Source organism: Eretmochelys imbricata, chromosome 24, assembly GCF_965152235.1.
Source record: "Eretmochelys imbricata isolate rEreImb1 chromosome 24, rEreImb1.hap1, whole genome shotgun sequence".
NCBI lineage: Eukaryota > Metazoa > Chordata > Testudines > Cheloniidae > Eretmochelys > Eretmochelys imbricata.
The window spans coordinates 10546196-10686949 of record NC_135595.1 but is presented as its reverse complement, the minus strand read 5'-3'; the positions used below and the strand labels follow the sequence as shown (position 1 = coordinate 10686949).

Here is a 140754-nt window from a genome sequence, read left to right as displayed (position 1 = left end):
GCTGGCTCCAGAATGCTGTATAGACCCACCCTCACTGCAGCATGAGCATCTTAAATGCTTTCTCCTTGTCACAGTGTGCATGGCTTTCCCTGGGTTGGCTGCCTCGGCTTCCTAGTGGGCTTGGTGTAACCCCTCCTGTCTCCCTCTCTTCTGGGGCCTGCATGGTTATAGCCACTCAAGTGAACTCTCCCTGCTTCTGTCTTTAAGGTGCACTCGGTGATTTTGAGAAGACCAAACCGGTCCCACCGCCTGCCCCTGCTGCTGGAGCGGGGGATGCCTGCAGCTCTGAGAAGTCGCCAGGCGATGCAGCCCAAGTATGAGCTCGGAAAGTCCATCTGAGTGCAGGGTGGAGAGGGCTTGGGGAGAAGTTCCCCTTGCTTTACAGATCTGGTAGAGTCCCTTGCTCTTGTGGGCTGGGCTCTTGTCTGGGGATTCTTGGCGTCCCCTTCTGTCCCCACTCCCCATTCCACCAAGCCTTCCTCCCAAATATGCTGGCCAATCAGGGCTGTAGCTTTGACTGCTGGTCTCTCTCTGGGGGATGAGTAGAGTGGCTTGGTCAGAACTCTGCTATCTCAGGAACTGCCTGTCCTTGATTCCTGTCACTGTGGTTGTGATTGGCCAGAATGTTCTTGTTGCCCATCCACAGAATCAGGCCTTGGGAGCCATGTGGCAGGGCTGTTCGGGGTCCAGCCCTTTGTGTCTGGAATTCACGCTTCCTATGGATTGGTCAGGACACAGTGGAAGCTGCTTCTGTTCAGTCCAGTTCAGTAGCTGGAAGGGCACTCCTAGTGGGTGGAGGTGGTGGGGATTGGGCTAGTCTGGGACCATTCATTGCAAAGGTCACTGTTTCTGATTATTGTGATTTACCCAGATACAGCTGTAGTTGGGACCATGTTTTTGGAGGGATTTTAATGACTAGAGCGGGATCTTGGAGTCAGAGCTCCTGGCTTCAATTCCTAGGTCTGTCACTGACTTGCTGTGTGACTGTAACACTGACAGACCCCGGTCATTGGTGGGCAGAATCCAACCTGGGATCTCTGGAGCTAAATGCATTAGCCTCTGCTGAATGAGCTAAAAGCCATATGGCTGTTAGCTAAGGCTGTAGAGAACACTCATAATCTCTCTCTCGCTGAGTGTTCTCGGTGCCACTGAATGGGACAGAACACCACACCCAGGAGGTGTGTGGGTTACATGAGCACAGGCAAGTCGCTTCCCCTCTGGGCCTGAACTTCCCTGCCTGTAAAAAGGTCCAAATCTCTACCTCAATTTCGAACCCAGCCTGAACACTTTGAATGCTTTGATTTATTCTGTTTTTACAAGTCTTTGTTCTTGCTGTGTCTTTGTGTTTCCCATTCCTGGGAGCAGAACAGCAATTGTGCAGGAACCTGTTACCAGGAGACTCAGCTCCGTTTCACAGACTTGGCAAACTTGGATCAGCACTGGAATTGTCCTGTGGTCCTTCCTGGGCTTTGGTCCTGCCCAGGTGCCCAGGGAACACCCATTTGCATCTCATGGTCCCTGTGGGAAGATTTTGTTCTGAGTGGGGCACAGAGCTCTGTGACGCCATGGTTTGCTTGCTTCCTTCCAGCACTCCCTCTTTGCCTCCCAGGAGAAGTTCTTCCAGGACCTGTTTGACAGCGAGCTGGCGGCGCAGGCCACAGCAGAGTTTGAGAAGGCCATGAAGGAGCTAGCTGAGGAAGAACCCCACCTGGTGGAGCAGTTCCAGAAGCTGTCAGAGGCCGCTGGCAGAGTTGGTGAGGAGCGGGTGTCGCACTGTTACCCTTTGCGTGGCGTTGAGTCTGCTGGAGGGGGAGCTATCTGGATTTAACATTAGGAGAGTTAGCTGTCCAGTGGGTTAGCACAGGGGCCTGGGAGTCAGGACACTGGTTTCTGTCACTGGCTCGTTGGGTGGCCACAGGGTAGTTGCTTCTCCAGGTGATACCTTGCTACCTCTCCGTGGCACGGAGGGGCTTAACTGACGGTTGGTGGGCTGTGAGACAATCAGATGGCTTCAGGGGAGCATTGTAAAACTCGCTGTAGTATGAATTGTCCAGCACAGGCAGTGGCTGCTCAAGCATCTCATGTGCTGCCTCATTAAGGTCCATCCACCCTGACCAGAATGGGAAGAGGAGAGTTCTGGCTCTATGACCCATCAGCCCTTGACTCCTCCGGCTGCCATTGAGGGGGAAAACTTCCACTAGTTTTTTTGCAGAGTGAAATATATGAAACCAAGGGACAGTCTAGGGCCTTGGGTTAGGAACATGGGAGTGGCCCAACCTGGGGCCATTAGGTGCAGTGTGTGTTTCCAACAGCGGTTGGTACCAGCTGCTTCAGAGGACGGTGCAAGAAATCCAGCAATTATGGGATAGCCTGTCCCATGCACAGCTAGCTCCTGAGCCCAACAGTCAGTGACTGGCTTGTGCAGAGGGTGAATAGCCCTTGCAAAATGTTATTTTTAAATATTTACTAGTCTAACGCTGGCTATGCTCATTATCCATGTAAAGTCTTATCGTCTCTGATTCTCCCTAAACTCTTGGCCTCAGTGATAGTCTGTGGAACTCACTGCTACCCAGTATCCATGGCTCATGTGAAAAAAAGTGTCCTTTTATCAGTTTTGGATTTGCCAGCTGTCAGTTTCACTGTGTAATCCATCCACATGATTTCTGTGAATGAGATTTCCTCTGTAAGGAACAATATTCAGATATCTTCTTTTATGGTGCAAACTCAGATTACTTACCCATGCTACAAAGAATCTGTTTGAATCTGACCCTAAGGTATGCTTCGAAGCCCAACTCCTTCTGACCACAAATAACACCAGGAGAGGAATGTATTAAAATGGAGCATTAAAAAAAAATCAAACCACTACCACTTCACTTAGTGATGCTTGCTGTCATGCCAGAGAGGGCCAGGAATAATTGTAGTAGAAAACATGCAGTCCTGGCACATAATACTGAGATGGAGTTTGTTCACTTCGAAGCCTTGCAGAGCTGCTAAAAGCTTAGGGCGTAGCTGCTCTAGAAAACCTTTACTACTTTAATTTGGCTAGGTCTACGCTAGCATAGCTGCACTGGCAAAGCAATTCCAGCATAACTGTACTAGCCTAATGCTCCTAGTGTGGATGCTGCTTGTCCTGGCAAACCTGTGCTTTTGATGGTGTAGCTTATTCCACCATCAGCATGCTTTTACCAGCCCGACTGTATCTACCTAGATGCTTTTGCCAGCACTGTTATGAGGACCACAGTGATGTTAGCAGAAGTTTGTAGCATAGACTTTACCTCATACCCATACAGCTAGAGCAGCAAAAAACAAAACAAAAAACCCTCTAGGGTCGATGCAGTTATACTGGTTTAAACGCTTATCTAAGTATGCTTATTCCAGTTCGGGAAGCAAAATCAGTTGTCCTTGTATAAGATACCTTTGTGTAAGTATAACTGAGTCCATGCTATGGGTTTTGTTGATATAACTTGATGGGTACAAAATCACCCCCAACCAGCATTGTTATATTGGTGTAACTTTTCTAGTGTAGACCAGCCCTTACAAGCATCTAAAGAGAGCAAAAAAAAAAAAAAAACCATGCAAAGCAAATCTGTCGTCTTTAAACAATGCTTCCTTTCATGTCTGGGCCGTGGGTTCAGGTGCAGAGGAGCACAGGCTGATGGGGAGTTTGGGTTTCCTCTGTCTGTAAACCTTATCCCTGACCCATGCCCTCTTCACGTTCCTAATCAAAGGGCAGAAGAGAGTTTACACAGAGCTGAGCATGTTGTTGTCCACAGCCCCAAGCAGCCTCTTCCCAGTGACTGTCAGGGTCTTGAGACTCAACTCGCTCCACATGTGCAGGGAGACCAGAGTCCGCCTTGCAGATCTAAGGGTATAGAGATTTGCCCTCATTTCCAAGGAGCAGCAAACATCTGATCAGCAAGGCACCATGGTCTGTTGGTCACTGCACCACCCTGAGAGTCTGGAGGGCTGAGTTCTCCCATTTCTGCCTTGCTCTGTGACCTGGGTAAGTCACGTCCTCTCTCTGTGCCTGCAGAATTGGGTGTGATAATCCCGAGGCACCTTTAAAGAAGCTCTCTGAGGTCTGTGGGTTAAAAGAGCAGCAGAGAAAGTGAAGTATTGTTATTACAAAGGTCGCCTGGGTCCGCAGTCCCATCTCTGCTATTGGAAATTCTCTCTGTTGCATACATAGAAGCGCTAATAACTTGGAGCCGTAATTTAACCTGGTAATAACATGAGTATTTGTCTGATCTAGCATTTCTCCCCCGATCTCCACAGGAAGTGACACAACATCCCAACAAGAATTCACCTCCTGTCTGAAAGAGACGCTCAGCGGCTTGGCTAAGAATGCCAACGACTTACAGGTAAAGCATCTGCTGAGGTTCCCGGAGCTTGGTCATGTTCTGACCCAGTTCAGATGAGGTGACTTCCAGTCCAGACCCTGACTCCTCTGGGGCCGAGATCCTGAAGGGAAATAGCTTGAAAGATGCCAGAGGAGGAAGCAGCAGGTTGCAGAGGTGTTTGGGGCACAACAATCTGGCTTCTGCATCACAAGAGAGCATTCACTTGTCTTGATGGTGGCATAGTAGGGGGTGCTCCTCCCTCTACCAGGGACGTTCTCTGTGCACTAGTCCTTGCGCTGGTTGCCTGCACTCTTTCTGACCCCTGTGATGTGCTGGATGTAAATCTCCTTATTTGTGGGGTTTGGTTTCCCTCTCCAGAACTCCAGCATGTCGGAGGAAGAGCTGGCGAAAGCCATGGAAGGCCTGGGCCTGGAAGAAGGCGACGGCGAGGGGAATATCTTACCCATCATGCAAAGCATCATGCAGAATCTCCTGTCCAAGGATGTGCTCTACCCCTCCCTCAAAGAGATCACGGAAAAAGTAAGGGGCTGGGAGCTGGCAGAATGGCACGACCCCACCCCCGCCTCGAGGGTCACCATATCTCCATGTCCTTTGCTCCTAGTACCCTGAGTGGCTGCACAGCCACCGTGACACCCTGCCTGAAGAGCAGTTTGAAAAGTACCAGGAGCAGCACAGCATCATGGGTAAAATCTGCCAGCAGTTCGAGGCTGAGCAGGCTACAGACAGTGACGCCGAGCAGAAAGCTCGCTTTGAAATGGTGTTGGATCTCATGCAGCAGGTGAGCATGTCCTCTTTTAGAGCCCACCTTTGGGGGCCTGCACCCCCTTTCTAGCCGTGAGCTCTGCTGAGGGGTCTCAGTCCTGGCGTGTCAATTGGGATGGGGCTTTTGAGAGCATTTGTCCACTAGGAACCAGACTGAGAGCCCAGACTCGCGTCGCTCAGGCCACAGAAGCACTGTTGGTGACACCCCAGCTCACTCCTGACCTCTGCTGGGCCAGGATCCAGCCACTGAGGGGCGAGGCTTTGCCTTTCCTGAGCCATCCCCTCACGCTGGGCTGTACAGCTGGACACATGCTGCTTGGAGCTACTCTCCCTTAATGCTCTTGTCTCTCTTCCAGCTCCAGGACCTGGGGCACCCTCCCAAGGAGCTGGCTGGAGAGTCGGTGAGTGTGGAATGTACATTCCTCCTGTAGACACGGCCTGATTCCCAGCCCTGGTCTCTGCACCCTTAGCCCCCATTGCAGTCAAATGGGAATTTAGAGCCCTCTGCTCCTGAAGGGATTGGGCCTCTAGTCTTCAGGCTCATCTAGGAGTCTGCTGGGAGATGGTAGAGCTGTCAGGTAGCCCTGGACCCTTCTCTAGCTGCTCCACTATTCTTTCCTTTGGTTGGTATCTAGCAACAGAAGGCAGCACTTCCTTGCTACTCACTAGATCAGTGCTGAGTGCCTTTTGGGCTGGCAGGGACGTGAAAGGATTGACTTTCCCGATGGGATCAAGCAGTGTCTTGATGGGATACAGGAAACCTTGGGGCCACTGCATATTCCTGGCAAGGAGAGCTCTCTAGCGGCTAGAATCTGAACTCAGTTCTGTGTGCTGGTTTGACTCCTGGCTCTGACACCATAGAATCATAGAATATCAGGGTTGGAAGGGACCTCAGGAGGTCATCTAGTCCAACCCCCTGCTCAAAAGCAGGACCAATCCCCAACTAAATCATCCCAGCCAGGGCTTTGTCAAGCCTGACCTTAAAAACTTCTAAGGAAGGAGATTCCACCAACTCCCTAGGCAACGCATTCCAGTGTTTCACCACCCTCCTAGTGAAAAAGTTTTTCCTAATATCCAACCTAAACCTCCCCCACTGCAACTTGAGACCATTACTCCTTGTCCTGTCCTCTTCTACCACTGAGAATAGTCTAGAACCATCCTCTCTGGAACCACCTCTCAGGTAGTTGAAAGTAGCTATCAAATCCCCCCTCATTCTTCTCTTCCACAGACTAAACAATCCCAGTTCCCTCAGCCTCTCCTCATAAGTCATGTGTTCCAGACCCCTAATCATTTTTTTTGCCCTTCGCTGGACTCTCTCCAGTTTATCCACATCCACACCCATGTGCTGATACCAGGGGCAGTCCTTTCTGTGGCTCCATTCTCCAGTGTAAAATGGGGGTAATACTGGTTCTGGGGAGAATGGGACATGTGCAGCTTCGTTAATGTCTGGAGGGCTTTGATGAGGTGCTGCCGGGAACTAATTCACACTTCTGTAGTCATCTGCTATACTGACAGGTAGAGGCCTAATTAGTCAGGTGTAACCCTTTGTCACCTAGTGGTGCTTATTCCCCTGCTGGCTGGTTCCAGCCAAAGGAAAGAATCAGGTGGGTCTGCCCAGGAGAACAGTGATGCTGGATTTTAAAAGGAAAAATCTTCCTGAGCAAATCCACCAGCTGCTGTTTCTGTGCACCCTACTCAGACTTGTGCCTCTGGTAGGGAGAGTGAGTGGCTGGGGATAGCTCAGTGGTTAGAGCACGAGCCTGGGATGTGGGAATTCCCCCATCCACCACAGACCCCCTTCTGGAACTTGGGCCAGACATTCAGCCTCTCTGTACCTCTGTGAAAGCAGGGGTAATAAGGTAGTGAGGTGCTTTGAGATCCACTCATGAAGAGCCCGATACATGAGCAAAGCTGGTTGTTGGGATGCCATGCTGGGCCAGCACTGACCTGGGCCCTGCTTCACTGAGCTGGGAAACGGTTCCAGGGACCTCGATTGCACGGAGCGTTCGATTTCTGCTTCTCTGTGCAGCCAGCAGTATTGTTCCTGACCAGACTGCTCTGCTGCCTTACCGCCATTGTGCTCGTGCATTGGCATGCCTCTCCCAGAGGGCCAGGCTCTGCAGCTGGGAGCAGGCCTCTGGGGCAAGTCCATCTCCAAGGCTCTGCACTGGGGGCTGGGGTTAGAGGTGGCTGATCCAGAGCCAGTGCAGCGTTTGTGGCTTTCTCCCCACACTGGACAGCATCTGTTGTAGCCAAGCCTGGCCCAGGTAGATCTGAGCTATAGACCCTGTCCCTGGTCTCACAGCTGGTGCCTGGGACATGCCTGGGGTGTATGGATGTGCGGGGCTATATGCATGGGACAAGCTCTCCCTTGCCAGAGCTGGCTCCTTACAAGGCTCCTAGGTGTCTCTGCACTGGGCATGTTGGGCCATTTGCCTACTGTTGGTCTAGCACCTGCAATGTCCCTCAGTGCCAGGAGCACTAGTTCAGAGGGATCGCTCTGCCCTTTCATGGCGTTGTCAGAGCGAGCTGGTAGAAGTGTTGGCAGCTGGTCTGCACTCGTGCTCTCACCATTCGCACCAGCGCTGGCAGTGGGAGAGCTCTGGAACATCCTTGGAGCAGATGAGCAAGTTTCCAGCCCCACTGCAGCGTTGTTAGAGCTCATGCCCCTGGGAGGCTGCTACAGGGCTTGTCTGCACACAAGCTGTAGTGCTTAACTGTCCAGGTCTAGTTAGTAGTGCGGATGCAGTTAGATCGGTATAAAGGTGCTTATCCCAGTGTAGCCTATGCCCAGAAGGGAAGGGGAAGAAACTATTCCAGAAGAAGGTACCTCTAGACCAGACTTCTCCACTAGGGGCTGTGCTGGTATCACTATATTTGTAAAAATCTCACATGTTTAACTGGCATCGTTATACTGGTATGAAAGGTGTGTGTAGACCAGGCCATGGCCATTCTGGAGTAGTTTGGGACTGCTGGCTCTCCCCTGGGCTCTAGCTGTGCAGTGAATTGCTCTCGAAGGCTCTCTGCGCTCCAGTTTGCTGGGCTTCCCCAGGTGCTGAGACAACCGCTTTCCCTGCAGCCTTCCCGCCGGGGGAGTTTCTGCCTGGGGCCCTTTCTCACAGAAGAGGGCCTAACTAGGGGGGTGGGGATGGGGAGAAAGCCAGCTGTGCGCTAAACCCCATGTCCTCCTGGATTCTGATCCCATGCTCAGCTCTCATCTTCCTCGGAGTCTTTTCCTGTTGCCAGTGATACCTGGAGGGGGTAGGAAAAGGTGCCCCCTGTGGAATGCTATGTGTGGGGCTTAGCGCTGGTCGCTGGCAGGCCCTAGCACTAACAGAGCCCAGGAGCCCAACAATCTGTTTGCGAGCGCGACAGGTGCAGTGACATTTTGAAATGTCTGCGACTTCCAAAACAGCCGTGAATCAGCCCCTGGCTCTTCCCCTTAACTGGGCATTACAGAGCAGCTGACGCTGGGTGGAAAAACAATCTCTAGGAGCTGTTCGCTGGCACAATACGTTGCCTGAGAATAGGCTGTTCTTAACCCTTCACTGACCACGGAGCTGCAGCCTCATTGAGGGTGGAGGGGAATTATGTTCCCCAAGCCATGTAATCTTTAACCCCTTAACTGCTTGTCCTCTGCCTGCCTGTGCTGCGATTGGTCTAATGCTATAGCTCTTGTCTAGGCAGCATAAAACTCTGAGGTCTAGCACCTTGTCCCTCTCCTAGGAGAGCTGGAATTCCTTTGGGGAAGGAGGTATGACAGGAATAGGACCCAGGAGGCCTATTCCAGGTTCTTGCTGATTGGGAGACACTCTTAACCTGTCCATGGCTCAGTTTAGCCCTCCAAAACAGGGACAATGCTATGCATCGCACCACTGCCCTCTGCTGGCTTGAATGAGAACTGCTCAGTGTGTCATAGGTGCTACACTACTGGAAGATGGAGAGTCTCATTTAGCACAGGTGAAGGGGGTGGTACTTTGCCTTGAAAGACATGCTTAGAAGGACTTTGGTTCTGAGAGAACATGGATCTTCCCCTACATCCCTTGTCAGTTTCTTGACCATAATCTACCTGGAGCAATAGATTTTACTTTGTCCATTGCCTGTTTTGCTCCCAAATCCACATGGTGTGATGGGGGTTCTTGGGAGAGGATTTGGGGGCAAGGCTGGCCCAGGCTGTTTGGAAGGTACCCTCATGCCAGGGCTTGCTGCGGAGCCCATGCACAGTGGGCTGGGTGCCAAGTGTCAGGATCTCTGGCAGCCAGAGCGAGGAAGCTGTGAGCTTGTGGCTTTACTGCAGTAGGAATTCAAGGCCGCCTTAGGAGTGCATTCCTGGGGATCAGAACAGAGTACATTTCAAAGCCTGCCTATTTGTAAGCGTAGCACTTAGCAGCTGGGCTGAGACGTGACATCACCCCTCCTGTCTGAAAAGCAAAACCTTAGGGTCCATTTGGATCAGGATCTGAGCTTTGCTCGTTGAGCCCCTCTCTGCTTAGCTGTTAATTCCCTAGAGTTCTCCAGGAGCAAACAGAGCATGTGGAGAACTGGCTAGGGAAACACCTGCTTGGCTAGTACCTTTCTCTGTTTGCATAAAATCCATGAGATCTTGGCATGTTACGCTGTGATTGGATGGGACTTTGTTCCCTCCCCTTGGATCATATGGCTGTGGGGTGGGAGAAGGGGTGCAGGAGAGGATCCCTGAAGATCTCCCTATCAGTGCACCAGAAATTGCCCAGCACACCTGGATTGCAGAGGCTTGGGGTTGTGTCAGGACAGCTTTAACCCAGCCACCTGGGTGTGGGAAGGTCCTGAAGGAAGCCAGCAGAATTCCTGGAAGGTCAATGTCACCATGTAAGTGCCCAGTCCAGCTGCTTCTCGCACCGCACTGCCCAGACTGTGATGTAGGGCCACTCCTAGGGGCCAGGGATACAGCCACTGTTCCGACTCCCCCTCTCACACACCCTGAGGAGATGGGTGTGTCCTGCGGCTTGGTGCTCAGAGGGCGGACAGCTGGCTGGTGTTTCCACACTCCTCCCCAAACCAACTTGGCCCAGGAGCTGAAGCAGGAGGAGCTGCTGAACTCTGTCTGATAGCACAGTGACAATTAACGGCATGTAATGCTTTATTGATATTCACACTGGTAGCAGCCTAGAGCACTTTGCAGGCACAGCCTTGCGACGTCGCTGTGTGGTAAGGTGGCGACGTCCCGATCTGCAGGCAGAGCTGCTATGTCATTGGCACCCCAGATGGCTTTTGGGAAGTGCAACTTCTCTCGTGATGGCACGTTAGCAGCTCTGCTGGGGGCAGAGGCGTGTGTGTGTGTCTATGTGTGTGTGTGTCACTGCTGGGTTTCTGCCAACTAAAGGAGAGGGCCATGGAAGCTCCTTGCAGGGGCAGCTCCCAGCGTTGGATGTCAGCAGTGGACCCTGGCTAGCAGGCTGCAGAGCAACAAGTCTGGGAGGGGAGCCAGGCCAGGCGCTGAGCAAAAGGTCATCCCGCCTGGGGGCAGGAGGGAGGGACGGCTGTCAGCTTGCTCACCTCTGCTGGAGGAATAAGTGAAGCATAAAGGGAGGCTGCAGGAACAGAAGGGGTGGGGGGGAAGCTGTTCTGCGAAGAAGGGTCGCTTACACTCCCTTCTGATGTACTCTAACCCTTTATTAAGGCAATAAAAACACATAGGTCCACTCTGCGCAGTGGCCAGAGATCCTCTGCAGTCACTAAAGCTGTACTCCGGACAGTTCTTTCTAAGAGGCAGTGTGGCCTAGCAGATAGGGAGTCAGGGGAGCTGGGTTCTGTTCCTGGCTCTGCCACCTGCTGTATAATCTTGGACAGATTGCTTCCTGGCTCTGTGCCTCAGTTTCCCCTCCCACCCTGTGACTATTTAGATTGTAAAACAATTGTGAAGGATGGTGTTAGTGTTTGCACAGCACCCAGCCCACTTGAATATGAGTAATGAGTAACTTCCTGTAGGCAGGCAGGTCCATAAAGGCCTGGTACCAGTGTGGGGTGGAATGCTACCCTGGTGCTGGGACGGAAGGGAGGCAACGGTGGGTGGTTTGAGGCAGCTGGACAGTGTGTGCCATGGGCAGCTAGGCGACCAGCGTGACACAAGGAGGCCGCTGAACCTGCATGCTCCTGGTTGGAGAAGGGGGGCATCAGGATTTCCATTACAGCGGGAATGTAACTGATGTCCGTACTGGACCATCTCCCTGCTGGAGTGCAACCTGGGCACAGTGCTGACCCCCACCCCCAGCTGGTCCATCTGCCCAGCTCTCTGATGTCATGTCTGTCTAGCTCATGGTTGGCTGGAGGCCAATACAGGCTACGAATGGGGGTTAGATTCTTGCAGTGGGTACCTAGGTGGGATGAGGACTTCAGCTGATGCGGGTGCAGGTGTGCATGGGGAGCTTGTACTGCCACTGCCCAGGTCACACCTGCTGTATGGATAGAGCCTCTTCCGTCCAAGTGCCCAACAGGTTAGGCCTGGTAGCTCCCAGGTGCGTCAGTATTACTCTTGCCCCTACCCCCCACCTACTGGGGCGAAAGGAAGTGGAGCCACAGACGCGACGTGAGTGTGAGTAGTCTTGCACTGAGCCAGCAGCAGAGCCAGACTCCGGGCTCCTGGGTTCTAACATCTTGCCCACATGCCGTCTGTCCAGCACCTCTTGTAGCACTAGGCTCACAGCCAGAGGCTCCGGCCTAGTCGCACCGAAGCCGGACAGCGGGTGGCCATGCCATGCCTTCCCACGTGCTAACCCTTCCCCTCCTTTTTCCCCAGCCACCTGGGCTGAACTTTGACCTCGATGGACTCAACCTGTCAGACACAGCCAGCGCCGGAGGGGACCAGTGTCGAATCATGTGATTGCCACCCACGCCAGCCGACCAATAGGAAGGGGTGATGGGTGTAGGTTGGGGGGACAGCCCCCTGGAAATGCTGCAGTGCCTAGAGCATGCCGGGTTCTTTAACATATAATTAAAAATCCAGATAGGATGGCCTCAGTCTGTGACTTTCAGAAAGTCTTAGGAGATGCCAGTTGACGAGAGAGTGCACCCTGCAGAGACGCCTGGAGTGCTCTGACCACGTGGTTCCTCCCTGGTGCCTCCGGGCTAGGAGTCCCCCAAACTGGTGCTCTCATTCTTTATAATTAGCCTTTGGGGTGCTGGAGTCCTGGTGGAGCGGCCCCAGCTGTTCAGGGGCCCCTCACGGTGGGGGTGGGGGGAGCAATTGTCTTTTGACTGTGTGGTTTGAAATCTAATCCTCATTCAAAGGGATAACCAGTCCCCTCGGCCCAAGAGATTCTTATCCAAGTCTCTTCCTGCTGCATCCGGTCCCCTATGACAGGCAGGGCTGGGGGGGTCTCACTGCTGGTTCTAGGGAGTACTGCAGAAGCTGAGCAAACTCCTGGGCTGGTCTCAGCCTCCCCTGCGCACAGGCTTTGTTAGTGACTGAGCCAGCCCAGGTGGGCAGCGCTGGCTTGAGGGCAGAAAGGGGAGGTGGAGCTGGAGAGGTCTCGCTGCAGAGTTCCTGCAGGGTAGATGAGCAGCTTAGTGTAAGTGTATTAGGGTTGTGGGGCCCTAAAAGGGCCTTTGTCACTCTTGTGCCATTAGCAGCACTTACACGCGCTCACTGGTGCTGCTGAAAGGGGGAGCCAGGCCTGTACTGAACTCTCTGTTCCTTTTCTCACGCTCACTCCCCTCGGCTCTGGTTTCAGCGGGCAAGGGCTTTCTCCTAAAGGCCGGTGCCCTGCCAGTGGCCGTCTCTGCTGGAGCAGCCGCTGTCTAACTCCGTCCAGCGGTGGCGCATACGTTGCACGTCCCCTTCCTCAGACCCAAACTCTAGACCCCAGCGTGCCAACACAGTCACTGCCCTGGTCCCCAGTGACAGCTTGCTGCATCCAGTTATCTCTCTACTGCAAGTCAGATTCCTCTGACCACTGATCCCCTCTGAATAATGAGACCAGGCCTCCCAGGGACTGAAATCTGTCAAGAATTTACGCTGCCCAGCTGGATTTGCTATCAGCTACCATCCAGCCTGCAGGCCCCACGCAGTATGTGCCTGTGAGCTCCCCCACTGAACTTCTCCAAACACCTGCTTAAAGGCATCTGCACTGAGCCCCCTGCGAGGGAAGCTAACACAGAATAAATTGCCACCTGCACACAGCTGTCTCTCCTCTCCCTCATCCAACTCTCTAATAAACACCCGGTGTTAATTAACTCAGATCTGTACCTTTCTCTCTGCCAGCTGCCAGGGTGACAGGTGGGGACTGCATTCTAGGGGAGCAGCTCAACTTGGCCCTGGCTAAGCTTAAGAATGCAGACTCCCTCAGAGCGGCTTGTGAAAACCCTGCTGGCTGCTTCCAAATCCTGAAAGGGTGCTGCCCAGCGGGGCCCTCCGGGTACCTGGGCTTACGAGGGGGAGCTGGAGCAGAAGTGATTGCCAAGGCAACACTGGCAGCTATCAACTCCGTGGTGTGATTTTCCCCCCTGCCCCCCCCCATTGGCAGAACCTGATTGTACACAATGGGCTGTCTAAATTCCCTGAATAAAGGTGGTGACAATTTCCCTGGCTCTGTCCTCCATGTCTGTCTCGATGGGGTGGGGGATCTGCTGAATGGGGAAATGAAGGGGCAAGGAATAGAGCACAGACACCTGTGGGGAGGAGTTGCAAGCGCATACGCCCTTCTCCCCACTCCTTGAATCCCGCTCTCCCTAGCCAACTGTACAGAGCAATACAACCAGGCTCATCCATGGTAATCCCTGCCCAGGACAGGGACACCTTGGGCTCCTGCTCAAAGGCTCCACTTTTCCCTATGGGGCCCTGTAAGGACATGTTGGGGAGGGGAACGTTTCTTTCTGAAAGAACTGGCACCTGAGACTGCTAATCTGGCAGCAAGGATATTTAATCTGTGCGGGGGTGGTACTGTGTGACAGGAGAGTAGCTAGCGCTGTGCCTGTGTTTAAGAAGGGGTGCGGGGAGGGAGGGAGTGAACAGGGCAAATACAGACGTATTCGTCTGACCTCAGTAATAGGCAAGGCTGTAGAACAAATGGTGAAGGAAAAAATAACTTTGTGGCGGTAAAGGGGTAGGGTGACCAGATAGCAAGTGTGAAAAATCAGGGCAGGAAGTGGGGGGTAAATTGGCGCCTATATAAGACTAAAGCCCCGAATATCGGGACTGTCCCTATAAAATCAGGACATCTGGTCACCCTCTAGAGGGGATGTAATGCAACAAGGGTTAACCCTATGGAGATCATGCCAGACTAACCGATTGCCACCTTTGAGAAAATAACTGGTGGGTTTTTTTTTTTTTTCAGATAAGGGAATTGCAGAAGATCCAACATACTTGGATTTCAGCAAAGTATTTGACTGGGTGCCAGCTGGGACACTGTTAGTGAAGTCAGGGGACATGGGTTGTGCTAAAAGGGAGATTATTGGACTGAAGGGAGGTGACTACTGGAGTTTCTCAAGGAGTGCTCTTGGGGCCAGTCTTTGTAGTAATGACCCTGGCAAGAAAAGTAGGAGTGTGCTACTGAAACTTGCTGCTGATACGAAGTTGGGTGTCGTCATTAATGCAGAGGAGGGCTGGACTGATAGGCAGGAAGATCTGGATGACCTTGAGGCCAGGAGTGACAGAAATGGGAGGAAGTTCAATAGTGCAGAGTCATGCACTTAGGGTCTAATCAGAAGAATATCTACTACCAGCCAGGGCCTCATCAGTTGGAAGCAGGAGGAGGAGAGAGCCCTGGCTGTGTGTTGATCACAAGATGACTATGAGCCACCAATGATACGCAGCAGCGAAAAAGGCAAATGCAATCCTAGGGCATATCAGTAGGGAGAGAGAAGTATTAATACCATTGTACAAGGCCCTGGGGAGACCTCAGCTGGAATACTGTGTCCAGTTCCTGTCACCCATGCTGGAACAGGTGCAGAGAAGAGCTACTAAAATGATCAGGGGACAGGAGGGCCTGTCTTAGGAGACTGGAAAAGCTTGGCTTGTTTAGCCTAGCAAAAAGAAAGCTGAGTGGGGCTATGATTGCTCTCTATAAATACAGCGAGGGTTGGAGGAGATCCCAGGAATGGGGAAGAGCTATTGAAGCTAAAGGACAATGTTGGCACAAGAACAAATGGGGATAAACTGGCCGTGAACAAGTTGGAAATTAGAAGAAGGTTTCTAACCCTCGGAGGGGGAAGGTTCTGGAACAGCCTCTGCTTAGGAATTGGGGGCTGGGAGCAAACAATTTTAAGAGAGAGCTGGACAAATGTAGGAGTGTGATTGTGTGATGAGGTTGCGTGTGATGATAGGGGCAGGGCGCAGCAGCCCTGGGGCTCACTTCTTATGTCTCTAAAAGCTCATGTTTCAGTATTTCTGCAGGCTGCCTGTAGGGGTCAGGAAAGGATTCTCCTGCTACCCCTGCAATGTATTCTCTGATTTTTTGTTTTGTTTTATATCACCTTCCTCTGAAGCGTCAGGGATGGCCACGGCTGGGGGTGGGACATTGGACAGGGAGGGCCTGACCTCTGAGGTGGTATCCAGCATTCTCTCAGGTGCTTGGCTGGCTGGTTCTCGCTCACCTGCTCAGAGTCTCCCTGATTGCCATATGTGGGTGTGATGGGTTACCGCACCCACACACACTCTGGGGTGCCACCTAATGTACTGGGGTACCACTGAGCCTCCCTGTTTCAGCAGCCTGGGCTCCCTCACCCTGTCCTGCTGTGCCTCCTCTAGCACACACACAGGTAGGGACACGCCCAGCTGCAGAAAGACACAGACACTGAAATAAGAACTGCGTGGAAAGGCTTTCAGCTAGGGAATTGTCCAGCACTCAAGTGCACTCCCCTCTGGAGAGTAAACCCAAAATTGTATTGTTTTGCGCTGCACCGAGAACTGTACAGTGTAAGATAATTGAAATTTGTCCCCTCCCTCAATGTGGAAAGAGATAAGCACACTTTTGGCCCCCCAGTTATGAATTCCACAAACTGGTTTAGAGATAAACAAAAACAAGTTTATTAACTACAAAAGATAAGTTTGAAGTGATTATAAGGGATAGGAAACAGCAAAGCAGATTACTGAACAAATAAAACACAAATTAAGCTTGATACATTAAAGAAACTGCTTACAAGTAGTAATTTCTAACCTTAAAGGCCAGACACCTTTTCCAGCCTGGGCTCAGCTATTCTGCCCCCCCATCCCCCTTCTCTTTGTTTCTTCGATGTTTCCAGCAGTCATCCTGGGCGGGGATTCAGTGAAGAAAGAACCTAGATTAACTCACTTCCCTGCCTTAAATAGGATTTACATATGGCGGGAATCCTTTTTTCCCCAGTTTGATCCCCACCCCCTATTAGTGGAAGGTAGTCCAAGATGGAATCCAGTACCAGATGACATGGTCACATAACCCTGCAGTGTCAAAGCAGCCATGAGTGAAGGTTATTTGCAGCATCCCTGGAAACTTCTCAGGAAAGTGGGAGATTAGCATCTTCAAAGTCCTAGTGTTCCCCCTAATGGCCCATCCAGGCTGATTGCATTTTGTCTGGTGGGCGTTCCCCACGTATAAACACAGTTAGGTACATAGCCAATATTCCCAACTTCGGATACAAAAATGATACATGCCTACAAATAGGATAATCATAGTCAGTACATCATTACCTTTCCAATGATACCTTACATGTCCCAAATTGCACAAAAAAATCTTAGTTATGCCATATTCATATCATGACCATATCTCTATGGTATAGTGTCACAGTGGGGTCAGGCGGGAATTTCCCCCCAACTCAGATTGGCAATGACCTGGGGGAGGAGGGGTTGCCTTTCTCTTCAGTATGTGAGCCACTTGGCAGGATTATCTAGGTATTTCTCATGGAATCATTTCCCTGCCATTGCAGGGGCCTCGGACACTGGTGCACCTTGGTCTCTCCTATTCTCTGCCTGTGGCACATCATCTCGTCTCGTGCGGGCTGGAATACTTCAGTCTACTTTGGTTGTTGGGTTTAGTGTGTGGGTGCTGGGTGGGGTTGGTGGACCGTGAGATACAAGAGGTCAGATTAGATGATCTGGCCACCCCTTGTGGCTTTAAACTCTGACTCTACTTACCAGTGGATTGCAGTCGCCTCTCATGACCGCTGTTTTAATTGTGAGCAGTTCTTAAAAAACCCGTGTGACCGGGTCCTAGGGGGGAGCCAGCTATGGTCACTCAATTAGGGTGAACTGCAAAGAACGGGGCAGACAATCCCCGTAAACCTGGTGGCTATTCCAATACTTGGATTAACCAAGGCAGCATAAAACAGCTTCTTTATTACTTTACTGGTTACTCAGAAGTCCAAACAGCACAGTTCCCTTAAAGTGATCCAGCCTCCGGTCTCCATCCAGGTACCCACGTCAAATATGATCATTTCTGAAAATCTTGTTTCATCATATAAAAGAAAAGGTCCTACCAATCCCAAAGGATCAGACCAATCCCAAAGGATTAACCTCCTAGGTTAATGGATGTTTCAGATTTTGCCCAAAGACACGCTACAGCCAATTCTTATTAACGAAACTAAAATTTATTCAAAAAACAAAAGAGAGAGAGAGTATGGTTAAAAGATCAATATACATACAGACATGAGTTCAATTAACTGAGCTTCAGATTCACAGCAGAGATGGTGAGCTTTGTAGTTGCAAAGAGTTCCTTTAGAATTCAGTTCATAGGTCATAATCCAATGTCCAAATCTCATATTCAGGGCGTACCAGTATAACTGGGACCTCAGTCTTGTGACTCAAACTTCACCTGAAGAAGTCTAAGCAGATCTGAAATGACAGAATCAGGACCCAAGGATCTCTTTTGACAAGTTGGAATTCCTTAGGAAACAAAAGGTAATTAGGATTACTTTGAAGGAGATATCACCGGTACTTAGCTATACAAATTAACATAAGGCCATTTGCTTGTTCCTCCACCACTCACAGATTATTTACTATACATTTCAAAGAGAGATGAATACAGAGAAATCCCGTGTTTGCAATTCATTTAAATGCTCGGATGTTCTTTTGACCTCTGAATTATCAGAATACAGAAGAGACAGGGACTGTTGATTACATTGTGAACCCTACTCACACATATGTAAATACACAAAACACAAACATTATCTCCCCACAGGTCTTTTGAGGGTTATTTATTTTGCAGGATGTTTAACCCTTTCTAGCCATGCGTCACGCCCTGTTCAATGCCTTGATTATCATACACATTGTAAAGAGAGAAAAGGAGTGGTCACTTTGGATGGGCTATTACCAGCAGGAGAGTGAGTTTGTGGGGGGGGGGGGGGCAGAGAGTGAGAAAACCTGGATTTGTGCCGGAAATGGCCCAACTTGATTATCGTACACATTGTAAGGAGAGGTTTCAGAGTAACAGCCGTGTTAGTCTGTATTCGCAAAAAGAAAAGGAGTACTTGTGGCACCTTAGAGACTAACCAATTTATTTGAGCATGAGCTTTCGTGAGCTACAGCTCACTTCATCAGATGCATACCGTGGAAACTGCAGCAGACTTTATATATACACAGAGAATATGAAACAATTACCAGCAGGACAGTGGGGTGGGAGGAGGTATTGTTTCATATTCTCTGTGTATATATAAAGTCTGCTGCAGTTTCCACGGTATGCATCTGATGAAGTGAGCTGTAGCTCACGAAAGCTCATGCTCAAATAAATTGGTTAGTCTCTAAGGTGCCACAAGTACTCCTTTTCTTATTGTAAGGAGAGTGATCACTTTAGATAAGCTATTACCAGCAGGAGAGTAGGGTGGGAGGAGGTATTGTTTCATGGTCTCTGTGTATATAATGTCTTCTGCAGTTTCCACAGTGCATCTGATGGAGTGAGCTGTAGCTCATGAAAGCTTATGCTCAAATAAATTGGTTAGTCTCTAAGGTGCCACAAGTCCTCCTTTTCTTTTTGCGAATACAGACTAACACGGCTGTTACTCTGAAACCTGTTTAATGCTGATTACTGATACCCGGATGAAACTCCAGGGGCTATTTGAGGATGCGGAAAGGAATACCCACAGGACAGGGCTGGTCAATGCTCCCAGAGGTGTGTGGGGATCTTTAATGATAGCCTGGGAGTACAATGGAGTAAAATCTCATTCCGTGGGCAAGTTAGTGATAGAAATGGAAGGGGGGTGGGTGTCATTTCAGTGTGTTACCCTCTGTGGTGCAGTGGGGGCAACTCGCTCCCCACACCCTCGCTCCAGGTCCTTGAGTAGTAGAACTGTTGATAATAGGTCATTGGAAATGGGTCAAGTAGGGGGTTGTTCGAAAGCCAGTTCTCCCACTAATACAATGGTACCAACCATGACAAGCCTAGAACAATTGCACAGATGTATATTTGAGAATGTTTAAAAAGCAGGATTTATTGAATTCTACTTTATGCAGGGATGCATTGCTCACACATCAAGGAACACTGGGCTTTAGTAATCCTCAGGAAGTTAGCCTCAGTATGTCGGAGTGAAAACATATATTTCTCAGTGTTGTCCCTCTTTAGGCCACCAGCACGAGATGTTTTGTCGCCCTGATCCTCATCTGCATCATATTCACACATCTCCACACAAAGCAGGCTGCTGGCCAAACTTTTGCAGGGTGGTGAGCATCTGGTGTTGGCACGTGAGCATTTGATTAGCTGAAGGATTGATTTGGGAGTGCATGGTGTTTCATACATAACTGGTGTGATCAGTTCATCCTCCAAGACCCATTCCTGCCTGATAGGAGAGGGTAGTTTTGGATGTGCTTGATCATCCTGGAGCCATTTCATTGCTTGATAATTTGCCCAATTGATAGCAGGTATAAATGCACCCCTTGCAGGGGTGAAAGTAACTTAAAGGACTTACCGGTACTCTGGAGTCCTGAGCAGGGGGCATGACCTCAACTGGAAGAGGGAGAGCCTTTAGAGGCCTGGGCCCTTTAAATCGAGATTTAAAGGGCCCCGGGCTCCGGCTGCTGTAGCGGCGGCTGGGAGCCCCAGGCCCTTTAAATCACTGCCGGGAGCTACCAGCCACCTGAGCCCTGCTGGCAGAGCCCCGGGGTAGCAGCGGCGGCCGGGGCTCTGGCGGTGATTTAAAGGGCCAGGGGCTCCCAGCTGCCGCTACCGCAGCGCAGCCCTGGGCCCTTTAAATTGCCACCACTACCCCGGGGGTCTGGCAGTGGGGCTCAGAAGGCGATTTAAAGGGCCTGGGGCTCCGGCCGTCGCTGCCACCCCAGGCCCTTTAAATCTCTGCTGGCTCCGGCAGCAGGGCTCTGGTGGCAATTTAAAGGGCCCAGGGTGGCAGCGGCAACTGGAGCCCAGGGCCCTTTAAATTGCCACCAGAGCCCCGCTGCCGCTACCCCAGGCTCTGGCAGCGGGGTTTGGGTGGCGATTTAAAGGGCCCAGGGCTCCGGCCACCACTACGGCCCTGGGCCCTTTAAATCGCCACTGGAGCCCCCAGGGTCCCGGCCACCTCTGCTACCCAGGGCTGAGTGATAGGAACACAGCTCTGAGGGATACGTCGTGGGACCTAATATAAGGCAAGTCTTGCCCACAGCTGGCCTTGTCTCAAAGTCTTCAACTTTTTCTTGATGCTTGATGTACTTCCTCTCCAAGCTGGCCAAGTTCAGTTTATGGGTGCATGTAAAGTGACACAGAGCATTGTGTTTAGCCAAGTTCCTCACAGTGGTATTTGCCAAAGATTCAGCCACTAGTCAGTACTCTTTGTCTCCCCATTGATACCTAAAACTGATCAAGACCAAAGTAAAAGCAAGGATTTGGGAATAAATTCCTTTGGGATTGTAATTAATCATGTTACATAATGTACATTAGGTATGTGCATACCATTTGCAGACGGATTCCAGTAACTTCTGCTGGATGCTGACATCTTAACCAGTGCCTCCTGTTCAAGCTGTCCTATAGTGATTTGAGTGTGAGTGCCATCCTCATGGCAGGCTGTGAAGAAGCAGGACACAAACCCCACATTGGCTGTGAATGCTATACTTAGCATTCACCAACTATTTATTAAGTGTAAACTCCTCATGGCCTATAACAGCCTAACCATGGAGTCACAGACAGTACTCTGTGACTCTTGGGTACTCTGACCTATCTCACCATGCACGTAAGCTTACCTTTTGTGAAAGAGAGTCCCTTACCCCAAACATCCCAGCAATATTCAGGTTACATCCAGTCCCAAAGGACAGGTCATTTGCACTTTAGGTCTCACATCAAAGGCAAGGTTTGTAGCCAATCCTAAATAAACTATCCAAAGATGTATTAACCAAGAAGAGGAAAGCCAGAAGCTGGGAATGAACGACAGGGGATGGATCACTTGATGATTACCTGTTCTGTTCATTCCCTCTGAAGCACCTGGTGTTTCTCAATGTCGGAAGACAGGATACTGAGCTAAATGGACATTTTGTCTGATCCAGTATGGCTGTTCTTACGTTCTTATGAAATGAAAGTTATTTACAAGGTTAAAGCAGGTAAACATAGACACACAAATGAGTTCTAATCTTAAATTTCAAAAAGTAATAGAAGCTTCCAGGACAAAGCAAGCTCTATATGTCCTTTAGGGCTAACCCAGGCCCTGGAGATCTTTCGCTTATGCTTAGTAATCCTTGCCTTTCGGGGTACGTCTACACAGGGACCAAAAGCCCACAGGTCAGATGACTTAGGCTTGCAGGGCTCGGACTCTCGGGCTGAAAGATTGTTGTACAGCTGTTCAGGCTCGGACTGGAGACCAAGTTCTGGGACACTGCAAGGGTGGAGGCCCCGGAGCTTGGGCTCCAGCCTGAGCCTGAATGTCTCCACAGCAATTTTTAGCCCTGCAAACCCGAGTCAGCTGACCTAGGCCAGCTATGGCCATGCCACAGGTCTTTTGTCCCTGTGTCAACATACCCTCAGAGTCCAAGAAGCATAAAAGATACAGTTCCTCCTTGTTGGGGCTTTTTATTTCTTCCCCCTTTCTACTTTGAGTTGCAAATTCAGCTCTTGGGAGGAACTCACTTGCATGTCTCCTCTTTGCTGACTGCTTTCCCTCCTTGCACCCCATAAAGTCTTTTGTCATCTGATGTTCCACAACAGTTGGGTGTCACTGGGCCTTCTGTGTGGGGCAGCAGATAAAGCCTCTGGCTGGAGACTCAGATTTCACACTAGTTAGTTTGTCTCTTTCCTTTCTGGTGACTTGTAGATGCTTTCAATGCCAATCTTTCAATAGGGGATATGTATGTTATAAGTGAGATTAATGCAAGCAGCAGTTGACAAGCCTTCAATAAAGTCTAATCACTTAGCATATTTTTATAACTCTAATACCTATTTTAACAATATTAACCCACGGGGGAGCCAGACCAATTCCAGCTCTGTGTGTTTGTCAGCGTTCGGCTGAGAAATGGGGCCTTTGGATGAGTTGTCCCATGGCCTGCCAGCATCACGCTCATTACAACTCTTGTGACATCATATACAAAGCTGGTAATCAATACCACTGAACCGCGTTGTTGCTTTTTGGCGATGATGGCAAATCAACTTTCAGCACTCCTTCCACTTATAGTAATCTGTACCGTTACAAAAATTATGCTGATATCATGTTCAGAGCATTAACTGGTAACACGATGTTGTCAGGCAAGGGCCGCAATTTAGCTTTGGGAGGGCGGCAGGTTTGACACACATGTTAAGGTATAATTTAAAAAACTCTTGATTTCTAAACATTTTCTTGGATGTGTATTTGCATAGTTGTTCTAGGTTTCTCAAGTTTGGTACCACTGTGTTCATGGGAGAAAGGGCTTTCGAATGATTCCCAACTCGACCCATTTCCAGCGACAGTGCATTATCAAAATTTCCCCTTACCTGGGGTCCTGGAGCTAAGAATAGGGGCAGAGTGGGCAGTGAGTGCCCCGGCCATGCCACAGAGGGAGACACTGTGAAATTATGATTGTGTAGAGTTTTATGAATCAACTGACACCCCCCTTCCCTTCCGATCATTAACTTGCCCACGGAATTACACATGCTGCCATGACATGACCAGCAGCAGTCAGGACAAAAGATTCTACCTCTGGCAACACAGTGCCCCCTAGAGATGCTCTGGGGCATGCACTGGCCTGAAAAAGGGCTGTTCGATACTCTCCCCTCCAGGTTCGGACCATGCCAAGGTTGTGAAATCAGATAGAATCGCCAGCTCTGTCTGGCCTCTTCTGCTGCAAGAGAGGCCGCGTTTTCCACCATTGTTGGCCCAGTCACCTTTTTGAGTCAGCCTGTAAAGCACCTCAGCACTGACCTCTCTTGGTGAGCAGCACGAGCCAGGCAGCATGCTTACTGCAGGGAGCAGGGGATGAGAGAGCCAGGTTCCACTTGTTCCACCACCTGAGAGGCCAAGCCCCCACAGCTGCTGATGAAGTGGATGGGAGCAGCAGGTGCCTCACTCCACTTACTCTCTCTTCCCTCAGTAACAGTAGAGCTAATAAGCTTCACATCCTGCCTGGGAGGGAGGGAATTAATTCACAAATGACTGGAAATCATTTTGGGTAAAGAACTTCTCCCGAGTGGTGCCAAGTATCAGCAAAATGCTTAAAGAATCTCATAAATATCTTTAAGTGAGTGCCAACATCCTGGTTGGGTTTTTCAGAACAGCTGAAGGGTTATACGTGGTCAGTCTGATGATCACAATGATCCCTTTTGGCCTTGGAATCTATAAAGGTGAATTCCCTTTAAAGGCACCACTTCATTGTTCCCTGCCTTTATGAACATTACCCTGGCCCTGCCACAGCCTGGGAGTGGAGTTTTCACGCTGACTGGAGGCTTGGCCAAAATGTGCAGCATGCGAAGGCAAAGGGCTTTCAAAACCACTGTGAGCCAGAAGCACACCTCCCCAGCTTCCCTTCTTGCAACTTGGGAAAGTCTTCCCACTCTCTGTCTGGCCATGCTATTGACACTCAGTCCCTGGAAAAATCATGGAGCAGGTCCTCAAGGAATCAATTCTGAAGCACTTAGAGGAGAGGAAAGTGATCAGGAACAGTCAGCATGGATTCACCAAGGGCAAGTCATGCCTGACTAATCTAATTGCCTTCTATGACGAGATAACTGGCTCTGTGGATGAGGGGAAAGCAGTGGATGTGTTGTTCCTTGACTTTAGTAAAGCTTTTGACACGGTCTCCCACAGTATTCTTGCCAGCAAGTTAAAGAAATAAAGGCTGGATGAATGGATGATAAGGTGGATAGAGAGTTGGCTAGATTGTCAGGCTCAACGGGTAGTGATCAATGGCTCCATGTCTAGTTGGCAGCTGGTATCAAGTAGAGTGCCCCAAGGGTTGGTCCTGGGGCCGGTTTTGTTCAATATCTTCATAAATGATCTGGAGGATGGTGTGGATTGCACCCTCAGCAAGTTTGCAGATGACACTAAACTGGGAGGAGAGGTAGATACGCTGGAGGGTAGGGATAGGATACAGAGGGACCTAGACAAATTGGAGGATGGGGCCAAAAGAAATCTGATGAAGTTCAACAAGGACAAGTGCAGAGTCCTGCACTTAGGACGGAAGAATCCCATGCACTGCTACAGACTAGGGACCGAATGGCTTGGCAGCAGTTCTGCAGAACCTAGGGGTTACAGTGGACAGGAAGCTGGATATGAGTCAACAGTGTGCCCTTGTTGCCAAGAAGGCCAATGGTATTTTGGGATGTATAAGTAGGGGCATCGCCAGCAGAGGGACGTGATCGTTCCCCTCTGTTCGACATTGGTGAGGCCTTATCTGAAGTACTGTGTCCAGTTTTGGGCCCCACACTACAAGAAGGATGTGGAAAAATTGGAAAGAGTCCAGCAGAGGGCAACAAAAATGATTAGGGGACTGGAACACATGACATATGAGGAGAGGCTGAGGGAACTGGGATTGTTTAGTCTGCGGAAGAGAAGAATGAGGGGGGATTTGATAGCTGCTTTCAACTACCTGAAAGGGGGTTCCAAAGAGGATGGCTCTAGACTGTTCTCAGAGGTAGCAGATGACAGAACAAGGAGTAATGGTCTCAAGTTGCAGTGTGGGAGATTTAGGTTGGATATTAGGAAAAACTTTTTCACTAGGAGGGTGTTGAAATACTGGAATGCGTTACCTAGGGAGGTGGTGGAATCTCCTTCCTTAGAAGTTTTTAAGGTCAGGCTTGACAAAGCCCTGGCTGGGATGATTTAGTTGGAGGTTGGTCCTGCTTTAAGCAGGGGGTTGGACTAAATGACCTGCTGAGGACCCTTCCAACCCTGATATTCTATGATTCTATGATTCTATGATACTGGAACAGGACGCCAATGACTCTAACTAAATGAGCAATGCTTTATACTGTTGGGATTCCCTGTGAGTTCTTTTCATGCACGACACATCCTCCATATACAAGGTGATTTTACTCTTTGGGATGAGAGGCAGGAATTAGATGGTCACACCTTCACCACTGGAGTGTTCTTGAGAGCATAAAACTGGAATAACAAGAGGGTGACTGTTTCCTAGCACGCAGTGGAGAAGCATTGTCTAACCCCCTCCCCTGCACTGACAGTGAAGAGGTGAAAGAACAGGCAGTGAGGGATGCTGCTGCACTACAAGGGTAAGGCACAGCAGAGCCAGAAGTGAGCCATCTGTGCTGCTCTTGACCCATGCGCATGCTAGGCCAATCTGCCCTGAAATCTATACACTTCTCTTGTGCTGTTTGCAGTTGACCACTCGCCAGCAGTGGAAATGGCACTGGGAAGTGGTGTCACAGGCAAAGCAGGCAGGACTCTCGGCACTTCCCCACTGAATGGGTGAAATGGCCCATATCCACAAGGCACAGCTCGTCTCATGGCTCATCATTTGTTATTTTTTAAAAATCCTCCTTGGAAACAGCTTTATTTCCTAGTACATTTAACAATCACAACCGGAAGTGAAAAGCAAACTCTGCGTGCGTTCGACTAAAACCTGCCCTGCTGCTGGGTTGTGTCTGTGAAGTCTTTCAGTGATTGAAAGAGTCTATTTGCCCAGCCTCCCGACAAAGGGTCATATGCTTAGCAATTGTAACTCTATTGAACTGAACAGAGCAGGGCTAGTTTTTGACCAGCTGAGGATCTAGCCTAACGTCTTCACTGCTGTTTTATCGCTGTCCCTAAAATCAAAGTTGTTGCAGGACTTGCAGGGATTTAAAAGCCAAACCCTCTTGTGCCAGCCTCCGGGGTTACTGGTGTCCTGCCCTTTTCAAAAAGGAAAAGAGTGCCCATGCACCTCACAAGTGTTGCAGCACGTGGACCAGCAGCAAAGTGGAAGATCATAGAATCATAGAATATTAGGGTTGGACGAGACCTCAGGAGTCATCTTGTCCAATCCCCGGCTCAAAGCAGGACCAACACCAACTAAATCATCCCAGCCAAGGCTTTGTCAAGCCGGGACTTAAAAACCTCTAAGGATGGAGATTCCACCACCTCCCTAGGTAACCCATTCCAGCGCTTCACCACCCTCCTAGTGAAATAGTGTTTTTGAATATCCAACCTAGATCTCCCCCACTGCAATTTGAGACCATTGCTCCTTGTTCTGTCATCTGCCACCACTGAGAACAGCTGAGCTCCATCCTCTTTGGAACCCCCCTTCAGGTAGTTGAAGGTTGCTATCAAATCCCCCCTCACTCTTCTCTTCTGCAGACTAAATAACCCCAGTTCCCTCAGCCTCTCCTCATAAGTCATGTGCCCCAGCCCCCAAATAATGTTCATTGCCTTCCACTGGACTCTCTCCAATTTGTCCACATCCCTTCTGTAGTGGGGAGACCAAAACTGGACACAATACTCCAGGTGGGGCCTCACCAGTGCCGAACAGATCCAAAACTTAGATCTGGATTGCAAATGTATGTGGCCCAGTGCATGTTAATATTTGTCAAATCAGGTTAAGGGGTTGAAAGAGGGTACCACATAATGAGTGTGTGTTCTTGGAAAGATGTTATGACTTATTTACATGACTTTTCCCCTGCTTGACTTTTCCTTGAAGGACATCGAGCCTGTTCTTCCCTGTGTATTTGTAGGAGGAGGTTTCCTTCGAGCAGCAAAAGAGCTTTCTCTGCCCCTCAGTGAAAGGCGAGAGATGTTGGAATACCGATTTCGAAGTCCTAGCGTGTGGGGGAGAGGGAGCAGGCATTGTGTTGCAGAGGTCAAAGCCATGGGGAGATCTCTCTGATCACAAGACTCCTGAGACTACAGTTGGCGCTAGGCCCCATTGGGCACGGCCACTCGAAGATCACAGCCATGGAAGCAGCAGAGGCCACAGCCCAACAAGTGACTGAATCAAATTAAAATACGTTATTATTTGGTGATAACACCTAGCTCTTATCTAGCACTTTTCACCAGGAGATCTCAAAGTGCTTTAGAGAGGAGGTCAGTTTCACTATCCCCATTTTCCAGAGGAGGCAGCTGAATCACAGAGAGAAGTGATGTGCCCAGCATTACCCAGCAGCATCAGTGGCAGAGTGGGGAACAGAACTCAGGTTTCCTGAGTCCCAGCCCAGTGCTCTAGCCACTACATCACACTGCCTCCCCAAGAATCTCTTGTTCTTGGCTCCAGGATTGTGGCCCTGTGGCGGAGTGGGAATTTTTCATAATATTTTGGATGAGTATTGTGTGCCTCAGTTTCCCCGATGAGCTACATGGTTAACTAGATGGGGAGGAAAGATTGTTTACTCATTGCAGAGATACAGGTGTGACTGACACCCAGCTATCTGGGGCCCAGGACCATGGAGAGTCCCGGAAGACAATTGTCTGGACGTTTGGTACCCTACCAACTGAATGACCGTGGATGTCCCATCCTCTGCAGGAAGCCACTCGATTGTGACTAGCTGGAGAACAAAGGGCTTGGAAGAGGTTCAGGTGGAGTGGTTAAGTGTGGGCTGCTGAAAGCAGGAAGCTTCTGAACAGAGACTAAGAAAGGTTCAGAGGAGAGCTCTGGGTTGTGAACTAACCCAGATGGACTATGCTGTAACTTTCTGTTCTCTGTGCTAACCAAGGGCTTTCTACACTGTGTTCCAGACATCTAATAAACCCTTCTGCTTTTACAATGCTGGATAAGAGTCACTCCATATTAAGGAAACTGGGAGGGGCGGGGGATTGCTCCCTTTAAGTGTGTAAGTCTCCCTCTGGGGTCCAGTGCAGGTGGACTTGCTACAGGAAGCTCACAGCAGTGAAGCAGGGGTGCTGAAGTCTCTGATGTTCATTCCCAGGAAGCAGTGAAACCAAGAGGCTTACTCCAGTGAGCGAGTGTGACCCTAAGGGGGCTGATGCCCTGAAGGCGTTCTCCCAGGGACTGTTCCAGAGCCGTATGAGAGCACCGGACCTGTGGATCCATGACAGGCGCCTCCCCTCGAGCCCACCAGCCAAGACCGCCCCAAGCTCCTTCCAGATGGGGCTGTCATGCGGGGAAGTCCGACGCTAGAGGGTCAGGGATCCCATCCTGGGGAAAAGAGAGTAGAAAGGGAAAGGATCAGGTCGAAGGGGCTGATCCATCCCTTCTGGGATCCCAGTGCAGAGGGTGCAGCCCTATAGCGTGTATCTGGCCTCCTGGTGGGAGTCTGTTTGGGGGAGGCCTGGCCTGTGATTGACCCAATCAGCAGTTGTTTGGGGCCAAAGCACGGGAGGCGGCAGGGAGGGCAGCCACCCTGCTGCTTACCGCATTGGCCATGCCAGGGGTGGAGGGAGTCAGTGAAAACGCAGGCCCTGCTCGCAGCACCAACATACAAAAATAGAAACTCTGGTGGCGTGAGAAATGATTGCCCTGCCCCCGCGTGAGGCACTTCCCAGTCCCAAAGCAGCGCGGGCAGCCCCGGGCTTACGGGCAGCCCCATAACAAAGCAGCAGGCCTAGCCCAGCGCATCAGTCCAAGGCGGAAAGGGGGGTGGCCGCCCACCCGTGGGATGGATGGGGACAGGGTGCTGGGTGGCTTGAGCTCCCAAGGGAGCACAGCTGAGGGGGTCACCCGAGGGAAGAGGCTGAAGTCAGGGAGAGGAGCAATGACCCTACAATATCCCGGGTTATCCCGGGTTGCAGTGACCCTACAATAACAGAGCGGGGCTCCCCCAGGCAGGCTGCACTGGAAACCTGGGGCTGAGGAGGGGGCGGCCCTACAATGACACTGCTGGCGGAGGTGATGAGACGGGGCAGCTAACGGGGGGGGGGGGGTCTTTAATACCGGGGACCCGCCAATAGCACAGGGGTCTAATGGGGGAGGGGAATTTACAATCACGGCGGATCTGGCGCGGGCAGACCCGTCCCTCACACGGGCCCCCGCCGGGCCCCACCCCCTCGGCCGCGACCCTACAATAACAAACCCCAGGCACTGAGGGGAGCGGGTGTCGCGAAGCCGCCGCTGCCGTAAAGCGCGGGCGGGAGCCGCAAAGCGTCCCCGGCGGAGGGAGGCGGCGCAGTAAGATGGCGGCTGGGCCCGGAGCCGGTGGCGGGGGAGCGGCCCGGGGAAGCAGGATCCCGGCCTGAGCGGGCCCGGGGCCGCCGGGAGTAGGGTCCGTCCACGTCCCCCGGAGCCGCGGCCTGAGCGGGCCCCGCTCCTGGGACCCCCGGGACAGGCCCGGCCCCGCTCCCCTCCCCCAACCGGGCCTGGGCCCCGGCCTCGGCCCCGCTCCCCTCCCCCAACCGGGCCTGGGCCCCGGCCTCGGCCCCGCTCCCCTCCCCCAACCGGGCCTGGGCCCCGGCCTCGGCCCCGCTCCCCTCCCCCAACCGGGCCTGGGCCCCGGCCTCGGCCCCGCTCCCCTCCCCCAACCGGGCCTGGGCCCCGGCCTCGGCCCCGCTCCCCTCCCCCAACCGGGCCTGGGCCCCGGCCCCGGCCCCGCTCCCCTCCCCCAACCGGGCCTGGGCCCCGGCCTCGGCCCCGCTCCCCTCCCCCAACCGGGCCTGGGCCCCGGCCTCGGCCCCGCTCCCCTCCCCCAACCGGGCCTGGGCCCCGGCCTCGGCCCCGCTCCCCTCCCCCAACCGGGCCTGGGCCCCGGCCTCGGCCCCGCTCCCCTCCCCCAACCGGGCCTGGGCCCCGGCCCCGGCCCCGCTCCCCTCCCCCAACCCATAGCCAGGACCCGATCCCCTCCCGGGACTGGCCTGCTCCCCTTCCCCTCCCCCAACCTATAGCCTGGCCCCGCTCCCCTAACCCTTTGCCAGAGCCCGGTCCCGCTCCTCTCCCCCTCCCAGGACAGGTCCTGCTCCTGCCCTGAACCCACTTCTCCCCTCTCCCGTGCAGGCCCAGGGTTCCCAGCCATTAGAACCAAGGCCTCCCTTAGCCCCTGCTCGGGCTCGTCCTCTGTGGTTAGGGGATTGCTCTTGGATCTTCCATCCCCAGTGCAGGTGCCTGGCGACCCAGCCCAGCCTGCACCTGCCCAGCTTTCCTTTCCTGGCCCCGCAGGGTCATGGCCATGCTCTCGCTCCCTCCCCGCTATCTGAGAAAGGCTGAACCTGCCTGATTCTCCAGGTTTAGCTTTAATGGTGCCTGGCGTATGGGGAGACTTGTGAACTGTATTTGGGGGGCAGGGAGCAGGTGTCTTTTCTGGGGTTCACCGAGGGTGTCTGTGTTGGGCCCTCGCCAACCCACACTCTAGGCTTGCATGAAATACTCTTGCTACATTTAATCTTTAATTAAAACAAACATACATGTACTGGGAGGAATGGGGTGGATGAAGTCTGGTCTGAGCTATCTTTACTTCAGAGTAATAAGGTGCAAGAGGGTGAGATCAGTTATAAATGACACCTCTTAAATTTAAACTGTAATTTTTCTCAGTCTCTCAGCAAATCTACAGAGCCAGTTTCCCAGGTGCTGCTGGGCCTGTGTGGTGGATAGAAGTAGGAAAGGTGAGTGCCTCTAAAACTGTCTTGTGTTCAGTCTAATGTATCCCAGCCTGGGGCCAGCAACTTTCTTTTCTTTTCTTCTCTGGTTTTGTTTGTTTTTTGGACTGGTGAGTAAAATATATGGGGTTTGTTGTTTTTCTAAGGTGAGTGACTAGATAAGCCTGGGCTAGTAAACTGCTGCTCATTTGCTTGAGACAGTGTTCTCTAGGAGTTAAAGCAGCAGATTGGGAATCAGGACCCCTGGGTTCTGTTTCCTTTTCTGCCACTGATTCTTCATAAGAACAAGGGAATTGCCATACAGACTCATGCCAATGGGCAGGTTAGTTCAGTATCCTGTTTCCAGCATCACCTGTAATAGATGCTTTAGAGAAAGGTGCAAGGAAACCCTTTAACGGACAGCCTGGAAGAAACTTCCAATGAACGGGTTATACCATAACCCCAGTAATTTGGCTTATGTTCTGCAGCAGCAGGGCTTATATGTATGTATCCTTTTCTTATCCTGTGTAATGTAACTGGATGTTATCCATGTAAGTGTTTAATCCTATTTATTATCCTACTGAGCTTTTGTCCACAGTGATTTCTTGTGGCAATGAATTCCGTGTGTTAATTGTGCTGTTTGTTTTTAAGTTTTAAACGTGTTGCCTTTTATCCGAATTGGATATCCCTTTCTTGTAATGACTCTAGAAATGGGAAATAGTATTACCTTATCTCTTTCTGTGCTATTTCTTAGTTTGTGTCTCTGTCGTGTCTCTTCTTATTTATCTTCCTTAAAGTAAGGAGGTGTCAACTTTTAGAAAGCTGCACTGCTATAACCAGACCGGTATAGTTAAATAGGTACAACTGCCCTCCCCCTCCAAATGGGCACAGTTCTAGCAATAAAGGTACTGATACTAGTATAACTCTCCTCCTATGAGAACAGGGAGTAATGTACCGGTGTATATGCCACCTTTATAGGTGCATATATTGCATTTATGCTAGGTCTTCTACCTGAATGACTAGCTAATACAAAATCACATCCCTAAGTGATGTAGTTCTACTAGTAAAGCTTACAAGTATAGATAGACTAGGCTTATGAGTCCCAGTCTTTTCATTCTCCCTTCGTATGGAAATCTTTCCATGCCTCTGATCACTCTCACCTACCTATCTTAGAACTTCCTGAAATAAGGTGGCCAGAAATGAGCACAGTAACCCAGGTGAAGGGGGTCCCATTGACTTCTCAATAGCTTTATAATATGTGCTGTCTTGTTGCCTGTACGTCAGAACACACTAGAGGTGTTTTTTTTTTTTTTGGCAGCATTGCACGTTGAAGTGTCCAAAAATGATGCCCAAGTCTCTTTCCTGAGTGGCTAATTAATTAAGGCCTGGTCTGCACTTGACAGTTTGGCCAATCTTTATTTTGGTTAGAGGGGTGAATTTTTTTTTTTACTGAAATCACTGTATCCACACGAGCTCTTTTGCAGGTATAAAAGTGATTTATACAGGTACAAATATATCTTTATGAGAAGGAGAATAGCCCTACTGGGGCTATAGCTACATTACTGAGCCTATGCTGACACAGTCCCCTAGTGTAGATGCAGTATACAATGACAGAAGGAGGCGTTCTGCCAGCATAGGAACACCACCTCCCATTAGCTGGGCTGACAGGAGCACACGCTGTTGGCATAGCTTTCCCTACACTGAGGGTTTTGTCACCATTGTTCTGTCGCTATGGTGTGTGGTTTTTTTCTCTCCTCCCCCCCCCACCTAGCTATGCTAGTATAAGTTTTAAGTGCACACCAGGTGTGGGATAAAGCACCTTTATACTGTGATAACTGTGCTCTCGCTAAGGGGTTGAACTGCTTTGACTATACTGTACAGCTAAAGGGGTACAAGCCTTGTTTGTAGATAACCCATAGTATGTGTGAGTAACTCAAGGATTGTTCTTTCTAGTGTACGCTACCTTGTGTTTCACACTGAATTTCATTAGCCATCATGCTGCCCAGTTGCGTGATGTCAGGCAAATCACATCTTCTCTTCTCCTGCCAAATGGAGTCCCTGATCTCTCCAAACAGGGTGTGGGTGAACCTGAATGTGAAGGGTTCTGATTCTCTCTCTGACAAATGGGGGAGGGGGATCTCTCTCTTACAGTTTGGCAACACTTGAGACGTTGGTTGTGTCAAAGCCTCATTGAGTTGAATTGAGTGCCTTGGATATGGCATGTAAAGTGGTGGTGTTCATTGACCAAGGCTGTTCCATTGTGCTTCAGAACTAGCATATTGTGCAGTAATTTAAAGGTGTCCGGTTTGTGGTGGCTTTGAGGTGCTTTATCTCTAAAAGGAAAACCTTCATTTAATGGGTTATATTCCCCCCCCCCACGCTCACACGATTTTTAAGGAAAAAGATAGCCAAGAGCTGATTTGTGTGCCCCTCGAGAGGGTGAATCAAAATTAAAGTGTGTATATATTACTCAGGACGCTGCCAGGTTTAAAAAAAAAATCATACAATTTTCCCAATTAAGTGCATCCCAATTAACGGAAATCTGCATGTTTTGTGTGATCTTCAGGACCTGTGTTAGCCTCATAGCTTCCCTAGTATGGGGAGGGCCTTTCTAAAAACATGCCCACTGTTGATACATCTGGTTCTGCTCTCTTGATATTAACTGCATTTGGGGCCCTAAGAGGCAGATTGCTGGTGTTTCTAACACCATCTTGATTCGATATGCTTGTATGATATGCTGTTAAAAATGCTGGCAACCTGTCTACAGGAGAACCTGGTCCTGCACAGAGCACCATGCAAGAGGACATCTGGGCTCATGCAGTTCTCTCTGCAGAATCGTGTCTTAAGGCTTCCAGTGTTGCTAACATTTGGAGATCTTTAGAAAATGTTCCTGTTATAAATAGGATATTGATAGTGAATGGCAATGACTGATGACTAATCAGTACAGGATTGGCATAACCTTTGCTTAACAGTGAGCTCATTTAGCTAGTGCCACTAGGGTAAGTGGCCTTTATCCAGGTTTTCCATGGGTATGACTTTCTATTGAACCTCTGGTTAGTTAATATAGAAAATAACAAATAAAGATGTGTGTTTGGGAGGGGTGGGGGAAACAAGGAGATTTGCATAGTGGTAGCACTTAGGGTCCCCAGTCGTAGATCAGGATCCTGTTGTGCTAGGTGCTGGACAAACACATCGAAAAGGTGGTTCCTGCCTTTAAGAGCTGACAAGCTCAAGTAATGTGTATCAACACAATAACGGATTTCCAGTCTCTTCAGGCTTTTTGATAGTCTCATCACTTAACTGAGATCAGACTCTACTGGGAAGGCTCAACTAAGAGAGGTCTTCTGTAGTTGAGAAACAAAGTCCCCTTGAGTTTACTGAATTGCTTCTTTTTATGTGTCAGAGGCAGCATTTGTCTTGTGGAAGAGGCCCCAAACAGGTAGTCAGAGGACTTTGTTTCTACTCCCAGTTCTGTCACTGACTTGCTCTGACATTGGGCAAGTCACTTCCCCTCTCTGTGCGTCTGGTTCCCCGTCTTACAGATGGGCGTAATGATACTCATCCGTCTCCGCAACACACTGACATCTGTGGATGGAAGGTGCCATGGAAGTACGGTTTTTAAAACTAAAAGGATTTCCTAAGCATCTAATGTGCTCTCTCCTCTGGGTAGGCAGTAAAACTAAAATAAACAGCATCCATGGAAGTATTAAGTCTGGTCAGTTTCACTGTCAGGTTCTCATGCACTAGGACAGTATAAATCCCCATCACTCTAAGGCAAGGCTTAAGACCAATCAAATTATTTTCATTGAAATTAAAATAAAATCATGTAAATATCAGTTGACATCCCCATCCCTCTTATTTCTGAATTATTTTTGTAATACTGAGGGACAGTGTTGTATGAGTTGTAGCTGGGAGAACTTGGGAAAGAGAATGAACAGTAGCTGTCTGGCTGGAATGCCTTTAGCTGCTCTGCTGGCTGGACTAGGAGCTATGCCCTAGAAAAGAATGATGGTGGAGAGTTATGGCAGAGAGCTGGCATGGGGTTGGGGCTCCAGCCCTGTGCCTTAACCACAAGACTAATTTTCTCCTCCACGATCCATTTATTAGCATTTGGTAACATGGAAACCCCTCTTCTGGTGAGCATAGCAGTATTCCTTCTGCATGGTGTAAGTGCAGGATGTGGGGAATCCTCGAGTTTTTAATGGATTCACCCTAAACCTGTGGTTTTCGTACTATGTTATTGGGTTTTGCATATTTCACACATCTGAAATGTAACTGAATGCTCAATAGTAGAATGTGTCCTTTGGAAGGTGGGGGTCCCCGCGGGGCTAGCTGCAGCTATCTACTGAGAGTCCGAGTGCTGCCTTTTTTGACATACTCCTAGAGTGGCATGTTGGGATGAAAGGATTATTAGGCTGTGTAAGATCTTGATCAAGTTACATTTTGGGCCTAAATCACCTGACAGCCTCTGTTGTACTTAAAGGAGCACTGTCTTAGGTTGCCATACTCTAGTACTTAGGAGAAAACCCTGCTTAAATATAGGAGCCTCAAGTGAACAAATACAAAGCGGTGAGAGTGTACAAGAGATCCAGTGTATGCCAATACATAGGGTTGTGTTCACAATAGTGATCTGTCTGCAAAGACCCATGGGGTTTTCGCTGTCTGGTAAAGCAGACTGAAATCAGGATGACCCTGAAGGTAGGGAGTCTTTGGTAGACCAGAGAAAAGCCTGACATTTTTCATACTGCTGCCCTATCTCCACAGCCATCGTGCCTGTGCAGCTTGGTCCAAATGTGGCTGCAATACTGTGTGTTCTGGCAGAGCTAGTCCATTAGTGTGTTTATAGCTACATATCCATTATAATAATGGATTGTTCAGTAACTAAGGAGCTATAAATATCAATTCAACACTCTTAAAATGGGTTGGTGTGCAGTATTTTAATCCTGTTGTTGGACTTTGTATTGCATACAACTGAAGTGTAATTGAGTGACAATCGTCACTTGCAAGGTGGGGGCAGGGGCTAACTGGCTTCCTACTGTTGGACACTACTAGATTGTAGACTTCAGAAGAGTGCAAGTATGTCTGATATAAAACAGAACACACGCCAACTTGCACACAATGTCATTTGATTGGAACTAGGAATCTGCCTTCTGGAAAGAGCTTACAACGTGCCTTGCATCCTGTTTTCTCAATTTTAAAAATATCGGGTAGATGTTGTTCATAGTGGTACTGGGGCCTTCACCCCACAACTTCTATTCTAGTTAATGGAGCTTGTGGCTAATGCCACCGCACTACTTCAAAAATCTCCCCCATCACCTTTCAGTGGGGCGATCTCAAAGTGCTTAAGCCTCAACTTGGTGAACTAGGCATCATCCCTGTTTGACAACTGGGGCGCTCAAGGCACAGGGCCAGGAGGTGACTGCAGCAGAGCTAGGAATAAAATCCAGTTCTCATCTCCCAGTCTTGTGCCTTAACCACAAGACTAATTTTCTTTTTCACGATCCATTTATTAGCATTTGGTAACATGGAAACCCTTCTTCTGGTGAGCATAGCAGTATTCCTTCTGCATGGTGTAAGTGCAGGATGTGGGGATCCTCGAGTTTTTAATGGATTCACCCTAAACTTACAACACTTGACATAGATCTTCTAGAAGCTATCCAGTGGTAATGGTTCACTTACTGGGAGCTGGGCTGGAATTGAGGGCATCCCAGAAGTGAAAGACTCCTGCCCATCTTTAACAAGCAGTAGGTTAAGGGAGGAAGGATGATCTCTTGTCTAAAACACAAGCGCTAGATATTCCATGCTCTGGGTCTTTTACTGACTTTGGGCCATGTCCCTTCAGCTCTCTTTGCCTTTTTCTCCACCTGTGTACAATGGGGCTAATATGTGCCACATGAGGCAGTTGGGGGGCTAAATTCAGTGACCCTTGTAGAGTGTGTACACATCCTTGGATGGCAGGTATTGGAGGGTGAATGCTCTTTCACTGAGGGCCTGGTGTGGGGGGGATGTCTAAAAGAGTTTCCCATGTGTTGCAGCATCATGTGCATTGTTACCTGCCTGTGTAATTACTGTTCCTTCAGCATCAGAGATCTGCATGGGGCTCACCCAGCCAGAGGCTGTTCTAAAGCTGGCAGTGTTTAGGGGAACAAGGTGTGGTACATTAACGTCTTCCTGCACATTGTGGTTTGACCCTTGGCTTCCTTGCATTGGGAGGCTTACTGGCTTTGAATAGAATCTAGGTATTGTGCTGGGCAGGGCCCTGGCGTTGCCGCCTGGTAGTGGAATCTAGTGTATGGCAATATATGTGGTATTGGAGCCTGCTGGGGAGACAGCATCTCTTCAGCTTAACAGGAAGAGGAGATTGTCTGTCTGTAATTAAAAGGTAGGTGGTTCAGGTTTAATTGAGGATCCTGGTGTCTGTACATGGGGGCCCAGAGTGTAAGCTCTTTCGGGCAGGAGTTGCATCTTTCTGTATGTTTGTAGGACACCAACTCTGATCTGATGCTCTGGGCACTACTGGAATGCAAATAATACATAGCTGATCTACCGAGACAGTATGCTTAGTCCCTGTCAGGTCAGGGAACAAGTGAGTGCTTTCCCTTAATGACAGTTTCCCCCACCTAATTTCTGGTCTAGCCATGTAATCTGCAGGATCCCAAGCTGTTAGAAGTGTGTGTGTTGGAGTGGGAGCAGAACAGGAGTTGCTTTCCCTTCTGGCTCCACTAATAGAGAGCAAGACTTGTTTGGGATGCTGGGCCCCAGGTGCCCGCTTACACTCCTGCCTGTAGAGCTGGTTTTAGAGTGTTGCATTGGTGGGTTTCCAAGTGTCCAGCCAGTACTCAGCTGGAAGGATCGTGCTGTGTTGCAGGGATCGAGAAGGCTTTGCACGCTGGTGTGAAGGGATATCTTCAAGTTTCTGACAGGGCGCTGGGGACATCAGCCCTTGGGCATTTGAAAGCTAGTGTAATTACCACCTTCAGATGTGTAGAGTACAAAGTTTTGAGTAGCCTAACGCTTCGGTTCCCCCAACTCTCTGAAGACTGAAGAGTTCCATAGATCTATCGGTTTCAGAGTAGCAGCCGTGTTAGTCTGTATCCGCAAAAAGAAAAGGAGTACTTGTGGCACCTTAGAGACTAACCAATTTATTTGAGCATAAGATTTTGTGAGCTACAGCTCACTTCATCGGATGCATTCAGTGGAAAATACAGTGGGGAGATTTATATACATAGAGAACGTGAAACAATGGGCTTTACCATACACGCTGTAACGAGAATGATCAGGTAAGGTGAGCTATTACCATCAGGAGAGCCAGCGGGCAGGGGAGGAACCTTTTGTAGTGATGATCAAGGTGGGCCATTTCCAGCAGTTGACAAGAACATCTGAAACGCCCATTGTTTCATGTTCTCTATGTATATAAATCTCCCCACTGTATTTTCCACTGAATGCATCCGATGAAGGTCAGCTCCCAGACTGCTGCGCTTGGTATCACAGCATGGGGAGTAGATGGCCAGCCCTCTGTGGAGAAAGAGGTGGTTAGGGACTATTTAGAAAAGCTGGACGTGCACAAGTCCATGGGGCCGGACGAGTTGCATCCGAGAGTGCTAAAGGAATTGGCGGCTGTGATTGCAGAGCCATTGGCCATTATCTTTGAAAACTCGTGGTGAACGGGGGAAGTCCCAGACGACTGGAAAAAGGCTAATGTAGTGCCAATCTTTAAAAAGGGGAAGGAGGAGGATCCTGGGAACTACAGGCCAGTCAGCCTCACCTCAGTCCCCGGAAAAATCATGGAGCAGGTCCTCAAAGAATCAATCCTGAAGCACTTACATGAGAGGAAAGTGATCAGGAACAGTCAGCATGGATTCACCAAGGGAAGGTCATGCCTGACTAATCTAATCGCCTTCTATGATGAGATTACTGGTTCTGTGGATGAAGGGAAAGCAGTGGATGTATTGTTTCTTGACTTTAGCAAAGCTTTTGACACGGTCTCCCACAGTATTCTTGTCAGCAAGTTAAAGAAGTATGGGCTGGATGAATACACTATAAGGTGGGTAGAAAGTTGGCTAGATTGTCGGGCTCAACGGGTAGTGATCAATGGCTCCATGTCTAGTTGGCAGCCGGTGTCAAGTGGAGTGCCCCAAGGGTCGGTCCTGGGGCCGGTTTTGTTCAATATTTTCATAAATGATCTGGAGGATGGTGTGGATTGCACTCTCAGCAAATTTGCGGATGATACTAAACTAGGAGGAGTGGTAGATATGCTGGAGGGTAGGGATAGGATACAGCGGGACCTAGACAAATTGGAGGACTGGGCCAAAAGAAATCTGATGAGGCTCAATAAGGATAAGTGCAGGGTCCTGCACTTAGGACGGAAGAACCCAATGCACCGCTACAGACTAGGGACCGAATGGCTAGGCAGCAGTTCTGCGGAAAAGGACCTAGGGGTGACAGTGGACGAGAAGCTGGATATGAGTCAGCAGTGTGCCCTTGTTGCCAAGAAGGCCAATGGCATTTTGGGATGTATAAGTAAGGGCATAGCGAGCAGATCAAGGGACGTGATCGTTCCCCTCTATTCGACATTGGTGAGGCCTCATCTGGAGTACTGTGTCCAGTTTTGGGCCCCACACTACAGGAAGGATGTGGATAAATTGGAGAGAGTCCAGCGAAGGGCAACAAAAATGATTAGGGGTCTGGAACACATGACTTAGGAAGAGAGGCTGAGGGAACTGGGATTGTTTAGTCTGCGGAAGAGAAGAATGAGGGGGGATTTGATAGCTGCTTTCAACTACCTGAGAGGTGGTTCCAGAGAGGATGGTTCTAGACTATTCTCAGTGGTAGAAGAGGAGAGGACAAGGAGTAATGGTCTCAAGTTGCAGTGGGGGAGGTTTAGGTTGGATATTAGGAAAAACTTTTTCACTAGGAGGGTGGTGAAACACTGGAATGCATTACCTAGGGAGGTGGTAGAATCTCCTTCCTTAGAAGTTTTTAAGGTCAGGCTTGACAAAGCCCTGGCTGGGATGATTTAATTGGGGATTGGTCCTGCTTTGAGCAGGGGGTTGGACTAGATGACCTCCTGAGGTCCCTTCCAACCCTGATATTCTATGAAGTGAGCTGTAGCTCACAAAAGCTTATGCTCAGATAAATTTGTTAGATCTATACTTTACTCCATTGGCCGAGTGAGCATTCTAGGTGTAAGGAGCTGTTGCCCTCATTCCAGTAAGACCTGAGTTGGTGGATAACAAAGATCCCATGATTCTTTCTTCCAGTCAGGATATTTTCCCAGATTCATGGCCAGTTTCATCACTTAAATCTTTCTAATCCCAGTGTGGCGTTTAAAGACCAGAGCCGCTAATTGTATTCTCCCTGCAATTTCAGGTGAATATGACTGCCTCCTTCCCTCAAGCTGTTCTACAGTGTTGCTGTAGATTGGTAAACAGCTGCCATGTTTTACCCCAGAGGTGGTTGCGTTCCATTAGGTAGGGAAGTAATTTCTTTCTTCCCTGGAGGCTTGTTTTCTCTGGATGCCAGTTAACTCAGGGGAGTGAACACCTTTGTAAAGGCCAGTCCGGACATTCCCAAATGTTTGTTCCAAGGATACATGGTTGTCTACCCTAAGCCAGTGGTTCTCAACCTGTGGCCCACAGATCCTTGGGGGTCCACAGACTCTGTCTAAGGGATCAGAAGAAGCTTGTCATTACTCCAGAACAGTGGTTTTCAACCTCTAGTCTGTGGACTAATATTTCCAAAGTGGTCTACACCTCCATTTGAAAATTTTTAGGGGTCCACAGATGAAAAAAGGTTGAGATCCACTGCCCTAAGCTGATCCCTGTGGGCAAACTACAAACGCTGATAGCTGGGGAATATCCAGACTAGCCTTTAGAAATGTTAGCTACTCGGTGATGTTAATAAAAAGTCTCATGTAGACACACTCTGTATAAAAGAGGCTATTAAATAGGACTAATGGGGAAAAATGGGTTAAAATACCCACCTCCCTCCCAGCTTTTTACTCTGTGCTGCTTCTCTTTTGTATATGGAGAGTTTACAACTTCTTGCCCAATGCGGGAGAACCCCCTGAGGTTTAGGGCAGGTCTACACTTAAAATGCTGCTATAGCACTTAAGTGAAGATGCTCCTATGCTGGCAGGAGAGCTTCTCCTGTCAGCGTAGTTAATCCACCTCCCTGAAAGGTGATAGCTATGTTGATGGTAGAAGTTCTCGTGTTGACATTGTGCTGTCTACATGGGGGGTTAGGTTGATATAAATCCACACCTATGAGCGATATAGTGATCCCAATATAGGTCTGTAGTGTAGATCTGGCCTTAGTCCTTGGCTGTCTTCTTTCTGGGCCATCTCATTGCATTTATCCCAACTCTCTTCCCCCTGCTGGCTTCTGCTCATCTAGGCTCAAACTCTTTTCTTCTGAACCCCTGAGAGGCTACAGCTGTCCTTTGGTAGAGTCAGAGGTAGGAAACAGTGCTCTCTCTAACTGCTTTGTTAGGCCAGGGATCCTGGTAGTCACCTTTGACCTGAGCAGCTTTTCTCCTCTGTCAAGGTTCCTTCCTCACTCTGAACTCTAGCGTACAGATATGGGGACCTGCATGAAAGACCCCCCCTAAGCTTATTCTTATCAGCTTAGGTTAAAAACTTCCCCAAGGTACAAACTTTGGCTTGGCCTTGAACCCTATGCTGTCACCACCAAGCGTTTTGAACAAAGAACAGGGAAAGAGACCACTTGGAGACGTCTTCCCCCAAGCCCTACACCCCCTTTCCTGGGGAAGGCTTGATAAGAATCCTCACCAATTTGTACAGGTGAACACAGACCCAAACCCTTGGATCTTAAGAACAATGAAAAATCAATCAGGTTCTTAAAGAGAATTTTAATTAAAGAAAAGGTAAAAGAATCACCTCTGTAAAATCAGGATGATAAATACCTTACCGGCTAATCAGATTCAAAACATAGAGAATCCCTCTAGGCAAAACCTTAAGTTACAAAAAGACACACAAACAGGAATATACATTCCCTCCAGCATAGCTTATTTTACCAGCCATTAAACAAAAGGAAATCTAGTTTATTTTCTAGCTAGATTACTTACTAACTTAGCAGGAGTTGTAAGGCTTGCATTTCTGATCTGTTCCTGGCAAAAGCATCCCACAGACAGCCAAACCCTTTGTTACCCCCCTGCCCCCTCCAGATTTGAAAGTATCTTGTCCCCTCATTGGTCATTTTGGGTCAGGTGCCAGCGAGGTTATCTTGGCTTCTTAACTCTGTACAGGTGAAAGGGTTTTGCCTCTGGCCAGGAGGGATTTTATAGCACTGTATACAGAAAGGTGATTACCCTTCCCTTTTATATTTGACATCCTCTATCACCCTTCTCTCCATATGGTCACTGGAGCAGGGTCAGGACTTGTTACCTTGGCTGTGTGTCTGCAGAGCTACACTTCAGAACAATCTGTTTCCCTTTCCTGGGAAAAGGCGCTTGAATGCTGCACCTTCCCGCTGCTCCATGGGATTAATTTGAGGGCGGATTGGCTAGAACAGCGTGAGCATGTAGTATTGTGGCCTTTGGGAACCGGATGGAGCATCAGAGTGCAAAGGTTCTGCTATGGTTGGAATGTGACAGTTGATCAGAGAAGGTGGGAGTAACGGCTCCATAGGGTAATAAAGAGGGGGTTGTGCCTCCAGCCAGGGGCAGCTGGGGTAGGAGACCCCAGGAGAAACCATGAGTCCTGTGAACTGAGGAAGAGCAGGCTTGGAGTGCAGGCCGGGCTAGTGCTGTGAGCTTGCAGCTCTAATGACCCACTTTAAGAAGTATGGTTCCAAAAAGGGGTCTTACATCGGCCCAATGCACCCCATGAAACTAGGGAGAGGCAGCCCTGTGGCAGATCCTCTGCCCATTGCCTCAGCACAGATATGTCTGAGCCACCAGCTTGCATATGTGAGGGGAGGGATTGTTCTCTAGTAGTTGGAACATAGAAATCCTCCTGATGCCTGACTGGGTTTTATTCCCAGCTCTGCTGTCTGGGTGTTGTGGCCTTGAGAATGATGCCCTCTCTTTATGGGTGGGCATACGGGAGCTCAGGTGTTAGTGAAGACTGCTTTTTGTAAATTGCTTTGAGGGCCTTGAGTGGAAGGGGCTATACATGGCTCAGGTGCAACTAACAGAGCTTTGAGTAAAACTTGATTGATCACCTGGAAGTGAGAGTGGAGATTATACCATGTATTGGGACTTAAAAGTGGTTATACCACATGTGGAGACAAGAACCATGTGGTAAACTATATTGACCATGCACCGTCAACCATTTCACCTGTCTGTTTGCCCATCCCCACTGACTCAAGCCACTGATGGGTAGCATTCAGTCCTAAACCTTGAATCTGTCTCTGGTCCTGTATTTCACGAACAGTTATGTCTGCTAATGGCCACTTCCCCTTCCTTGCAGTGGTGTAAGGCACTGGTTTATGCCCTTTTCAGGCTGGACTGAACAACATTACTCTGCATACTGAAAAGCTCTTTCAGAGGCTGTTAGAACTAGAGTGGCTGTCTTCTCCCATGAATGCCTCTGGAGCTGGACTTGTGGTCCAAAGGCATCCCTCTCTAGCTTTACAGAGGGGATGTGAAAATGAGTGCTAGTAAAAACTTCCTATAGAATGTGTGGTTTAAATAGAATACATGATGGCATGTGTCTAAGGGTCTGACACTCATTTGGGGTGACCTATGTAGCGCCGTTGTGTCCATCTCAATGTCCGTAGAGCAAACCTGTATTCCACACAATTGTGTACTACAGAGAAGTAAGTAAAGTAGCTGCCATCACTAAATCTTTCCAATGTGATGGCTACCTGCCCATAACAGATAAAAGTGCCAGCATGTTAAATGAAGAGTAGCAGCCCCCTGATGCTGACAGATGATGTCTTTAAGCATCCGTTAAAGCCATTCCTTTCTGCAGGCTCCACCAAAAGTGTGTCCCTGCTAATGATCTACTTTCTGGAATAACTTGGAGTAAAGTCCCTTGTAGACCTGAGAAGACTTTGATCTGCACTCTTTGTTTATAAGATGTTCACATCTACATATTAAGCACAAGATGTCTGTCCTTCCCAACATGAGCCCAAACTTACCTTCACACCATAAGCAAAAGACCTCTCCTCTCCTCTCCAACCTCTTGCTGCCATGCCAAAAGATGCAGCAAGCCCTGGCTTTGTCAGATCTGGGGGGCAAGGTAGACTGACATCCAGTGCCCTCCACTGACACTGCCCTGCCACGAGCCCTCAGAGTGCTCCATGCTTTAAGCAGCTCACATCTAGTACAGCAGCTCAAGGAAGGAGAAGCATAACTTGGGCAGATAGGGTTCATGCCAGGTGCCTAGGGGTCAGTCGGCCCAGAAGAGGATAGGGATTGCTTCCAAGGAGGACAGCCAAGGAATACCCTAGTGAAGGGATTTGGTAGAACTGGCAAAAGATCTTTAGTTGCCCCTCTCGAGGATTGCAGACTAGGCCCTCCTCTGCAAAAGTTATAGTTTGCTTTCCTACTTGATCTTTGTTGAGTGCTACTGTTTAATCTCCATTATTATTATTACTGAGTTGTGTATTCAGCTCTGTACACCCAGACCCTGCCCGAAGGAGTTCCTAGTCTAAGTACATTGTAATCTCATTGTCAAGTTAAACTGTGTTTAACTGTGTATGAATCAGATAGCTAATAGCCCATTTTAGACAGGCTGACACAAAGTCTCTCCAGCTAGAGAGAATCCAGCCTGCCTTAAATACAAATCAGTTTAGAGAGGCCTCGCTTTGAACGCCTTCAACTACCTAAATGTAAAAGAGGTGGCTAATGGATACAATCTGTTTTCATCTTCACAGCAGCTGAGTTAATACCGCCAGAGGAAGCAGGAGATGGAGAGGCAAGAGGGAGCAAATCTTTCCTCCTCAGAAGTTCCTTGCTAGGCAGCTGAGTGTTTTCCACTTGTGTCCTTATTTCTTAGCTAGGTTTATAATTAGAGCAGATACAAAATAAAACAAAAAAAGTTTTAAGTACCCCACAGCGGCAGCTGCTGTGGCTCTTGTCCCATGGGACTAGGCCTGCCTCAGTGCAGTGGGTGTTGTGACCTGGCACACTGGGTTGCAGCACCACCCAAATTTGGCCAAGCTGCCCCTCCATTGTCTTGCTAAAATTGAGCTGTGATATGCCCTGGTGTGCCAGGTTGCAATGACGGAAGTGGGGAGCTGTCACTAGGGGATCAATGCAGGATGGGCTTGTCCCCATTCCCTCTCTCCCCTCTTCCCAGTATGGATAAAACAAAATAACATGAAATTCCTGAAAAATAAAATGAAAATTTATTTAAAAAAACTGAATTTCGATTATAATCCCCTGGGGTGGGTGAGTGAGAAGGAGTCAGATTAATTACCCAGTAATGATTGCCTTTCCTCTTGAAGTAACTTTAACTGCCAGGTTCCACAGTAATGTTCACCAAGTGGAATTGGAGATAAGCTATTAACTGGCTTTCCAATCTGCTCATTGCTTGAGAATATCATTAACAGTTTCAATGTCGAGTCCCACTCCAAAAAAACTTCCAGCTAAGATTGTTCTGGTGGTTTAACGTAATCCTTGTATGTATCATATATCCAGAAAGTTACAATAAAAGCGACACCGTCAGTTTGAAATCTGGTTAGATTAAAAGTAGTTGTCATACACCTGCCCTGCCAGTTGCTGTCGTTGTGTGTTTGTGTGGTTTTTCCTCTTAGTGTGCTTTTCTCCTGCCTGTCCTGCGTGGAAACACCCCATGCAAACAAGGAAAATGGATTAGAAAAAACAGCCGAAACTTTTTGAAAGTGACTAATTTTTTTATGCTCAAATTGAGACTTTTAAAAGGGCCTGATTTTTTTTACAAAGTGCTGAGCACCCACTTCTGAAAATCTGGAGTCTCAAGTTGCGCTACCCAAAATCGAAAGTCACCATTCAGAATGCATAGACAGAAGTGACTTCTAAATTTACTACTCTTTAAAGAGCACATGGGGAAGAAGCAGAGCATTGTTTCTCTTTATTTAAAATGACCAGAATCTGTTTATTTTGTTGACATCAGTTTGAAATATTGCCCTTGTGATTCAATCTCACTGAGAGTAATCTGGGTAATACTTCACTGCTATAAAAATCCACTGAGCCAAATTCTGTCCCTTCCTGGCACTCTCTGAAATCTCACTGACGTCATTAAGCTGCAGGGGTATAAATCGGGGCAGAATTTACTGTGATATAAGAACGGCCACACTGGGTCAGACCAATGGTCCATCTCGCCCAGTATCCTGTCTTCTGACAGTGGCCAATGCCAGGTGCCTCAGAAGGAATGAACAGAACAGGAAATTCTCAAGTGATCCATCCCGTCACCCATTTCCCAGCTTCTGGCAAACAGAGGCTAGGGACACCATCCCTGCCCATCCTGGCTAATAACCTTTGATGGACCTATCTTCCATGAATTTATCTAGTTCTTTTTTGAACCCTGTCATAGTCATGGCCTTCACAGCATCCCCTGTCAATGAGTTCCTCAGGTTGACTGTGCATTGTGTGAAGAAATACTTCCTTTTGTTTTTTTAAACGTGCTGCCTATTAATTTCATTTGGAGGCCCCTAGTTCTTGTCTTATGAGAAGGAGTAAATAACACTTCCTTATTTACTTTCTCCTTCCCAGTCGTGATTTTACAGACCTCTATCATATCCCCTCTTGGTCGTCTCTCTTCCAAGCTGAAAAGTCAGTGTCATTAATCTCTCCTCGTAGGGAAGCTGCTCCATGCTCCTAATAATTTTTGTTGCCCTTTTCCAATTCCAGTATATTTTTTGAGATGGGGCGACCATATACAGTATTCAAGGTGTGGGCATACCATGAATTTATATATAGAGGCAATATGATATTTTCTGTCTTCTCTGTCCCCTTCTTAATGATTCCCAACATTCCGTTAGCTTTTTTTGACTGCTGCTGCACATTGAGTGGATGTTTTCAGAGAACTGTCCACAAGGACTCCAAGATTTCTCTTTTTGAATGGTAACAGCTAATTTAGACCCCATCATTTAATATGTACAGTTAGGATTGTTTTCCAGTGTGCATTACTTTGCATATATCAACATTGAATTTCATCTGCCATTTTATTGCCCAGTCACCCAGTAGTTTAGTGAGATCCCTTTGTAGCTTTTCGCAGTCTGCCTGCGACTTAACTATCTTGCGTAGTTTTGTATCATCTGCAGATTTTTCCACCTCACTGTTTACTTCCTTTTCCAGATCATTTATGAATGTTAAATAGTACTGGTCCCAGTACAGACCCCTGGGGGACACCACTGTTTACCTCTCCCCATTCTGAAAACTGACCATTTATATGTGTATTGATGACATCTAGTAGATGCTTTCACATAGATTAGTCCCAGAATTTGGTACAATGTGTGTTTTTTGCACTAGTATAAGAAATAATCTGAAGGCCCTAGGGGTATCTAGTGAATTTCGTGCTTGTGAAGGATAATTTATGGAAACTGATGTTCTATGTTTGTTCCAGTGCATGCTGCCCTGACCCTACCCTATCAGTGTGTCTAAGCACTGACCTAGAGGTGTGACCTCGTGGATGTAGGCTGGATGGGATGGGAGTTTGTTCTCTCTCATCCATCTAATCTTTGCCTTTTCTGCTGAGACTACAGATCAGGCCAACTGAAAACTGATAGCGTGCAAAGATCCACTTGTGTTCCCAAGATCTGGATTGAGATCCACTCACTTTATGTGGGCCACAGAGCTGCCAGCAGGTGGCGGTACCCAGGGTGGAACAGTTTAAATCAAGGCCATTGAAATCCATGATCCACCTTGGCAATAACATTTGTCACTTCTGACTTTGATTGGAATTGTGACCTAGATCGTTTTTTGTTGGCGGTTGTAGGGGAGTTTATCAACTGAGCAAATAGTGCCACTGTTTTTGCAGGGTGTCCCATTGAACTATATCTGAGCTGCTGCGGAGGAGGAAGCAGGGGCTAACTGACATGATTCCCACAGCATTGTGAAACCATTGCCGAAGCAGAAAATGTGCAATATTTTTTGTGGTGCCATATTCAGGCATCACTGATGCTGATGGACAAAGTAGAGAAGTGCACAGAGCTGCATTAATTACAGGTTCCATTAACAGCACTGGAAATGGCCGATAGTAAAGAGAATACTGCCTTTTCTCGATTCTTCAGAAAATAAGAGACTCAATGCTATTTTTAAAAAGTCACTAAAATCCAGTAAGAGGGGGATATCCCTGTGGTGTAGACCAATATGATACAGTCTGCTTTGAAGTTAATGCCTAAAAGCAGTTTTACTAATTGTGGCTCGATGGAAAGATTAATATTGAATAGCTCCTTTGCCTCTAGCAGGCTGCAAACTGAAATTTCTCTGCCATGGGAAGAGCTCTGGGTGCTAGACTGTTTTTTTTTTTTTTTTTTTGTAAACTAATGATTAAAAATCATTTTCCCCCAAGGGAATTAACACTAAAACACTTGGCTGAGACCAGGAGGCTGGAATATTTAATTCAGGAATTGGGGGGGGGGGGGGGGGGAGGAGAACCCTGTAGAGTACCTGACAGGATAGCATAGCTACTACCTTGGTAACTTTCCTGTTGGGTTTTGAAGGGATTCTGGATATGCCTGGGTGAGTGGGCTTAAGATTTGCTTTAAGGAAACTAAAAGTAGCCGTTGCCAGCATGAGATCCCATGGAATGTCACTGTGGGGTAACTAAAGATCTATTCCACAATGCCCTTGGAATGGAGGGAGCTGGAAATGCTAGAGCACTATTTCTCTTTTGTTTTGGATTGATCATGTGCTCATGTAAAATTAAAATGTTCAATTAATTGAGCAATGGCAGTAAGTGTGAGGGAGCTTCCAACCTCACAGATAAGCTTCCAGTGCACTGGAGTTCCCCTGTGCTCTGGGAAAAGCATGGGAGGATAAATGAGTCCTGAAGGTCGTCTTGGACTCCAGACTAGTGAGGGGGCTAAATTCCAGAGCAGTGGGCCTTCCAGTGGGAATGCCCGGTCCTCCCACTACATTTGGGTGGGAGGGATAGCTCAGTGGTTTGAGCATTGGCCTGCTAAACCCAGGGTTGTGAGTTCAATCCTTGAGGGGGCCATTTAGGGATCTGGGGCAAAAATTGGTCCTGCTTTGAGCAGGGGGTTGGACTAGATGACCTCCTGAGGTCCCTTCCAACCCGGAGATTCTATGATTATATGATTACTGAGAGCGTTTGAGGTTTGGAAGCACCTCGTGCATAGGAAGGTGTTTAGAAATCTGTGATTTGAGGTAAAAAAGCTTCTTGACTAGCTTTTGACCCTACAATCTGTGATGTCAGCACTTACTGCACCTCAAAGCTACCCTTCCTCAGCTGAATTTCAGATCTAACATGCTTAATTTTGTGATATAGGCATATGAAAGTGGTCTCTTCAGTTATGGATGGATTTTGTATAGCTGTTGTTGCAGAGCTAATGTCAAGAACTCCTCATTCCTTTGAGTGTAGCTGGGGATCAGGAGTTGGATGGAAAGAGTTTGCCTTGTGACAAGGTACAAATGAAAAGGGAGTCAGAGGACCAAGGTGGAGAGACTAGGGAGGGTTCACATAGGGAAATATGGTGGAAGGCTTTAAGAAATTAAGCAGGTGCATTGGGTCATGGGGCCTTCGCATCTCTGTTGGGTCAAGGCAGTATTCATGGAAGAATGCAGCTGGAGGACTGTACAGATGTGGAAATGGTTGGACGGGGGCAGAGGGGAAGAATTGTCCCCTGAGAACCAGAGCATTGCAGAAGTTATGCTTGTTAGTTTTGTACTGCAATGATAGCAGCCATAACTGTACTATGATGTATCTTCCACTGATCTTGTGCACTAAACAGGGTCAGTATTTGAGTGGGAGACATCCCAAGGAATATTTAGATTATCTAGAAGTAAGTGTAGGTATTCTGAACCCATATCCCAACGTGGTGTAAAGGGTGCACTGTGATGCTCCAGTTATCACATATCAGAGGAGAGATAAAGCTGAGCTCCTGACCACTTGTGGATATTAACAAGTTGTGATAGGACTACCAAAGACTTTGTATGATGGCCCCAATGTTGTGGCCAAATGCCACCTTGACTGATGGCATTACGTTTCTGAAGTGTCCTCTGTAGACAGTAAACTGCTATCCAATATTGCCGTTTTTAATAATGCACAGTCGCCTTCAATCCCAGAAGTGGCCAGCAAAGTTGTCCCCCTGGATAGCTTGGAGATGAGTTTGGGATCCTTTGAGGTAAAAGGAGCTATGGAATTTGGAGGCATTTATTGGGGAAATGTGGCTTCCTTCCTTCCCCCCCCCCCCCCCCCCCCAGTGTATTTGAAACTAGCACATTGGGTATAGATTCATAGATACTAAGGTCAGAAGGGACCATTATGATCATCTAGTCGGACCTCCTGCACAATGCAGGCCACAGCATCTCACCCACCCACTCCTGCAAAAAACCTCTCACCTATGTCTGAGCTATTGAAGTCCTCAAATCGTGGTTTAAAGACTTCAAGGAGCAGAGAATCCTCCAGCAAGTGACCCGTGCTCCATGCTACAGATGAAGGCGAAAAACCTCCAGGGCCTCTTCCAATCTGCCCTGGAGGAAAATTCTTTCCTGACCCCAAATATGGCGATCAGCTGAACCCTGAGCATATGGGCAAGATTCACCAGCCATATCTTGATCTCTGCTAATCTAACTCTAGCAGCCTTAGAGAAAATGTTAGGGTTCTAGCCGTTTTATGATGCATTTGATAGTACATGTCCTGTGATAAACAGTCCAGTGTCGTTTAAGCAGTTCTTCCCTGTTCGGGAGGTGGGTACTGTTTCTCAGTACACTGGGCCAAGCCATTGCAGTTTGCTGCGAAGGGGGGCGCTCTTCCTGGACCAAGTCTGTGTTAGAAAGCCAGGGCTTTTACGAAACAGTCTCAGGGGATCTCTCCTCTTGCTGTTGCCAACTCTCATTTTTTTTAATCTCTCAATTGCAGGTTCACCCTGAACAAAAACAAGATGTCAGATAAGGGGAGTAGCACGGAGGGAAAAACGGACATAGCCAATGGTAAGGGTAGGGGGTGAAGACCCGTTTGAGTTGTCTGCGCTTAAGGCTAGGGCTCAGTGAACAACAAGAAATTTGGGATCATTTAGTGATTGATCTGAGCACGTTCACAACCCTCTAAATTTGCCGGTTGTAAACCTTCTTCAGATGAAGAGCTTTTAGTGTCAGTTCTGGTACAAAGCAAATATTGGCTGTGGCACCAAAATGCATTTCATTAAATGAAATGAACATGGTAACGAAACAAATTCCTCTCTGAAGCGTTCCACAATGTGATTCGAGTGCTCACTGGCCCTCCATTGGCGGGTTTGGTTGTACAAGATATTGAATAGCTTTGGTTAGTGAACACCCACAAAAATGGTAGTCTGCTTATGAGCAGCAAAAGAGGCTACATTTGCCAAACAAATCACTTACCCTGTGAATTGTTCACTTAGCTCTACATAAGCTGTTTTAAAGTGATATGGGGGAAACAAATGTCCTATCTAAGCATCCTGCAATGGGGGGGGGACCCTCATTCTGTCCCTATATCCGTGTTTTCTCTTCCATCACTTCACTAACAAAGTTGCATTAGAATAGGATCTCTGGACCAATTCCTGGTTCCACTGAAGTCCGTGACACCACTTCCATTGGCTTCTAGAGACCCAGCATTAGGCCCTCTGTTCCTAATATCTGCTCCACTGTTGTCTCCTCCTTCAAAATCCCTGGAATCAGATGATGGCTGGATCATCTTCAGGTGAAGGAGGATCGGCAGAGAAACCCTTAAAAAGCAGAACTGGCCTTCAGATAGCCTTTGTCATGAAGAAGAGGAGTATGTCTGTGTAAGCAGGATTGTTGCCTAATACTGTAGAGAACCCCCCCTCCCCCAGAAGCATGGCAAAGCCAGCTGTTGATTCAAATGCCAGGTAATGTCCTACATCTGCCTAAACCCTGCTCCTCTGTACATGGGAGTAGAGATTTGTTAAAACCCTTGTGCAAGGTATTGCAACGTGGGGCAGATTTCATTTGTTGCTAAATGAGTGGAGGTTACAGAATCCTGAGCTTGTTTATAGCAGTCTGTGAGCCTGTTAATAAATGCAAGAGGAAGAGGGTTAATTGTATGCTCCGGGGGAGATGGGATCCCTGAATGAAGCTGCAATTAAAAATGTAATGCATGGGAGCGAAACAATTGGCCAGAGGCTTGTTCCTGAGCTAGTGTTGCCCAGAGGGATGTCCCAGTGATTTAAACATCAGGTGTAAAATACAGGGGGGTTCCTAGAATAGAACCACTGCTTTGAAAGTTCCATCTTTCAGGGAGCTAGATGCGACATAAATGGTTCTGGGTCTGTGGACCAGACTGTAACTCCACGTCTTGGTCACTCTGTGTATACGCTGGCGATCCCATGGCCCTTTGTAAGAGTAGGGATTTGGCTGGAATTTTCTCCCCCTTCTGTTGTGCTGGCCTCTACCCTGGAAGTGACTGCATTTCAGTGGTGCTTTTGGGTACATGAGAATCCTTTGATGCTATAGAGATGTGAAGTTATTTACCCTAGAATAAATCACATGGTCTGTCCTGTGCAGGGAGCTTATCCAGCAGCCCCGAAGAAATGTCTGGAGCAGAGGAGGGGCGAGAGACTTCCTCAGGGATCGAAGTAGAGGCCTCTGACCTCAGCCTGAGCCTCACTGGGGACGACGTAGGGCCCAACCGCACCAGCACAGAGAGCCGGGACACAGACACAGAGAGCTCGGGAGAGGAAAAGGACTCTGACAGTATGGATGACACAGGCCACTACTCGATCAATGAGGAGAACCAGGCCCATGACCGGTCCCACTCAGAGGAGGAGGAGGAGGAGGAGGAGCAGCAGCGGTCCCGGCGGCGTGCCCAGCGCAAACGTGCCAACCACGATCAAGACTCCTCGGATGATGAGCGGGCGCTGGAGGACTGGGTGTCCTCAGAGACAACTGCTCTTCCTCCGCCCCGCTGGCAGGCTGTGCGTGCCCTCCGGGAGAGGGAGCTGGGCTTCAGCTCACGCTTTGTCTATGAGGCCTGCGGGGCCAGGGTCTTTGTGCAACGTTTCCACCTCCAGCACGGCCTAGAGGGGCATGGCGGCTGTGTCAATACCTTGCACTTTAACCAGCGTGGCACATGGCTGGCCAGCGGCAGCGATGACCTTAAGGTGGTGGTTTGGGACTGGGTCAGGAGGCAGCCGGTGCTGGAGTTTGAGAGCGGCCACAAGAGCAACGTCTTCCAGGTGAGAGGGGGAGGGGCTGAGTGTGTTGGGAGAAGTGGGTAGCTGAAGGGGCTGGTAGGGGCGTCTCCCACTCCACTTAGAAAGATGCCAAGAGCTGAGTTATTCTGCTACATTTGTAAAGGGGTGAAAGTAACTGACCATGTTTGTGTGCTGCCAGAGCAGGTGTCTCGGTGCCAGGACTCCAGGGTCCTATTGCACCTCTGCCACTGACGTGCTGGAAGACTCTACATTAATCGCTGTACCTCAGCTTCTCCCGGATGTTAACTGGGGAGAATGCTAACTTCCCTGCTGTGTTATGAGCCCTCTTGCTCCTCTTGTAAAGGGTGTAGGTGCTGGAGACTGCAGTAGATACGTTGCATTTTTTTTTTTTTCTTTTCAAAGCCCCGGCAAGTCAGCCGAGCTTTCCCTGGCGAGTGGGAGAGCCAGTGCCGGCCCAACTGAGCTTTCATAGCGTCTCTGGCTTGTGCAGCTATGAAGAGCCTCCCAAAGGCAAAGTCTGCCAATAGCACCTCAACTGAGTCTGCTCTGAGCTGCTTCCCAGGGGGTTCTGAATGGCAGGAGATACTCTGGCAGTCCCGTCTGCTGCCCCTCCTTAAGGGAAGCTGGGAGCAGTGATGGAGGCAGGAGCTGTTTGTGGAGAAGGGCCTTAGGGAAGCAGCCCCCACGCTTGCAGGAGGCTCTGGAGTGCCAGGGAGAGCAGAGAACTTTGACTTTCTAGCAGCCAGAGGTTGCTGTGGGGAAGGGACTTCATGTTTTATCCCACCTGCTCACCAGAGGCTAATAGGAAAGACCAAGTCCAGGCGCAAACCTGTGGGCATCCCTGCATCTCCACCTCTCCGTACCTGCTTGAGATGGAGGTAATGCTGGGCTTCTCAGCCAGGGCATTGCCACTGCACTGTGCAGGGCATCTCTCTGGCTAGGATAGAATTGCTGGTAGAATTGTTCAAACCCTGTTCAAAGTACTGTATAGACTCCAAGCCAGCCTTTGCAGCCCCCCTTCCCAGGAAGGACGACAGTCCTCCTAGTCTTTATCCTACTTGCACATGGAGAAACTGAGGCATGGAGCGCCAGTGACCTGCTATCGGAGGTGGCATTACAGCTTGGGCTGCCCTGTTTTTTTGCCTATATGCTCAGTCCATGGATCATGCTGCTGCATTTGCGGTGGAGGGTGGGTGGGATTCCAGCCCCAAGGACTGTGGGAGGGCAGCTGTTCTCACCCCCAGTGGAACGCAGCATCTCCTTTTGCTCTCCTCCAGGCCAAGTTCCTCCCCAACAGTGGCGACTCGACTCTAGCCATGTGCGCTCGGGATGGCCAAGTCCGGGTAGCCGAACTCTCTGCCACCCAGTGCTGCAGAAACACCAAGCGCGTGGCACAGCACAAGGGAGCCTCACATAAGGTGAGCAAACTAGCTACTGTTTCTGTCTGGTGCCAGGGCGTAGGGACGGATAGGGCCCGTAGCAGCCAGGCTTCCCGTACATTAGGTGTCAAAAGGAATTGCTTATCCCTGTTTGACCATGGAACCAGGCAGTACCCTTCTCCATCCCCTATTTTCAGTGTATATAAACCTCCATCTAAAATTAAAGCATGATTTGAAAGGCCTTTGCCTTCTCCTCCTCCCTCGGTATGTAGGTTTCCTCTGAAGCTGATGTGTTCCTTTAACTCAGTTGCGTGTCTCTGAGAACTGGCCCGTCCCTTCTCCAGTCACTGCTAAGGGAACGCCTGCCCAAGGAGATGGGTCTCACGTTGCACTTCAAAGGTGGTAAGATTTGGACTCCCTCATTGTCCAGGGCTTTCCTCTGAAGACGCCTGGCGCTGAGGATTGCCTCCTGGGCTCTCTGTGGAGCACACTATGGCACAGGGTCACAGGTCCTCCCTTTTCACCTACTCTGACCCCTCCTCAATGCACCTCGAACATCTTTCTGTCTTGATGGCTCCTGCATGCAAAGTAGATGAGTCCCTGGTGCCGGCTAGGACTCCTAGCTTTGAGGTCAGAACAATTCAGGAAGTACAGGTTGTCCTGGAGCCTTTCAGTTTGCGTTGCCGCGTTTACCTACATTGAATTTAATCTGTGATTGTACTGCCCAGCATCTAATCTCCTGTGGAGTGCTTCTGAAGTACTTTGCAATCCTAATTAAAGAGCTGTGCCTTTTCTTTGGTCTCCTCCCCTGCCAGAGGCTGCCCAGTAATAATTCTCTTCTGGATTTTATGAGGCTTGTTGCTACACCAGTTTTTATGGTCCCTGTAGCAGGAGTGTGTTTATCCTGGGGGGGTGTCGAAGTGTAGGCCAAATGCAGCATTTGGAGTTCTATAGCATGGCCTGCGGCCCATGAAAACTGCATATCCCAGCATGCTCTGTCTCAATCCAAGTTGGGGCTGCTCAGTCCCGTGCAGGATATTGACTAATGAGCTGTGTCATCGGCAACGAAGGCCGGATGGGCTGCAGTCTGCTTGGTCTATAGCACAGGCACCTGTACATTTACCACTGTGTCCTGCAATTGGGCAAGGTGTGGAAATGTTGACAGGACGGACCTCAGTGGCTCTTTCAAGAAGCATTTTCATCAAACATAAAGTGCTGATTACATTTGCACAACTGGTCACAGAGGAGCAAGCAAGTGACTGAGACCTAATCTCAAGTTGTGAACTCCTGAGGACAGCAATGGTGCTGCACAGACAGAGGCACCGAGCATATCAATCTGAGCCTCTGGGCACTACTGAAATAACCACCAGCGGCCTCTTAATACAGGAGGGGCAGGCAGTGAAGGGTGTGCATCGTCTTATCGCAGTCCCATCGAAGTGATGTGCTAAGAATAAACCTACCCAGCGTGTCTTAACTGCGTAGGAAATTGAAACTGACCTCCTTCCGCCTGTCTTCCCTTACAGATATCAAAATGTGACTTAACTGCCCTAACAACCTGACTGAATCCCCCCTCTGGCTCTGCTCAGCCTGCTGTGTCCCAGAACGCACTGCAAAGTGGGTCCAAGTGGCCAGCTCTGCTTTCTTTGAAGCAGGGGGTGCAGTCTCAGAGCCCTTTTTCCCCCTCTTCAGTCTCAAGGCAGATGCACCTGTCCCAGTCCTACTGACAGACTAAAAATCATACATCAGCCTGTCACAGGTTTTGTGAGGCTTAGTCATTGAAGTGCTTTCCAATCTCAGGAGGAAGGGAGGGGGGTATACAGGGGGGAAGGAGTCTTGTCCCACTTGTTGGTTAAAAAGGGAGCCAATCCCAAAGCATTTATCTTCCAGTTGGCCCTAGAGCCGGATTCTCCATGCACTTTCTTATCAGCTGGCGAAGATGCTGTGGTCTTCACCATTGACCTGAGACAAGACCGCCCTGCTTCGTAAGTATCTTTCCTTGACGCTTGCTGTTGATTGCTGTGAGATCCTGGTGAATCAATGAGGTTTTGAACCTCCTAATGGTTCCTGAGGCCTCTGACATTCTGCTGTATGCCAGAACATTACCTCGGTGAAATGTGTAGTGGATCATTTTAAATTGGCCTGTATGTTTTGCTAGTTGTCTGATGTTCAAGGGTTTTATCAGGCTGACCTAGAGACAGCCAACTTTATTGCTCTCAAGTAAGTCTAAGCAAACTGTTTGCTGTAGAGAATCTTTTAATGACTAAATCAGTGTGTCCCCTTTGGACTGGAGGGCTCAAGGTGTTTGTTAATGGCCCGGATAGACCGTGTTTACACGACTGGTCTGAGTCCTCCCTGCTGCTTTCTGATTCTCTGGCAGATGTTTGGTGGCCCACATGACATGAATTTGGCACTCTGTCTGCATTTGTCAGCCTCACTGAATTTAGGCCACTGGGACTGACCTCCCTTCCCCCCTCAAGGGGCTCCCTCCCTCTGTCATGATAGCTGCAGAAGCTCAAGCTCACACTGCAGTGTCTTTGCACCTGTACTGTGGCTGCTGTCAAGGCTCAGTCCAGGGCTGAACTGCATGTTTTTGTTTTCTTCAAGACCTACCAATGTGACTGAATATGAAAGAGGCTTCTACAGGTGCGAGATACTCCATTACCCAGTCTGTTTAGTGAAGGGTCTGAAGTGCAGTAATTAATCAGTCTTGCACTTGAAGCTTTTAGTGTGAGCCTCTTGCTACACTCTCTGTTGTAGTTAATTGAAAAATCATAATTGAACTGGCAGGTTGTTTAAGGTTTTAACCTCATATCACATGTTGCACTGTCCTTTTTTGACAAATTTCCAAAATACGCAGGTTGCTTTTAAAGCAGGCTTCTAGTTTAGTAATAGTCCTTTTCTGAAGCACTAGAATCTCTTTTTGAAGATTTGATTTAAAATGAAGGGTTTCAAAGTCAACAGCATCTGAGCGTGTCTTCTTACATAGACTGTTCTTAGTTTGTATACGTCACATCTAGATTGCCTATAATTTTAAAACCATCTTCTTTGGTTATGGAGCAAAGATTAAAGGGACATTGTTTAAGATCTAAGATTTTTGTTTTAAACCTTTAAAACCTTCTGCTTATTACAACTGAAATAATACTAAAATGGAGCTGCATGGTCAGTGAAGCTAGGTATGGTCAGTTTCACGTTTTCTGTCTAGTTTTCCTGAAATAGTGTCTATGCTGCTGTTTGGATTTAACACGCCAGGAGATGATTTGAATTGTCATCACTTAAATATCATGAAACATTTCCATTCATACTAGTTTCTACAAAACCTAAATATTAGGCCTGTACTTGTGTAGCTTTTTAAAAAAGTTTGAGTCTTATCCTTCTGGCTAGAATAACCTTAGCACAAGTGTTTCTGCTTTTGGATAAAGTCTGGTGCCCTTTAGCTTGCAGTACATTATTACCAATTGTACAGATGCATCAGCCTCTGGTACAAGTAGCAAAACGCTTCACATCCCCTCTATTAAATTCTGTTTTGAAGGGAAAAAAATCAGAAAATGACTTCACTCCACTGTGTGTTGACTAGGAACAGCAGCATAAAATCATAGTCATGTGCTTTCTTCAGTTTGAGCCAGAAATGACTTGTTTCTTACTCACTTTTTAAGAGTAAAAAAGAGAAATCTGTCTGCTGAGTGAGCTTAGAGATATGCCTGCAGTTCCCATCTGGACATTGTTAACACATGGATCTTATTTTCCTCCTCTTTAAAGGAAACTGGTTGTGACAAAGGAGAAAGAAAAGAAAGTGGGTCTCTACACCATTTATGTGAATCCCTCTAATACGCACCACTTTGCTGTGGGCGGCAGGGATCAGTTTGTCAGGTAAGTCCATCTCCAGAAGATATGAGAGGCAGAGTCACTGCTCCATATTGGGCTAGAGTATTTGGCTTAGGCGTGTGATCAGTGCCCTGGAGAAAGCCGAGCAGCTCTGAAGACTCCTGTAACTACATCCCTTCCATAGTCTTCCAACACACTGTGTGGTGTTTCATGGGCATTGCTGCTTCCACAGGGCATCACTGGGGCCAAGGAGGAGTCAGAAAGGGATTAGAGTCTTTTTTTTATCTGGATGATATCTACAGTTGTATCTAGGTTATACACCCATGTGCTATGGTGCATCAACCAACCTCTCCTGATGGGTTGAAAGCAAGCTGCCATTACAGGCTGGTTCTTCTATTATTAGTCTGCTGGTGCCTTCCTCGGAAGCATCTGTTTCTAGTCACTGTCCAACAAGGTGCTGGATTTAGGAGGATCACTGATTAGATCTGGCAGTTCCTATGTTCTCATACTCAAGTATTTTGAATCTGCTGTATTTAAAACACGAGTTCCAGCCTGTATGACTATTACTCCCTTCATCTAAATCTCTCCAAGAGCTTTCACTGCACATGAGCACAAATCAACCTGCCTCAGCTCAGAACTCCCATTCACTTTTGTGTGCAACTTCGGTGTCACACTTGCAGCTGCCTGTTTACATGCAGCCTCACCCTAAGAGCATCAGAACGGCTAAACTGGGTCAGACCAATGGTCCTTCTAGCCCAGAATCCCATATTCTGATAGTGGCCGGTGCCAGATGCTTCAGAGGGAGTCAACAGAACAGGACATTTTATTGAGTGATCCGTCCTGCGTTATTCAGTCCCAGTTTCTAGCTGTCAGAGGTTTAGGGACACTCAGAGTACCGGGCTGCATCCCTGACCATCTTGGCTAATAGCACTTGATGAACCTATCCCCATGAACTTACCTGTTTGTGTGGTGGTGTTTTTGTTTTTTGAACCCAGTTATACTTTTTGGCCCTTGCCTTATCCCCCGGCAACAAGTTTTACAGGTTGACTGTGCGCTGTGTGAAGAAGTACTTCCTTTTTGTTTTAAATCGTCCATCAATTTCATTGGGCGATCTCTGGTTCGTGTGTTATGGGATGGAGTAAATAACATTTCCATATTCATTTTTTCTCCGCACCCTTCATGATTGTATAGACCTCTCTCATATTCCCCCTTCAGTTGTCTTTTCTTAGCTGTATAGTCCCGTCTTTTTAATTTCTCTTTGTATGGAAGCTGTTCTGTACTCCTAGTTTTTTGTTGCCCTTCTTTGTACTTTTTTGTATTCTAATGTTTCTTTTTTTGAGATGGGGCATCTAGAACTGCACAGAGTATTCAAGGTTTGGGCATACCATGGATTTATTTAGTGGCATAATATTTTCTGTCTTATCTATCCCTTTCCTACTCATTCATAACACTCTGTTAGGGTTTTTTTGTCTGCTGCTGCATGTTGTTCTCTGAAAACATCTGCTCAGTCTGCAATGACTCCCAGATCTTGCATGGTAACAGCTAGTTTAGATCCCATCTTTTTGTATGTAGAGCTGTGATTGTTTTCTAATGTGCATTGCTTTCATCTGCAAATCTGAATTTAATTTGCCATTTTGTTTCCAGTCTCCCAGTTTTGGGAGATCCCTTTGTAGCTCCTCACAGTCTGCTTTGGACTTACCTTGAGTAATTTTATATCGCCTGCAAACTTTGCCACCTCACTGTCTACCCCTTTTTCTAGATCATTTATGAATGTCTTGAACTGCACTGGTCCAGTACAGATCCTTGGGGAACCCTACTATTTACCTCTTTCCACTGAAAACTGACCATTTCTTCCTACCTTTTTGTTTAGTATCTTTTAACTAGTTAATGATCCATGAAAGGACCTTCCTCCTTATCCCATGACACCTTACTTTGCATAGGAGCCTTTGGTGAGGGACCTTGTCAAAGGCTTTCTGAAAGTCTAGTACACTGTGTAAGGATCACCCTTATTCAAATTTGTTGACTCCTGTTAGAATTCTTTGAGATTGAGGCATGATTTCCCTTTTCAAAAGCTGTGTTGACTCTTCAACAAATCGTGTTCATGTGTGTCTGATTCTGTTCTTTGTATAGTTTCAATCAGTTTGCCTGGTACTTAAGTTAGGCTTGCCAGGCTCGCCTCTGGAGCTTTTTTTAAAATTCGGCATCACATTAGCTATTCTCCAGTCATCTGGTACAGGTTTCAGAGTAGCAGCCGTGTTAGTCTGTATTCGCAAAAAGAAAAGGAGTACTTGTGGCATCTTAGAGACTAACCAGTTTATTTGACAATAAGCTTTCATGAGCTACAGCTCACTTCATCCGATGCATTCATCGGAAAGCTTATGCTCGAATAAATTGGTTAGTCTCTAATATGCCACAAGTACTCCTTTTCTTTCATTTGGTACAGAGGCTGCTGTAAATGACAGGTTACAACAGTTAATAGTTCTACATTTTCATAGGAGTTCCTTCAGAACTCTTGTGTGATACCAGCTGGCCCTGGTGACTGTGTGGTGGTGGTTTTGTTGGTTGGTTGGTTGTAAACCTTGTTCCACAATTATACACAGCCTCATCCTGTCCTCCACAGGCTCCCCACTCCTGCTTGCCCCAGACCTACTCCACAACCCAGGGGTTTTCCCTTCACCTGCTCAACTAGCACTAGCCACCTCTGTCCCCCTTTTTCGGGGTAAGAGCCTTTTCCCTTTCTGCCAGCTGGCAGGAGATACAATCTTGTCTCTTGCCACATGGTGTCTGAGTTGCATCAAATCTCAGCTGAAAACCTATTTTCTCCCTTGCCTATCTTCTCCCTACATTCTCCCTTATCTTGCTGTTTAGCTAAAACTCTCTGGGGTGTAGTTGGTACAAATGTAACTGCTCCAGCGTGATGTAAGGAGACAGTAAGCTGCAGGTGTTGCCTTCTATCAGATGAGACTCAGATTTAAGGCCCCAGCCTCTCATTGTCATTAAAGATCACATGGCTGTGCTCACAAGAGCTGGTGTGTCAGCCTCTATCATGGCCAAATCCCAGTTCTAATACTTGCATTTTATCTACGTTCCCTCTAGAGTTTCAGTTGACTGCAGTCTTAAACAGCTGCCACATTCCATCTCGGAGGTGGTGCATTTAATTGAGGGTGAAGTGACTTGGATAGGTCTAATCTGCATAGTTAGAAGCTGTAGGGCACTTGAAAACTCATTTGCAGAAAAGCACTTAATTCGTGCAAGAGCTTTGTGTGTTTGAATCTGGCATTAATCTTACCAGCTTTCTGTCTTCATCTAGGATTTATGATCAGCGGAAAATAGATGAAAATGAAAACAATGGCGTGCTTAAGAAGTTCTGTCCTCACCACCTGGTAGGAAGCTGCTTTCATGGTGTATTGGAATTCCTTCCCCCAGTTTACGGGGGTTAGGGTTAGAGGGTTATTCCTTAACCATGGCCTGCAGTATCCCATACACCCTATATGCTGCAGGTGTGGCCTGGGAAGGTGGGTCAGGAGAGGGTATGTACTGTTGGTGTCTAACTCTTCATTTCCTTGTTCTTGTGGGTTTGCCAGGCTTGGGGTGAGTGGGCATGTAGCAACCCTAATTGCTTTAAAGCAAAGAAGCTTGTATATACTGGTCGCCTAGGTTTTTAATGATTTGGGGGTTGGGCTTGGAGGGGGCGTGAACATCTGTAGTGGGTAGAGGTGCAGCTGCTGGTGGCTAAAATGTTTTCCACTAGCTGTGCATGAACCCAACTATGTAGGAGAAAATTGACAGAAAAACACAGCTCCGATGGAGAAGGTATTGTGTGCCCAGCCCTTATCAATGAAGTTTGCATGTTCTCCGCCCCAACCAATCAGGTTTGCGTGCACAGCACATAACCATTCAGTTATGTGAAGAGCAGCAGAAAAGGGCCCCTAAATCTGACACTTAAATCTATGAAGTGTTGATCCAGATCTACTCAGGATACGCTGTACTGTAGAGTCTTATGGGGAAAAGTAGGGTTGCCAAGAAAAAGTTACACCCAGAGCCCAGTTTCAGAGACCTCCTATCTGAAAATTATGGAGCAAAACCCAACAGACTGCCTGGCGTGTTTCACCCTTCGAATGTTCTAACGCTGTATGAAATGTTACAAAGATGGGCTGCCTAGGTCTGGAGAGAAACAGGCCCCATTTTGAAATCTGTTGTCGAACACAGCCAGTCGCTGTCAGGCACCACCATAATAGAGTATGGTCAGCATAACTGCATCACTGAATTAGCATTTTGGGAGCAAAGGAAGTCTGACTAGAGCTGTCTGGTCCCTTCCCCTTGCTTTTAGGTAAACAGCGAGTCCAAAGCTAACATCACCTGTCTCGTGTACAGCCATGATGGATCAGGTATGTAGAGCCCTATGTCTTTAGGGCCAGCACTGCCACCACCTCCCTCTGCTCCCGTGGGCTCCTGCTCAGTAAGGCGCTGAGCAGTGGGAATATCATGTCCTTGAGTTGAAGCCTTCCTGTTTGGACTTCTTGTGTGTAGTCCTAAAGGAACAAATGTTGGGAGGGGAGAAGCATACGCCACAGCTAGGACTGCACAGCCACAGACGTCTGCTACATGGGGGCAGGCCCTGTATGCTGGTGACTGCAGTAAGGACCTGGGACTTCTGGGATCTAGGTTCTGTGTGCAGCTGAGTCAGATTCTCTGTGCTCTAGGATGAGTCACTTAACTCTGCCTCATCCCTGAATGTCAAATGGGAAGGACACCGGCCTACCTTCTTTACAAGGCTCTGAGATCAGCCCTGGCTCTTGGGCTGTAGTGGAGTCTGCTTTGGGGGGTCCTGGGAGGTCTGCTGGCATAAGCTGCTGTATCGCTTGCCCATCCTAGCCTTTGTTTCAGGGCAGACTGTCTAGCATGTTAAAATCCACAGGCAGAGGCTAATGATCCTGTGTGCACGTCTCTTGTTCTGTGGCAGACCTCTTGGCTAGCTACAATGATGAAGACATCTATCTTTTCAACTCCTCTCACAGCGACGGGGCAGAGTACATCAAGAGATACAAGGGACATCGCAATAATGCCACAGGTAAGAACAAGCCATTAATGGGCACCCCTGTCTCCTTCCTCCCTGATATTGTTCACTAATGAGCATGCACAAACCCCTTGGCCTCTAAAGTGGCAGGGATGCTTATGCCATTAAAAACCTCTGAGGCTTTTAAACTGAGATCTTTCACGATCACTAAATCTGCAATCTCCACTCTGAAGAGGTTCAGTGGATAGTGCAGTTTTGAACTGCAGGGCATCAGTAGAGCCGCGTGAGGAATAAGGTCCGTGCCTGTTACTGCCTCGTTCTTAGTCCCTTATTTCACAAGCACCAAATTCACATGTTAAAATCAACTCTTGGGCTTGTACAGCGTGAGCGTGTATGTGGGGGGGGATGAACAGATCCATGCTGGTAACCTTGGAAACTTGTTGTCAGCTGGGTATAAAGTAAACAAAATCTCACAGGGAGAGCTGTGTGGACTTCAGAGCTGTCCTTGAGCTCTCTGCTTGCAATCTCTCTCTCCTTTCAGTGAAGGGTGTTAATTTCTACGGCCCGAAGAGTGAGTTCGTGGTGAGTGGCAGTGACTGTGGACACATCTTCCTGTGGGAGAAGTCATCCTGCCAGATTGTGCAGTTCATGGAGGGTGATAAAGGAGGAGTGGTGAGTGCCCTCTTCTGTTGTATGTGCCAGACTCCACAGCCGTGCTGCAAAGCCATCTCTTGTCCAAAATCCTTTGAGCTCCCACTGCATTAGATAGAGTTTTTAGATAGCGAGTTGGGAGTTGTGATTCATGGATTCTCTTCTTAGTGGTGAGGGCCGTATGGGAATTAGGAGATTTGGGTTTTATAACTAATTCTGTCACTGATGTACAAGGCACGCCACTGGGCCCGCAATGGGGTATTTGTCCACTTCTGTGAAGCACTCTAAGGTATTTGTAAAAATGCTAATTTTAACAGTAAATGCAGCTTCTTGACCCTCTACATAAGAATGGCCATACTGGGCAGACTAATGGTCCATCTAGCCCCGTATCCTGTCTTCCAACAGAGGCCAATGCCATGTGCCTCAGAAGGAATGAACAGAACAGGTAATCAAGTGATCAATCCCCTGTCGCCCATTCCCAGCACTGGCAGTCTGAGGCTAGAGACGTTCAGAGCATGGGGTTGCATCCCTGATTATCTTGGCTAATTGCTATTGATGGACTTATCCTCCGTGAACTTGCCTAATTTTTTGAACTCCGTTATAGTCTTGGCCTTCACAACATCCCCTGGCAACAAGTTCCACAGCTTGACTGTACGTTTGTGTGAAGTACTCATGTATGTTTTTAAACCTGCTGCCTATTTCACTTGGTGACCCTTGTTCTTGTGTTATGTGAAGGAGTAAATAACACTTCCTTATTCACTTTCTCCTCACGATGTTCTAGCCCTCAGTCCTCTTCCCCCCCCCCCCCCCCCCCCGTCGTCTCTTTTCCAGTCTGAACAGTCCCAGTCTTTTTAATCTCTCCTCATATGGAAGCTGTTTCATACTGTTAATCGCTTTTGTTGCCCTTCTAATCACCCTTTCTCTTGCTAGAGTCCTGTGAATCACTGAGTAGCATTCCCTCCCCCCAGGCCATGTCGTGCAGAGCATCTGACAGAAGCTCTCCCAAGAGCCCATCAGCACTGCTTCCGAACTGACGTTACATTGTGGCACAATGCATTAGAGCAGCTAGATCGGGAAAGACTCATTCTCTTCCTATGCTCCCAATAAAGGCCAAACAGGTACTCCTGAACTGATCATGGTGGCAGTGTCAAGAAGTCCTCTGAAGCTTGTAAATCACTGGTATAGTATGATTTAAAGTCTTTGGCCCTGATTCCTGCTCCTCCTTTCTCTAGGGACTAGGATGTGAAAGAATTGGTCCCATTCAAACCAGGCACTCAAGCTGTTCTAGGGACATGGAGTAGTTCTGGCTGTGTGGGATAGAACCTGCTGCCCCACATGCTTGACGTAGCCCAGAATGTTGACTGTTGGACTAATGTGTTATTAACCTACCTTTCCTCCCGTCCTCCAAACAAAATCTTATCCCCGCATGCAAGAGCAAGGCCCCACCTCCTATTGTACACGCCCCTGCAGCTAGGTTTTCATCACTTGACACTTTCCCTCTGTGGCTCTTAAAGTGCTTCAGAAAGTAGAAGTATCATTGTCCCCATTTTACAGACAGGGAAACCAGCGTCCAGAGCGGAAGTGACTTACCTAAGTTCACCCAGCAAGCTAGAGAGCTGGGAATAGAACCTAGGTCTTCTGACTCACAGTCCATTGTCCTCTTCACTAGACCCCCCCCCTTACCACAGCCTGTGAAGTCAAATGTCATCCATTTCATTTCCCACACAAGCTTCCTGTCTTGAGGGATGTATTTTAGCTAGCTTGTTGGTGTTTGCAACCCAAGGACAGCTGTGTGGGGCTCGTGCCTGAGGCTCGGTGAGCGAATGTTGAATGGAATCAAGTGGAGTGACATGCAACTGCATCAATGGGGAAAAATCTGAAATATTTAAAAGTTGCGTATCTGGTAGTAATTGAGGTAACTACGCTTAGAGAGTCTTACCTGGACAGTTTTGCCAACCAGGAGTATGAGACGTTTACCAGCAGTAACTTTCTCAAATGCTATCTCCACCCTATTGCCCAATAGCCAACCTGCGAAGATCTGCCTAAAACCTATGTAACTCCTCTGTCAGTGGGTTCTGTTTCAGAGGCGGTTTGGTAGAGCTGCATTTACAGCGACCTTATTAATCCTGTGGTTTAACCATGGGTCACTGGGAACCACTCAAGAAAACATGCAATTTTCAGAGCAAAAGTGTTCCAGGGAGCATTGGAATCCTGGCTGTACCTCACCACAGGCAATGAACATTGTAATTGCATGGCCAGATGGAGAGACGGTGGCATCAGGGAGTAAGGCGGCAGCAGCAGCTATGAACAAGTTCCTGTTCCCTGGGCCTAGCAAATTGCTGTGGTTGCAGATAAACATTGTGCCCCGTTGGGCTCAGTCATTCAGTCCCAGCTCACTAGACAAGTTTATTAGCATGTCGTTGCTGTGAGTCAGAGCCGAGGTAGGAAGGGGCCATAACTGTTCCAGTGGAGGACTGAGCCTGGGCGTTCTGGGATTTAGGGCTGATACCAGCCTTTGGAGCTCAAACTGTGCCTTGCTGCATAGTGCCAGATGTCCTAGCTATGAAGGAGTCTGTAGTCAACACACAGGCTTGTTCCTGCAGGGTTGCCACTACTGCAGTCCTTCCATTTGTGATTCTCTCGAGCCTGATACGGCTTCTGCTGATGGCTAAGGAAACCAGGGGTTCCTACTGGCGACTTTAGATCTATTTTGCTGCGTTGTACGTGCAGGAAGCAGGTTGGTAGTGGTACTTGAACAGGAATGGCAACAAGGGCCAGTTAGTGCCAGTCTTAGGGGTGACACTTAGCCTAGGAGAAGGTCCCTCCCTGTCGCTTTCTGGGAGCTTTAATCTATCACTTTTCATCAGCACTTAATTTTAGCGGTCTGATCAAGCAGAGCACAGCGGATTCTGTGGGTTCTGTATTTTGAACAGGGCCCCAGAACACCTCTAGCAACACCATGTTGCTTTCTAGCAGTAAGGGTGGGCAGGTCACCCCCCAGCCCTGCAAAAACCAAACAAACCCTAAAACCTCCATAACCGTGGTTGGAAGCTCCTGTGATTTTTATTGGTCTGTCCATGTTGAGCCTTAATCTGCTCCTGTCAGGAGCTCTGAACTATTTGCTCCAATGCCGAACCAACTCTGTTTAAAAATGGTCTTTCCTCTGCTACCAGTTAGCACTGTCTTGGCCAGTGAATCGATCCGAGCTCCTACCCAGTGGGAGGCTCGTCAGTGTTTTGTTAACCAGCGGGGCAGAAAGTCCTGAGAACCTCTAATCCTCGGTGGAAGTGGCAGCTTTGAGGCTGTAAATTACAAGGAATCTTTCACCTTCTCTCCCTGGAGTGTTGCTTTGACTGTCCCTAACTTTACTGCAGAGACAGAGCACCAGCCTAATTTATCCTAGGTTGTTGGGAATGGTCTTCGCTGCTTGGCTGCTGGTGTGAGACCCACATAGTAATACTCTGCAGTTATGTAGCAGCTTCTCACTAAGGAACTCTTACAGACCTGGGCAGTCCTCTATTGCTTCCTGTCTTGCAAATATGGAGACTCTCCCTCAAGCCTTCACTGCTATCCATGGGGCAGCACCACCTATATCGACTTCTCTAGGTCCTTACGGTGGCTGGCTGGACATTCCATGTGAGTCCATCTCTGGCACGCTTATTGTGCCATCAAAACGGTGGGTGCCATGTGATTGCAGGCCTTTTTAGTGGCATTCCATGATAAACATGTTTTGGAATTCGTTGACCTTCCATTCTGATACATCCATACCAAGGAAAGGCATGGGAACAGAACCAGTGCTGATGAAGATGGTTTGTGTTTGGCTTTAAATAGCCTCACTTCTGATCTTGACTTGCCATTTAATATGGAGCAGCTTGCAAAAACGACAAGAATTGAAAATATCAGCCTGGTGTTCTTCACCCTTCCTCAGCACACGTTTCATTTCCATACAGTTACGTTGATATGACCGTGGTTCTGTAGATCCACAGCTTCATGGCAAGTTAGGTGTCGCATCGTTCCCCCAGAGGCCTCTGAAAGACCCAAAACATGGCAGCAGCTGCTGTTCTACAAGTGTCCACATCTTTACACCATCCTCCGAAACTGACACTAACAACGTATCTGAGAGTTGCCATGGACCGTTTACTACAGAGCTGGTTGGAATCTAGAGCTGGATGCTGCTTGATGGTAAAAGCCAGGGACTTCGTTTTATTTAGATTAATAACCCGAGTAATGCACGCTGCTGCTTGCCCAATTGGATCAGCCATCAGCTACAGCGATCCACCAGAGCCAACTGGACAATGTCATCAGTGTATTCAAGACCTTGACATAGAATGGCGTTGAGCAGTCAGTGCTACCAATAGCGGCCTCCTCAAGCTTATCCATCAGCCAATCAATGCTGATATTGAACAAGAATGGTTAAAGAACCGAGCCTTGCAAACTCCCATGGAGATAAGGAACTGTGCCGTGTATCTGCCATTGACTCAAACACAGCTTTCTGTTCCGTGTTAGAGCTCTTCTGTTAATGGCTCTGTCTTCCCAGAGGTGCCCAGACGCCTCATCAGATCCCACACGCTTGCTCAATGCACAGAATCAGAGGCCTGATGGAGGTCTATTAATAAGTGCTGCACACGGCTTATTAAATTGAGCCATCTCTTGTCAAGAGTGGAACCACCAGGTCTAAAGCCACACTGAGCTTCCCGGCCTTTGCCACAAAGTGCACCATTGATTCCAGACCTTAACATGGAAGTGAAGAATTTCCCTGGGTCCGCAACAGCTTAATACTTCATTGCTCTTTTCCTTTCAGTCGTTGGGAATATTAGTGCAGCCAGGTGATCACAAAGAGCCTATGCAGCCACAGTACAATGCTCTTGCAGCTCAGGGATGATCTTGAAAACACTTGGTCCCTTCCCACGCTTCAGCCTGTGGACTGTGATCCGAATCTTTTCTTGGCTGAAGGATGGAGACCCTACCAGAACTTTCTGCCCTTCAAATTGAAGAGCGGCTGCAGGCAGCCGCTCATCAAGGAGTATCTTGAAATGATCTTCCTGTCAAAGCAGCTGATTTCTGAAGGCTCGGGCTGATACTTGCATCCCAATCCTTCTGGACAAGCCGGTGCCGCCACCTCCTGCAAAATATCACAATGGTGGCAGCTTGTTCCAAACTGCCTGAGTTGACCACCAGCACTCCTGATCTTTCTGACAGAATGACATGACATTCAAAAGCCAAACCCATTCGGCTTTGCTTTTGTAGCCTTTTTTTGTTCTTAGCTACGGCTGCCTTGAGCATTTCCTCACGGATCCAGGGATGATGTTTGAAGGGCTGAGACCCAAGCACTGAGCAGCAGCAGTCAGCACTGATGACTTGAAACAATGCCATTCCTTATCAGACAGAAGGAGTGAGACCTCTGTTTCTAACACTTTGGCGTTAGGCAGTTAAGAACAGAGAGCCATCTGATAGCTTGGTTGCAGTGAGAGCTTTCAGTTGAATCAGACTAATTTTGGCCTATCTGTTGCTGTCTTTGAAGTCAGAGGCACACTTTTGCCAGCAGAAGTCAATGGTCAGTGTCAAAGTTGCAGCACCTTTGCGAACTCGCACATCCATGACCACTGAGCTTGTTAACTGTTGGTGGACATGATCAGGAGCAGTCCTGATGAAACCATCTGGGCTGGAGTAGCTCAATCTGTGAATCGCTGGGTGACAGAAGAGCAAATGAGAGATCCCACTATCATTGGCAGCTGCAGATTCCAGCATCACTGCCTGTTCCTGTCCTTCTGCCCAATACCAAACTTCCTGAGCATACTTGCCTTTGTCATTCTTTCCTAGCTGTGCGCTGAAGTCATGACGAAGTCTCTTCTCAGACTAAAACTTGTATTTCACGCATTGTTGGCCTGGGCGTTCGTGGGACCATACACTGCAGTGATGGTAAGATGCCCACTGTTGGCACGCAATCGGACACCGGTAAGTTGCTCATGAATCACTTGCCAGTCCTGCAGTGCCCAGTGGGTGACAATACAACAGCCACCCATTGGCCTGCCAACAAAAGCATGTTGTCCTGAACTTTTCATAGTGTCCCATCCAGCGTGTTTCAGGTAAGGTGTGGCTATCGCTGATCAGGCTGTGCAGCTGCATGGGGAGGGTGGCTTTAGCTGTTTCAGACAGTGTTAGAACGGTCCAGGCACCAGTTTTACATTTGCACTCTGTACCTGGCCAGAGGGCAGCAGGAGAGTGTTAGAAGGGAGCCTTATTCCCTGCAGAGGGAAGAAAGGTTTTGCTATAAATTAAAGCATCTGAAGCCAGTCACCTGATAAAAACCCCCCTGCTTCAATCGGATAAGGGAAGAAGTTGAAGCAGGAGTGGATTGGTGTTGGAACAGTTTGGAGGGAAGCAGAGGAGAGTTTGGAGAAGTGCTGCGGTGGGCTAAGAAGACCAAGACCCTAGGTAAAGGGATGCCTGGTTTGTGCAGAAGGAGGGCAGGAAGCCCCACAAGCTGAAGGGCAGGAGAGGGAAGTAGTCCAGGGAAGGGAACTGCTAGTTCAAGCGCTTTACTGCTATTCCTAATGCCCCTGGGCTGGGACCCAGAGTAGAGGGCAGGCCTGGGTCCTTCCCTCTCCACTCTCCTCCTCTAGGACAGTTAATACCCCAGTTCAGGGGCAAGAAATGGTGCCCTGAACCTCCCCAAGAAGAGAAAGCGCAAGACCCATCAAAGTAGTACCGACAATTTGCCACATGTGGTGTCAGGAGTGGGATCTACACGCTGGCGATAGGGTTAGCCAAAACCCTCCCGTCCCTAAGATGGACGATGTGGTCAAGGACCTAATACAAGCCACCGCAGCCCAGCAGGAGGCTACCCAGGTTCAAGCAACTGCCCAACAGGAGGCGACTCAGATGCAGCAGGAGACTACTCGTCTGAGTCAGGCTGCCCGGGACCGAGCCCTGCTGCAAGAGCTGATGAACCAGATGAAGGCCCTTATGGAGCTGAACCACAACTGCGACGGGACCCAGACCATACGAGCCAGCCACTGCCTACAGAAAATGACACAGGAGGATGATGTGGAGACATACCTCCTGGCTTTTGAAAGAGCAGCCCTGTGGGAGGCCTGGCCCCGAGATCAGTGGTCTGGTATCCTCACCCCCTTCCTGTGTGGGGAGGCCCAGAAGGTGGTCTATGATATGGCTGCAGAGACTGCAGCAGATTACCCCCAGCTGAAGGCAGAGATCCTGGTCAGATCCAGAGTAACGAAGGTATTGCGAGCCCAGAGGCTCCATGAGTGGCAGTATATGGGGGACAAGACACCCCAATCTCAATTGTTTGACCTGATCCACCTGACCTGAAATGGCTGCGCCCTGAGGCCCTCAGCTCTGAGAAGATGATGGAGCTCCTGGTACTGGACCAGGATATGAGGGGGCTACCACCAGGCCTCTGGGCTTGGGTTGGCCAGAATGACCCCTCCACCTTTGAGTTGGTCTCCCTCATGGAAAGACAGTTGGCAGCCCGTGAACTGTTCCAGACCCCAGGGGGTGAGACACAGCAAACCAGGAAGCCAGTCCCAAACCCAAGGCCCCGGACTGTCGAGAGCTCCAGGAGAACCATCACTGGGAGGAACGACACCGAGGAACGGCCCAAGGCCAAGAAGGGACCTGGGAGTTTGGGAAGAGAGGACTGGGGGAGCCAGCCAAATAGCCCCAGGCAGAGGATGGCAACTGGAATAAGGGGGCGGTGTTACGAGTGTGGGGAATTGAGGCATATAGCAGCCCAGTGCCCCAACGGAGAAGAGCCTATGCAATGTAATCTGGGGATCATGGGGAGCAATGTGGCCTAATTGGCCTGGTAGGGGTCGCAATGACCTCGCATGGGTATACAAGATCAGTAAAAACGAATTATTGTTGAGACCATAGCATTAGTAGATTCCAGGAGTGCTGTCACGCTGGTCTCGGAAGTTGGTGGGGGCAAGATCAACTAACCCGGGCCAAAAACACAGGGGTAACGTGTGTTCATGGCACCGTAAATTTCTGCCCCACAATCAGTACAGATTGAGATCCAGGAGAATACTACCAGGGTGACTGCAGGGGTGGTCCCCAGGCTCCCCTACCCTGTCTTAATTGGTAGGGGCTTCCCCAGGTTTGAGAGCTTACTCCCCCCAGTAGAGCCAGGGGAGGGTAGCAAGCCCCGGGCTAAGACGGAGGCACCTACAGATAGCCTCACCCTGATGTTTGCCAAATTTGCCCCAGAGTTATTCATCCCCTGGAAAACCCTGAAAGTCTAGGCAGGAAAGGACGACAGATAAAAGATAAGGGACCAGGATTCTAGCAGAGAACCAGAAAACCACCTACCAACAAGGGAGAACACGTTCAGGAGGCCAGGAGATAATTCAGGCCACTGAGGACTCCGAGGCGGTTCCTAGTCCAAGTAGGGGCAACCCAGGGGGTGGAGTAGAAACAGACCCTCTGGAATTAGGTCAGATTGGTACCACACGTGAGAATTTCAGGCAGGACCAAGCCAATGACCCGCTATATGCAAATGTGAGGGACGAGGTAGTGGAAGTAAATGGCGTACCTGTGGAAGGAAAGACCAAAGGCCCAAGGCCATATTATGTGCTCAAACGTGATCTGTTGTACAGGATAGCGCAAATACGAGGGGAAGAAGTAGAGCAACTCTTAGTCCCACAGAAACATACAAGGGCAGTGCTAGAGTTAGCTCACAGCCATCTATTTGGGGGACATCTAGGAGTAGACAAGACACTGGATAGAGTCCTAGGAAGGTTTTATTGGCCAGGAATACGTGCAGACGTCCAGTGCTATTGTACCTCCTGCCCTGAATGCCAGTTGCGTAGCCCCCGACCTCACTTGCAGGCCCCATTAGTACCTTTGCCTATTATTGAAGTCCGTTTCGAGAGGATAGCAACGGACCTAGTGGGCCCACTGGAAAGATCGGCACGGGGCCACCAAAACGTACTAGTCATCCTTGACTACGCCACGCGGTATCCAGAAGCCATTCCTTTAAGAAACCCCACGTCCAAGGCAATAGCAAAAGAACCACTCCAGGTTTTTGCCAGAGTGGGCATCGCTAAGGAGATCCTGACAGACCAAGGAACCCCGTTCATGTCAAAATTAATGAAAGACTTATGTACCCTACTCCACATCCAGGCCATATGGACCTCTGTCTACCATCCACAAACAGATGGACTGGTTGAGCGGTTTAACCGTACCCTTAAAAGTATGATCCAGAAGGTGGTAGCACAGGACGGAAAAGACTAGAATGCCCTTCTGCTGTATCTAATGTTTGCTATATAGGAAGTCCGTCCCGTCCCCCCCCCCCCCCCCTCCCCCCAGGCATCCACTGGTTTCTCTCCCTTTGAACTACTATACGGATGCCACCCACGTGGAATATTAGATATTGCCAGGGAAGATTGGGAAGAACAACCCAACCCAGGAAAGAATGTCATTGAGCACGTGACACAGATGAGAGAGCGAATAACTCGAGTAACCCCTATAGTACGAGAACATTTGGAAAAAGCACAAGAGGCCCAGCGGACATATTACAACTGTTGGGCAAAAGTACGCAGATTTCAGCTGGGGGAACGGGTAATGGTACTAGTACCGACAGCAGAAAGCAAACTCCTAGCCAGCTGGCATGGACCATATGAAATAGTGGAAGCCATTTGGGGAGGTGGACTATAAGGTCAGTTCGCCAAAGTCCAGAGCAAATCTACCACATCAATTTACTGAAGCCCTGGCGTGACTGAGAGACGTGCCTGGTCATTCGGGAGCTCCACCCCAGACAGACAACCCACAGGGGCAGGTGAAGATATCTTCTGAGTTAACTCCAGAACAACGGAACCAGGACATGTTCTGTATACAGCCGGGCCGTACAACACTGGTCCAACATCATATTGTACCCAGTCCTGGAGTAAGGGTGACGATAAGACCATAGTGAATTCTTGCCTTTCAGCTTCTGGTAATTAGGATAGAAGTGAAGAAGATGGTGGAATTTGGGGTTTTTGAAGAATCCCACAGCCAGTGGTCCAGCCCTATTGTCCTAGTCCCCAAGCCTGATGGCACCCTGAAATTTTGCAGCGACTTCTGGAAGTTGAATGAAGTATCCCAATTCGATGCCTATCCGATACCACACATTGACGAGCTAGTTGATCAGTTAGGCAAGGCCTGATACCTAACCACTCTAGACCTGACCAAAGGATATTGGCAAATTTCCATGGCCGAGAATGCCAAGGAAAAGACTGCCTTCTCTACACCCGATGACCTGTTCCAATACACTGTCCTCCCTTTCGGACTTAGTGGGGCCCATGCAACAATCCAACGATTTATGGACAAATTGCTGCAACCCCATGCCAAGTATGCCGCCACCTATCTAGACGACATAGTCATCCATAGCCCTGACTGGGAAACGCACCTCGGAAAAGTAGAAGTGGCGCTAGATGTCCTGCGGAAGGCCGGCCTCACTGCCAACCTTCTCAAATGCGTGATGGGACTAGCTGAGGCCAGATACCTGAGGTATGTAGTAAGGAGAAGTTTGGTGAAACCCCAACGGAACAAAGTGGAGGCAGTACAAGGTTGGCCTCGACCAGTCTGCAAAAAGCAGGTCAGAGCATTTCTAGGGATAGTAGGATACGATTGGAGATTAATCTCTCATTTCGCCACAAGAGCAGGGCCATTGACGGATTTGATAAAGGCTCAAGGCCCCGAGATAGTAAAGTGGACTGATGAGTATTTGCAGATTTAAGGACCGCCCTCTGCTGCCATCCAGTACTCATAGCCCCAGACTTCGAGAAGGAATTCATCCTACAAACAGATGCCTCGGAGGTAGGGCTAGGAGCCGTCCTTTCGCAGATGGTAGGGGAGGAGCAACACTTGATCTTGTACCTCAGCCGGAAACTCCTCCCCAAGGAACAAAAGTGTGCCATCGTTGAAAAGGAGTATCTCGCGGTAAAATGGGCTATGGAGACTCTCCGCTACTACCTACTGGGGCGGTGGCTTACCCTCGTGACAGACCATGACCCACTCCAGTGGATGCACAGAAACAAGGAGAAGTACGCAAGAGTGACTAGGTGGTTCCTATCCCTGCAGCCCTTCCATTTCCAGGTACAGCATAGGGCTGGAAGCCAATACGGCAACGCTGATGGCCTATCACGACAGCACTGCCTCGCGTCCCAAGTAGCCCAACCCCATGGTGCTGAACAGGGAGGGTGCGGGGGAGGGGGGGAAATAGGTGATACAGCATGGCCAGAGGGCAGCAGGAGAGTGTTAGAAGGGAGCCTTATTCCCTGTAGAGGGAATAAAGTTTGCTATAGATTAAAGCACCTAAAGCCAGTCACCTGATAAAACCTGCTTCAGTCAGACAAGGGAAGGAGTTGAATCAGAGTGGATTGGTGTTGGAGTAGAGAGCAGTATGGAGGGAAGCAGAGGAGAGTTTGGAGAAGTACTGCAGTGGGCTAAGAAGACCAAGACCCTAGGTAAAGGGATGCCTGGTTTGTGCAGAGGGAGAGCAGGAAGCCCCACAAGCTGAAGGGCAGGAGGGGGAAGTAGTCCAGGGGAAGGAACTGCTAGGTCAAGCAGTTTACTGCCATCCCTAGGGCCCCTGGGCTGGGACCCAGAGTAGAGGGCAGGCCTGGGTCTCTCTTTCTACTCCCCTCTTCTAGGACACTAGTGGGTCAGTTAATACCTCAGTTCAGGGGCGATAAATGGTGCCCTGAACCCTCCCCAAGAAGAGAGAGCGCAAGACCCATCAAAGTAGTGCTGGCTTGCCACACTGGATATGAGACTGGCCCTTTCACAAAGTTTCATTGGTCGTTTTTACCCGTGTCAGAGAAACTCTTCCCTGTTTTGGCTACAAGGACAGTTGACCAGATTGTCACAGGTGGTGGCTTCAGTATAAACACCCTCATGATGTGAATATACTGACCTTGAAGGGCTGTGCAGCTGCCATCATAATCCTTAAAGAGAAGGGAGTGGAGGCAGGACCAGTCCTGGGGTCCCAAACCCTTTTCTCTTCACTCTAGCCTGTGTAGCTTTTGGACAAAGTATTAGGCGGGCTGCCGTAACTGGCCTCTTGGGCTTAACACTGGAGAGTGTGTTCACCCCATGATGTGGTAACTGGTGGTCTACGTGCTTCTTCCCCCTTCAGCTCTGAGCCCAAGCAGCCGAACCTAGCACTGAAGAGCAGAATCCAGTGTGGCCATCTCAATGGGAGCACTAATTTGCTGCTGTTTAGTGTTGAGTTTCTGGATATTCCTGGTGGGTAGGAAGGGAGTTGGTAGTGGGGGCTGGGTCCTGTTTTCAGCTCTGTCACAGATTTTGCTGTATCCACTTGGATGAGTCAGACATTATCCGCCTCGCAGGCTGCTGAGGCTTGATTAGTGTCCTGGCAACTTTCCGCACAAAAGACCCCATATAACTAGAATCTCCAAAAGCAGCTCTTTTAACAAGGCAATTGCTGCCCTTCCTATGAGCTTCTGTGCCACAGCTTACCCTCCTGGCTACTTCGCTGCCCTTACCAGCTGTAGCTTCCTGGGCTGCTATTTACCACCTCCCTTTGCCTGTGTAACACCCCCTCATCCATTCAGCAGTGTGTTCTGGTGCACTGACCCTGTTAGCACCAGGAGACCGATTTCATGGCTGTCCAGTTCCAACCCAGTGCTGCTCAGGCCCATGTGGTCTCCAGTACCACTGATCTTGTACTGTGCTGGGAGCTGGTAGCAATATGAAAGCTGAAGAGTGTTTGTTTTCCTACTTCAAAAACAGACTCCAGCGAGAGACTGCTGAATTGGAATTTAATTTGCAAACTGGATACAATTAACTTAGGCTTGAATAAAGACTGGGAGTAGATGGGTCATTACACAAAGTAAAACTATTTTCCCCATGTTTGTTCCCCCGCCGCACTGTTTCTCAGATGTTCTTGTCAAGTGCTGGAAATGGCCCACCTTGATTATCACTACAAAAGGTTTTTTCCCCCCGCTCTCCTGCTGGTAATAGCTCACCTTACCTGATCACTCTCGTTACAGTGTGTATGGTAACACCCATTGTTTCATGTTCTCTGTGTATATAAATCTCCCCACTGTATTTTCCACTGTATGCATCCGATGAAATGAGCTGTAGCTCACGAAAGCTTATGCTCAAATAAATGTGTTAGTCTCTAAGGTGCCACAAGTACTCCTTTTCTTTTTGCAGATACAAACTAACATGGCTGCTACTCTGAAACCTGTTTTCCTACTGTATCCTCACAGTGCGCCTAAGATGTGACAGCACCACGCAGGGTCAGATGGCACAGAGATCTAGTTCTGGTGGTACTAGGGGTCTCCTGCTTCCTGCATTCTTTATTCTCCCTGAACTTCCATGGGGGTCTGATCCTGGCTTCTACTCGAGCCTGGCCTAGGACACTGCATAGGCTCCCATCCAGAGCCAAGAGAGATGCTAATTTCCTGCTGTTGCAGGGCTGGATTATAATGGCAATGAGAACTGGTGCTGAGCAGATACACTGTTGGGCAATACCTCTCCTCTGAAAGGGAGATTTGTGAGTAGATTACATCGTAACGGCACTAGAGGATAACAGCCATCGGGCTGTGAGGACACCCAGCAACGGTTCCGAACTGGAGGCTAAAAGCCCGAAAGTACACACCCAACCTTCATAGGTTATGGATGCTTTGCAGTAGATAGCACCTTTCCTCACAACTGTGCATGTTAACCGTATCTCCCAAGGTCTCTTTTGAGGTATATGTTATCCCCATTTTACAAAGGAGAGGAAAAGTGACTTGTCCAGGGTCCCACAGTCAGTAAGTGCCAGAACCAAGCCTAGAACCCAGGCAGCCAGATTCCTAGCTCCATGATTTTTGCCTCTGCCCTAGGCTGCCTGCCTTGTCCTGAGAACCTGTTCAGTCTAGAGCCTTTGGATGGCTCAAGCTTGTGCTGAGTGAGAAGGCCTCAGTATTATGAGGGGAACTGGTATCCTGGCTTCCAGTTGTTTCCTTGGGTCCCACGTCAGAGTTCAGCTGTAGTCCTTGGCAAAGATTTTGTTTGTTTTTTAAATTGGCTTTCCATAGGAGGGAGGTGACGTCATGCCATTACATTGTGAAGTGCGATGAGAGAGGTGGGGTGTTGTAGGAGTTTATTACCAGGAGCTGATCAGAACAGCTCACTCTGTTTGTTTGGCAGTGTCCACAAGTAGTATATTGAATTAAAGCCAGACCTCCAGGGGTAACTGAGCAATACAGTGGGTTATAGTTAAACTCGTTTTCGTGGTCCACTTTCTCAGTGCCACACACCTGCCATATTTCTTTGTATTGGCCTCAGACACTTGCTTTGCTACAGATGGGGTTTATTGGCTGGGAATCCAGTCAGCTAGCGAATGGTGCTGTGACATTGGAGCGGCAGCTAGCTGTGGGAGACAGGAGTGCGTCTTGCTTTCCCTTTAGCTCTCTTGTTCATTGTTCTTCCCTCCCTCAATCATTCCTGTTTATGGGCATTCTTGGAAGTAAGTGCAAATGCCAGGGTTTTGAAAACTGATCTCTCTAGCCTTATCCTCTGGATGGCTTAGCCATCTACGTAGCTGGGATGCATTTCAGGGTTTATGGTAATTGCCAGGCCTCTGTTTTATGTGTCTGACTGGGCCTCCAGCACTGTGTATCCCAAACAATAAATTCTTTGCTCCTCACTGGTTCTCAAAATGCACAAGAGAGGGGAAAAGCGACTTGTCAGGGCCCTCTGTATGTGCTATAACCAAGTATTTTCATGTGCACTGGCTGAGCCAGTCACTTCAGGTTCATTGCCGAGTTCCTATGTCCTAAGTGTTGACCTGTGGGATGCTGGAGAAGGTACAGAACCCATGTAGGGCAAGGCCATGCAGTTGAATCACACCCATTGGCGATGGGTGGATGGGGTGGAGGGCAAGCTCATTTCTCCTCAGTCTGCACAGGATTATTCCCTACAAGGCACTTTATCTTGCATTCTCTAAGTTTGTATTATGCGTCCCAAGTGATGGATCTTCTTCCACTCCCTGTGAACACTGTTCTTTGGAACAGTACATTTTGCTGTCGGGAAGATACTGTGCATTGAACCGTGTATGAAATACTCATAGAAACATTGAATCCTGACTGTGTTTGGAATGCTCTCTGACTTATCACGGAAGCTTAATCAAAAAAGTCTGTCACTGATAAAACTGGCTTGTTCATGTCAGGTGTTTTATTACTGGTGTAATAAATTACTAGCGCTTTAATTACAGATGCAGTAAATCATAGGAGTGATGTAAAATAAGAGGTGCTTTTTCCTACCTGTAAAGGCCTACTTCAGGTGTCTGATTTCACTGAAACACAAAACTTATGTTTTCAATGGGATGACTGTGAATGAATTTCAGAGATCACCCCTTGTAGTGAATGTGCAGGTGTCCATTTCTAGTTCTTCCTGGTCAATACCAGCTCAGTATTGCACTTGGAGATCTCGGGAGGTCCATGTTGTTAAAACTAGCTTTTACTTGTTTAGAAAGTAGAGCCTTGGTTGTTGCTTTCACCACTTGACCATGTGCAGTGGCAGGTTCCCGGTGAACAGGCTGGATGTGGATTGTATTGTGTTAGAGCCACCATGCATCCTGTACTCATGCAGGCATGTGTTAAGTGGGTGTGTAGTGGATTCTGAATCCGAATGAGGCTCTTGGGTAAAGCAAATCCTATTGTAGATGAGCTTTGCCTTTCTTTCTTCTAGCCCTTGCCTTGTACACCTCAGCTTTTTCCAATATCCCAGCTAGCAACACTAATCTGTGGACAAGCAGGGCCTGTCTGGTCAGCACCGCTATTTAGTGAGCCCTGGTCTACACTGGGTGGGGGGGGTCGAACTAAGATACGCAACTTCAGCTATGCGAATAGCGTAGCTGAGGTCGGCATATCTAAGATTGACTTACCCGCCTGTAAGGACGGCGGCGAGTTGACTGCTGCTGCTCCCCCGTCGACTCCACTTCCGCCTCTCGCGAGCTGGAGTTCTGGAGTCGACAGGGAGTGCATTCAGGGATTGATTTATCAGGTCTCGTCTAGACCCGATAAATGGATCACTACCCACCGATCCCGGGGTAGTGAAGACCTGCCCTGAGAGACCCATCTGTCACTTACACTGAATGAGGTGTTATCGCTACACCTCTCCATCTAGACTAAAATGCTGGTTCCACTTTTTAGTTAGTGTTGGACATACTCTGTATTTAATACTTAGGGTTAAACGAACTATCTAATAAGCAGATGTGTTTTGCTGTCTCCATATAACCTAATTTTGAATCCAGGGATCTGGACTGAAGACTCGTTTCCAAGCAACTTTCATGAAACTATTAAGCTTTTGCCTTTTACACTTCAATGTGCTATTCAGTGTGTACTTCGCCTCCCCTGTTCTTGAGCTAATTCACTGGCGTGTTGAATATTCTCCTCTGGGTTTTAGCTTTCCCTTCCTTTGTCACCACATTAGACTCACGGAACATGTGACCTTGGATGCCTGCTTGTCTGAATTCAGTCATCTTATGAATTATTTAAGATGTAGCAAACGGTTTGGGTATAACTTAATTGGCGAGTGTTAACTCCCCTTGAGCTCACTCTCGGTTCTGTCTGCTGCCTACCCTTTTTTTGGGTGCACTGTCTGGAAATGTGAGTTCATTACACTCAGCTAGAGCAGCTCTAGGAGAAACTAGACTACAGACTTCCCCCCCGGAATGGGTCTGAAACAAACAGATCCACAAGTGGTGGCTGCTTCCTCTGAGGGCCCCTCTTCCATGGTGTCATGCAAGAAATAATGTTCACGATGGCACTTGACTAATCCCAGCAGAAAGTCAGAGCAGCCTTTTGCTGCTTCCCACATCAGAGGCATTTGTTTCAGCACCTCTTTATTGCTAATCAAGTGTGGTGACACAGCCTTGGTACAGCGCACCAAACCTGTGAGTCAGCCATCTACAGCTCTACGCTGCCGTGAGTGAATAACTTGGTTATGCCTGTGTAGGGCTGAGAACTCAAGCAGTTTCCTTGTCTTCAGCACTCTATAAACCATTAATGACTCAAGCTTCATGCTGCTCTGAGGTAGGACAGATGGAGAAACTGAGGCACAGAGGTCAGGTGGCTTGGCCAGGGTCATGGGGCAGGATTGTAGCATAGGTGGGAGTAGAATCTAGATCTTAGATTGTAACTGTGGGGCTCATTCTACTGAAGAGTGTGCTCAGAACTGTGCAAAATACTTAGCAGCTTATCTGTAGATCTCAAAGCGCTTTACGTACTGCAGAGTGTTGAGCGGTGCTGTCTCCAGCTTACAGATCGGGAAACCAAGTCAGAGTGGAAGTGATTTGCCCACCATCACCGAGCCAGTGGCAGGGCCAAGAGGAGACCCGGGGGTTCTAATATAGAGTGTGCTGGGCTGATCTGCGCCTAGACATCTGCCTCAGTCCTGTGCTTCATGGGTCTGCCGGGCTGCCTTCACTGACTCTTTCCTGTGAGCCTGCTCTCACTGCAAGACTGTTTCCATTGCAGGTAAACTGCCTGGAGCCTCACCCTCACCTCCCTGTCCTAGCCACCAGCGGGCTGGATCACGATGTCAAGATCTGGGCACCGACCGCGGAGGCGCCCACTGAGCTCGCCGGACTGAAGGAGGTGAGAGCTGGCGCTAACTAGTGCTGTCTATGCCTCTGGGTGCCAGTGTGCTGCTTGCCTGGCTCTTGGGATGAATTGTCATAAGAACGGCCCTACTGGGTCAGACTAATGGTCCGTCTAGCCCAGTATCCAGTCTTCCAATAGTGGTCAAAGCCAGGTGCCCCAGAGGGAATGAACAGAACAGGTAATCATCAAGCGATCCATCCCCTGCCACTTTTGTAATCTCTTAAGTGATTCCTTTGCTTTCCAAATCACCATCTGCCCCTGGCACCTGTTACATTAGGAGCTCTCAGTCCCTTTAGTCAGTATTGAGGGCGACAGCTAAGTAGCTACCAAGTCAGGTACCAGCAGGCAGCAGCACCTGGGCAGTGTTTGGATGGGAGATCTCCAAAAACTGCTGAGATGGCCTGAGTGGCTTTGGCGCTCTTCAGCATCCATGTATTGTGGGGGCTTCACTGTGGGAAGTGCAGTCGCTTAGGGGACAGGTAGAACCAAAGGGCCTGACCACGTTTGGTCACAGATCCCATCTTTGAGCTGAGCTCCTGGACTATGCATATCAGACGAGCTCCGTTCTATTCCCTACGTCTCCAGTGGTGTGTTTTCACTGCCAATCTAACCTGCCCTGTGCTGCTGACAACACCAAGGTGGAGCTCCTTGTGTGTCGTTGGTCTAATGCTGTGAAGGGCTTCAAGAGCTCTGACTGGAGAGCACTGTGATAATATCAGGGCCATGTCTGCTCGGGCCAGACTGCTTTTGCTTTTCAGTTGTTCTTGCCTCACTGCCCTTATACTCTGCTGGGAGGGGGCTGGAGAAAGGAGCTAGGAAAGGAATTGTCCCGGGATAGCTGCACTTCTCTTGCCTCTCAGCCAAGCTTTATGAGTCGAGCTTGGAAGTGGAGTCCTCTGTCCAGCTGGTGCTGCTCTCCTAGCAGCAACCTAGGAGCTGCATGTGGATAGCATCCTCCGCCAGGGAGGGAGAGTCCCAGCCATAAGGCACTGCCTACTTGGATCCCAGCCGCAGCTTAGGTGGCACCCAAAGGACAGAGGCTGCTGGCTGCTCTCCTTCCCTGGCGTTGTTTTTCTGGATCACATTGCTCAAGCTGATGACGCCTGATGTTCTCTTGGTGGGTCGAACTCTGTCGCAGAATAAACAGGCTTGATCTGGTGCCAGAGCGATGGCAGGCAGTGACATCTCTGCACTGCAGCTGCTGTCTTGTCACTCTCTGGAGCTCTTGTTTCTAGGTGATCAAGAAGAACAAGCGGGAGCGAGACGAGGACAGCTTGCACCACACTGACCTGTTTGACAGCCACATGCTGTGGTTCCTCATGCACCATCTCCGACAGAGACGTCATCACAGGGTAGGTGTCTGTCCCACTTGCCTGTGCCCCTCCTGCACCCCTTGGCGTTCTGGGGTGTCCTTGACCAACACTAACGAGGAAGGACCTGAGCATTTGCCAGCCCACATTGCCCTCCTGAGTCACCAGTACTATCCGTGTCTCGCTCCAGCTAGTGTGGAGCAGAGTCCAGAAGAACCAAGGTGGTTTCTGATATGGCTGATCCTCTCCCTCTCCCCTTTCCGATTAGTGTTCCCAGACTAACGCCCTTTTCTTGTACTCCACCATGAGTCTAGCCAGGATTCTGTTCCCAGGAGACTGGGTCTGAGTTTCCCAGCGTGTAACAGGTGGATGCCCTTTCTCTTGGAAGGTAGTGTAAGCTAGTGCCTAGCGCATAGGGCTGGGACTCCTAGGTTCTGTTCCTGGCTCAGCCATTAACTGTCTGAGGATGGCAAGGGCCAGACAGCTGGGACAGCCTCCTGTCACTCATCTCCCCTGCAAACCTTTCCCCCACTCATCTCCTCCTTGACTTGTTTACGCTTTGGGCTGCCCTCTGTAGGAGTTGCTGCAGGACTTGCTGTTTGCAAAGGGATCCGAGCTCTAGACTGAAGGGGCGGGGCCTGGTTGAAGGGGCGGGGCTGACATCCTGTTTGTTCTTGACAGCGCCGAAGAGAACCCGGAGCAACAGACGGTGACTCGGATGAGTCCCCCAGCTCCTCTGACACCTCGGACGATGAAGAGGAGGGTCCAGATCGGGTGCAGTGCATGCCTTCATGAGGCCACCGAGGACAGAGAACCCCTTGGAAGGATGGGGTGAAGGGAGGAGACAAAAAAAAAAATCTCTACTAACAAACACTTTCAGCTTTTTATTGGAATGTTAAGGAACCCCCAACTCCTCCTCCCCCCCATGGTCCCTGGGGTGACCAGCTCAGCAAGATTGCACTTTGGACTTGCCTTTGCTTTAGGGGCTTTAGGAGCCCTTGCCAGGAAGGGGAGGGGGCGGAGTGTCAGAGCAAGTGAGAGACAGAGCATTAGCCCCTGGTCTCCCCATGTGGAACTGCCTGGAGGAAGGGGGCCTGTGGAGAGGCCTGTGTTCTTTTGGTACTAGAAGATTTTTCCGGAGGAGGGTGCGCTTGGCTTCCATGCATGCCTCTTCTCAAGAGCTTCTCTTGAGCCTGCATTGAGTTGTTTTTCTTTTTTTTTTTTCCCCTTCCTCTCAAGCTGTTGGTGTGGGCCTGAGAGGCATTCTGCAAGCTTGTGCTTTGAGGGGCACGGTCTCGTGCTTCTCTTGGTTTGGATTTTCCCCCACCTGAGAGATCTTTGACTCTGCTTCTCTCAAACTGGGGACTTTCCTCCCTTTCTGTGTTGGGTTCTCCCCCACCCCAGTGGTTCCTATGAAAGGAATATCTGATCTAGAACGTCTCCACAGAGCTTGTGTTTTGGATCACTCATGCAGAACCTGTTGTCATGCCTACTTCCTGCCCCAGCACAGGGGTGTTTGCAAAGAGATGCTTGCCTAGTTTGTACATATCAGTGATTTGCACTTGGTTTTGACCCCTTCTCCAGACCCTCTTGACAAATAAATAGATAGCTAGGGCCCAGATCTTGCTGTCCTTACCCTGGTAAGATTCCAGTGGAGGGGAGTTATTTGCCAGAGGAAGGGTGGTAGGATCAGCCTCTTAGTGGAGAGGGGAGTAAAGGAAGGTCCTTTAATTTTCTGTTACTTTTAAGAAAATCTATTGTTTTGGGAGCTGTGGCCAGGAGGCTCCCCATCACTGTTTAGAGGCCTAATTTTATATATATTAAACACCAAACGAACCAAACTGAACTTGGATGTTATCAAGTTAAAATTATTGTAAAAGTTTAAATATATATTATATATAAATGCAATAAAAAATTGAGCGAGAGCCAGAGGGCCCTGAGCTGCAGTGGTGGGGGGACGGGGACTGTCTGTCTGTGAGCGTCTCTTCCACACCACACTAGACTCAGCAGCTTGGCGCTTTTCCATGGCTGCCGCTCTTGGTTTCAGAGCAGGCTGTGCTCTCCTGTTGAGGTCGATGTTGTGGTCCTAGCTGGAGCAGGATTGGCCCGTTGTGCAGCGCTGGGCCCCTGCCCTGTGCCTCTACTTGTCTTGTAGCCGCTTGGAGAGCAGTGTCCCCCTAAGGCCAGTTCCCCACCAGGCTGGGAGCAGAGCAGCCACACGGCTTCAGTGTCCGGGAGGTGCTTCTAGGCACCCAGCTGCCCTACGTCCTCTTAGTCGCATGTCTGTACGCACAGACCGGCCCCTGGGAGCTTGGTGCTCTCTTGGGTGGTAGACGCACCTTCTGCTCTCCTCCACCAGGGCAATGGATCCTTCCAACCCAGCTACTGTGTGCTACTTGGTTCTCCCCTGGCCCTGACCAGCGGGCAGAGCTCTGGGTGTTTGTATTTCTTTTTTGGACACCTGGTGCACCGGGGTGTGGGCAGACTGTACCTTGGGCTTCCTGCCCCTGCCACTTCCCTTTCCCTCCTTCTGGCTTTGCCAGGCTCTGCACCTGCCTGCCAGATAAAGGGCTTTGTCCGCTCCTGCAGGGGCAGAGTCTCTGTTTACCTGCTGGCATGGGGGCAGGGAAAGAGGGCACCTTTTTCCTTCTGCCCTGCATTTGCCAGTCCCTCTGAAAGCACTACGCATCTCCAGTGTGGGCAACATCCTCCCACAGGTCCTAGGGCTTCCCTGCTGTCTCACCATTTTCTGCTTTTATAATGTGTGAGGGCAGGGGACCGTGGGGAGGCAGAAATAGCCCCCAAGGTTCCTGTGTCCCTGACTGGTAACCTACCCAGTGCCCCAAAAAGCAGGCTCCATGTCCCACTGCACTCTCTTCTTTCTCTCCCCTACCCCTCTCCAGCTGTCCATGACCCTGCCCTGCTCTCAGGCAAAAGGCTCCTGGGGTTGGCAGTGGACCCTACCCCCCTCTGTTCTCACAGCCTGAAACCCCCTTTCCTAGGCTAGTCCCCACTTCCCTTGACACTTCACTAGCACTGACAGGGAATGGGGCCCCTGGAGCTCCTGGCTCCTCTGTCTGCATGCAGCATGGGTAATATATGGTCTGCCCCTCAAAACCTCTCTGCTCTTCAGTGCCCAAATGTCAGCCATGCCCCCAGCCCCCTCTCGGCGTCTCTTGTACCACCCTGGCTGGCCCTGTTCACTCCTATCTTGCCCAAGTCCCCTCCCCTCTCTCCGGGCTCCGTTCCCCCTCTACCAGGGGGCAGGCTCGATGCAGGTTGGGCAAGTGTTTGGGGCTCAGCCAGCTGCTGCTTGCACTTCAGACACGCTCCTCCCCTTACCTTACCTAGGGGCCCCCAGCCTGGGGGGGGGGGTGGTTGGATCTGGCACGTAGCTTCTGCCGTTCCTACCTTCCTGGCTTCTTCCCCACCCCTCTGCAGTGGCAGGGCTGGGTGCTTTACCCTGTCAGTGAATTTAGCCTGGGAGCTGGGGCACATGACTTATGAGGAGAGGCTGAGGAAAATGGGCTTGTTTAGTTTGCAGAAGAGAAGTGAGAGCAGCCCTCAACTACCTGAAGGGGGGTTCCAAAGAGGATGGAGCTCAGCTGTTCTCAGAGGTGGCAGATGACAGAACAAGGAGCAATGGTCTCAAGTTGCAGTGGGGGAGGTTTAGGTTGGATATTAGGAAACACTATTTCACTAGGAGGGTGGGGAAGCACTGGAATGGGTTGCCTAGGGAGGTGGTGGAATCTCCATCCTTAGAGGTTTTTAAGGCCTGGCTTGACAAAGCCCTGGCTGGGATGATTTAGTTGGGGTTGGACTATGATTGGAAATATGGGGAAACTGAGGCACAAGCAGGTGTTGACCCGTGTTATTGCCATGTCCAGTGGTGCTCTAGGGCTCCGCTGCTAGAACCAGAAATTAATTCCTGCTCCCAGCCACCCACTGCCCCAGCTTGAACCTGCAGCCCTGAAACATGTTACTGGGGTGTTATACCTCCCACCACTGCTCCCCTAAATAACTCTCAGTGCTGGGGGCTGGCTGCTTGGTTCTCAGGTCTGCTCCTGCCTGTGAGTTAATGGGCTGCTGGAGCTGTGGGCCTGTGGTCCCAGCTGGGGGCATGGTTACATCTATAAACCCTGCCCTTGCCTCTGCTGGGCTGGGGGTGCTGCCTATTGCCTCGGTCGCAGGGGGCTCCCTTTAGCTTGAGCCCACTCTTCTTAGCCTGTAAGAGACAGGCCCTGCCCCCACAGAGCTCCCCTGGGGCGGGTAGTGCCCGGCTCTGAGCCCTTTTGGGGGCATCCTAATCGTGCTATGAATCCGAGGGCCGTGGGAGCTGTGCGGCTACCGTGCCTTGTTCCAGACACAGCCTCCGCTGCCTTTCCCTTGGCACGTTCCCTGGTGCCTTTCAGCTTTGTCCCTTTGCCTCCTGCTGCAGCCATCCCTCCTCCTTCCTGCTCCGGTTTTGCTTGGGTGGCTGTTTTGTCCTAGTTCCTTTGATTTGCTAAACAGCGGGAGCGTCTCCTGGGAATGCAGCTCTGCTGGGTCATCCTGCACCAGCACTCCCCTGCCCAAGGAGAGCTCTGGAAGGCAGCCTGGCCTCAGGGGAGGGACAGGGCTGATCCGCTTGCCAGGTGCAGCAGGGACTTGCAAAACCCAAGCACACAACACAGATGGGAAGAGTTACAGACGCTAGAGACGGGGAAAGGCCTGTTTCATAGGAACCTCTGGAACTACCTGCCCCAGGATGCCACAGGGATCCAGTGTCCACACAGTGGGTCCCCTGGTTCTCTGGGTAATGAGACCACCTGTATGCACATCAGCCAGGATGCTGGGCTGAGGAGTTCATTAGGCAGCTTGGAGAGGCTCAGCGTTACTGTGTATGGGGCGTAACCTCACTGTCCATTGACTCTCCCCTTTCATTATTGCACCCTGTCCTGGAGGCACCATGTGAGATCCAGGCCCCATTGGGCCTGCACAGACACCCAGAGAGAGAGCCAGTCCCTGCCCCAGCTGAGCTCAAGGCCCCCTCAGGCTGGGCCCCGCTTGGGCACAGAGTGTGAACGATTACTTGCCCCGAAGAGGACTCGAGAGGGCTGGGAGGAGCCCCAGGGTGAGGCAGTGACTGTCCCAAGATCAACCCGCATCTCAGCAGTGTGTCATCACCCGCTCAGGCTTGTGCTCACCCCACTGCCTCAGGGGACAGTGCCACCTGATTAGGGGTCTGGAATGGCTTCTGTCCAGGGAGAGGTTGAAAAGACTGGGCCTGTCAAGTTGGAAAAGAGACGACCAAGGCGGGGGTATGAGAGAGGGCTATAAAATCATGCCTGGTGCCAAGAAAGCGAACAAGGGCGTGTTAGTTACCCCTTCACCTAACACACAAATCAGAGGTCACCTGCTGAAATTAACAGGCCGCAGGTTTAAAACAAAGAAAAGGAAGTATTTCCTCATGCAACGCATTGTCAACCTGTGGAACTCCTTGCCAGGGGATAGTGTGAAAAAGTAAAACGGGGGTCAAAAAAGAATTAGGCCACTTCCTGGCAGAGAGGTCCATCAATGGCTGTTAGCCAAGGATGCAACCCCTGCTCTGATTGACCCTAAACCTTGGACAGCCAGAAGCTGGGACAGAAGGACGGGATGGATCACTGGGTAATTGCCCTGATCTGTTCATTCCCTCAGAAGCCTCTGGCAGCAGCACTGTCAGAGACCGGAGCTACATGTCCCATCGGGCTGTAGGGCCGGTGGTATGTTCTGTTAAGTGGGACGTGTGAGAGTGGAGTAGCTAGACACATGGGCAGAGCCAGTTTGCAAGCTACCAAATTAACAGGAGCAGCAAAGCCCCCACTCCCCCGGTGAATCCCCTGGCTGGGCCCATGGGAAAGGCAGCAGTGGTCTCACACACACACATGCACCATAGTCAAGACAAAACATTTTTATTTGATCATTAGCACAATGACTGTTTGTACATCAGATTTGGATGGACAATGCAAAGCGGACTCTGAGTTTCATTCGGCTTTTGAACCATTGGCTCTAGTTCCTGGCTGTATTTTTGAGCGGTGGCTGCAGTCAGGGGCGAGGAGCTCTGCTGGAAGGTGGGGGGCACGTTAAAACAATCAGTGCACATAAGGAAGAAAAATCAAAACCGCAACCTCACAGACGCATCGTTATTCACTTTTTAGGATGCCCGCGCTGCCCCCTGCTGGTCCCAGGGCCAGGCTTCTGCCCTTTGGGCTGCAGCTACCTCCATGCCTGCATGGGCCCATTCAGCTGGCCTAGCTGTAAGGGGGTGGGGGTGCAGCTCCTTGGGGGTCAGATCACTGGGACCACTCCAGCATGGCAGGATCTGCTCTCCTCACCCCCGGCTGCATTCCCACTGTGAAGGATGGGACTGGGCTGTGGAGTAAAGTGCCACTGAGCATGGCAGAATCTGGCCCCAACCTCATGCCAGGGCCACATTTGGTGCCCCCTGCAAGCCCGTCACACCAGCACCTCTGGACAGGAATCTGGCCAGAGAGGAGCTTCTGCAAAAAGAGTTAGTCCCTTAGAAATGCTGGGCCAGCCCATCTCCTTCCTGGGGGGAAAACAGGGCCAGCCAGCGCCTCCTTGAGCAGCTGTGCTGCTAAGCCCAAAAGTAGCTGGATGGGTTTTGTGGCTGGGTTGCTGGGGGGTGAGGGGGTGTTCCTGGAAATGGCTGTCAGGTGGCTGGAGTTAAGGCAGGTTCCAGGTCTGAACAGTCAGGGTTGGGTGTCTCCTTTAAGAGGCGCAGGTGTCTTTAAGGCAGGTTTGTCGCTGCAACAGGGAGAGGGATGGGTGTGCAGGGGGAGTGGGGCAAATCCAGCATAACGTGCATGCCCTAGTGAGACTATGCCAGCGTCAGGCCCCTGGGGAATCCAGGCAAACACCCCCCCCACCAAGTCCCCCAGCCAGAAATTTCAACAGACATTTTAAAAAACATTTTACAAAAGAGTTGTTATTTTGCGTTAAATCCAAGACCTGGTTCTAGTAATACTGTTTATTTTAGCAAAAAAAACCCCCCAAAACCTTCCTCCTCCTCCATCACTAGTCCTGGTGTGTTTTTTTTATGGCAAAATAAGTTAACACTAAACAACAATAAGGAAACACTCAACATTATAGTTACTATACATATATTTATAATATATATGTACACACAGTTAGCACGGTCTGAGCGTTAGAGGCGGAGGGGGAGAGCTGGCAGAAAGCAATCAATAGCAACCCAATCCCCTTTCCGTGGACCTTGTCCCCTTAGCCCAGCTGGGCTCCTCTGAGCCTCCTATGCCCCATCTGAGACGATTCAGTGCCAGGCGGGCAGCGCAGGGTGAAATGCCAGGCCCACTGCAGGACATCTGACCCTGCCCTGACTGCTCAGGGCAGGGCGCCCCCATGGGGTGATGCTGGGCAACACTTTCTGGGAGTAAGAGCCCAAGAGAACACCAGGGTTTGTCTATATTCAGCAGTCTTGATAAAGAATACTAATTACAGCTGAGATTCAACCAGTAATCAGGCTCCCAGAGGAGTGAGGCTGCCTTAGGGAGATCCTTAAAGGGGAAAAGCAAGGCTGGTATTTAGCACCTGCCCCCTGGATGGGGGAGAGGGGAATTAGAAACAGCAGCTGACCGTGTCTTGCGTGATATGAAAGTTTCAAGGCTTCTTCCTAAACACTGCTAGGAAAAGCAGGACACTAGCACCCCCGAGTTTGTTGCACTCATCAGCTGGTAGATTTGGGAGCAGCCACTCCATCCTTTTGTTCCCTTTTGTTTTAATTAATACTGGTTAGCAGAGGGCAGGTATTCGGGCCTGAGTGCTCCTTTATCCTGAGGTCCCTTTACAGCATAACTGAGAAGTCAGACCCCGAACAGGGTGGTGCGTTAACACCATGTATTAACCCTCATGCACCCAATCATCCCCATGTCACAGATGGGGAAACTGAGGCACAGAACAGGACTTGCTTGAGCTTAGTGTCAGTGGTTGGACTTGAACCCTCAACCTCTTGACTCCCAGTCTGTTGCCTTGCCATGCAAAGAGTCCACTGCTAAGCTGGGCCCTTCTGCCAGCTCTCTCCCCCCCCCGTGCCCCATGGGGTGCAGCTCTCCCGCAGCCGGAGACCAGGAATGAGAGGGAACCAACATGGAGTTTGCACTATGGCCATGTCCCCAGCCTCCGAGTCACAATGGCAAAGCCTCCACCAACCAGCCTCACTTCCTGGGGAGCGGCAAAGTTTTGCCTCGGATGGGCCAGCGCTCTGCCCAGTGCCGTTAAACAGAAAATAAATACCGGCCGGTTTGCCTCTGCAGGGTGATGCCAGCTCAGGCTAAGGGGAAGCAGATGAAGGTGAGAAAGAAAGGAGGCATGGGGAGGCCCTGTGGGGAACAGGCCTTCCTGCAGTGCCGCAAGGAATAGCGATGCAGGCCTATGACACACACACACCCACGCTGGGCAGGGGCACACTAAGGCAGACACAGATCTGGCTAACAGGCAAGATGCACACTGCGGATTTTAGCTTTTATTAAATAAAATATATTAACATAAATTCTTTTCAATCGGTCGCCCAGAAGACCGTATTGATTTCGCACGTGTCTGGCTCCCTCCTCTCCCGGGGGCTGCTAGTTACCAGCCAGCTGTTAGCATGAATCACGCCTCACCTGGCCACTCGAATCTGAGCTTCCCCTGCACGCTCTCCACACTGAGTTTATAAGCCATGGTGCTGAGTGGCTAAGGTGCTGGGTGCCATTAGTGTGTGCTGAGCTAAGGGCGTGCAGGCAGCTCAGATGGCAATGGGATCCGATCCAGTTCAGAGGAAGATTCTATGCAAAGATCAACCCCCCCCACACTCCACTCCTTATGCCTGATTAAGTGCAGCTGGTGTAAACCAGTAGCAATTTCAATGGGACTCTGCCAATTTAGCCCAGATGAGGATGTTGCACAGCTGTAGGCATCAGGGAACAGAAACATCCAGAGGGGTCTCCACGCACTGAAGGGAAGAGGGAGTCCACACAAAAGACCCTTTTGGCTCTGGGATCCATTCCACAACCACTCTCCCCGGCCCCTCTAGACACTCAACGTTTTCCTTGCCCTAGTTTGAAAAGCATCTGGATATTTTGTGCTTTAAATAAAGGGTTTTGTTCTCCCACCCCACCCCAAGCAGCTCCTCCCCCCACCACTCAGCCCCCAGTGCAGGCCCGGTTGGGGGTGCTGTGCAAGAGCCACCATTTCTCTGATTGGTGGGGAGGGGCAGTTTCCCCTGGGAATTGTCACCATTTTGGGTGCAAATTTTAGCTCTATTTGCAACGTAAACCAAGTTGGGCTCTGGGAGATTTTTGCGCCCAAATAGGAATCGTGTCTTGTGGCTGAGGCACAAGTCGGATTTGCTGGCAAAATGGGGTCTATTCTATTTTAGAAAGTGGTGCGTTGTCAGGGCCACTCCCCCCCCCCACACTTTTGAGACCTTGGCCATGTTTCCTGACTCTAGACTCAGCCTGGAAACCTGAAGAACCTTGACTGCAAACTCTCTGTCAGTTTCAACTAGTCAATTTCAATTGCTATTTGTAATTAAACCCACTGGGGCCTTACCAGCAGCTCAGGCTTCTAGCCACAACCCACTGCCAATGCACAAGGATCCTGGCCTCCCTCCAGCACGGGGGTGGGAGGCTTGGGGTTGGGGAACAATCTCCAGCTGAGAAGCAGGAAGGAAAGGAAGCTGGTCCCCACTCCCTGCCTCAGGCTGTAGGTTCCCAAGTGCAGCTCCCAAGTGATAGCTCCGCTCCTATGAAGGGGGAGCCCCCAGGGAGGTCACTTGGCTTTGCCTTCTCCCCTGGCACTAGGGGAGCATTCGGCACTCCCAGGAGAGGGTGGAACATCATGACGGCTGCCCCAGAGGGCACTGGATCTTGGTGGCTGCCCCGGCCCCATATCACGACAGCTGATCACATCATGAGTGTGGACTCCCAGTTACGATGCATGGGCTCACCTGCTAGCCTTACACGCTCAGGGCTTCGTCCCCTGAAGTGCTGAGCACCCTCAACTCCTTCAAGTCCTTAGGAGATAAGGGCAGCTCAGCATCCCAGGACAGAGTGGGCCCAAAGGGCCACACTAGAGGTACCCAGGGCAGCTCAGCACTTGTCAGGGTCAGCTGGCTAATGGGGAAAGGGGTGTTTGGGGGCAGGTTTAGTGTTGGGGTCCCAAATGGAGAAGGACCCCAAAGCCTGGGAGCCAGGCTGCTCCTCCCTCCAGTGGCCCCTGCTGTCTGGAATCTCCCCCCTGCCCCCGCCCCTGGCCCTGAGCAGCTGCTGCCCCCGGCCATTTGCAAAGTGGAAGGAACTTTGGCTGAACATTCCAGAACCTTCAGGCCACCAATGTTCCGTCCAGCAAAGGGGCGTGGGGGACGGGCAGTGCCACCCCCCACCAGCAGGGGGTGATGAAGAGCAGCCGCCCGGCTGGAAAGGAAGGCCTGGTGGAGTGAGCAGGGAGGGCGTGGTGAGTTTCCATCCATGATATGGAGGAAAGGCACAGAGTCAAGAGCGGATAAACGGGGTCACGGCAAAGGCCCCCTCCCCCCCAACACACACACCCCCGTATCCCCCCTCTCCCTCCCCACCCCGGCACTCATAGCTGCTGTGAACAAAATACAGATACAAGCACTGACGCAGGGTGACCCTGAGCAAACAGAGCTGGGGGAGACCCCAATGGAACATCCCCCTCCGAGGGCCCATGTGCTCAGGTCCCGCTGCCTTTTGTTGGCACCCCCAGAAACAAAGCAAACTGGTACCAGCTGAGCTGGGGCATCTCCTGCCCTCCCCCCCTTCCCAACTCTTAGGGGACCCCATCCTCTCTCCATCTGGGACCCTGATCTGTCAGCCACATGGCCGGTACCGACATGGGACTGACCAGCTCCAGCTCCCTTCGCAGCCTCATTCACAGGGCCCACCTCCCAGCCCTGTGACGAGGGGTGGGGAGAAATAATGGGGGAGGCGAGGGGCTACATGTGCAAAATTCACAAGCACATGTAGTTGTGGGTAGGTCTGTGTGTGCGCAAAGGCACAAGTGTGTGCATATGTGACTGCACAAGTGTGCAAATGCAAGAGGGCGTGTGCTTGGGTGTGCGAGCACGAGCGTGTGTGCACGAGTGTGTGTGTTCACGAGTGTGCCTGTGGCTGTGGGCACAAAGGGTGCTTTTTTGCCAGCACGTGTGCACAAAGCCCCAGGAGAGTCTGTGGGTGTGCCCTGGGGGCGGACTGACTGGAGAGAGGATGGGGAGCTGACACTGATGGGGTGAGGGCTGGTATTTCTACCCAATACCCCTGCCCCAACCTAGGCCCTGGGCTTTACCCAGGTCTGGATTCCCTACCCTGACCCCAGGGCTGTCCCTCACCCACCGTGGGGACCCTTTCTCAGCTGTGATTGGGAGGGGCCTGGCAGCTCCTTCGCATGGTTTCCGGGAGGGCGCCTGCCCGTGCTGGGCTCCTCGGTGCAGGGAGTGGGGAGGGTGCTCACACGCTGGGCCCAGGCCCCGGGGATTGGACACAACGCTCCAGTCCCTTCCCCCCTGCTGCGGCACGGCCTCCCCGGCTGCTTTTGGGGCACGGGTCCTGGAACAGTTGAAGGGCCTGATCCTGAGAGGGACTAGAGCTGCGGGGGGAGGGGCTGCTGGGCCAGTGGGACAGCTCCCCCCGGTCACACCAACTGGGTGAGTCTGCTCTCCCCAAGCCCTGCCCCGCCAACCCACAGGTCCCATCACACCAGAGCCCTTTAACCGTGCTGGCCCCGCCCTTTGCTTCACAGTGAGTTACCCGCTTGGGGACCCCACTGCCCCCCCCCGCTCTCCCTCCATTCCTACTTTCCCTGCCGCCCTGCTCTCTCTTTTCCTTCCTCGGCTTGCTCCGGGTTCTCCTCTGGGGGATGTTCCCTTCGGATCCAGCCCCATCTCCCCTAACAAGGGGGCATGCATGAGTCGAGTGCAAACCCGGCCTGGGGGAGTGGGAGGCATGGATCTCTGCTTGCATAGGAATGTCCGCCCCCCTCGCCCCCCATCCCACCCCGACCCAAGCAGCCCAGCCCCTCTCCCGGGGCTCATCGGTATCAGCCCTCCCATCCCAAAGGCCAGACACATGCTGGGGAGGGGGGGCATTAAGACTGTGTTAGTGGCCAAAGCTCTCCCCCCACCATTGGGTGGCAGAAGGTGAGGAGTGGCGGGGGAGGGGGGGCAAGCCGGGCTGGCGGGGTGGGGATGACGGTGGCAGAGTGGGGGGGCGAGGGGAGTGGTGGGTCTGGCAGCCGACCCCTTCTTCCTCCTCCGCCCCCCCACTCAGGCTTTCTTGGGCGGGGGGGCCAGTTTGATGATCTCTTCTTCCGAGGGCTGCCGGATGATGTCTGCAGAGAGACAGGGGAGGAGAGTGAATGCGGGTGCTGGGGGGGAGGATTTCCTCATTGTCCCCCCCCCAACATTTAACCCATAGGCTGGCCTGCCATGGGCTCTGTAGGACTGTGAGAGACGTAACCCCCTGGTGGCATCCCACGCAGCCGCTAAAGGCCTCTTGCGGCTGCTGGCTAAGAGGCTGCCATGCACGCCGGCAGGGGCGGCAGTCCCAGGAGCGGGGTTCCAGGCCTGGGGCCCTGCTCGGTTCTGGACACGTCCTGGGGTTGAGTGCCGGCAGGTGGCTCCGTGCCTCTGAAACAAGTGGGGGCTCAGACTGGGGAACCCCAGGAATGGCCCCTTCCTCCGCCGCCCATAGACCCACGTGGGGCTCTCCACGGAAATCGCACAGGGAGGAAAGATGCATCCTTGTGACCCCCCTGCAGCCAAGGGGCTAGTGCCAGGCAGGACCCTTGCTGCCCTGTGGGACTGTTCGGGTCTGTCACACCAGTTGGGACAGCAGCCCCCGCCTGGCTGGGTCGCCCAGCCCCAGCCAGGTCCAGGGGAAGAGTTAAATCTGGGCAGTGGAAGGGAGGGCCCATCCCCTAGCCCAGTGCTCGGGTTCCCAGGTCCAGGCTAAGTGCCCCTGGGAGAGGGGCGGCCTGGCCGTCTGGATCCTTACTGGGAGGTCTAGTCCTCCTTCAGCAAGGTCACTCAGCCCCCCCTCCTCCCCCCATCACTCAGTCCCTGCAGGGGGGATCCAAGCTCAGAGAGACATTGCTGCTACTTGAATCCCAGGGAGCCAGCACCAGGCAGTACTCCCCCCAGCCCCCAGCCCATCCCGCAGCCCCACTGGCAACTCCAGGCACTGGGGGTGTCGCGGGAGGATGAGGCGCTGGCCTGGTTACTGTGGTTTCATCCTGCCGGGGCCCAGAGGAGGAGGTGGGGCTATCTCAGCAGGGGCCTGGGTGGGGAGAGGAGGGAGACTGTGGCAAAGACCGGCCCTGTCTCCCCAGTGCCTGTTGCCTAGGGTGACCAGGTGTCCGGTTTTTGACCAGTACACCCGGTCGAAAAGGGACCCTGGTGGCTCCGGTCAGCACTGTCGACCGGGCTGTTAAAAGTCTGGTCGGCGGTGCTGTGGCGCTAAGGCAGGCTAGTCCCTACCTGTCCTGGCTCCGTACTGCGCCCCAGAAGTGGCCAGCAGCAGGTTCGGCTCCTAGGCAGGGGAGACCACGGGGCTCCGCGTGCTGCCCCTGCCCCAAGCACTGGCTCCGCACTCCCACTGGCCGGTTTCTGGGCAATGGGAGCTGGGGAGGAGGTGCCTGTGGGTGAGAGCAGTGCATGCCACGAGCCTCCTGTCCCCACCACCACCTAGGAGCCGGACCTGCTGGCTGCTTCCGGGCCGGCGGCCTGCCTTAGCCCTGCTGCTCTGCTGACCAGGAGCTGCCTGAGGTAAGCCCACGCCCCAACTCCCTGCCCCAGCCCTGAGCCCCCCAAAACCCAGAGTCCCCTCCTGCACCCCAAACTCCTCATCCCCAGTCCCAGCCCAGAGCCTGTAACCCCTCCTGCACCCCAACCCCCAGTCGTGAGCCCCCCCCAAACCCAGAGCCCCCTCCTGGACCCCAGAGCCCTCACCCCACCTGCACATCAACCCGCTGTCTCAATCTGCAGCCCGCTCCCACACTCTAAATCCCTCAGCACCAACCCCCAGCCTGGAGCCCCCTCCTGCACCCCAAACCCCTCATCCCCAGCCACACCCCAGAGCTTGAACCCTCCCCCTTCCTGCACCCCAACTCCCTGCTCCAGCCCAAAGCCCCCCCCGGCTCCCTGAACCCCTCATTTCTGGCCCCACCCCAGAGCCCGTACCCCCATTTAGAGCCCTCACCCCCTCCCACATCCCAACCCCCTGCTCCAGCCCAGTGAAAGTGAATGAGGGTGGAGGAGAGTGAGCCACGGAGGGAGGCGGAATAAAATTAGTGATAGAAAGTTGGCAACCCTGCTGTCACCCTGCACCCCTCCACAAACATCCCGCCCCAAGTCTCTCACACTGCTCCCCCACACCCTGGCTGCTGGGAAACGCCCATCTCCCCAGCGTCTGGCCTTTCCCAATAACCCCAGGCAGGGCCCAGCGCCCCACATCTCCTGCCACCCCTGCAGCAGCACCCAGAAGGGGACGCTGGGGGCATCTCACATCTCAGCCAAGCCCTGAGGGGAGGGGGCCCCCGGGGTCTCGTGTCCCATGGGTGGGGGATGGTCTTGCCCTAGCGTGTGTAGGGGGGGCTCTGACCTTTGTACTTCTTGGCGCTGGGGATGCGGGTCAGCTTGGTGTCCACCTCGTCCTCCTCGGATATCTTCAGCACCTGGGTGCGGTATGCCACCACCACGGTCAGCAGGTCCGGGCGCCGCGAGATCTCAAAGATGTGCTCGATGTACGAGAGGTTGTCTGTGTGGGCACAGCATGGGGGTGAGAGCCCAGCGGGGATGGGGGGGGGTGAAAGCCTGGCGGGGGGGGGAGGGGAGAAGGGGTGAGAGCCCAGCAGGGGCGGGGGAGGGAGGGTGAGAGTCTTCCCCACGTGCACACGGGTGCAACTGGCTCCCCCAAACCCAAAATCGGGGACCGAGACCCAGAGGTGGGGGAGGGAGCCCAACGCCCAGCTGAGCCAGAGAGCAGCTGTGGCAGCCGCTCTCTACTCAGGGTCCCGCACACATGCAGGGACCAGACCAGACGCTGCCTCGAACAGAGCCGGAGCCAGAGCCCCGAGGGCCGGCATGACCGCCCCGGGCTGGGAGATCAGACCCCAAACAGTGTGTGAGCCCAGCCGGGGGTCATGTTGTCCCATCCCCTCACACCCAGCGCCTCGGCTCACCGCACTGAACCCGCCCCGTGTACTGTGCTTGTGGGCACAGGCCGGTCATGTCTCCTCCCGCTCGGGAGGCAGGTTGCACTGACCTGAGTTTCCTTTAACAATGAGACAGGAGATGCTGTGCTTTCCCCGGGAGTGGGAGAGAAAAGCCACAAGCGCTCAGCATGGGCACCGGCGGAGCTGTGGGGGTGGCGGGAGGCCAGGGCTGGGCTAGCAGCGAGCTGTGGGTTGGGATTGAGGGGCATCGGCAGAGCTGTGTGTGTGGTGGTGGGGGGAGAGGGGGAGACCAGGGCTGGGCTAGCAGGGGGCTGTGGGTCAGGATTGAGGGGCACAGGCAGAGCTGGGGGTGGGGGGGAGACCAGGGCTGGGCTAGCAGGGGGCTGCGGGTCAGGATTATGGGGCACCAGCAGAGCTGTGGGGGGAGCCCAGGGCTGGGATAGCAGGGAGTTGCGGGTCGGGATTGAAGAGCATTGGCAAATCCCCTCTCTGACTGGGACTGCAGGGAGCCGGAAAGAAAACGACCCAGAGGGGCTGATATTCTGAGCCCAGCAACAAGGGCCTTGGCAGCTGTTCTCTCTCTCATCTGAAAGACGGCAGCACCTCCTGCAGCGCAGCACCCACCAAGCTGATGTGCCTCAGTTTCCCCATCTGTATAATGGGGACACCATCACCCTTCCCTTGGGAAACTGAAATCACTCAGGTCTGTGCTGCGTTTTGCCTCACTGCAAACAATCCCAGCCCTGCCTAGCACTTCACGTCTCTTTCTGGGCTGAGCTCACTTGGAATTTCATGGCTGCCTGGGGGACGGCTCCTCCTGCTCCAAACGCCCAGGCTCCTCTCGCCCGAGCTACAGGAGAATCCCCACTGGCACCTTGTCGTACAGAGCCTACGCTCAGCTCTGCATCCAGGCTGCAGTGATAACTAACCAGCTCCTCACAATGCAAAGCCTGCAGGAAGGGGACCGACCCCCCTCAGACAGACAGGGAAGGGGCTCAGTCTGTCGGTGCTTGGTGTGCATGCTCTCCTCTGCACCCTGGGGAGCAGAGCCTCCCCCCCTTCAGATGCACACACACACGCCATGTACCACTTTCACCTCCCCGTAACACATCTCATGTCTCCTGGCTGGGCCTGCTGAGTCACTGTCTTTCCTGGGAACTGGGACAGGCTGTTCCCAAGGCTGCTGGGCTGGGCTGCTTTCACCTTCAGGTCTCCCTGGGTGGGGAAGGAGGGCTGGTGGAGACCCTGGGGCAGGGGCTGGCAATCTGCTTCCTGGGGTGATGCAGCTGGTATTCTCCCTGCAGCTGCTGCAAAGCGCCGTGTGGATGCAGGGGCCACCTCACAGACACAGAGCTCCTGAGATCAGCCCGTGGCTGGTGTGAATTGGCCATTTCCACCAGGAGCTGATGTGCCGGCCCCCACAAAGGGCTGTCCCAGCATGCACTGGGCTCCATATGGGTTCCCAGGGTGTTGGGTGGGTCATGTCACTTTGCTCAAAAGCCCCAGTGAGGAACTGGGTGGGACACCTCCATTAGCCCCCCTTGCACATGGATGGGAGCCCTCCTTCGTCTGCAAGCTGCAGTGTGGGTGATCCTTTGGCAGGTGGGTGTTGCCCTATAAAAGATGTCATTAAAGGTCCCATCGCATGGGGGGCGGAGAAACCCAGGTGTCCTGGCCCCACTCTGAGAGGGGAGAATCAGATCGTGGTTTCAGTTGTTCAGGGAACTATTTTTCACTCCCAGACCTGAACTCTTGTGCTGCGTTGGTGAAACAAACTGCCAGGTCCCACCCCAGAAGTGGCTGCATCTCAGTGCTGGGCCAGGGGATCCATGTATGTGAGCTGCAACCCTTGGACAAAGGAATGAGCTATGGAAATATCCATCCTCACCAGCCATTCGCTGAGGGCGGGCTCCAGCCCCAGGGCATAAAATACCCCCGAGCCGTCTCTCAGAGAGAGAGAGAGAGATACAGGGGAGGGGGCATTGATGGAGAGGGACGGATCACTGAGGCATCCATCCATCCATCCATCAGATCTATCTGTCCTTCCATCCCCAGCTTCTATCAACAGGGACCCAGCCACTGGGACAAAGCCCTCAAGAGGAGTGGACCAAACAATAACCGTGTTGGGCAGCACGGACACTGGGTCAGGGAGTCAAAGCTCACCAAGCAGCCTGCTGGGCGGCCCGTGGTCCAGGATCAGGGGTCAGGCACGAGGGGCGTGAGCAGAACTGTGAGTGGTGGCAGCGCAGGGCTGGGCTAGCGGGACTGAGCGGCGTGAGCCGTGCACACGCTCACCTTTGTCCAGCTTGTTGTGCTTCTCCAGGAAGCTGAACCAGTCTTTGCTTGTGGTGATCTCCTCGTGCTTCTCACTGGGGATGTCCTCCTTGCAGGCCGACTTCAGCTGGTCCAGGTCCTCGTTGGTGATGTTCTCCGCCAGCTCCTCCAGCAGGCTGCAATACTCCGCCATCCCGCTGCAGGGGGAGCACACGGACAGCAGCCCGGTTAGACCCAGTCCCGGCAGGCCAGGGTCTCCACCAGCCCTCCTCCGAGCCAAGAGCCACCTCACCTTGCCAATGCCACCCGGGTGCAGCCAGCTGGGAGGGGTTTCAGCCCAGTGCCCCGGGCAATGAATTTGGGGCGGTCTAGGCCCAGGTCCCACGTGTCCACATCAGAAACGCCATTGGCCCAGCTAACCCCTGACCCCAGATACATTAACACTGTCACTGGGATCTACCACTTGGAAGTGCCTAGGGGCTGAGACAAGGGCCCCATTGTGCCAGGTGCTATACAGACTCAGTCCCTGCCCCAGACAATCTGAACAGAGAAGACAGACATAGGGACTTCCCTAGGTCACCTCAGGACACCCAGCCCAGTGCCTCCCTCCCTCTCAACTCCACGGCACTTCTCTGGTGCAGAGGGGACCAAGGACCCACTGGGCCACAGAGACTGAGCCCCCAATTCTGCTCTAGACAGGTTCCTTCTGACAGGCCTGCTGGTGGGGGCGGCATGGGGGGAGGGCAAGTCTCTGGGGACTCGGCCCAGGATCAGGCCCACAGACCATAAGGCTCCTGTCCTCGCGCAGCTGCCTTTAAAAATTAAACCCTTGGCGGAAAGATTCAGCAGCTCCATGCCGGGAGCCGGCAGCGCCAGGGTAGGGAGCGTCCGGGCTGCAATGATGAGGGAGGGCAGGGATAGCAGCCCCCGCCCGCTGACCTGGCCTCCCCCTCCCCCCGAAACCTGCCATGGGGATTGAGACACTCCCCCCGCTACACCCCGTATGGTGCTTTGAGATCGGCGGGGGTGGGGCGGGGGTTCTGGGTAAGGCAACAAACAGGGAGCCCAGCTTGCTCAGTCACTTTGCTCCAGCTTTTCAGACACAGCCTCTGACTCCGTGTGCCCCTGCACTGCTGAGTGCTCAACATGAGCCCCTGCTACAGATGGGGAAACTGAGGCACGAAGGGGGTTGGGATTTCCCCCGACTTGCCTTAAAATAATGGCAGAGCTGGGAACTTACCCCTAAGCCCATCCCCTGGGTGATGCCGGCCCCCTCTGCAGACAGTGCTAAGCATACGCAGTGCTAGCCAAGTCCCTGTACTGACCATCTATAGGGCTTCCTCTGAGCCTGCGAGAACCCCAAGGCCTGTCCGTGCCCAATGGCCCCCACACAGAACCCCTCCAGGTTCAATTCCACCTGCTGCGAGCAGGGGGCGCGTGAAGGAGGCTTCCAAGGACCTAGGTACAGACACAGCGAGTAGGAAGAGGGGAGCAGGTGGGCAAAAGTGAGCTGCCTAGGGGGCAGGGGGGGGCTGGGAGGCAAGGTGTGCTTCACCCAGGAGATGGCAGGGCCAAAGCCCTTCTATACTGAGGTGTATTCCGTGCCCCACCCCCCCGGCCGACCCCCACTTCTACAACAGCCTTCTACTGCCGTACAGCCGGAGGAGCAACTACAATGGCGGAGGCCTGTGCTTTGGGGGTTTGGTTCCTGCTTGGTGTACTAGGCCTGCAATGCCGGGGGCCCAGACTCTGTGTTGCTAAGGGACCCGCTCTCCAGCAAGGGAACAGACTGGATCCAGTCATGGTGCGGTCTCTGGGAGGTTGCAGTAAACGTCTGATTGGTTGAACCCCTTGGGTTTTGTCTCTGTGTCCAACACCAACTGGGGGATGCTTGGAGCCTGGGGATACTCCTCTGATGGCAGTGAAGAGATCAGGACTGCTCCCCTTAGAGAGGGGATGTGATAAAACCCTGAATGGGATTGAGAAGGGAGATCCAGGGCTGCTGTTCTCCCTGTTTCAAAACAGAGAACGAGAGACAGTCACTGACATAGGAAAGGGGGAAATTCACAAGTGATCAGAGGAAATGCTTTTTCATGGAACCAGTGATTAGCCTGTACCTATGGGATGTGCTGAAAGGTGAAAGATCAGACTGGAGGGAGGTTACCAATGGAGTCCCTCAAGCATCAATCTTGGGACCGATCTGAGTCCATATTTTTACGAATGACCTTGCAGGAGCGTGCTAATGAAATCTGCTGATGATTCAAAGAGGGGAGGCATCGCCCGTACAGAGGAGGGCCGGAATATTATACAAGAATTGCTAGATGATTTTGGAGACAGGAGTGACACAAATGGGATGAAATTCAATTGTACCAAGTGCAAAGTCATGTACTTTGGGCCTCATGATAATAATTTCTGCTACAAGCTGGCGGCTTATCAGTTGGAAACGACAGAGAAGGAGAGAGAATTAAGTTTAGAATTTAGAGAAGGAAAGGAGGGTAATATAATTAATGCCAATCAACATTGGTTTATGAAATATAGATCCTGTCAGACTAACGTGATATCTGTTTTTGATGAGATTACATGTTTTGTTGATAAAGGTAAACAGTGTTGTTGTAATATACTTAGACTTCTGCAAAGTGTTTGACGTGATCCCACATTACATTTTGATTAAAAATCTAGAACGATATAGAATTAACACTGCAGTCAGTAAATGGATTAAAAGCTGGCTAAATGATTAGTCTCAAAATGTAACTGTAAATGGGGAATCATCATCAAGTGGGTGAGTTTTCAGAGGGCTCCCACAGGGAATCAGTTCTTGGCCCTACCCTATTTAACATTTGTATCAATAAAATCATGCCTGATAAAGTTTGCAGCTGACACAAAAATTGAAGTGGTAAATAATGAAGAGGACAGGTCACTGTCACAGCGCAATCTGGAGCGCTTGATAAACTGGGCGTAAGCAAACAAAATGCATTTAATAAATGCAAGGATACATCTAGGAAGAGTGTAACCGTACTTACAGGATGGGGGACACTACCCTGGGAAGCAGTGCTAAAAAAGATTTGGGGATTGTGGTGGATAATCAGCTGAACGTGAGCTCCCACTGTGATGTTGTGGCCAAAAGAGCTAATGCGATCATTGGATGCATAAACACGGGAATCTCGAGTAGGAGCAGAGAGGTTATTGTACCTCTGTGTCTGGCACTAGTGTGACTGTTGCTGAGATCCTGTGTCCAGTTCTGGTGCCCACAGTTCACAAAGGATGTTGATAAATTGGAGAGGGCTCAGAGAAGAGCCATGGGAACGATTAAAGGATTAGAAAACCTGCCTGAGAGTGACAGATGCAAGGAGCTCGATCTATTTAGCTTAACAAAGAGAAGGTTACGTGGTGATTTGATCACAGCCTGAAAGTACCTACACTGGGAACAAATATTTAATAGCGGGCTTTTCAGTCTAGCAGAGAAAAGTCTAACACGATCCAATGGCTAGAAGATGAAGCGGGACAAATTCAGACTGGAAATATGGCATGCATTTTTAACAGTGGGGGTAATTAACTAGTGGAACAACATAGCAAGGGTTGGCGCATTTTCAGGAGAGAGAGAGAGAGAAGTATTAGGGCCAGTGTACAAGGTGCAGGGGAGACCTCCTTTGGAATACTGTGTCCAGTTCTGGCCACCCACATTCAAGAAAGATGAATTTGACCTGGACAGGTGCAGAGCAGAGCTGCTAGGAGGGACAGGGGAATGGAGGCCTGTCTAGGAGAGGAGACTGGAAGAGTTGGGCTTTCTTAGCAAAAAGAAAGCTGAGATGGGCTATGATCGCTCTCTCTAAATACACCGGGGGGTTAATACCAGGGGAGGAGAAGAGCTTTTAGGCTAAAGGACAATGTTGGCATAAGAACAAATGAATATAAACTGAGGAACAAATTCAGGCTGGTAATTAAAAAGACTGTTTCTAACCCTCAAAAGAGGGAGGCTCTGGAACAGCCTCTCCTAGGAGTTGGGGGCTGGGAGCAAACAATTAACGTTAAGAGAGAGTGGGATAAATTTATGAGTGTGATTGTACGATGGGGTTGCTTGTGATGGTGGGTGGCAGGGCTCAGCAGCCATGGGCCTCACTTCTGGTTCATGTCTTCTATCCCTAAAAGCGCATGCTTCAGGGTTTCAGCTGGCTGCCTGCAGGGGTCAGGAAGGGATTCTCCCATCCCTGCTGCCCCCACAATGTATTCTCTGTTTGTTTTTTATATCTCCTTCCTCTGAAGCATCAGGGATGGCCACAGCTGGGAACAGGACACTGGATGGGGAGAGCCAGGGCTCTGGGATGGCATCCAGCATTCTCTCTCTCAGGTGCTTGGTTGGCTGGTTCTCACTCACCTGCTCAGGGTCTTACTGATCACCATACATGGGGTCAGGAAGGAACTTTCCCTCAGCTCAGATCAGCAGTGACCTTGCGGGTGGGTGTCTAAATTTGGTTGTTGGGTGTGGGTGCTGATGAGGTTGGCAGCCTGTGCTATGGAGGTCGGACTGGATGATCTGGTGGTCTCTTCTGACCTTAAACTCTATGGTGTTAGTAGTGGGATCCATTCAGAGACCAGAGACTTTGTGGCTAACCCCTGTCTCTGTGATTGGACTGATATAAAATTCCCCGCAGCCAGAGCTCTAAAGGCAAGGAATGGTCTCTCATGGGGGGGGGGCCGGAGGGGTAAGATGTCCCCTTGGGCACAGGTTGTTGGTGGGCAGCCACTGGGCAGTATTTTCCAGATATTGCCCTTGGTAACAGGATCAATGCGAGGCAGACACGCTTGGTGTGTAATGAAAAGGAAAACAAGATCCCGAGAGATTTCTGAGCCAGCAGCTGGACCCTCCTTAGCTCTGTCATCTCCCCTTCAGCAATTTCAGCAGACACCAACCGGTCTTTCTTATGCGCAAGATTAAAGGGCAGGTTTGACAGGTCTGCCACCCGCCCACGCAGCTCACTCTGAGAGCCATGGCCCTTTGGGTGCAGACTCCAGCAAAGTTTTGGGAGCAGTGGGCTGTCAGGCAGCTCGTATAGCAGGCCTATGTGATAAGCATGTGTATAAGTAGAGATGTCTAGTGCTGTAGGTTTGTCTCCATAGGTGTTTGCCTATGGATACAAGTGCGTGCACCTGTGGATGGCTGCCTGGCAGCTGAGCATGCCCAGAGGGCATAGGAAGATCAGTTTTCTCCAAATCCAATAACAGCCACTCCGGGAGCTTTCTATCCTAAAGCAGGAAGTTCGGGGCTGCTGGATTCCCCATGGTTCTGAACCTATTCCATTGATCTTTCCTTGGCCCCAACGAACTCCCCTAATAACCCCCACCCGAGCTCGGCATTGCTTCCAGGTTGGCACAGACCCCTGAGGGGTCTGTTATCTCCAGCCTGAGGCACAGGTTAGAGATTAGAGTTCAAATCCCGGGGCTTGCTCTGGGATCCGCCCAGAGATGTGGGGCCTGGAGCCCAAACAATCCCCACACATAAATGCGTGCGCAATTTTCACTAGTGGGCATGGGGTGTTTTCACCAGTGGCAATGGCTTTCCTGGCAAATGTGGCCAGAGCCCAGGGTTTTACTGCTGCTGAGTTTCGTTCCAGGAGGCAGAAATCTGCCAATTCCATGGGGAAAATGTCACTGGTTTTGTCATCCAGATGAAACTGCCCAGCAGGAGCTGGGGGAGGCGTGGGGGGGGAGGGTGAGCATGAGTATGTGTGCGTGTGAGCCTGTACACACACCGAGGAAGGGTTTGTTCATTTTCAAGAACGGAGGGAAGGGTTGGAATGAACTGCCCCTCCCCTGCATTCTTGCTCTCTCTCATTATTCTGCTACCCTGTTATTTCTGCTCCGATCCAGCCATTAATGACCTAGGGATCTGGGGGAATGGCCGGATTTTCAGACAGTTTTGGGCAGATTAAGGCGAGGCACCGAACCAGTGACCTGAATAAGAAAGACGCCCCCGCTGATAAACACGCCATGTGGCGACACTTGTTCCTAGCTGGGAGGCTGCTCTGCAGGGAGGAGATGCCAGGGCTGGTGACCAGACCCAGGCATTCATGTTCCCAAGCAGCAACACACGGAGCCCATGGCAGACACTGGAGCTCTCCCAGCTTGCTCACACACCCCACCGCACACACTCCTGCACACCTACACTGCTATTTTAAGGGATACTCCAAGCCCTGCACACTCACTAACTCCCCCCCACAATCATACCCATTCCATAGCCCTGTCAAATCACACTTGCACCCCAGCACAATCACACCCATTCCTGCAGCCCTGTCAAATCACACTCGCACCCCAGCAGAATCACACCCATTCCCACAGCCCTGTCAAATCACACTCGCACCCTGGGACAATCACACCCAGTCTCACAGCCCTGTCAAATCACACTCACACCCCACCACAATCACACCCATTCCCACAGCCCTGTCAAATCACACTCACACCCTGGGACAATCACACCCAGTCTCACAGCCCTGTCAAATCACACTCACACCCCCCCACACAATCACACCCATTCCCACAGCCCTGTTAAATCACACTCACACCCTGGCACAATCACGCTCATACCCCTACTCACTTACACTCAGACCCCCCATCAGTACATGACACACATTCCTACACAATTATTCTCCAGCACACAACTCCGCAAAATTCCACACACTCACACACCCCTACACAATGACACACACACCGTAGACACCATCACTCTGATGCACTCCTCTTCTGAGTTCAGACACAGACCCCCCCCCCAAACTCGCTCAAACACACACCCAGCACAATGACACAAAGCCCAAGTGGGCGCACGCCCAGAGCAAACAGCATCATTCTGCTCTCCCTAGCCCGTCACTCCCCTGCACACACACCCTGACACAGTGACATGCACCCTCCACAGTCACACGCTCGTACCACGCCACAGTCACTCAGCGTGTGCGTCCACATATGTCCACGCACGCACACACGGCACAGCGAGCCCACTCGGGCTGTGGCATCCGTGGGATCGGGCCGGCTGGGCTGCGACTCAGGTGACGCTCATTGGTTCTGACAGAGATGGGAGCTGCACAGAGCAAAGTGCTGGAGACGCCGCGACACACACAATCATGTCACACTTCACTGCACACTCACCCCTGTCCACAGGCGCCTCCCCTCGCAGAGTGCTGAGCATCCCAGCGGCCTATGCAGAGAGACACAGGGATGAACCGATTCTGCCCAAGCACTCACACCTACCCCGATACCCCCAACACCCCACCGTCTATTGACACGCCCCAAAGGCAACGTATCCTGGCACGCCCAACACACCCACACACAAAACCATCTACCGACAGCCCCCACGGATAAGAGCCCCCAGACAGAAAGACAGAGACACGCTCCGTCTAATACCCCCGAAGACATATCCCGACACCCGCAGCACACACAGACGTACTGACGCTCCCCAGTACACACACATCACATCTGATGCCCCCCCGCAGTAGAATGAGACCAACACCCCCCGCCTCGTGACAACCCCACCGCACACAGGTATTTATGGAACTGTATCTGGCTCCTTCCCCTGCACCCAGGCATGCTGCCCCCCAGCCTCATCCCTTTCCCTTTCCAGCCCCGTGGGGCCACAAAGACATCGGCCGAGCGAGGGGAGTTCAAAGCGGGGCGGGGGAGGGCAAGAGAGGAGTATGAGTTAGGGGGAGAGTTGAAAAGGGTTAAATCCACCCCGCTGGGCAATGGCAGAGGGGGAGAAGAGTCTTCAGAGCCCTGACAGCGAGTCCCCCAGGGGAAGGGTGGGGAGCCCTGTCGCTCCATGACAAGAGAACAGATCTGGCTGCAGGGTATAGACCCCCCAAGGGGGGCCACTGGGAGTTCTGGGCTGCTGGGGAAGTCTGTAGGGGTGACCTCATGCTGGGCTCTGGGCGTGGGAGGAGATGGGACCTAAGGGGGCTTCCCCAGGCCTGAGATCTGGCAACAGGGCACAACATCGCCCCAGAGCCCAGCCCCTCCACCCCCCCCCCTGCTGAGCCACCTCGTTTCCTCTTGGTTGCCCTGGAAACAACTGCCATCCACAGACGGTCGCCATGGCAACCACTATTTCTTTCACTTAATGTTTTCTTCTTTCTCTCCTTCTCCCCCGGGCAGCACCCCACCCCCCCCAATCCCACACACCTGGTGCCTGGTGAAACATGTGGGGGGAGGAGAGCGGGAATTAGTTCTGTCATGGTCCAGCTTGTCTCTGACCTTTCCTGATGGAAAGGGAGCAGGGAGCCCAGCAGCTAGCCAGCCTGGCATGGGGGCAAAGTGGGGCTCCATCCATCCATCCATCCCCAGTATCCATCTGTCTGCCACAGAATCTGTGTGTCAATCCATACGTCTGTCCACGGTATCGATCCATCCATTGTAACCAGCCAGCGATCACCTATCACGGGATGGAATCTATCCATCACGTCTGGCCACCAGTATCCAATGCCCCAATATCCATTCCTCCATCTCCAGAAACTACCCCTCCCTTCTTCCATCCCCGCATCGTTCTCTGGGATCCATCCAACTCCTTCATCTCTCTAACGTCTCCCTCCATCCCCATGTCTCTGGGGCTGCGGTTGCTATAGCACTCTCACCCTGGTCCCAGCCCCACCCATGATACACACACCCTGATTTTGGTAAAGATTTGGGACAGAGACCCCAGGTTTTGCTGCTAACAGCCCAGCTGGGTTTATTTTGTCCCTCTCAAGAGGCATTTCCTGAGCTAAGAACGTCTGTCCTTGGCACAAACACTAGAGGGTGCTGAAAGCTGGATGCCCCTATCTCTACACTGTCCAACAGAGCATCATCCCCTCTGGAATAACCAGATTCACCGAGAACAAACACTGAAGCCAGACTGGGATCCTAGCCTGACTCCCACAGAGGGTCCCTCAGCGTAGAAGAGACCCAAGCCACAAACCTGGAGCCAAACACGCCTGCGCTGGGTGGTGCCCGAAACCCAGGCCTGCACCCACAGCCAATCCCTACAGAGCCCTTTGCCCTGCCATACCCACCCTCTCCTTTTGCTGGGAAGAGCTCAGAGCGCTCAAGTCTGGGAGGGGGTGCCCAGATGTAGACCAGAAATGTTGGATCCAGGAGCAGGACTGGAATTTTATACACAATTGAGGGCAGTTAGCTAGACAGAGACACCCCCATCCCCAGATAACCCCACTGTCTGCCTGCTCGGTTCAGGATCTCCCTGTTTAATCATTCCAGGCTGTGGTCCAGCCAGGCCCCCTGCCCTTACCCGTTGCCGGATATCTTCTGCCTTCTAGCAACAGCCTCCTCCTTCCTCTCCAGCCACACCCTCTCCCCACTGCAGACATGAGAGTCTCCTCCTCTGCAACCCCCACATCCCCCGCACCTTTCCACTGACAAAGCTGTATCTGTTTCACCAGACATCACGTTATCTACCCAAGTGTTGGGCTCAGGGATCCAATCTAACCCCTTTCTAGAGTCTGGGACTGTTGCTACCAGCCCCATCTCACTGCTACACGAACTGTTCATTTCAAGTGGCCACGACTCCATCTCCTGCCACAGGCCACTCATGCCCCAGCTGTGCACAGGCCATGGGGGAGGGAGGGCATGCGTAGCATGCGCACACAAGTGCATTTCCTGGCCCCATTTTCTCTCCATAGAAACCTCACAGGCCACCCCCTTTCTCCGGGCTGCTTTTCTATTCTCCGGGTTCCACTGGGAAGGGGAAATTCCTGTTGTGTTTCTTTAAAGGGAAACGTTTCCCAGCTGGCCTGTCTTCCTGAAACAATGAATCATTGGCTCGGCTCTTGGCCCGGTCTCCTGGGTTCTTTTTTCCGCTGTTGTTGCAAGCAGAGTTTTTTGCACTCTGTATTCCGGGCTGCCCCTGCAACTTGCAAGTGTGGTGCACAGGGGGATCCTTTCTCTGCTGGTCTCTCCCATTCACGCCATCCCAGGGAAGGTTTCCTCCCCATTCATCCAAGCCTTTCACTTCTCATTCACTCCCCCGCATTTCATTCTGACTGTTTTTCTCTCTTCTCCCTTTTCTTCTCCCACTCTTTTTGTTTCGTTTATTCCTTTCTCGCACTTTTGTCCCGCCAGGGTAACACAGCCCTTCAGGGATAATAAACTGCCCAGCCTGGCTTCCTGCCCGTTTCCCAAGCAAGCTGGGTGGCACAAAGAAAAGAGCATGGTACAGAGCTGGCTGGAAGCGGGGCTTAGTGCTGTTAGAGGAGGGGGCCTGTGGGTTAGAACTCCTGGGTTCTATTCCCAGCTTTGGGAGAGGAGTGGGGTCTAGTAGTTAGAGTGGAGACACGGGGAGTCAGGTTCTCTGCCTGGATCTGGGAGAGGAGCTGTTCCTATCTTTCCTGAGGGTAAGCTGCCCCTATGCTAGTGCAGTACATATTCATTAGTGCAAAGAATGCCCAGAAAAGCTCAGCTCAGTTCTCCTAACCCAAGTCAGCCCAGCGCAGCCCATGCTGTTCCAGCTCTCATCTGCCTTTCCCAAATCAGTCTGGCCAGGCCTTGACCCTTCCAGTCCCATGCCCCAAACCCTGAATGGCCAGTACCCTCTGAGCCAAACTTGATTGACTTCCATGGGCATTTGGACCCAAAACAACTGCTCCCGGGGTGACATGGATGTACGTGTCCCACCTGCATCCCAGCTCATGGCACTTCTCTTTCACTTTGTAAGTTCTGCAGAAAATCCTCTGGGGTTAATCTCTACAAGCTCTCAAATAGACTGATAAAGATGACCCTGCCACTCAGCCCCCAAACCATTGTAGGTTACTGTGGATTTACACAAAATTTACAGCAAACAGACAATAGCCTTGAACCAATAGGAAAGGGGTCCACCAACCAATCTCAAAGCAAGATGCTCCACAGCACCCCCTACTGCCCATTAGTGTCATATGCCCTGCACCTTCTCTGTGACAGCAAACCCACCAAACCGATGGATAAGCTTTGGCTAAGTCAGGGCACCTGGGTTCTGTTGTCAGCTCTGCCACAGACTCGCTCAATGACCTTGGGTGAGTCTCCGTGCCTCAGTTTCCCCAATCTTCCTTGTAAAGCTCTTTGAGATCCGTGGAGGAAAAATGCTATAGAACGTATTATCCCTGCCTAAAACGGTGGATGAGAAACGGATCCCAGAAATAGCTCCATGGCAGCTTAACTGAAGGTGACCAATAATGTCTGACTGGCAGTTATAGGAAGGCCCCTTCGCAGCACTCTGGTAGGGTAAAGGGGCCTTCCCTTAAATAAGAATCAGGCCCAATAGCCTCCGGCTGCAGGAACTGTGGTGCCGGGGTTAACAAGTGACACACTTTGTCAGTGAAGGGGAGGGCACTTTGGTTCATTTATTGCATGTCAGTTGTATGTTATCACATGTGAGATATGTTACAGCATGTTCTGGGGTTACACGTGTCAAGTCCATTATTGTACATAAGTTACAACATATGCTTTCAGTTACTGCAGCCCAAATGATATTACCCATGGTAAATTATCGCCTGTCTGTTATGGCATGATAATGTGGTTGTTTATGGAATGATAGTACCACGGTATCACATGTGAGATCAACTATAGCATGTGCTGTTGGAAGTCCCATGTCATTTATGGCATATGCTTTTGGTTCTCCCAGGCCTGTTGCCACGTGTCAGGTTAGTTAGCATTGGATTGTTATGGCACGTGGGGTAATATATGGCACGCCAGCTCTGTACGGTGACATGTGAGCTCAGCTATGTGGTGTAGGACACACATTAATCAGGACAGTGTGGGTCTGCTATGTCATGTGTGATCATGTAGGACATGCCAGTTGCATGCTACTTATGGGATGTGCTGCCGTCACATGTGCAGTCACAGCATGTGGCATCATTGCATGTCAGTTGCAGCACATGCTGTCCATGATCCCAGTTCAGTTACCATGTGTCAGGCAGGTTATCATGGGGCCATCACGGCACATGAGCTCAGTAACTGCATGTTAGTTAAATGCCAGTGTGTTCCCTAAGGCTAAGCAGCTATAAATCAGGCCCTTCTAACTGCAGCTTAATGCATCTCCAAAGCGATCCTCATCTATCGCTATTTAACTGGATCCCCATAACAGTCTGGCTCAGAGACGACAGCCCCCATGGGGCCCTGGAGGGAAAACAAGCCCACACTCCCTGCCTCAGCCTACTCACGGGCTCCCCAGGGCCCGTCCGAGCAGCGGCCCCTGCACACCCCATGACTCAGGGCAGTCAGGACAGTGTTGGCTTCTCCAGCCACCAGAAGGGCCTGGAGCAGGCAGACAAGATGCAGGGAACATAGAGATCAGGGTCTCCCCATCTCCCAAACTGCAGGGAGGCCAGGGCCCAAATCACGGAGATGGGGGGAAGGGCTGCTGCTGCTACTCTAGCCCGTCTCTATGCTCCACAGCCGGCCCCATCGCCCCATCCTGCTGCTGGCAGGGGGCAAATCTACAGTGAGTGTTTTTCTTAGAGCCCTGTCCCCTTCTCCTCTCTGTCTCTGCCTGGGGAAGCTCCAGCTCCCCTTTGGGGGCTCAGGAACAGGAGGCCCCCCAGAGCCAGCCCCAGAGGAGGGGAGCTGGGGGGAGAGCACACTCATTCCACTACAGAGGTGGGTGAAACCTCCAGTAGCATCTCACCTCTGTGCAACCCGCTGCTGTTTCACATGGTGACAGGATTTTCCTTCACTTCCTGTCCCAAAGTGCCAAGCAGCTGTTACACAGCTGCCCCACCCCACCCCAGAGGTGGCTGCATTTCAGCAAGGAGGGGAAAGTGACACGTCTGGGCAATAACACTTAGCAATGGGGGTGGGGGAAGGAGTTTAACTGAGGGGAGGGGTGGGTTATGAAAAGAGAGGCCCGAGGGCCCAAGCAGCAGCAGCAGGGAGGGGCATGGGGTGAGGAAAGCTGATGGTTTCACTTTGCTCCAGACAATCAGGCCTTTCAAGCTCCTGGTAATTGAAGCCATGAGACATCAGCCTGACACTCGGGAAGAGGAGAGAGTGGTGGAGCTGGAAGGAAGGGGGCTGGCTGGGGGATCGTGAGGAGCAGTCTGCAGAGGCTCCGGAACGGCATCCCGGGGATTGTCTCCCCCTCCGATACTCCCCGCAATTCCAGGGGAGTCCCAGGTACTGACCATATTCAATCAGCGGCTGGGCTCTAGATGATTAAACCATCGCTCCCAGGGAGAGATCACAGTGGTGATGGTGACACATGCGTGGGGCATAGGAACACACAGTGGGACACACAGTGACACCACTGACAGACAATCCAAACTCAGCATCACACTGCCCTAGAACCCCAATGGGCCAATCCAACCTTGCTGTCACACTGCTCTAGAACACCCACGGGCCAATCCAACCTTACTGTCACACTGCTCTAGAACCCCTGTGGGCCAGCTGACCTCAGCAACACTGCTATAAAACCCCTGTGGGCCAATCCAACCTTATTGTCACACTGCTCTTGAACACACATGGGGCAATCCAATTTAAGCACCACACTGCCCTAGAACCCCAATGGGCCAGTCCAGCCTTGTTGTCACTTTGTGCCAGAACACCCAGGGGCCAGTCCAACTTCAGCATCACATTGCTCTAGAACTCTTGTTGGCCAGTCTGATCTCATTATAAGACAGTTGGGAATTTTCATCATCCAGGCCTTTGACTACTAATTTAAAGAGCCCATTAGTCAAAAGAGCTAATGTGATCCTGGGATCCATAAACAGGGGAATCTTGGGGAGGAGCAGAGAGGTTAATTTACCTCTATATTTTGCACTGGTGTGACTATTGCTGGAATCCTGTGTCCAGTTCTGGTGTCCACAATTCAAGAAGGATGTTGATAAATTGGTGAGGGGTCAGAGAAGAGCAACAAGAGTGATGAAAGGATTTTTTAAAAAGCCCTACAGTGACAGACTAAAAGCGCTCAATCTCTTTAGTTTCACAAACCGAAGCTGAAAAGGTGACCTGCTTACATCTTTAAATATCTACATGGGGAACAAGTATTTAATAATGGGCTTTTCAGTCTAGCAGAGAAAAGTCGAACATGATCCAATGGCTGAAAGTTGAAGCTAGACACATTCAAACTGGAAATAAAGGGGTAAATTTGTACCGGTGAGAGCAATTAACTGTTGGAACAATTTACCAAGGGCTGTGGTGGATTTTCCATCACTGACCATTTTAAAATAAAGATGGGATGTTTTTCTAACAGATCTGCTCTTCTATTTTGGGGAAGTTCTCTAGCCCATGTTATCCAGGAGGTCAGACTAGATGATCCCAGTGGTCCCTTCTGGCCTTGGAATCTAGGCATCTTATCACAGATTTGTTCCCCAAAAAGGTACACATGGGGGGTTTGAACCCATAATACCACAAGCAGGAGCCACCTATGCCACTCAGCATCTTACTTCTCTGCTCTGTTGCTCAGTTTCTCCATCTATAAAGGACACACCCCACCCTCTGTGCAGGGGCTGGGAGACTTAATACATGTTTATACATAAATTATATGACAAATGGATATGTTACAGTGCTCTCACACCTTCTAAGGATCCTGAAGCATTAATGAATTAAGACTCATTCTCCCCCAGGGAAGACAGGTCAGTAAAGAGGTCAGCAAATAAACAGCATCAATAAATACATTGCTCAGTGAACGAACACATTGGAGATTTAATTGTTATCAGTAGCTAAATGTGTTACAGTCGCGGGCTGAATGGATCCATTCCATCCCAGCTAGTCATAATTCCAGTGACTAATGCGATGTGATTTGTTCCTTTGGGGGTGTGTTTGTAATCTATATTCCAATTCTCAGACTGAACTGAGATAAACTCCAAGCACAAATCTCCCACGGTAACATTATTTCTAGAACTAGCTGGAAATGGGAGAGAAATTCTGTGATTGGGACTTTGGAAAAAAAAAACACTCTACACCCTGCCCCCCTCCCCTTTTTATTTAATTTTACAAAAATTTGAAATGTGAAACATTTCAACCTGGCTCTGTAGCTGGCAAAAAATGGTGGAGGGAAAATTCTCTCTCTCACACACACACACACACATGGCAGTCCCTTCCCCAAAGCTGTGCACAATGGAGATTTCTCTTGGCCAGGGCATGTTACAGCATAACACAGCACTTGAGTCAGGTGACAATGGTAATGACTTACCTTCTTCCAACACTGAACAAGGAACTTGATTAGAATGAGGAAAACAGGGTCACAGAATCATAGAATATCAGGGTTGGAAGGGACCTCGGGAGGTCATCTAGTCCAACCCCCTGCTCAAAGCAGGACCAGCACCAACTAAATCATCTCAGCCAAGGCTTTGTCAAGCCGGGCCTTAAAAACCTCTAAGGAGGTCATCCCTCCAGATGATCTGCCTCTGCTTCAAATCTTCCCTGGCCCTGCTATTCAGACTGCTGGCTTCCTCCTGGGGACTGGCAGACACAGGACAGGTAGCCTCCCAACCAGCAGCTCAACGCTGCTGGGTGTCTAGCCTGGTTGGTGGTGCCTCAGTGGTGCTAGACAGTGCCTCCTCCTGGCCATTCAGGGGCAAAGCCAAGTGGGGCCAAAATCCCTTTGGAGGGTGAGGATGACCCTGGAGAGATAGATGGGGACTCAAAGCATCTAGTGGGGGAATAGGGAGTGAGTGGTGGGGGAAGCTGGAGTAGATCACATGGACTAGGGGATGCGGTGGCCTCCCCCATGGGGACACTGGGACCTGCAGCGTCCCTCACAGCACAGGGTTATACTGGACAGACCCTGTGGTTCTTCCTGGCTGTCCAGTTCCCAGCCCACACTGCCCAGTGTCACCACACGGGGGCAGCCTGTGTGCTTAGCTATGGTGGAAAGGACCCAGGATGGCACGCCAGTGGGAGGAATTCAGCTGGCGCTATGGTGAGCAGGGATTACTGGTTCAGTAATAAGACAAGTGGGGGGAGGGGGAGTGGGGGGGCAACCAGACCCTGCAATAGGCAGAGGAAGACCATGAAAGGGCAGAGCCAGGTGACCACCCCCTTCTGCCTCCATTCAAGCCTTACATTCAAAGTGCTTCATGACTATGCATGAAGGGGCATGTCTCAGGGAGCCCCATTCACAAGACAACGCTCGCACACACCAGCTGGATGCTGTGATGAGAGTAATTATGTTTTCTCCCCAGCCAGCCTATTTTCTCAGTGGAGTGACAAGGAAAAAGAAAGAAGGAGTTTGGTTTATGCTTCCTGTTTATCCAGCCAGCTTGGGCACGTCCCCACTAACATCCAAAATTTAAATTTGTTCTCCCTGGCTTAGGCCCTGCCCGCATTCCTGAACTGCTTTGCCACAGCCCCTCCCTCCAGAGAACGGAGCATTGTCTGGGAGCCAGGACTCCTGGGTTCTACAACACACCTCTCAGGCGGGGGAGTGGAGTTGAATGCTTAGCGCAGGAGGCCTCCTGGGTTCTCTAGTCTAGAGGTTAGAGAAGGGAGACAGAGCTAGGACTCCTTTCCCAGCTCTTGGGCCTGTCGCTTCCCCTTCCTGTGCCTTGATTTCCTGCTTCCTGATTTGCAGATAACAAAGAGCTGTGAGATCCTGAGATGAAAGGCACTGTAGAAGCACAGAAGACTTTGGATTTGGGGGCCAGAGCTCAGCAGCAGCTCCACTGGTGAATCTTGAGATATGGGGATGGGGGGGGGGGGGTCTGCGGCTGAAATGTCTGATTCTCCCCAGTCAAAAATCTCCGCTTTCTTGGGCCAGCAAGGGTGCAGGGCAGGAGACGGGAGTGCTGGAAATAGCACAGCTGCCCTGAGCCTGTGACTGGGGGAGGAAAGGCCCTAGAACAGGGGGAAGATCATGCCCAGGGCAGGGCAGAGGCTGCAGCTGGTAGGGGACGGGGATGGATCCCACTGCTGGGTGTACGGGTACAGAGCACACCAGGGATGCCAGGCAGACAGACCATTGTGGTTCCTCTGGGGTGGGGGGCAGATGATTCCCTGTCAGAGAAGCCGCCCCACACAGACCCCCTGCAGGTCAGTCTCTCCCCAGCATGAGGTGTGTCCTACCTCAGCCACTCTCCTCCCTGCCCTCCCCCCACCTCTCAAGCTGCTGAAAAACAGGGGGGCTGGTTTGACAGAGCAAATTAAAGTTTGCGGCCCTGGATGAAATGTGAAATGGGCTGAGCGGCCTGAGGGAAGTGGGACAGGGGTGGGGAGGGGCAGGCATAGGAGGGACCCCCCAGGGGACTGGAAGCAACAGTGGCTGAGTTTCTAGGAGCAAAGAAATCGCCATGGCAACTGCCGAGCCAACATTATTTTAACCCTGTCATCCCCTCCTCACTAGCTAGATAGGATCAGTTCCCTTCTCTTTGCCTGGAGAGATCCTGGTGGCTCCAGGTGCCATCCTTACGCACCTCCCCCCACAGCAGGTGGGTACAAGGCTGGGGCACAGGTGCACACACTACCTAGGGCCAGGGTAGTACCCAGCCCAACCTCGGCTGTGCCCTGCTCTGGCAGAGCAGATGGGCTCAAAGATAGAGGGGGTTTGAGGGTGGGGGCAGTCTCTAGGTACCAGTCTAAACTGCATGTGAGAGAGAGAGAGACAGAGATCACCATGTTCCACTGGATGGAAGCAGAACTGTCCAGCTGTGTGTCAGAGACCCCACACTGCTGACAGCCAGTGGAGATTCTCCTTTAATTTGGGTGTCAGGTTTTCAGCATAAAAGGCCCTGGGGTCACTCCCTGCTGCTCCCTGGGAAGCTGTGAGCAGCTGCAGGTCTGCTGCAGTATTTGCCTCTTATAAATTAGCAGACTGGGGTGGGGGTTGGGTGGGGTTGAAAGGGGTGCTCTACCTCCCACCCACCCTTTTGCCCCCAGGATGCAGGAGATGGGGGAGGGGAAAGCAGAGAGGAGGTGCTTGGAGTGAGTGGCCAGGGATGCTCTGGGTGCTCAGCAGGAGCTGGGGAGCTTCAGCCAGCCAGCCCTCAGCCAGGTGGGGAGAAATACCCTCCAGCTTTTCAATGCAGTGGTGTAACTGAACCAGCCCCCGTCCCTGGCCCCCCACCCCCTCCTCTATATCCATGGTCCATGCTTCTGCACTGTGTGGCCCTCACTGCTGCTCCAGCAGTGTGTGTGTGTGTGGGGGGGGGTTCGGGGGTGGTACCTCAGAGCCCGGCAGGCCTGTCCCACCTGAGATTTCCAGGGAATTCGGTCCCCTGGAGTGACCCGCTGTCCTGAACAGCCCAGCAGTGAGCACCACCTCTGTCACAGCTAGAGATTTGCCCGTTCCGTGTTCACAGGTGGATCACAGTGCAGGCCCCAGAGATGCGCTGCCCCAATCCTGCCTCCAGCATAATATGCCTCTCAGCTGGGGCAGTGACGGTCTCTCCCTGGGTGTCCGGACAATGCCCAGCCCAAGGGGGCCCTGATCTCAGCTGGGGCAGTCTGACGGTCTCTCCCTGCCTGTCTCAGCTGCTGACATTAGAATGATCTGTGCACTCCTTTAATGCTATCACAGCCCTTGGCCCAGCCCTGCCTGTCAGCTCCGCAAGCACAGAGGAGAGGGGACTTCACCTTCACCTCCTGCCTCCTCCAGCCAGCTGAGCTAATGACCCACCACGTTAATGGGCGACCTAGCATCTGCAAGACAAGCCAACCTTCGACCTCGGCCATACCTCACCAGCCGCTCATAGCCAGACACCGAGTCTGCCAGCTGGCTGGGGGCCAGGGGCAGGAGATTTGACCCAACGGCTGCTGCAGCCGTCTATAAACACAAACGAAAGACGGGCCAGTGGCTAAAGCACAGGACTGGCATTCGCAGCTCTGGCCCTGGCTCGGAGAAGGAGGAAGCAAAGGACTTCGGGGTTCTGTTCCTGATTTTGCCACGACTGGCTGCGTGACCCTGGACAAGTCATTTCACAGCAGGGACCTTTCTGCTGAGGTGAGATGGGGCTGCCCACTCCAATCACCCCTGAAATTCTGGCCCCACTGACATCATGGGCAAACACTCCCATTGATTCGTAGATTCTCAGGCCAAAAGGGACCACTCTGATCATCCCTCTGACCAGCGTAACTTAGACAATTCCCAGAGCCGAGCTTTTAGACAAATATCCCCTCTTGATTTAAAGATTGTCAGTGATGCAGAATCCCCCACAACACTTGGGAAATTGATCCAGTGGTTAATTAGTCTCACTGTTAAAAATTTACACCTTATTTCCAGTCTGAATTGGTCTAGCTTCAACTTTCAGCCGTTGGATCGTGTTCGCCCTATCTCGGCGAGACCAAAGAGCCCGTTATTAAATATTTGTTCCCCATGTCGATATTTATAGACTATGATCAAGTCACCCCTTCACCTTCTCTTTGTTAAACTCAATAGACTGAGCTCTTTGAGTCTCTCGCTCTCAGGCAGGTTTTCTCATCCTTTAATAATTTCTGTGTCTCTTCTCTGACCCCTCTGCAATTTATCAACGTCGATCTTGAAGTGGGGGCTCTAGAACTGGACACAGGATCCGAGCAGCGGTCGCACCAGCGCCAGATACAGAGATAAAATAACCTCTCTTCTCCTACTCGCAATTCCCCTGTTTATGCCTCCCCCGCGCAAGATCACATTAGCTCTTTTGGCCACCGCATCCCAGAGGGAGCTCATGTTCAGTGGATTATCCACCACGATCCCCAAGAGCTTTCTCACAGTCCCAGCTTCCCAGGATCGAGTCCCCCATCCTGGAAGTATGGCGACACTCTTTGTTCCTAGCTGTGTACATTTACATGTAGACATATTAAAACATATCGTTTGCTTGATTGCTCTGTCAGCGACCCGCCCTCTTCATTTACCGTTCCCCCAATCTTTGTGTCATCTGTAAACTTTATCAGGGATGATTTTAGGTTTTCTTCCAGGTCATTGATACAAATGTTCAATAGGGTGGGGCCAAGGACTGATCCCTGCAGGACCTTGCTGGAAACCCGCCCACGCGATGACTATTCTCCAGTTACAATTACATTTTGAGACCCGATTTTAATCCCTTTAATCTGGGCCATGTTCATTTTATATCCTTCTCTGTTTTTTAATCAAACTGTCAGGCTGCACCAAGCCTGACGCCGGGCAGGAGTCTCAGGGTAGTCCCTCTATTGGGTTTGCTGGGAGCAGGATGCGCTTGCCCTCACACTTATCTCGGCCCACCCTGAGCGAAGAAAGAAGAGCCCCCCAGGGGAGGATGGGGACATTGCCTCCCACACACCCCTGGACTCCCATCCTGGAGACAGTGGGAATCCCAGCTTCATTCCATACCCCCACACCTCTTTATCTCCCCTGGACAATCTGCTTAGTGCGGATCACGTGGCCCAGACCTGCCGTGATGGGAATTGCTCTGCTACCAGCTGACCCCATTTGGGCAGAAGTAATCTTCCCACTTGTTGCTCTCCTGGATGCTGGCGCTGCCCTAAATACAGTGGCTTGCGGGGCTGGGAGAAAGATGACAGCTGGGGTGGGGCCTGGCGCTCTGATAGGATGTAGCACAGGAACGGGGATGCAGGAAGCTGGTTTGTAACCAGTGGAAACAACCCAAACGGGGCTCTCGCTGGTTTCCTTCCTCTCTCCCTCCGCATCTTCCTGTCTTTGTCCCTCGCCATCCATCACTGCACACACAGGTGTGAGAGGAGGGATGGGGAGCGAGTAATTAGAGCAAGGCAGCTGGACTCCTGGGTTCTAGGCCAGCTCTGGGATTGGAGTGGGCTCTAGGGGTTAGAGCAGGTGACTGGGAGTCAGGACTCCTGGGTTCCGTTACTGATTCTGCCACTGTACACTCACATGCCCAGTCCATGATAAACATCCTCCTAGTTACTCCTCCTCCAGCCACTAACGCGCTGTATGTAGCAATGACACCTGGCATTCGAGATGCTCCAGGTGCTTTGCAAACATTGTTTTAGGTGCCTGGAGATTTAATTATGCAGCTGCTTGGGGGCTTTTCCTTAAATATCCGGAGGCTGGCTTTCTCCGGACAGTCCCGTGTGATGCAGGTGCTTTCTGCGATGTGTCCGTTTCTTTGGAGAGCATCCAGCACAGAGGACAGATCGGACCTCAGCCCCCAGCGAGCTGTTGATCTCGGAGCTGTTCGGCACAAGTCCCAGTTTGTGGGATTGCATCGGGGAAGTCATTGCTGTCCCCCAGAGGAGCTGAGCCCCCTCGTTCATATCGATCCTGCGCCGGGTGGGTTTGTACGTGGATTTAACCATGGCACATGCCCTGCCACACTTTCAGTTTTGCAGCGAGTTCCGAGATTGATTCAAAAGGGTTTTTTTAATCTCTGAAGCAGGAAGAGCTCTTCCTCCGGCTGCTTGTTTACAGATTTGCAGATGAGCGTCTGTGGGGCAAAACCACGGCCAGCCGATTGCGGCCAATGAAGAACCGATTTAGCCTTGGCAGATTCAGTGACTGTTGCTTGGCTATTTGCAGAATTATTTTGGGCGGATGCTAACACAGCTTGCTCTGCCACCTAAGTCCAAAACTTCGGTGCCACCGAGATCCTCAAAACTCTTGTGAGACTGGTGCCCAAGGTTCTGCCTCAGTCCCCCTCTACTCTAGCTCCCCCATCTGTGACACGGGAGGGCAGTGCTATCGATCGGTAGCTGTCCCAGTCGTGGAGCAGGGCCCCAGGTGCTGTACAAACACAGTCTCCGCCCCAAGGAGTTGACAGTCTAAGGGATAATCCTCCCCTCCTCACAGGGATTCAGGAGAGCCGACGAGGTGCCCACAGATGGGTGTCCGAGCAAGGCGGGAGAACTGGCCCTTTGGCATGAAAAAGGCCATTAGGGTGCGTTCATTTCAACAGCTCAGGCTGGGCACCTACTCACGGGCACACTGGTCTCAATGAAGCGAGACAAATTCCGACTGGAAATAAGGGTCACGTTTTCAACTGTCAAGAGAGCGCTGAGGACCGTGGAGAAGCCGGTGTCTTCCAAATGGCTCTCTCCCGGCACTGGCCTCAGATGTAAACCTTGGTGCACACGAGAGCTGCGGCGGCAAAGACTGGGGACAATCTGACCACGCGGAAGCCAGGGAACAACCCCAGATGGGAATGTGCAGAGCCTGGGAAAACCTGGACTCTCCTTGACTCAGTGACCCCTGCCAGCACCCCGTACTCCTGAAGAGCCAGTCGAGATAAGGGACACCACGTGGTCTTGGCTGCGGTATGGAGTGACCAGGTACAATGGTGATCAAGGGTCACGGTTGATTCTCCATCACTGGCCAGCTTTAAAATCAAGACTGGATGTTTGCTTAGAAGATCTGCTCTGGTTCTAACAGGAATTAACTCAGGGCCATTCTCTGCCCTGGGTATCCAGGAGGTCAAACTAGATGATCACAGTGGTCCCTTGACATCAGACCTCACGACTCCCAGCTCAGGTTTCTGTGCCCTGCTCCATGCTGTGCCCTTCCTCTCCCCCCCCCCCCACAACATCCCCCCCAGCACCTGCACAGAGCAATTCTCCGAGGAGGAAACACCTCCAGAAGCAGCAAAGAGCGTGTTGAGCCAATTCCTCTGCAGGAAGTGCTGGAAGAGTGCCCAGGCCCTGGTGAGGTGCCATCCCAATGGCAAAGCATCATTTGTTACACAACCAATTGCTCCAGAAGCAATTTTTAAAAACAACAAAAACTTATGCGGTGGAGTTGGCTTATTTTCCATGTAATAAGCTGTAAATGTGTCATGTGGCTGGCTCGCCCACGGGACAGTGTGGGGTGTCTCTGTACAGGCTCCCCCCAAGCAGTTCTGTCAGTGCCTCTCAATCCTGACCCACAGCCCCCTGCTATCCCAGCCCCAAGCTCGCCCCATCCCCATAGTTCTGCTGATGCCCCTTAATCCCGACCTGCAGCCCCCTACTATCCCAGCCCTGGGCTTCCCCTCCCCCAGTTCTGCTGGTAACCCTCAATCCCGATCCATGGAACTTTTCCCATTTTGAATTCCGACAAACAACAGCAAAAACTGTTGCAAGAATGTTGTTTGTTTTGCAAATAACAAGGGAGGCGAAGCAACACCCCTGAGGTCGCACAGCCAGCCCTGGGTAGAGCTGGCAGGAGAACCCAGGAGTTCTGAGGCCCCAGCAGCCCCTAACCACTGCTCCACACTGCCTCCTACACATCAGCCAGATGTTTGGTGGCCTCTGCAGCCACAGACTATTTGTGCACGCTGCCTGCTGCATCATTCCCATGTGTCCCGCAAGGCTAGGTCGTAGCAAGGGACATGAAAGTAAGAAGCTCAGCGCATCCTCTTGGAAGGGAGAGGACGATGCAACCCATCGCCCAGCCAGGCCCTACTTGGGAGCAGTTTGGCTCCATGGCTCACTGGCTGGCCTGGAAGTCAGGAGATCTGTGTTCCATCTGTGCCACTGCCATGCTGGATGGCCTTGGGCAAGTCCCTTCCCCACTCTGTGCCTCAGTTTCCCCTCCCACCTAGATTCCCTTGGGAGACTTTCCCCAGCTCAGACTAGTTTCCCTCACCCCCTGCTCCTGGTTACAGCACTCAGCGAATCCCTCTCCCTGCCTGCAGACCCTTGTCATGCCCTCTCTCTGTCCCATGGAGCCAGCTCTCATCTCCCCCACTCCACGAGCCCATGATCCTTTCTCTGAATCATTTTTCAGCCCTCTTGAGCATGTCAATATCTTCCTGTTAACAAGGCACCAACCATGACCCCCTGAGAGCTCCCTGGAGTGAAGGCTGGGATTCTAGGGCCTGATTCTCAGTCAGCTCCCTACCTGTGCCAGAGCAGGAGGCTTTAAGCCATCTTTGCACTCTCCATATTCTAGGGCTGTGCAGTGTCAGTTAGAGCAGCCTCGGGGCTGCTCTAACCTACGCTCTGCTCCCCATAGTGCCTCTATGGCCCCAGCAAGCAGAGAACTGGCAGGGTCCAAGGCATTCCAGCCATACCCCCTGTGCTGAGGTTGGGTGGGTTCAGACCCTTCATGCCACCCCAGGGGGATTCTCAGAGGGCCATTCCCAGCCACCACTTGCAGAGGGGCCTGAGTGTGACTGAGGAGCTGTGGGACCCCCCCCAAAGCCCCATTACTTGCCCAGCAATGGCCCCCGCTAGCCTCTCTTCTCGCCAGCACAATGTGCTTCCCCTCCGCTCTCTGCACCAGGGGGCTGGCAAGGGGCAGGATGCAGCAGAGCTGAGTGACCCTATGGCTCCACCTCCTTCCATGCTGCTTCCTCCTGTCCCCCTCCAGTCCCCATCCCAGGCTCTTGGCATACCTATTCCCCAACCCCCACAGGATCAGAGGCCTCCCAGGGCAGCTGCTTCCTTGCGAGTGTCACAGTGCCCAGAGGAGCAGAGATTTTGGACCCGGGGCTCAGCCACCACCAGGCACGTGATGCTGGGAAGGGCCCTGGGTTTCAGCCCCTTGAGGCTGGGCGGGGAAATCTGGCTCAGTGGAATTCCCACTGTAGCAGATGTGGAATGTTTAACCTGACCCTGGACTGAGATCCCCCGTGTCTGCTGAGAGCATTGGCAGGTTCGAGTTTCCTCCAGACAGCTGGAAATAATATCAAGTTGAACAAGGCAACAGAGCCGATTCCCTCTCTCCCCCCACTTTCCCATTCCTTCGCTTTTTCCCCATCTTTCTTTTCTTCCTCTGATCTCGCTCCGTCACCCTCAGGTCCAAGAAGCGGTGCCCCTCGTGCTCTTGTCACACCCCTGCGTTGTGCTCCCCACCCCCCCAACACCTCTCCCCACACACAGACACTTTGGATCCAACTTGGCCAGTCAACACAAATCCTCCAGCAAGCAGGCCCCCCCCGGAAATGGAATGGAATGTCCGGTCGGCTGCTGGAGCCATGCAGAAAAGCTCAGGGACACAAACAAAAGACGAGCAGAGTGGGGCGGTTGGTGAGCGCCCCAAACAATGGGCCTTTTGTTTGATGATTCCAAGCACCCAACTCCCCGGGACAATGCCAAGTGACTGGCACCCGGAGAGAGAGGGGCCTTTCAGAGACAGGCCTGATGTGTTAACTGTTTCTGGGACAGCAGTTCGTTCCCAGAGGAGGCTAGTCACCATGCTGCATGCTGGGGAAATTCAGAGGAACAGAACTCAGATCCTCCTGCTCCAAAAGCACAGCCCCCTGCCGGAGAATCACCATCAGCTGTCAGCACTACAGGGCCTATGACACACAGAGGAGCAGCTCTAATTTATCAAGTAGAGGGCAGTGGGAGTGCACTCACGCACTAGCCCAGCTCAGCACGGGACTTTGCAAGGATGCAGTCACTTCTCTCCAAGCACTTTCCAAACATTCCTGAACTGAGCCTGCCAAAGCTGCTGAGCAAGGGGACAAGTATCATCATCCACATGTTGAACAGATAAGGAAACTGAGTCACAGAATGACTCACCCAAGGGTTTTCTGAAAGCCTACAGGAGAATCAGGAATAGAAACCAGTTCTTACCGCTAGCCCCCAGTCCCCTCCTAGAGCCAGTGGGACCCAGACGTCCTGATTCCTGCTCCTCTGATACAATGATGAGACCACTCTCCCTCCCAGAGATGGGAATAGAGCCCAGATGTTCCTGCCCCCCACTTTAAGCCCTAGATCCCACTTCCTTCTGTGAGTCCTGGTCAGAAGGAAATATTTTAAACCAAAGGGGAAACTACACAAAACAGGAAGGGTTTTCCCAGCCCATTTCAGCACAGGTTAAACATGAACCCGCTGGGCTGGCAAACCCACCCTATTCTGGAACCACTTTGCTTTTTTCTCAGCTCTCCGTAGAAATGGATGACAATTTTTGGCCAAAACTTGGGAGGTAAATGCCAATTCAACCAAACAAATGTTTTGCTAATTTTGTGTCACTTGCACTGAAATTGTTCCCTTCAGAACAAAACAAATTTGGGGGTTGGGAGGGGAAGGAGCGATCCTTTGGGTTTTTTTTCAATTTAAAAATGACTTTCAAAATTTCCTTCAGTTGCGTTTGGAAAAAATGCAAACCCATCTAACGGTGCTCAAAATCTAAATGAATCACGCGGATCTTTGTCAAAGCAAAAATGTTTTGTTTGACCTAAAATGGCAGGTTGGGGTTGGTTTTTTTACTTCTTGTTTCACCAGTAATTTTGAAAATGTTCATTCCCATCCGAACCAGAACCCCCACCCGCCCCCGACTTTTCAAAACAACCAGTGCGTAAGGAGGGGAGGGGGACAAAGCGAACAAAAAAGAAAACAATTCAGCCAGCTCTAGTGGTTACTATCCTGTTTTGCACCTGCAGCCAGATAACATCTCCCCAACCTCCCCTTCTTGCCCCCCACCAAGGAAAAACTGGGACAGGTGGTTCAGATTCTCTCATAGTTTTGATGCCAAAAGAGCCATTTGGGCAGATTTCCCAGCAGAGCGACACTGGGGAAGGGCAAAGTGATTGGCCAACTCTCTGTAGCGGGGAGATGGTAAGCCCATTGGTGGAATATTTTTGCTATGCAAATCACCAGCAGTGTCATGCTTCAGGGCAGAAGCCAAGGGGTCAGGAGGGAACTGACCAGGGTGCAGCAGGTTCTCCCATCACTGCGTGGTCTTGTGCTCCTTCCTCTAAAGTGGCTGGTGCTGGCCGTTGCTGGAAGCAGGATACCCAGCTAGATGCACCCATGGCCACAGCATAGCAGTGCAGGGGTGCAGCAGTAGGGGACACTTTGTGGGGACCATGGCCCTATTCTGAGGCTACATCCGGGAGCTGCTGCTGGGTTAACCTCTTCTGGGCTGCCTGCCATGCATTACTTCCTTGGATAGAGGAGCCAAGTGGTGTTGGGAGCTGTCAGACACTGAGTTTCCACATCCTCCCCTCCACACATGTAATGGTTTCTCCCAGCTGAAAGCCTTGCAATGAAGATAAAAGCCCTACTAGTGACAGCTGTTGGGGGAGCCTCCTTTAGCCCATGTGGTAAGGCTGTGATGCTGGGAAGAGAGGGGCCCTAGTTCAAGCCCTGTCAGGGAGAAATTGTTGCTTGGCAGGCATAGACCAAGCTGTGCCCAGGAAGACCTGCAATGCCCACGGGGCCAGTACCAGGTCATACACCAGATGAGCTGCCAGCTGGGACAAGACACATGGGGAGTGTTATTAGGTCTATACACATAGGGAAGTGGGGTCTCCTGGGTTCCATTCCCAGCTCTGACTAGCTCTGTCACTTTGGGCAAACTCACGGTCTCCCTGTGCCTCAGTTTCTCTCTGTGTAAAATGGAAATAATGGCATTGGCCTCTACCAAAGAGGCCTTAATGACTGTTTCTAAAGCACTGGGAAGTGCTCAGATGACAGACGCTGTGGGAAGCATCGTTCTAATCACAGACGCAGCCCAGCCTGGCTGGCGTCTGATGCTTTCACCTGGGAGACATTAGTTAGAGACTCCAGGTGACCACACCCTGTCCCCGGGAGTCAGGACAATCACCCCAGACGAGTGATACGCAGGGCAGGGTCAGATGACAGCAGCCTTAGCGGCAGGTATGACATACACAGGTCGATCGATAGATCACATCAAGGAGGTGTCTGGGGATAAATAGGTCCATCAGCCACCCCCCCCAGAGGAAAATCTTGCCTCTTCCCCCACACAACAGTCAGCGCTGCTCTTAGATGGGATTAGAAAACACCATCCCTGATGGACAAACCGGGTACAGTTGCTCCTGAAGGGGGGTCGGAATCTGCTGCTAACCCCTCATCTCCGCCAGCCCCCGAGACCTCGCTCTGGAAGCACAATACCTGCCCCACCATACTGTGACGGTTACAAAGGGCGGGGGGGAAGATTCATTACTGAGGCTGACGGACAGAGACAGATCCTTGGGCTCTCGCTGGCTCCCGGCCTGCCTTACCTATCCCTGGCTGGGTTTAGCAGCCTTCCCAGCGACCACCCAGTGTCCCCAGGGTGAAGGGGGCTGGATTGAGGGGAATGTCTCGTTCATTTCGCAGAGTCTTTGGCACGCTTCTTGGTCCCTGCCCAGACTTGCCCAGATGCCCATAAACTGGAGGCATGGCCTGCCCTGTCTTGTGCCAGCAGGGCCCCCAGAGGCTCCTCTCTGCCTGCCCTAGGGAGCCATACTTCAGCCTGGCCAGTTAGCACTTTTGATCGTGTGTCATTGCTCAGGGGGGATGGGGAGGGCAGTTTCACTAGGGTTTGTCCCACCTCCCAAATCCCCAGTGGCCATTTTGGGGTGAAATCCGTGGCCTGGGGACTGGCAGAGCAGAGGAGCCAATGGCCCCATTCACTGTTGTGGGAGAGACATTTCAGCCCAGTCAGGACATGGTGGGGGGAACCAAGGTCCCAGCGACTCACAAAGAGAGGAAGGTTCATTTTCTGCTAGGCGAGGGTGTGTGTGCGAGGAGCTTGTCTGTGTAATCAGTGTGGGGGTGGATTGGGAGCGGGTACACAGTGAGCGCGGCAGGTGTGTGATAGCGTGCGGAGTAAGCGTGTGTTGTGTTGGGTGGGTGAGCATGTGAAATGAGCGTGGCGAGCGTGCACTGAGTGTGTAATGAGTGTGACTGGGGAGTGATTGTGGTGAGCGTGTGCTGTGGGGAACAGAGGGATGTGTTGGGTGGGGTGTACCTTGCACACGGGTGTGGCGAGCATGAGTGTGCAAGGTTGTGTGTGCAGCAGGGGTGTGTTGTGCAGGAAGGTGCGTGTGTATGTGCGGCGAATGCAGCAGGTGGGTGGCTGTCTGGATGAGGGTGTCACACTTGTGTGTGCAGACACAGTGCGTGTGCAGTCAGTGTGTCGTGGTGTGTGTCTCCATGGAGGTCAGGGAGGGTGCATCTCAGGGAGCCTGAGTGTGCGACGAGCATGTTGTGTGTTGATGCATTTGAGTGTGTGGGCATGTCTGGCAGCAGAAATCAGGCCCAGTTCTGGGAGGGGGTGCTATGGATTCAGTGCCCGCTCCCCATCACCCTGAACAGAGTGAGGCTGCATGGAGGGTCCCCCTCTGCCTTTCATCAGTGACCCACCCGGGTCCTGCCCAGAGCATGGGGCAGAGGGGACGGGCCAGCAGGCAGGGGCATGGGCCATCAGGCACTAGGGTCTGCAGGAAGAGTGGGGATGGGCTGAGTTTCAGGCAGCAGGGTCAGTGGGCAGGGCAATGGGGCACTGGGGATGTTGGCAATGCTCCTTCCTCCTTTCCCAGCCTCTCCCCTCCCTGCTCAGCAAGGTTCAGGGCCCTCTGGCCGGCTGTTCCCTGCCCCTTTCACTCAGTGCTGCCGCGTTTGCCCTGGTGCTGCCAATACGGGTGGGCTGCACGGCAGAGTTATGGACTGAGATAGCCTGGCAAAGCAGCGCTGAGCAACGCCCCGGGCGCTGGGCACCCTTTGCAGCCATGTGCTCTCAGACCCAGCCCCCATGGGTGCCCCAGATTCCTCCCACACACACACACACCCGCAAGCCTCCCCCCAGGACAATTCCTTAGCACCCAGACAGCACCAATGTAAAGGTCTCCAGCTGACATTTACACCCTAACCAGCTCCAGGGGAGGCAGCTGCTGTTTCAAACACGGGGGAGAAGGGAACCCAGCAGCCGGGCTCCAAACAGGGGCGGGGATCCCAGCATTTTGCTGCATGGACAGCATTCCTAATGTGATTGGTTAGATTAGTGGTTTTCAGCCTTTTTTCATTGTCAGACCCTTACAAAATTTTGCATGGCGGTGTGGGCCCCTTTGGAAATCTACAAACCCCCAGGGGTCTGCAGACCACAGGTTGAAAACCACTGGATTAGCTAGAAAAACAACGAGGAGTCCAGTGGCACCTTAAAGACCAACAAATTTATTTGGGCATAAGCTTTCGTGGGTAAAATCCCCCACTTCTTCACAAGCATGCATGCATTTTTTAGCCACGAAAGCTTATGCCCAAATAAATCTGTTAGTCTTTAAGGTGCCACCAGACTCCTTCTTGTTTTTGTGGATACAGACTAGCAAGGCTATTCCCTGATACTGGATTAGCTAGATAACTAGAGGAACATTAAAGGGCTGCGTACGGGGATGGGATATAAGGGGACATACATATATGAAGATGGATAGATACTGTCAATGTGTGGCTAGAGATACAGCCAGCCAAGGATTTACCCCACTAAAGTGAATGATGGAGGTGCCTGGCTGGGGAATGAGGGACAGCCCTGCTAACAGTCTGGGACAGGAGAAGACGCTGGCTAGGAAGGTGAGCAAATAGCCACCGGTCAGGAGCTGACAGAGACACTAACAGGGAGGCGGCCGAAGGGACCAACTCACAAGAGAAAGCAAATGACAAAGCTACACAGCTTGTGGGGCTGGCTGCCCACGGGCTCCATGGACAGCAGAGAGGTCCAGGGAGTGGGGAGCAGAGCCCAGGGCTCACAGAGATAAGGGGCAGGGCACATGGGCGTGGAGCTTTCGGAAAGGGCAGAGTGATGACACAATGATGGGAAACACGGACATTTTGGGTCCCGGGTTCCTCCACCATTAAACTGGTGAAATTCTCAACTGTTTCCCCTGTGTTTGCAGCTTCGGTGCCCCCTTGCCATGTGGATGGCATCTGTGACATGTCTGCCTCTAGTGGCTGGTCAGAGGATGAGGATAAGGCCCTACTACTGCCGCCTGCTAACAGAGCTGCTCCTTTAGCTCAAGTGGTAGAAGACCATGTCTTTAACGCTTAAGGTCCTGTCATGGCCCTCAGAGAGGGCTGTTATGACAAGTTTGGCACATACAGGGGTACAGTGGGGAGGGCACAGTGCTGGCACTCAGGAGACCTGGGTTCTGTGCCTGGCTTGCCTTGGGCAGGTCACTTTCCCTCTCTGGGACTCAGTTTCCCTTCCCATACTTGTCTGTCTGGTTTATTCAGATTCTTGAAAGCAGGGAATGTGTCTGTGCAGTGCCCTTGGGGCCTCTATGTACTGTCAGACACATAGTCAGAACTCCAGCTGGCCTGCAGCAGTTCCTGACGGTGAACACAGACGGCTGGCAACAACAGAAGGAGAAAGGGGTCTACTCCCAGCAGTCAGACTTCTGAGGGAGTGACTCGCATCCCACAGGAGAGGATGGGGCTCAGGGGTTTTAGCTGGCTGATCCGCAGGTCCAAGAATCCAAAACAGCCAACTGCAGGGCTGGGTAAAACTGCACCCCCTACCCCCTGCCCCCTGGCTGCACAAGTACCTGCCCTCCTGGCAAGAGTCACGGCAGTAGCATGCACATGATTGTGAGAGCACTGGGGCACAGCCCTAGCTGTCCGGGTGGGAGAGGAGCTGGTGATCACACTGGGATACAGACGGGGCAGCAGCCGCATGGGGATGGGGAAGGGGTTCTCTGCCATGCACCACAGCCTGTGTGCTGATGAGACATATGGAGGGGATGTGATGAGAGCTGCGAGCAATTTCCGATGCGATTGTTTAATCACCAAAGGCCCTGAGGGTGTGGGGGGAAGATGCATGTGAAAGGAGATTATAGAACCCGTCACATGATGCAGCCTGGCCACGCCCGCATCACCCTCACACTTCCAATCTGTCCCCTTTCCCCTGCACTCCTTCTCCCCATCTCTGCCCCTCTCCCGCTCGGCCTGACAGCTGCGAAATCTCGCCTTAACCTCTCTCCAGTAGCCCACCCTCTGCCCCTTCATTTGGCTCCACGCCAGGACGGGGCATCGCGACCGGTCTCTGCACAGAGGCTTGGATGGCTGCTCTCAAGGGGTCTCCGCAGCACTGCCTTGTGGTTCGGCTCAGAGACAAGCAGCCCGGATCCTGGCGCTGGAGTTAATCTGCCAGCTCCTGCCCCATTAAAGCGTATGGAGCAGGCTTGAGAACACAGGCTTTCTGCGCTGCTGGCTGGAGTGTGACCAATGAGACCCAGTCTCTGCTTCCTTTCGCCCCTTACCCCTCAGCAATGCTCCTCTTCCTCCCACAATGGCGGAGCCATGTCCTGCAGGAGGGCTCGGGCTGTCAAAGCAGGGGTCATAGCTACCCTAGGAAGGATGCAGCCAGTATCCACCAGTGCAGGGCTGGGAGATTGGGGAGAGGCTGATGGACAGTGGGCGTTGGGGGAGGGAGGGAACAAGATGACAAGGGCCCTGTAAGCTCTTTTGCTCAGGGTGAGCATGCTCAGGCCCGTGGGTTTCCCCAGTGGTGTGGGGTTTAGGAGCCCCAGTTTGGGGTGCCTTAAAGAGCTCAGATTTTCAGGAAGTGCTCCCTGAAAACCTGCATCTCTGTTGACAATCGCAGCCACAGCAACTTTCACTGGGGGGCAGCAGGACAAGTGACCAGTTCCCCCGCCACAGACAGCCAAAGAACCACAGGATTAGAGTCTGTGTCAGCTGCCAGGAGAGAGGAGACAGCCCTGGGGGAAGGGCACTGGGCTGGGGGTGAGGACCCAGGATTTTCAGCACACTGGGCACAGAAAAGTCAGTTCATGTACCTGGATGGGAGCGAGGTCTTTGGAAAGCCCAGCCCTCAGTTCTTGGGAAGGCAGCCTGCCCACTCCTGCAGGGCTCCAGGGCAGAAATCCGGTGCCAGGGCCACGGCCAGGCTGTGGGTAACTGCAGGGCTGGGTTACCTGGCATCCTGTGTGCACGAGTTTGTCTAGACCAAGAGCTGGAGCCTCATTCTAGAGACAGGCACTTCCACTGCTCTCTGAACAGCTGAGTGTCTGCTGTGGGTGTGCGTGCCGGGAGACGGTGGGTGCATGGGGGGCTGGGGGGGGCATCTCTAGGTCTAGATACACAGGGCCCTGGATTCTCCTTTACAGGACAGAGGGGGGTTGTCAATTATAGTTCCTGCCAGAGGGGTCTGCAGGGACCTTGGAGCAAATGAGGACCAGGCCCCAAATCTTTCCCCAAAGTCACAAGTCAGTCACCCAGCACCAGAGATGTTTCCATCTCAGGGGCTCCTGCTTGGCCACTCACATGCAGGTGGCTACAGCCCAGGAATGGCAGATTCGCAGCAATCAGGGGAGTCCCAGAGGATCGACAATAACTACACCTCCCACATCTTTCATCCAAGGGCAAAGGCTCTCTAGAAATAGCTCCCTGCCTCCCAAGGAGAACTCAGGATCATCAGCCTGATGTGATGGGCAGGTAAACAGAGGCACAGAGGATACGACATGCCCAAGGCCACACACAGAGTCAGTAGCAGAGGTGGGGATAGAACCCAGGTATCCTGACTCCGCCCTGTGCCCTAGCATCTAGACCCTACTCCCCTCCAGGGCTGGAGATAGAACCTGACTCCCAGCTCCCCCAGATCTAACCCCTGCACCCCACTGCCTCATACTGACCATGTCTCCCAGCAACCCACAGTTGCCTACTAGTGGCCAGAGATTAGGCACAGTTAGGAGCATCACCCCAGGGTACCCACTGCACTCGCAGTAAATAGCCTTAAGGGGCAGACAGAACAGCTGGGAAAGTTGGCATGGTGGCCCACGCCCTGATGCTGTGAATGGCACAGCGTCCAGTGCATCCTTTCCCCCTTCTCGCCCCTACACAGCTGGCCTGGAGAGGGCTTTCTGCTGGGAAGATAATGCCGCCACCACCACCACCTCGCTCTGCGTGAGCACTTTTCATCAGCAGCTCTCAGTTTGCAGTGGGGAGATATTATTCATAACACCGTTGACTACCTGTGTTACGGCAGCCAAGAGCAGGGCCCCATTGTGCCAGGCACTGCCCCAGGACAGAGTCCCTGCCCCAACCAGCTCACAAGCGAAACAGACACAGGAGAGATGCTGCCCCCATGTTACAAATGGGGAGCTGAAAGGAGGCAGAGGCAGGGACTGAACCCTAATCTCCCACAAAATTCGCCCTTTCCACAGTCCCAGGGGTTCCCACGCAGCCTCCTGGGCTCCTGTTTGCCATGTTGCCCAGAGATTTCCTTTGAAAATGGGTCCCAGGGCCGCCCAAACCTCTGCCCTGAAACAGCCTCCCTTCCCCAGCAGAAAAGAGCCCGATCCAACAGCTTCCCTGGCCAGCCACTGAATCACGCTGGCGGGCGGTGACATGGCTGTTCCCTGGCGTGGGCATTGCCTGCCTCTAGATTTCACCACTTCCCCTCTGGGCAGCCCCAGCCCTGCGATCCCCTCCTCCTCCTCCAGATCTTTGGGGGAAGCCCCCTGCAGCTGGGCTGGGGCACTAGCAAAGGCAGCCACAGAAATGGAAACTGACCATGGGCGGAGAGGAAGGGGAACCAATAACCCCAGGGAGCTGCCAGAACAGAAGCTCTGGGGTTTGGGTCCGGGGCGGATTTGCAGCTCCAGTGGGGCGGGGAGGGACTGGCCTGGTCCCCAGGGGAGAGACAGCAGAGAGATTTCCCAGGCTCGCCAGCTCTCCGGAATAGGAGCTGTGTTTGTACAGCATCGAGCACAGAGCAGGCGGCGCTCCGCGGGCACTTCCCTAATTCCCAACACCCGGGGAGGGGGGCTGCACCAGCTAGGCACAAGGGGGAACGAGGAGCCTGGTGCTTTCGCGGGGTGAGAGAGAGAGAGAGACCAATCTTTAACCCTTACAGTGCCGCCTCCAGCGTCTGCTCCCATCTGTCCCGGGAGCCAGCTCAGCGCTGCTCGGAGACCCCCAGAGCCCCTAGGGCGCCAGCGCCGGGCAGGGCTCCTTGGGGGCGGCGGGGACCGAAATCTCGCCCCTGCCCTTGTTCCGCCGGGAGCGGCACGTGCGAGGGTCCCGCCCGGGCTGAGCTGCGGGCCGGGGGTGTCCTGCGGGCGAGGGCGCGTCGGGGCTCATCTCCCCGGCGCAGGGTGGGTCCCTGCCAGCTGCATGTGGCCGGACGCTCAGGGGAGTCTGAGCTCCGGAGGGAGCCCGCGGCTGGCCCGGAGCAGGAGCTGGGAGAGGCCCGGCCCTTTGCCGGGGTGCGAGCCGGGAGTCAACCCCCGATTCCTCCCGCTCCGGGCGCCGCGCTCCAGGGAGACTGGGCCAAACCTCCCGGGGCCAGGCGTGACTTTGGGAACCCGCCGACGCCCCCCGCCCAGCCCGGCTGCAGCAACTTACCGGCTCCGGGGCTGGCTCTGGCTCCAGGCGCTGGGGGAGACCCGCAGGGGTCGGGGGCGCTGCGCCGGTGCCGGTGCCGGTCCGCTCGGGGCTCGGGCTCGGGGCGGTCCCGCCGCGCCTGGCTGCGGGCCGGGCTCGCCTCCCGGAGCGCCCGGTGATGTCAGCGCCTGAGTGCGAGCGGGGGAGAAGGAGCCTTTGTCTGCATCCTCCTGGCTCGCCGGGCTGCGGAGCGCGGAGCCCAGAGATCTCCGCCAGCGGATTTAACCCTTCGCATCCCACGCCCCTGCCACAGGCCGCCGCCCCTGCGCCCGCCCCCTTCGCGGAGACACCCGAGTTCGGGGCTGGCGTCCCCAGAGCCCCGGGGCGGGGGACGCGCGCCTGGTTGGCCCGACGGGGAGTTTCGAAGGGAGCACGCGGTGCTTGCTGGGATCAGCCCAGTGCCCTTGGAAATCCCAGGCTCCAGCATGTCCCCCGCCCAGGGGTTGAGCGACCCAAGCACCCCAGGGTGGCCAAGAGCCCGGGCTAGCGGCTCCCAACAGAAAGTGAGACTGGCCCGTTCTCTGGGGAAGGGGCTGAGGGCTGAGAGGCCAACGGCAGCTGCACCAGTCGGTTGAATGGTGCCTCTCTTTTCACCTCGGCCATCTGGGGCGGGGGGTTCACACCCGGCCGGGCTCCTCACCTAGCGTAAATGGGCACTGCTGGCCCCTGATTCTCAACCTGTCCCTGGGGTCGGGGTTGGCCCCTTTCCCTTCTTTCCAGCAAAGCTGCACCCAGCAAAGGGGCAGCTCCTGCCTCCCCAGCAGGGCCCAGAACCTCTGACTCCAAAGGCTGACCCAAAGGCGAGAACCTGCCAGTGTCCCAGAAGGGCATTTCCACCCATTGGCCACTTGCCATCATCCCTTCACACAGGACATTTTGTTACCCTGGGCTGCACTCATTGCTTTGTTATTGTAGGATCACTGGGCAATGAAAGGCCGCACTCAGGGGTTTGTTATTGTAGGATCACCCGGCAATGAAAGGCTGCATTCAGGGGTTTGTTATTGTAGGGTCACCCGGCAATGAAAGGCCGCATTCAGGGGTTTGTTATTGTAGGGTCACCCGGCAATGAAAGGCCGCACTCAGGGGTTTGTTATTGTAGGGTCACCTGGCAATGAAAGGCCGCACTCAGGGGTTTGTTATTGTAGGGTCACCCGGCAATGAAAGGTCTCACTCAGGGGTTTGTTATTGTAGGGTCACCTGGCAATGAAAGGCCGCACTCAGGAGTTTGTTATTGTAGGGTCACCTGGCAATGAAAGGCCGCACTCAGGGGTTTGTTATTGTAGGGTCACCTGGCAATGAAAGGCCGCACTCACTGGTTTGTTATTGTAGGGTCACTTATGAGTTTCTACTGCACTGCCAGCCCTGACCCAGGGAGCTGGGAAGTGAAAAAGATGCATCTAAAGAAGGACACAGACTCTACAACCAGCTGCTAGGAGATGCAGCTCCCAACCTGGCTCCTTCCCCCCTCTTCCGCACCCCTGAGTCTGGCTCCCCCAAGCCTGGCTCCCCCCGCAAGCCTCACACAGCCCCTTCATGATTGCAGGATCCACTCCTGTGTTCCCCACGAGACAGCCCATCTCGCCCTTCTCTCTTGCCACGCCATCCCATCGGGAGGGGTCAACAAACCGCATCGCAATCTGAGCAGTGTAAGAATGAAATCAAAAGAAGGAACTGGGGCCTTTCGCTTCCCCCCCAAGGAGGGGGGTGTGGGACTGGAGACATGACATCAGGGTTTATTTTAGCAAGCAGCTCAGACCCTGTGGGTTTGCCCATCTGGTTGCTGGTGGGGCCCTTGGGCCCAGGCCTGGGCAGTGTCCCGGGCAAGGGCATGACAGTGGGGCCCAGGTTTCTGGCTGAGTTTTGGGGCACGAGGGGAAAGGGAGCGGCCTGCCTGCACTTGCTTCTGCTCTGCAGCACAGGGATCTGCTGCCTGCTCCAGCCGGGGGAGGCCAGAATCAGTTCCTGTGCGGCTGCCAGCTGCAGTTCCTAGATGATGTGACCCTGGAGCTACAGCTGTTTGGAAGGCTGCCACCACCGCCCTTGGGAATGGTGTGGGAGGTGCTTGCTATGCGGCACTCCCAGCAGCTCCAGTTCTGGCCTCTCCCAGCAGGGGGCAGGGAGCGGGGCAGGAGGGCTGGCCAGGAAGGGAGCTCCCAGCTACTCCGTCCTGGCCTCTCCCAGCAGGGGACGCACTGCAGGGAGCGGGGCAGGAGGGCTGGCTGTGGAGGGAGCTCCCAGTTGCCCCAGTCCCAACTTCTCCCAGCAGGGGGTGCTGTGGGGAGTGGGATAGGAATGCATCCAGGGAGATCCGGTAAGGGCAGACGGAGCAGCTGGAGCAAAGCTATGAAGGGGTTAAACTCGATTAGGGACATTAACAAGATTCTGCCCAAACAGGAAGATCACGTAGTTATCTAGAGTTGGGGGTCTCTCTCTCTCTCTCTCCCTGGGGTTTGTCCCTGGGAGAGGGTGGGCAGCAGTGCTTGTGTGGCCCATCACCCCTGGGCGGACACCCTGGGGGAGCTGGGTCTCTCTGGGAGCTCCAGGCAGGCCTGATGCTGGGTGTTGTCTGCTGCCCCTGGCCTCCTGCCGTCTGTGCTCAGGGCTATTCCATTGAGGTGTTGCACAAACACCCTAGTCCAGCGGGTCTCAAACTGAGGGTCAGGACCCCAAAGTGGGTTACGACCCCGTTTTAACGGGGTCACCAGGTCTGGCTTAGACTTGCTGCGGCCCAAGGCCGAAGTCTGAGGGATTGAGCCCCAGGGCAGCAGGGCTCAGGTTACAGGGCCGCTGCTTGGGGCTGAAGCTCTTGGGCTTCAGTTTTGCCCCCCGAAACCAGGGAGGCAGGGCTCAGGCTTTGACTCCCCCCACACCCAAGGAGGCAGGGCTCAGGCAGGCTCAGGCTTCAGTCCCCCCTCCAGGGGCCGTGTAGTAATTTTTGTTGTCAGAAGGGGGTCACAGTGCAATGAAGTTTGAGACTCCCCTGCTTAATCCCATCTCCAAAGATTTTCATATGAAAGCATAATGAGATTTCAGCAGGGCATCCTCTGGCATTGCCTACTGCCCTGCTATAGCCATCAGCATCACCAGCATCACCCATCCCTGGCCTGGGGACTCTGCTTTCAGCCTAGTTCCAGTTTTACAAACACTACTAGAGCCTTACTGGGAAGTGGGTAAAATTGGTCATGCCTCCCAATGCTGAAAAAATGCAGCCATCTCTGGGGTGGGGCATGGCAGCTGCTTAACAGCCTCACAACAACTCTGCACCGGGTTCACCCACCCAGCACTGATATGCAGCCACCTCTGGGGCGGGGCATGGCAGCTGCCTAACAGCGCAGAACAATATTACAGTTTAGGACAAGAAGTGAAGAAGAGTCTTGTGTCCAGTGTAAACATCTGAGTGAATTTACTCTGGCAGAAAGTAATTACCCTGGCTGGAATGCAGCCTAAAACCTCAGTGCTTGTGAAAATGAAGGTGGGAGGGCAGGATCGTGGAATTATGCGTCTGACCCAGCAGACGGCAGGTCCAGCACCACCATTGGGTCAGCAGTGACTCAGGGGAGCGCGCCCCCTATTGAGCCCACACCCCATACCCTGCAGCACAGCACCCCCTAGTGTCACACTGGGACATTGGGATCAGCACTCACTGAAGGAGCGAATCTCCTATGAACTCCTGCTTTGGTCCCTGCAGCACAGCACCCCCCTTGGAAATGCTTCCCCCAGGTTAGAAATTTCCTGCCAGTGCCAGATGCCGTGTGCCAGTTCCTGGGAGCAGGATTTCTCCTTGACCTCCCTCCCAGCAGCTCTAAGGACCGAAACCCCTCGGGCCCCCTTGTCTCTGTGGCTGTTCTCAGGCTGCCGTGCTCTGGGCTGACACCACAGAAGGGGCATCATGCCCTGTTGGGAATGGGCGTGGGGCTGTGAGCGGCCCCATGGGCCCTCGTACCTGACTGAACCCTCCTTCCCTGTCACACCCAGCCTCTCTCACTCTATCTCCCCCACACTGTCCTCCTGTCCTGGCCCCTTCAACTCAGGACTCATCAGGGCTTGAGAGCCTGTTGTCCCACAGCCCTGGGAAAGGCCCTTCGCCTCCCCCGTCACAGAGACATGGACATTAAGGACCAATCTGATCTAGTCTGGCTGGTATAAACCAGGCTGGGGACCCTGACCCCGGGATTCCTGCAGCCAGCTCCAATGGCTTGTGCCTGAGCCAGAGCGGGACATTCAGACCCAGACTCCAGGGAAAGCTCCCACGGGTCAGGGGATCCCTCAGGAACCTGCTCCCACCTGGGAAAGGTCAGAGATCAGCCCATCTCTCTGTGGGAGGCTCCCTGAACAGGGGATCTGAGAGAGGCAGCCTTGCTACTGGCTGGATTGAGGGACTCTCAGATCCCTTCTGGGCCAGCTTGAACCCATGGTGCTGGGGGCTGGTGGGAGCTAGGCCAGACCAGAGCACCTGCTACAGCCATATGGCACGGCCCCTTTGCCTCATCCTGGGGCCCCCTCTTCTCATGCATGCCCCCCCCCACGGGCCAGGCAGCAGCACAGAGATGATGTCTGGACCCCGGATCTCAGTCCAGAGCCACGGATGAGGCTGGGCAAAGCCTGTAAGCAGATTGGGGTGCGGCTCTGCCACTGATCGGATGGTCCATGTGGGGGGCACAGTCCCTGTGCCATGGCTGCCATCCACTCTCTCCTCTCACTCCTCTCACCACTAGCTACGGGGTTTTTCCCAGCTTCCTCTATCCAACCTCAGGGCTCCCTGTGGCCAGGGCCTGCAGCTGTATCTCCCTATAGGCTCATGGGAGCCTGGATACCTTTTTGCCTGCCTGGTGGGACTGACCCAGGCGGGCCTCTGCTGTTCTACCAGGTGATGCTGCTGTCTGGAGAGCAGGCTGTGTGTGGCTGGTGAGAGCCCTGGCGGGATTGTGATCCCCTGCGGAGAACTCGCTGGTCCCATGTGCAGGGGAAGGAAAACAACGGGGCTGGCATGTCCCCTGGGAGCTGGTTCCAAGCTCAGTGTGTGTGTGAATGAACCTGTGGTGTTGCAGGAAATGCCTCTGACAGCGAGTGCTCCAGCCAGACATGGCCATGTTGGGTTAAACAGCAAAGCAGTGATGGGAATGCAACAGCCTACGCGCCCCAGGGACTGCGGGGCAGCACCTTGCCACAGCTCTTTCGATACCCCTCAATCGCGACCCCCAGCCCCCTGCTAGCGCAGCCCTTGGTCCCCCCGCCCCCACAGCTCTGCCGATGCCTCTCAATCCCAACCTGCCGCCCCCTGCTAGCTGAGCCCTGGGTCCCCCAACACCCACAGCTCTGCTGATGCCCCTCAGTCCTGACCTGCAGCCCCCCTGTTATTCCATCCCTGAGCTCCCCGCTCAT

The 140754-nt window shown here is 51.7% G+C and overlaps 3 protein-coding genes across 12 annotated transcripts in view; 2 read left to right on the top strand and 1 right to left on the bottom strand.

Moving 5' to 3' along the window:
* PEX19 (peroxisomal biogenesis factor 19) overlaps window positions 1-16388 on the top strand; it is an 18727-nt gene extending 2339 nt beyond the window's left edge. Inside the window, exons 2-9 of one of the 3 annotated variants that reach the window (XM_077840819.1) lie at window positions 208-314; window positions 1589-1754; window positions 4276-4361; window positions 4719-4880; window positions 4963-5139; window positions 5480-5524; window positions 11899-11957; window positions 14433-16388. In XM_077840819.1, the coding sequence (XP_077696945.1) occupies window positions 208-314; window positions 1589-1754; window positions 4276-4361; window positions 4719-4880; window positions 4963-5139; window positions 5480-5524; window positions 11899-11957; window positions 14433-14793 (1163 nt within the window). In that variant the 3' untranslated portion in view covers window positions 14794-16388. Of the gene's footprint in view, window positions 1-207; window positions 315-1588; window positions 1755-4275; window positions 4362-4718; window positions 4881-4962; window positions 5140-5479; window positions 5525-11898; window positions 13681-14432 lie in introns of those variants that run through there. The other 2 variants (XM_077840818.1, XM_077840817.1) reach the window with 2 other exon arrangements.
* A 13086-nt stretch (window positions 16389-29474) lies between these two features.
* Window positions 29475-84887, top strand: DCAF8 (DDB1 and CUL4 associated factor 8). 7 transcript variants are annotated; one of them, XR_013348714.1, is made up of 14 exons: window positions 29475-29596; window positions 30856-30926; window positions 50894-50964; window positions 52516-53186; window positions 54443-54583; window positions 56432-56526; window positions 58301-58411; window positions 61677-61749; window positions 62697-62754; window positions 63330-63437; window positions 63925-64055; window positions 81527-81646; window positions 82851-83004; window positions 83644-84887. XR_013348714.1 is itself a non-coding variant. In XM_077841737.1 (14 exons), exons 3-14 carry the CDS (start codon window positions 50916-50918, stop codon window positions 83755-83757), a joined length of 1788 nt encoding a protein of 595 aa, XP_077697863.1. In that variant the 5' UTR covers window positions 29475-29596; window positions 30856-30926; window positions 50894-50915; the 3' UTR covers window positions 83758-84887. The 7 variants fall into 7 exon arrangements, 6 of the variants coding, with proteins under 6 accessions (XP_077697863.1, XP_077697868.1, XP_077697865.1 ...); XM_077841737.1 differs by having other exon boundaries at window positions 82888-83004; XM_077841739.1 differs by having other exon boundaries at window positions 29482-29502; window positions 82888-83004.
* Window positions 84888-95281: 10394 nt separating this feature from the next.
* PEA15 (proliferation and apoptosis adaptor protein 15) lies at window positions 95282-100657 on the bottom strand. 2 transcript variants are annotated; one of them, XM_077841523.1, is made up of 3 exons: window positions 100486-100657; window positions 97617-97772; window positions 95282-95346 (listed from the first exon to the last, which is right to left on the bottom strand). In XM_077841523.1, exons 1-3 carry the CDS (start codon window positions 100655-100657, stop codon window positions 95282-95284), a joined length of 393 nt encoding a protein of 130 aa, XP_077697649.1. The 2 variants fall into 2 exon arrangements, with proteins under 2 accessions (XP_077697649.1, XP_077697650.1); XM_077841524.1 differs by having other exon boundaries at window positions 100534-100657.
* Window positions 100658-140754: the final 40097 nt, after the last annotated feature.

Excerpts from the sequence above, each read along its gene's own strand:
- DCAF8 (XM_077841737.1), top strand. The coding sequence starts at position 50,916 with ATGTCAGATAAGGGGAGTAGCACGGAGGGAAAAACGGACATAGCCAAT. Across the intron at positions 54,584-56,431 it reads ACAAGGGAGCCTCACATAAG|TTGGCCCTAGAGCCGGATTC; the intron begins GTGAGCAAACTA and ends TTTATCTTCCAG. Across the intron at positions 63,438-63,924 it reads ACATCGCAATAATGCCACAG|TGAAGGGTGTTAATTTCTAC; the intron begins GTAAGAACAAGC and ends CTCTCCTTTCAG.
- PEA15 (XM_077841523.1), bottom strand. The coding sequence starts at position 100,657 with ATGGCGGAGTATTGCAGCCTGCTGGAGGAGCTGGCGGAGAACATCACC. Across the intron at positions 97,773-100,485 it reads GCACAACAAGCTGGACAAAG|ACAACCTCTCGTACATCGAG; the intron begins GTGAGCGTGTGC and ends GTGCCCACACAG. Across the intron at positions 95,347-97,616 it reads CAGCGCCAAGAAGTACAAAG|ACATCATCCGGCAGCCCTCG; the intron begins GTCAGAGCCCCC and ends GTCTCTCTGCAG.